Here is a 144,179-nt window from a genome sequence, read left to right on the forward strand (position 1 = left end):
TTCTATAGGGTCTACAGAACTAAACTAGGGGAAATACACACAGTCACAATCCAGCATGTCAGCTGTCAGAGAACGAAGCACATCCTTTACCATTTCAAATACTGTGCAAGGTGAAGAACTAGGAAGGTGCTCAGTGGTGGTCATGGTGGACAAGCACTGTTATCACAAACACGTGGACAGTTTACTGTGGAGAACACGTTTCAGAGGCCAGTGATGTAAGCAAGCTATTCACACAAAGCCAGTAGGCATTAAGACTAAACTCCCCAGTGTACAAGGACAACAACACATCTCACCTCCTTGAAAACAGATCAGGCGTTTAGTGGCAAGTAGCTAAAAGTTATCACATGAAAAGGACAGATTTTCCAGCTAACATTTTGTAAACAGCCTGTGTCTGTCTGTCAGCAAATTAAAAACATGTAGTGATATCCTCTAGACAGAACACCACGCCACTACATGTACACTTTGAGGCATTCACATTTTGTGTCAGTCCATACACAAATATAACAGCATGTTGGATAAGTAAACAATGTTTTGCCAGAAACATGACAGCTGTTCTCAGTTGTACAGTGAGTGTCTTCCAGGGAGAAATCAATACTTGAAGAAAAAAGTTACATTTACATTAAGACAGCAGTTTGGATACCTTTATATTTTCTAAATCTTGAATGAGAAGTAATACATCATGTCTGAGAGTAGAGTGCTTTAAACTTGTTTTTGGCATAGTTGAGTGCAAACTTGATAGTCTGTACTTGTTAAAACTTTCCATTGTAAAATAGTGAAAATCTAGTTTGTTCACAATAGAATTTTTATCTCTCTTGCTACAGGCATTTATTATTTTGGCAAAAAAAAAAAAATGTTGTATAAAGCTGCTTAAGTAAGTTAAGCTTTTTATGCATTTGTTTCTGATAATCTTGGATACTCCTAACTAATAGGTATATACAAAAGCATGTATTTTTCCTCTGTCTGAAACTATTCGGTGAGCTTAAAAAACACAGATTTTCTGTCTTCCCCAAACAGGATTACGTATTAGAGGGTGTGAGGCACAGACAATGAACAGACAGTTTCTATTTGTCCTCTGAATCACAAATTTGCTTTTAGGTTTATTTTCCTAAATCATTTTGTAAATTACAAAGTCGCCTTCAGAGTAATTATGGGAAGAAGGGATTGAAATATGCTTATCTGGTAACAATCAACTTCAAGTAGAACCCTTGTTGAGGTGGCTAAGACCCAGCCAACGTGCCATCAGCAAAGACCACTGGCGTACAATCACACAGCTCAGTGATGAATGGAACGGTCTAACTGGGCCTGTTTGCAGCTGGTTGACTTAAGTTCTGTGCGGTACATGACACTAATTCTCTAATCTTCAGGGCATATCTATGAACAAACACAACCCAAGTTTATAAATAACTGGGTTGTAACCACTGCATGCATTACACTGAAAGGAAACTCCCAACTCTTAAACACAAATATACCATATCCTACATTTAGGCTCAGCGCTCCAAGGGGAGAGCAACTACCTCAGAACAAAAGGCTGTTTAGTCCAGATTGGTCTTTTCTAACAGAACTCTGTCTAGGCAGATAGTGCTTCACTTTCCTGCTAAGCTATCTGGGCTTGTACAAAATGACGGTTAAGACCTGGAGTGTGCGACTCCCTCCAGGTCACATTCCACACAAGCCAGAAAGGGAACAGAGGGCTGCGAGCCACAGCTGCCCCGAGAGCTGAGCAGGAAGTCATATCCATAAAGATCGCAATCTCTAAAGCCTTTCTAGAGCCCAGCGTTCTGATGTTACACAGGTGTCTCATGTATTTTATAGCATACCTGAAACAGCATAGTTCTAGGTTTTGTACTGGTTTGGTTGATTGGCTGCTTTTTGCTTAGTGTTCTCTAGGAGGTGCTCAGATTGTAAGCTTCTCTGCCTGGGGAAATTAGTCACAGCACAGGTTACTATGAAGGACAAACAGTCATTCATCAAGGACTTCAAAACATTTAAATGATTCCTCAGAACAGCTCTATGGGTCCACAGCCCCAAGAAGCTTCACCAAGGGTGAGCCACCTCCCCAAGGCAAGTGGTCAATCCCCCGAAAGGATTCAGAAGCTCCTCAACCGGAATACAAGGGGAAGACAAGCTTCCTGCACCTCTTCCCTTACTCTAGGCTATGTCCCGCCCTCATTACATGCATCTCTGTCACTGAAATATTTTCTCTCTTTGTTCTGAACCTCTCTGATACACTGACTAAACAGCCATCCAAAGAATGTGGACTGTCATCTTGCAGGGAGAGGGACGTTATACTGGAGTTGTATTTGGAAGCTTTCTAAGCACGATCTAAGACATTCTCTAGAACCCAAAACATATTTTACACTTCTGTTTTTGCAGTTTTGTTACATTATCAGAACCTCTGGCAGCCCTTGCAAGTCCATAAATATGTACACTCTAGTCCAAAATATTAGTACCAAGAACAAAAAAAAAGTTTAAAAAGATTGCTTCGTTTGCATTTACAGGACTAAAATTGAAGTATGCAACAAATAAGTTACAAATGTACACCTCAGCAGTGAGGGGGCGATTCTCTTACATTACTAAAAACATACTGCTGTCTAATGACAATCCAGTTGTGGAAAATTATTAACCTCAGAAGACTTAAAGATCACACCCCCCTCCCACACACTACCTTCCCTTTAGCCTCTCCCCAGCAAAATAAAGAAAAAGAAAAAACAATATCCTAAAAGTGGAAGAGGGGAGAGAGAAAAGGCCATGTCTGTGAGGCTGCACACGAAGCACACCAGCTTGCAGATGTCTATGTTATTAGTGAGTAGCTCTTTAAGGCAGAGAAGAAACATTCTGTGTATCCGGTGCTGTTGGCTCATCTCACTCACATGGCTTCAGTGGCTGAGGATGAGGTACTTTTCTTCCTGAAGCGAGATCGAAGGAGTCTAGGCGGTGCCTGGCAGAGAAAACACAAAGGCCTCCCTCAGTTTGGCATAAACGTGGAATGCTTTGAGGACAGCACCTGGGTGGGTTTGTGTTGAGATAATCTAGTTCTTTTGGCCAAATCTGGGGGCTGGGGGCTCACTCTGAGTTTCCCTAACAGAATCAGAGTCACTTTCCAAGCATCTTGGGAAAGCTGGGCCAATTGCGAAGGCCAGCGCCTGCCTCCTCACGTCCTAAGTGCCTGGATCTCCCAAGTAAATGGCTGCGCAGAATGATGACACATCATTCTTGTTTCTGCCTTGGGAGCAAAGTGATCTTAACAGGTGACTCAGCAAGCGAAATGCGTCCCCTCTCACCCCTTTGTTATTTCCTTTGGGAACCAGCCTTGTGTTTCTTGGTAGGTGCTTAAAATTCCCATCACTAAATTTCCAGTCCTCTTTCTGGATGTGAAATCCTCTAATTCACAGCAAACAGCACAAAGCAGGTGCACAGCAGCACATGGGGCTGGGGGACCACAACACCTTTACATCAGAGGGTAATAAAATCAGTGCACCCATGTTTTAGTAATCTGTCTCAGGCTGTGCAGCTTAAAGAAAAAAACCCAAACAGCACAAACCCTCAGACCCTAGAAGAATTCTGGCACCTTCCCCACTGGCCCTCTCCGTGTGGGGCTGCCCAGGCTGAAATAGATTCCTTGAGCAGTGTCCAAACCCAGAACGTCTTCACCAAAACCTCTAACTTCAAAATTGACCCATGACTGTCCCACCTTGGAAAGGAGCCTGGTGTTCTGCACACTGCAGGACTAATACCTACAGTCCTAGTGGGAAGCAGGACTATAGGCCACTGGGTTGTGTAGGGGGACCTTTCAACGCATTTCCTCATCTGGGTCTCATGGGGCCTCCACTCTAGGGGCATGGGACTCCCAACTTGCCTCAGATGGATTCTTAGGCCTCAGTATTCAGCAGACAGGGAATAGGAAAGGTGACATGAGGGAGCAGAGAGGAAGACTGGGGTCCCCCAGTTCTGCCAGCCCTGCACCTGAGCCCAAGGCTGGTAACTCCCTGCCCCCATCACAGCCTGAGGCTCTAGGCTTGGCGCTCCTACTGCAAAGCTCCATCTACAACTGGCAACAGGACACATATCGAGTGTATCGCTTTTGGTCATTTTAAAGGACTGTGTCCCTTTAATCACATTTTATGAATATCTACTTGGTACCAGGCACTATGCTGTGTCTTGGAAATACAGTGATAAACAAGCTACTGTATTTCTAAAACGTTGTCAAATAACACGTTCTGAGTTTTTCTTCCCCCCAAACACTCATTTGGGGTGCTTTTCACTCACATATCTTAGGTTAGTAGTCTAAAAAAATTTTTTAGACATTATATCCCATCTCCTATTTCTAAACTACATTACGAGGGTCTCCCCCCACCCCACCCCCGGCCCCTTAGCAAGTAACTGGATGCTACTTAGTGGCATGTCCTACCTGTGTGATGAGGGGAGAGCTTCCCACCCTCAGCACTCAGGCAGTGCTGGCTGCCCCAAGAGACGAAAAGCCCTGGTACACACAAACACACATCCACCCACAGCCCCAGACACTGTGTACCTCCAGGGGGAACTCCGTCTTTCGAGGTGCCTTATACTTGTACATGAAATCCAGCAGGTCTTCCTCCTCCTCATCAGAAAAGGCCAATGGGTTTTGGACCTGGTGGGGCTCCCATGCCTTCACACCACCCTCATTCACATTTCCCTCAACCACTTAATGTCCATTTACAATCTACACAGAGGAGACAAAGTACAGCGAGGAGGGGTCAGCGTAGAAAGGAGCATGGGGCACGCACACAAGGGCAAGGTTAGACACACAGCACGAAAAATCAAGTCTGTTAGGACAGCCGAGGCCCCTTGGTCTGAAAACGCACCCAGAATCCTCTGGGGACCCAGGACCGTGAGGGTGCAACTGTGAGGCTGACCACACTGTGCAGAGGAACAACCACAGGCTTTGGAATCCACTGAGAAGCTACCACTGGGACAGAGGGCACCGCTTCCCTGGGAGAAGAAAGATGCCGCTTAACCGAGACAAGTCCCACCCTGCAGCTCAGACCTGTGACATCACTCCAGAAGAACGCGGCGGGGGAGGGGTCTCCTCTAAAAAGAGTGGCAGTAATTTCAAGAGGCAAATAGCAGTTTTCTCTATTACACATACAAGCAAGGTTGACAGCGCTTTACACTTGCATATTCAGCTCCTAGCATTCTTTAAGAGAGCATGTAAAATGCCAGGAAGCCTCACAGAGAACCTTAGGAAAAGCCATGTAGATTTTCCACTTCAAAGGCTAAGTCCTACAGAAGCAAAGGACCCTAGTGGGAGGAGAATCTAGTAGTAGCCTTCACCTCAAAAGTGAAAGCAAGACTCCTGTTTTAGGCAAAACTCTAGAATTAATTCATGTCATTGAATGCACAGTATTTTTTTAAGTGTTCAATGCTGAGCATATTCCATGCCAGCTGGCCAGATAGATAGTCCTATCTTAGTTGAGATATAAAATACTTCCTGCCCATAGCCAGCCTAACTGACATCCACAGACACATCCTTCTGTACTTTATGTATTGTTTTTACCTAGAATCACTGAATGCAAAACCAGGGGGCTCTTGGATCATTCGATCCAGTTGCCCTGAGGTCTGTAGATAGAAACCAGAGCTCTTTCTGGGACACACTTCTACTGCTCCTAAAAACATATTCAGCCACCAAATGTGTTCTCTGTATCAAAAGGTGACTCGTTAGACTATAAAAGCATCAGGTGTGGGTTATGTAAAACTAACAAACTGAATCTTAAGCTTGAGCAGCTTTCCCAGCCATTGCTGCTGTTCTCCCCAACAGCCAGCAGGTGGCAGCACGAGAGCACAGCTGTCCTAACCACGAATTTTAATGCTGAACTGTAGGCTCAGAGTGACCTGCTCAGACAGCAGCAGCACCTTAGTAAAGGCCAAGCCTGCGATCATTAACCTTCCTTTAATTTTTTTTTCTCTGTGTGCCCCCTCCCCACCCCCAAGCCTGTCCATTGTGGGTTCAGGTTATCCTTTGGTCCCTTCTCCTGCTCAAAGCTGCACGCTTTGGAGTGTTGAACATGAAGACTGGCAACTCCAGTGAGCCCTCCCTGAATACTCGCCCTCCCTGGCCTCTCCACTCCCTCAACCTCACAGCGCCTGGAATCCGAGCCATGTGGCTTGTGCTGTGTGCCCCAGTTCTCAGATCAGTCTCATTGCCTCAGCCCAACAGAAAGAGTCCTGAGCTTGGGAACCATGGCGGATCTTGCCTTGGTCCCTCTGTGCACTGATCCAGGGCTGAGCACACAGTGGCCAGCCAGCAAGCATAGCTCTTGGCCCAAATCAGAACCTGATACCCATCCACAAGGAAATCCCTTCTGGGCACAGACACCTCCTGCATGAGGGAAGGAAAAAGGACAAAAGCCCTCAGACCAGAACAGAAGCTGCAGAAGCAGCCTGGCCGGCTCCATCCCAGCCAGATACCCTGCATCCTGGCAGCAGGCCTGGGGGCTGGTTTGAGTCTGTGCCTCTGCACATGCAGTTGCCCCAAAATCCAGGCCCAGGGCTTCCTCAGCACTGATCACTCAGAAGGCAGTCCAGGGTAACCTCAAGATCCTCAGGCATCTGGCAATGCAGCTGCTCACCATGCTGCAATCACAGAGACCGAGCAATGAACTCCCACATTACAATAATGATAATAATAATAATAACAACAACAACTACTACTACCACCAGCACCACTGTCTCAGAACTGAAACCAAAACGGCTTTGAGTGTGTTCTCCACTGCACACTCGAGCAGAGACTACAGGGTGGAAAAGGAGTAACCTTCTGGCCCACTAGGAGTGATAGGTCCAGGGGAACCCAGGTACCCAGGCAGGAATAGAAAACAAGTGTTCAATTGAGCAGAGGATGGGAGCAAAGGAGGCTGGTGTGGGCAGCTTGGGGCCAGAAGTGGCCTCAAATGAAGCAACAGAGAACCCACCAAACAAGAGAAGAACCCTGCTGAGCACTGTGTTCACTGAGAGTCTGTGCCAAGAATGCTGTTTGGAATATTCTGCTTTCTTCTCAGGACCCAGGAGAATAAACACTCTGGACAAGCTGAGCCTTGGAGCCTCTGGCTGGCGACTGTGCTGTGACACTGAGTCTCTTCACTGTGTCTCTCCCTTGCACTTGCTCCCAGGACGCCAGCCTCTTCGACAGGCCTCAATTCTAAAAATTTCTTTAAAAATTTCTTTTCACCTCTGCCTCTATCCTACCTGCCTATTCCCTTTCCTCCAAGCTTCATTTTTCTTACTGTGGTTTGATCTCTCATCAATATTTCTGCAAGGAAACTTACATTTTTTTTGGAACAGAGAAGACTATAAGTCAGCAGTTCTCAACCTGTGGGCCGTGACCCCTTTGAGGGTTGAACAACCCTTTCACAGGGGTTGCCTAAGACCATCGGAAAGCACATATATAATTACATATTGTTTTTGTGATTAATCACTATGCTTTAGTTATCGCTGGGAGTCACCACAACATGAGGAACTGTATTAAAGGGTTGCGGCATTAGGAAGGTTGAGAACCACTGCTATAAATAAAGAACTAAACCCCACAGAACACGGTCCCACTACGAGGGGCACCGGGATGAAGAATGGGATGAGTGGCTGTTGCTGCCCACAACTCAGTACTAGGATGGCTCCCGGAGATGGCACATACAGGAGGAGAGTCTCCTGAGGAAGGTCATGGCCACACAACCACCTCCAAATCTCAGGTGATGGCAGTAAAGGGCCTTGAGCCTGCAGAGCTGCCACCATAGAGCCCAAGGCTGGGGGCTTCTAGGGAAGGACGGGGCCCCTCTTGTTTTGCAGAGTAGGGGGTAAGGGCGTGGCCTAGGCTGACATTCTGTGTTAGCAAACGTGTCAGCAGGACTACAGCAGGCTGGGAAGCAGCTCCACCTCTTCTCTCTGTGCAGAGGGCAGGGGAGTGGGGCGGGGTGGGGGGAGAAACTGGCAGACACTCCCAGCCCTTAAAGACCCGGCAGATCCACAGCAAAGAGCCCTTGGCACCCCACCCCAGGAGGCAGCAGAACTAGCCCAAGGTTAGCAAACACATCCCACACAGCACACGTCAGTGGCAGCATAATTAAAGGAAGTCCGTAAATGTGTATGGAGAAGAGCATGCCGGTCTGGAACTTACATCCACGTCCAACAGCCACCGAGGAGAAAGAAAAGAATGTTCTGTTAGGGCAGGATCTTTAGAGATGACACTCCCACTCCTATGGGAACATGCAGCACACACACCTCCATGCATCACACACTCCCCGACCAAGCTCTGAGCCGTGGACAGCTCCTCCTGCCGGCAGAGGAAACATACTGTCCAGGCCACACTGTGAAACGCCTCCTCCAACCCCCAACTGAGAGGGTAAATAGGGATGACTCTGCTGTTTAAAATGATGTTCCACACACTTGACTTAAAAAAAGAAAAGAAAATCCATCTCTATGACTCATTCCAAGCAGCACTTTTTCAGTTCTATGTTACATCAAGTTAGGTAGAGAGCGAAGACGGGAGGAAAGGAAGGCAGGGACAGAAGAGAGAGAGAGAGACCAGAGACAAAAAGAGAGAGATGCAGAACAATAGGGGGTCGACTGACAGAGGAGCAGGAACTGAGCAGATGTGGGGAGAAAGTGTTCTCCTGAAATCCGAGATGCAGGTGAAAATCAATTCTGAGCAACGACCCCTGAAATCCTCTCTCAGGACATCCCTGTCTGAGAGTTCTCCTCTCCAGTTCCAAACCAAACCTCCCCTGACATCATCGCTGACATTCCCCACCCAGCACCCTTCACTGCAGAGATGGCTGGAGCTGTGAGGGCCCAGGGGCGTGCAGCCCGCCCTACATGTCAGAGCAGAGGGACTGCCCTGCAGTCACAGAGGGAGGGGGTGAAGGGTCATCAGCTGGCTCCTTGCAAGCACACTTTAGGGAGCAGGGAGAACTTGGGGTCACTGGGTGTTGAGAGGGCCTGAAAAGGGGGGAGCTGTGGCATAGGCTCCCAGAGCACACCCTGAGCAGGGCCACCCCAGCGGAGGCTCCTCTGAGCCCTACCTGCTGCCCGGTCCTCACAGCTCTCACAGACGGATGGACGGACAGATGGACAGTAAACGTGACTTAATTCCTACAACCACCTGCCACTCTATTTCCACGCACTGGAAGTGCAGCCTCTGATTCTGAACCACCAGGTATCATGGGCGGTGAGGGCTTCCCAGAGAGCAGCTGAGAGCCGTCTCATGAGGAAAAATGAAGAAGAAGGCAGCTTTACTCTCCATGGTTCCCCAAGTGACAATATCTCAGAATTAGAGGCTTTCTGAATGGCTCAGAGAATTTATACACTCAAAATTTTAAAGGGTGAATGAATAGAAATAACCACATTTGCCTGAGGCCACTGGCCTTGCATGGTGCTTTCCCGAAAACCAGACCCTCCACCAGGCCCAAGGCTGGCCCAAGTGCTGGAAGCTGCTGCGTGCAGACCCTCCCGGTCCCTTCCTTTGAGACATCATCAGCAGATAACATTGTATTCGTTTTAGGTGTACAACTTAACAATTATATACATAGCTGTCCCACTTCTGATGTGGACCAGGAGACCCTGCAGGGACACAGGGCCAGTCAGGAGTCACAGCCAGGGGAGCGGGATGGTCTCCCCTGTCCACTGCTCACAAGTCCTCTGTCAGTTCACAGTGGGCTTATGGCCTCTAAAACCCCAAGTCTTCTACAGACCTTAAGCATTCTTAGCATTGAGAAGACTTAAAAATGAAGAAATATAGAAAAACAGGACTCTTCTTATAACACAGCTCAGGTCCTCCTACTGGCCATGAGGTGGGAGGAATGTGCCACACGCTAGCGGCACCTCGGTGGGGGGGCCCAGGCAGTAACTGGCACTGTGCCTGCCCCCTCCCCGCCACCACCCTCACACCAGGAGGCACATGCAGGCCAGGTGGCTCCTCCACAGGGGTGAAAGGGAGGTGGGTTGGTCTAGCACTAGTGCGAGCCCCTCTGTGTCTATTTCAGGTTAAGGAAGTGGCAGGAGCAGGTCAGAAGAGGGCAGCATGCCGGCCGCAGAGTGGCCACGGCCCACCAAGCCTTCGCTCACACACAGGAGGGCAGCGGCAGGCATCCCTGTGTGGGACCGGGACAGCCCAGGCTGCTCCCCTCTCCCTAAGGTTTCCAGCTGCTCTGGGTTACAATCACCAGCGTCCTCCTTCCAAATGCCCTTCCACAGCCATTTCACAACAGCACAGTGAGGCAGGAAGCAGGGACCTCGATCTCTATTCCAAGATGAGGAGACAGAGGCTCAGAGTGGTTAGGCAGTTCACACATGGGTACGCAGCTGGTGAGTGGCGAAGCGGGACCAGGGCTCCCTTGGTGGCAGCAGGACCAGCACCCTGGGGCTGCAGGGCTTCGCCACATCAGAGGTCCTGGGGGAGTTCGTGTGTCCTCAACCAAGAGCGCAAGGAAATATGAGCCTGTGGTGGTGTTAAAAATCCTCACACATTCTTTCTCCCTTCAAGAAGCAAAGATTAATTCTCCCCTCCTTGAGTGTGGGCTGAACTCAGTGACTCATTTCCAGCAAAGAGAATGAGGCAGAAGGGGTGGTGTGCAGCCTCAAAGACTGCGTCCCATCAGGTTCCGTTCACTTCTACATTCATATTCTTTCTCTCCCCCAACCCCAGCCTCCAGGCACTCTGGGTGAAGGCAGCTGCCATGTTGTAAGAACACTCGAGCAGCCCTAGAAAGGCCCATGTGTAAGGAGCTGAGTCCTCCAGCCAGTAGCCATGAGAGAACCACCTTGGAAGTGGACCCTCCAGCCTCTGTCCAGCCTATGATGACTGCAGCCCTGGCTGACCCCTTGACTACCCTGAGCTGGAACCGCCCAGTTAGGCTGCTTCCAAATTTCTAGCCTGCAGACACTGTAGGATTTGCTATTTTAAGAAGTTAACCCCCTAACGTCTCCCCAAGACCTTGCCACTAAAAGGGAGCCCCCAGGTCAGGTGCCAGCATGTGGTTAGAACCTCCTCCAGGCAAGAGTCTAGCACACTACAGGGACTGGCTGCTTACTCACCTTTCCTGGTCCTGCAGGTGGAGCAGCAGGTACACACTGTGGGGATGGGGGTGGGGGTTGCACCATCAGTGATAACCCCCTCTTGACAGGAACCAGCCCCAGGCAAACCAGGGAGGCCCAGGAGAAATGTGGGGATCTCAGTGTGTTCAATATAGGGGTCCCATGGATGTGGGTCTCAGTAGAGACACCAAGGTAGGGGAGGGAATAATTCCAAATTCAACTTCCTCCTAGGTGCTAGAAAGCACCCTTGCCTGGCCCACACAGTAGTTCTGGTATCCCGCAGCCCTGGGAGGGCCAGGGTTGGGGTCAACATTTCCTCTGGGAAATAGGTCCAACCACCCCTGCCCAGATGCCCCTCCTTTGTACACCTTCCAGCGCAGAATGACCTCTATGAATCCTCAGACTGACCTCTGATCCACCCCCCTCAAAGTTCTTAGTGGATGGCCATTTGGGTGAAGGCTTAATGTGCTGCCTTGCACACTCCATTGCTTTTGGTGCACATCCAGGCCTTGTTATACAGCAGGTGACCACTAAATACATGCTGAGTGCCTCCAAGTTCATGGAAGGCAAGGATCATTCTTTCATCTACCTTTGTACTCTTCACGAGGTCTAATGTCTTTCAACAGATGGTGTCTGACAAAATATTTCCCAGTACATTCTATGAGGAGGGCAATGTGCTCTTGCAAACTCCATATTGATATTTTGACAATGGGTTTATATTTTTATTTTATATAACTTGTTACATAACATCCCATTCTGTTTTGTATTTTTTTCACTAGGCATCATGTTTTCAAGATCGACCAGTATGTGCACTGGGAATATTGCTCCCAATGGCTGCGTGCAACTGCGCAGGCGCAGCTGCCGCCTCTCACCTGCCTCCTCCCAGGCAGCCTTTAACGCCTGCCACTTGTCCAGGGTTTGAAAATTATTTGTTTGCTCTCTTAACAACCCTAAGAGGTAGGCTGAATGGGATTATTGTGCCCTTTTTTCAGAGGAGAAAGTGCAAGGGGATTGGGCTCATCTTCTGTGCCAAGGTCAAATCACTTGGCAGTGACTTCCTGGGCTCTCATTCTGGGCCCAGTGGGAACAAGTGCGGTGGCTTCTTCATGATATCTGCCTCGCTGTGCTGCACAGGCTGTCTCCGCACAGGTCCAGCATCACCCAGACAGGATGGAAGCCCCTCTCCCACCCGACCACACCTGGTGTCCAAGGTCCACCGTGGGTGCTGGGAAGACATGCCAGCCTGGGGTGGCTGGGCCTTCTTTGCCAGACTTCCTCCCAGACACCCCAACCCTCAACTCAGAGGTTATAACAGCCCCAGATCTGGACACTGTTGCCCCATGCTCAGGCTTTGGGCCATCCTCCACCTGTTTTTCTTTCTGAAATAATTTTTATTTTAGGTCCCAGAACAGCTGGGATGAAGGCCACATGGCCTTTGTCCTCCCTGCTGGGCCAGCACCTCCATTCTCTGCCTCCTGAAACCACAGGTGCCGAGGCCAAGGGTGGGCAGTGAGAAGAGGGGATCATGTGGCGGCATCAGGGGTTCTCTGGCTCTCCACCGAGCGCCACTGCCCTGGTCTGCAGCCTGAGCACCCCACCACCTCCCTGGGGCGTGTCAGAGGGCACCACTGCAGAGCGGTGGCAGGGCCAACACCACACGAATCATCCCAAACTCTGTTCTGCCTGTTGCTAGTCTAGGGAGAGTTCATAGCCCAAAGGACACCTCCCACCACCTTTTAGCTCCCACCAGACTTCTCGCTTTCCCAGTCCTGAGGCTGCCCTGAATTACCCACCAAGGTGAGGACTAGGCAGGAGGCCTAGATCCCTGTCCTGTGTGGCCTTGGCACAGTGCAAGACCTCTCTGAGCCTTCTTCCTCTACTTGGTGCTCCTCTATAATGATAGCACAGAATCTAAGACAGAAATGGACTGTGGGGTCTCCTAGGTCCACTTCTTAGCCAAATCAGGAATCCCTTCCTAGAGCCTTGGTACAAGATCATTCCACTTCAGTTTGGGCCCTTCCGGTGACAAGGATCTCACTACCTCACAAGGCAGCCCATTTCTCTCCTGCACACTTTCATATGTAAATTGCTCTCAGAGGTGAATTAAAAAACAACTAAACAAGAACAATAGTAGCAACTACTACATAGAGTGCCAGGCATGATCCTAAGCACTTTTACATGGATTATTTCCTCAGAAGCATCATAACCACCCCACAAATGGGACTTGTCATTCCTCAAGGACAGATAAGGAACCTGAGGTGTGAGACAGTAAACACCTTGCCCAGGTCACACAGCCAATAAATGGTTGGTTCCATCTTGAAACTTCACTCCATTGGTTCTGCTCTGCCCTCTGAGCCCCAGGGAATTGAAGCCCTTTTTCCTTCCAAATGACAGCTTGCACTTGAGGCTCAGTAGCCAATAAGCCACTCAGAGGTGGAAGAGGCACCTAATCCCACTTCACATCCCTATTTCTGGGATCGTGCTCAGCAGGTCAGAAGCCGTAGATGCTCAAAGAAACTGGGATGGTCAGTGGGTGAGCAGACAGAGGGTACTGGCCCAGGAGCCAGGAGGCTGCAGGAGGCCACCACCATGGTGACCCTGGTGACAGTTCCCTTCCGTGGGCCATCTCTTCATCGGTAGAATCAGGGAATTAGGCTAAATGATTGCTCAGGTCCCTACCTGCCTGGCCTCTGGGGATTCCATTCTAAGTTCTCCTGCGAGGGGTTCCCCAAGAGATAGCCTCTCCCTTAGGTGGGCCTCCCTGCCATGGCCAAGCCTTCACCTCCCCAGGCCTGCCAGGGTAAAAACATCTTTCCAGCAGAAAAGCCACAATCTTCAAACCCATGGCTGGTGAAAAGGGTTATTCCCGGGAGTGAGGACACTGGGCCTGGCCCCGCTGCCTGCCCTTCCCTGGAGGTGGAATGAGTCATCACCCTCAGGGCAGCCACCAGTCTCCTTCTCCCCGCCTGTCTAGGCTTCCAGAACCCAGGGGAGGGGTCCCTGGGGCTCCGGTTAAGGTGCTGCCTGCAGACTGCACCTCAGGTCAGGGTCCAGGTGGCCTGGATGTGCCTGTTAGTACACTGAAGGGCAGGGCAGCCACTGGGCACACATCGCAGCCACAGATTCCAAAACAGTGGCCCAATTTCCACCCCGAGGCTCATTTCCCACCAAGGGTGAGGGGCAGAGGTGCCACTCTAGAACTTCCTCCTTCACCCCTTTCCCCATCAACCCCACTGCTGGCAGCAGCAGTGCTCAGCTCCTGGGAACCAAGGTCCCTAAATCTCCCCATGGAATGGTCTGGGAAGCTGTGAGTGCTGGCCCAGCTCCCTGCCCCCTAATCCATGCCCTCACCCTCCACAAGCCTGAAACCCACTGACGGAGCAGATGGCGGTGGGTCCCAAGCATGGCTGCACCACGATGGCATCACACATCTGGGTCTCGGCCAGACCTGGTGAATCTCTGCAGATGGACTCGGGACTTGGCAAGGTCCCCAGGTCAACACCAATACAGGCGACCTCTTGCCAGGCGTCTGACAACCAGAGGCAGACATCAGAGGCAGATGTGTGGTTTCTGAAAGCCCTCACTCCCACAGGAATTAGACCTCAGAGCTAGTGTCCTGCCGGCACATGGCGGCTGAGGGGTGCGTGGTGAATGGAGGATCAGAGATGGGAGGAAAGGGTAGAGTAAGAGAGAGGTACAGAAAGTAATCACGCAGGGACCAGGAGCCAGAAAAGAAAGCCTAACTCCTGGGCAGGTGGGAGGGGCTGCTCAGGTGCTCAGGACAGGTAAGCCCTCTCAGGAGGGTGATGTCCGAGAGGAGGAGAACAAACGAAGCTGCTGGGCCCAGTGTGCCTGTTGTCTCTACCACCCAACTACCCAGTGCCCCAGACAATCAGATGAAGGAGGTGCTACCCTTTGGTGCAGGTGACCTAAACTTGCACCCAGTGAGTCCACAAGCCAGCTTCCTGTCCTGGCCTGAGTGGCTCTGCCCTTGGCTGGCCTGGCATGGTCTGATGAATGTCCATGTTGGTGGCAAGTCCATGGGGCAAGGGGGAGGTTACATGCCACACAGTGGACTGGGCCCCCTCAGTGAAAGTGAGGCCTACAAGGTAGAATGGGGAGAAGTGAAATGTCACCTACCTGAGCTGCCAGCACTTTCAGAAGCACTCCGGGACATCTTAGGTTGGCCATGCTTACCGCTGGCCCGCCCAGACCCGGGTGGTGGGGGGCCTGAGGGAGCAGGAGCACCATCTCCCCTGATGGTGGTGAGGTCCTGCATGCTGAAGCTCCGGAGTCTCTCTGATAAGGCACCCTGTCCCTGGATACAACACAGGAGGGAGCACACGTCAGTGACCTGACCCACAGACCATGGGCAGCAGTTGGGGGGATAGGCACAGCAAAGGTCAACAGAAAGCTCTGACAGTCAGCAAGGCAGAAATCAAGACCTAGAAGGACCCTGTGGAAGGTCAGGCACCCAGGGTACTTGCTGGAAACACTGAGGGTCAATGTCTGGAATATTCCAGGGCCTTCTGCAGTATTCAGCAATTGTTCCTCCAGATCCCATCTCCTTCTTCTCTTCAGATTCCTCTAGACCAGTGGTTCTCAACCTGTGGGTAGCAACCCCTTTGGGGTCTAAGACCATCAGAAAACACATATATAATTACATATTATTTTTGTGATTAATCACTATGCTTTAATTATGTTCAATTTGTAACAATGAAAATACATCCTGCATATCAGGTATTTACATTATGATTCATAACAGTAGCAAAATTACAGTTATGAAGTAGCAATAAAAATAATTTTATGGTTGGGGGTCACCACAACATGAGGAACTGTATTAAAGGGTCATGGCATTAGGAAGGTTGAGAACCACTGATCTAGATGATGAGCTAGAGCCTCAGAAAGACCTGCGGTCAATGACACAACTGCTTCCTGCAGTTCCTGCTCTCCAGGGGTTGTCTGCTGCTTCTCTGGCTTTGCAAAATAAAAATCCTTATATAGCTACATTTTCCCCAGATTCCAGTACACAAGAATCTGGTCAGAAAATCACAACCTAATAATCTATGTGCTCAGGCCATACTCTCTTCAAAGGATATGCAATACAGACAGTATTTCTAAATGCATGACAAAAGCAATTTCTTCTATCTGCTCATGTCACTATGGAGCACGTTACTCCCACTGTTGTATTTGAGCTTCATAAAATACCCAAAGGGAATGAATCAGGAAGGAGAATAGAATGTTAAGAAAAAGCCCATTTCATATTCTGAGGGACCCATAGAATTCCTCTCAGGGAAAACTGTTCTTTGGTTTAGGTAGCAAGATCAATCCATTCCAGTTCTGAAAGGGAAGGTCTCGCTGTCTGGATGCCAGCGAGACAGAGAAGATAGAATCTCTCTGCATCAGTGAAAGGACCATCCTGAAGGCACAGGGGTCGGGGCAGAGCTGTAGTGAGCCTCAGGGGCTGCGAGGAGATTGGGCTTGGGGGAAGAGACTTGAGCCCGGGCAGGCTGGTAGGAGATAGGGGTTATTGCGAATTGGATTGGAGTTTGAATGAAAGGTGCTAGGCCAATAACCACCCGGCAGATCAATGAACTTTGGGCATCTTCAGAAATACTGCAAGGCGTCAGACTTGTGCCATGGCGGGGAACGATGGCACAGGGACATTTACTTGCATGAAGAAAGAATGGTTCTAGAGGCCTGGAGGACTTGGGGCCATGAAGGCACAGCAAACACAACAGAAACAGCAAGTCAGCAGAGTCACTGAGAACCACTAGCAAGAGTGCTCTTGCTGGGGCTGGGGGGCTGACGAAACAAGCAAGCTTTGCAAGAGGCTTTTAGAGATGGCAGAAGGGTTTGGAGAATTTTTTCATGTTACTTAATTTAAAAAATAGTAATGAAAATGGGCCACCAAAGCACAGCGATTCATTGCAGCAACCCTAGTGAAAGAGCCGGTAGACAGAGGAACAAATGCGAATGAGTTCCTCAGAGAGGAGGAGAAACAAAAGGAGCTTGCAGACAAGTTTAGCAGAAATGTCAGAATAAAACAGATGCATTAAAAAATGAAAAGATAAAGTTCTCCACCTACTGATGCCAATGATATAAAAACAATGTCTTCAAGAAATTCATAACAACAAAAAGAAAACTATTTAAATAAGCAAATATATACAATTAGAATTATAAATCCTGGCAAAGGGGTTCCAGAGGGCACTATGTGAAAAAAGATAGAAATCACCCTCATTGCCTCGGACACTGCTCTGGAGCCATGGTGGACAGGGGTCAGAGGCTTCTTTGCCTTGTAGACATTAACAGCTGGGTGGTCTTTGCCAAGAACACGAGGGCAGGACCAGCTGCCCAGTGTAATTCCTTCCAAATCTATCAGCCAATGATCCATATTATTTTACTCTGAAACATTCTAGATATCTAGAATTTAGGAGAAATCAGATGACTAAAGAACAAAAACTGATTCTGAAAAGAGAGAGAAAATATCTGGTAATGATAAGAAAGTAACTAATTCAATGTTAGGTTAACATTCAGGAAACCCACTTGAGATTCACTCTTTCATTCATCCTCCCATTTATTCATTTATCTGATCAACAATCATTTATCAAGACCTTTCCTATCAAGGGCAAGGTATTATTAGGAAATACCAAAAACAGCTTCATTTCAAACAAAACATGGAAAGACAAATGTACAAATAACACAAAAGTGCCATACCAGAAGCTACAGATAGTGAAGGTAAGAACAACAGTTCTAGTCACACCTGGATTCACACTGCAGTCTCATTGCCCGTACTCTGTGACTAACCACTCCCCTCCTCTCTGCTCTTGGCTGCAGGAGGGCTTTCCTGTGGCAGTATGGCAGTGAGGGTTACATGAGATTATGGCCGTAAAAGATGCCGATGACAAGACCCAATGCATAGCAAGTGTTCAAAAGCGTCAGCTGAGTGACAACTGCTGTTGCTGCCTAAGACATATTAAGTTGCTCTCAAAATTAAAAAAAAAAAAAAGAAAGATTATATCTGGCCACAAGGACGGGGGTGGAGGGTGTTCTTAATCTCAAGCCCCAATAACTGATTGGGAACTAATTCCATCGATGCGTCTGCCAGCTCTCGCAATGCTCGGCGAGGTGTCTCAGAGACAACAGCCGCAGGTGGCGTACATGTTCATCCCAGCAAAGCCCTCCATTCCATTCCCAGAAGCCAGTCAGCCTGGCTCCAGCATCACTGGCATCATGAGACTAGACATGGCAGAGATCGGGAAAGAGAGGAAGGAGATAATGGCTCCGTATCAACCTAGTCCTGTCTCTGGGGCAATCACGTGGCAAGGATACACGGCTCTTGAAAACAAATTAGTTGTACCCATTAAAAGAATCTGAGATGGTTAAAATCAATCTGTCTCTCTCATTTGTAAACTTCTCAGCCCTGCTCTGTCTCTCCTCAAAACCCCACCCCATCCTGGCTGGTGTGGCTCAGTGGATTGAGTGCCGGCCTGCAAACCAAAGGGTCGTTGGTTCGATTCCCAGTCAGGTCATATGCCCGGGTTGCGGGCCAGGCCCCCAGTTGGGGGCATGCGAGAGGCAACTACACATTGATGTTTCTTTCCCTCCCTTCCCCCCCTCTCTAAAAATGAATAAATAAAATCTTAAAAAAAGAAAAAAAGATGTAAAGGCAAGACTTAGAGAGCCACCAAACCTGGTGGGAGGGGAAGTTCATATTAAAAAACAAAACAAAAACCTCATCCACACTGCCACTTCAGTTCTGTTCTAGAGGACCTTCACTTTGGTTTTTACTTTTTGTTTTTCCCTAATTTTTAAAAATTGATTTGAGAGAGAGAGGGGAAGGGGTAGATAGAGAGAGAGAGAGAGAGAGAGAGAGAGAGAGAGAGAGAGACATCAACTTGTTATTCCACATATTTATGCTTTCATTGGTTGATTCTTCTATGTGCCCTGACCAGGGATCATCAAACATGCAACCTTGGCATATCAGACAATGCTCTATGCAACTGAGCTACCTGGCCAGATGAGAACCTTCATTTTTTTATTCTGAAAACAAGCAAAATTAGATTCTCTATTTTAATTAATTGTCTAAGTTTGGAAAAAGCTTATTAATACCATATTCTCCATAATTCAATGAGCCACATTACCATATTAAAAGCTTTGGGAAGTCCTACAGTATTCTGGGTTAACTTGGTGCACCCCAAATGTATTTGACTATAGTGGGATATACTGTTCGTTGACCACCCACAAGTCATTCTCAGCCTCAACCTTGAAACGATGAGAAAAAACCAGATTTCCCAACCTCCCTTGTAGCTATGGATGGCTATGCAAAGCAGTCCTGACTATGCAAAGCAGTCCTGGCCAATGGGAAGTAAGGGAAATCTGGCATTTTCTCTTTCTGATATGCAGGAGAAAGGCCTGGTCCTGCTTTCTGCCTTTGAGTGTGGCTGAATTGCTGACTTGTGACTAGGAGACTCACAAAGACATCACCCAGAGCCTTGACATCACTCACTGGAATAATGACAGCACTACTGACTTACTCCTAGGCTTCTTGTAAATGATTTTCAGCAATTCTAAAACATATTTTTTTTCCATCTCTGAAATTGGGGTGGGTCTTCCCATTGCTGTTGCCTTGACATCGCTGTCATTGCCTACACATAAAAGCACTTGGTTGTTAACTCACCATGGCATGGCTGAACAACTGAAACCTGGGTATTCTATTAACAAACCAATGAAGAACCACTTAAAGAAGGAATATGAGTCCAGGTTGTCTAAAACACATTTCACTGACACCTTGTAAGATCAAGAAAGTGGTAGCATCTGAAATGGCAGAATGGGTATGAGCAGCATGGAAATCCCAGGCAGGGTAAACAGCTCTGCATCACCAACACTGGGAGGCACAGAGAGCGATGTGGTGTGGTCACAAATGGGTTCTGAGGAGCTGAGCTGGAAAGTGATTCAGAAGAGTCAGACTCTGAAAATGAAGAAGTGTGGTTACGAAGCCCTCAACCAATTTCTTGTGTTTATACATTCCTTTCGATGTGTATACAAAAGAGATACACAGAAAAATCTCTATCTAAACAAGGCTGAATCATTTTAATAAGTAAAACTTTTAAGTGAAAAAGCATTATGCCCTAATTGAATTGGTACTCTTTTCTTCCTTGGTGGCACATAAGAGAATGATGTGTCTTAGAAGCCACAGCACTTCAGATTCAGAGCAGTATGACTGCACTTCTCAGAGAAGCTTCCTCTCACCATCTCAGCTCCCTGTCACATGTTCTCAGCACAGTCTGTGCTTATTTGTTGTACTCCATGCAATAGCATTTAACTTTGGCATTGTTTGTTGGTTTGTCCTCCCCTCCAGATCGTTTATTTACTGTTGCAGCCTTTGCATCGGCAACATTAGGAGTCAAGGAGTTAAATGAATGAACATATGCCCATTTATCGAGCAAACCCCTGAGTCAAGTACAGCAGCAGGAAATCCCCACCCCCACCCCAATGCATCAGCCAGGGTTCCAGACCTGAAGGAGCTCCCTACTGAACAGGGAGTTGGGCTTTAGCCATGAGGAGTGTATGAAAGACGCCAGAGGTCTGTAGGCTGCATAGAACAGAGGGCACACATGAGCGGCAAGGCGTCTGGAGAAGACTGCACTTGACCTGGCCTTGGAGGACTTGGAGGTCAGTAGTGGAGAGAGGTGAAGATGGGAACCAGGTGGAAAGAGAAGTGTATTTCTTAGTCACTGTCAACACTCAAGCTGCCATTTCATTCCAACCCAGATGAAGTTTTTGAAGTTTTGCCTGCTAAGGAGATGGGGATCCAAGTTACACTGTGTTATCTCAGCCTTGCAATTTCATTGGGAAATTAAAGGTTTAAACAAGATCCAATTCCAACTGGAAAATTCTGAGTTCAAGAATGTATGACCCTCTTCTGTGGCTCACTATCTGGCTCTGACTTCAATTCTAAAATGAGAGGCTCTAGAATGCTTTGAAAGCCTCTAGAATATAAGCTGGGCCTCCCAAGGTAACTGACACAGGGTAAAAAAGTTCCAGCAAGTGTGTGTGGTTTTATTTTGTTTTTAAGTATATTTTATTGATTATACTATTACAATTGTCCCAATTTTTTCCCTTTGCCCAGTGACCTCCTCCCCTCCAGCAATCCCCGCACCACCCGCCCCCTGCCTTAGTTCATGCCCATGGGTCATGCATATAAGTCCTTTGGTTTCTCCATTTCTTACACTATTCTTGACATCACCCTGTTTGTTTTATTCCTACCAATCATGCTTCTTAATCCCTGCACCATTTCCTCCTTTCTCCCCCTTTTCTTGCCCAGCTGATAACCCTCCAAATGATCTCCATATCTATAGTTTTGTTCCTGTTCTGGTTGTTTGCTTAGTTTGTTTTTGTTATTGCTTTTATTTTTCAAATTCAGTTGTTGATAGTTGTGTTTGTTGTCATTTTAATGTTCATAGTTTTGGTCTTCGTTTCCTTAAATAAGTCCTTTTAACATTTCCTATAATAATGGCTTGGTGATAATAAACTCCTTTAGCTTTACCTTGTCTGGGAAGCACTTTATCTGACCTTCCATTCTAAATGATAGCTTTGCTGGACAGAGTAATCTTGGTTATAGGTCCTTGCTTTTCATCACTTTGCATACTTCTTGCCAGCCTCTTCTTGTCTGCAAAGTTTCTTTTGAGGAACCAGCTGACAGTCTTATGGGAACTTCTTTGTAGGTAACTATCTGCTCTTCTCTTGCTGCTTTTAAGATTCTCTCTTTATCTTGACACGTTGGCATTTTAATTATGATGTGTCTTGGTGTGGTCCTCTTTGGGTTCAATTTGTTTGGGATTCTCTGTGCTTCCTGGACTTATATGTCTATTTCCTTCACCAAATTAAGAAAGTTTTCATTTATTATTTTTAAAATAAGTTTGCAACGTCTTATTCTTCCTCTTCTCCTTCTGGCACCCCTATGATTTGGATGTTGGTACATTTAAAGTTGTCCCAGAAGTTCCTAAGTCTCTGTTTATTTTTTTGAATTCTTGTTTCTCCTTTCTGTTCTGGGTGAATGTTTATTTCTTCCTTTTGTTCCAAGTCATTGATTTGAATCCTGGCTCCATTCCCATCACTGTTGGTTCTCTGTATACTTTTCTTTACTTCACATTATATAAATTCCTCTTCTTTCTTTATTTTGTGGCTGTACTCAATCATTTCTCTGAGTATCCTTATCACCAGTGTTTTGAACTCTGCATCTGATAGGATGGCTATCTCTGTTTCATTTAGTTTCTTTTTCTGGGGTTTTATTCTGTTCTTTCATTTCTTTGCCTCCTCAATTTGGCAGGTTCCCTGTTTGTTTCTGTGTATTGAGTAGAGCTTCATTGACTTCATGTCTTGGTAGTATGGCCTAATATAGTAGGTGTCCTGTAGGATCCAGCAGCACAGCCTGTCACTCAAGCTGGGTACTTGAGTTGTGCCCTCCATGTGGGCTGAGGAAACCTTCCTCTTCTAGTTGAGCCTTGGATGCTATTGGCAGGTCAATGGGAGGGACCTAACCAGACAAGCCAGCTTCAAGGACTGGCTGTGACCACTTACCACCAACCTCCACCCTCCATGGAGGATCAGCTGTGCAGGGGCAGGGTGGTGGTGCTCCAAGGTGGTCTGTAGCTGTCCACTGGGTATAATGGCTCTTGGGGTTTCCTGGGTGGTTCAGGTCAAGGTCAGCCCCCACCTGTATTTTGCCCAGGGCCACCCTGCCTGAGCTATAAAGCAATCTGAGATGGCTGCTACTTGTGCTGGGCTTGGAGATTCTCAGGTGAAGTCAAGCTGTGACTCTAGGCTGGCTGCCAGCTGTTGCTTGTTTGAGAGGATTTAGGAAGTTGTGAAGCATAAGCCAAGACCAACTGTTCATATGCAAAAGCAGCTTGGGTGGGCCCATAAATTGGGAGTCTCTGGAGATCTCTAAGGCGAGTCAAACAGTGTTAGCCAGGTTGATGGAGTCTCAGATATGGCACCAGCTTGCCAGCTTCATCTCAATGATGTGGTTTCTTTAATTCTGTAGTTTCAGACTTCCACTCAACTCGATTTCTGGTAGTTCTGGCTGATGGTTGTTCTTTTAGTTGTAATTTTGATGTGGCTGTGTGAAGAGGCCATCCATGCCTGCCTATGCCTCCATCTTGACTGGATCCCCCACCACCACTTTTTTTAACTGTTTTATATCAATTTCCTCTCCAGTCAACATTGAATTTAGAATATGAGCCACAGGAGAAGCTAAGATATTTGGGGCTGTTTCAGGAACCAAGGTCAGCCTGGGGCTGTCACAGCACAAGCCAGCACTGTTCTCAGCACTCTCGCTCCAGAAGAGCCCCTTCACAGCTTAGCATCATGGGACAGGAAAGGCAGACATCCTCAGCCTTCCATAAAAACCAATATCCTACTTGTACTGTCGGGCTCTCGACCTCTTGGCTCCCCATGGTGTAAGTACTGTCTACCCAGTTTTGTTGTTACTGCTGGTTTGCATGCTGTGTGCTGCTTTCTGGGCACGATCACACAACATGGCCCAGTGGCTCTCTCTGCTGTGCTCTGCAGAACTGCAGAAACTCCACAGAGGTATCTTGGGGGCGATGGCAGTGCTATTCCTGATTATTTTATTTATTTTTTCCCAGCTAAAACTCTTAGAAAATTGGACTTCAAGAGGTAAACTAGGCCCTGGCTGCTGTAGCTCACTGGATTGAGCGTCGACCTGAGAGCCAAGTGTCGCTGGTTCAATTCCCAGTCAGGGCACATGACTAGGTTGCTGGTCAGGTCCCCAGTTGGGGGCGCAAGTGAGAGGCAACCACAGAGTGATGTTTCTCTCCCTCTCTTTCTCCTTTCCCCTCTCTCTAAAAACAGATAAATAAAATAAAATAAAATAAAAGTAACCCTGTTAAAAATTAAATAAAATAAATTGAAAAATAAAAGAAAGATCCTTTAAAAAAGAAAAGAGGTAAATTGTGTGACTAAATTTCCTATTAATCTGAGCCAGCACACAGAAAATTCTATGTTTTGATGTTTTCTTGGTCAGGGGAGGGAGGTGTGTTCAGGGAAATCCAGACCTTTAATAAGCTGATAGTCCATAAAACAATTTATCACTAACAGAAGGCCTGCTTGATGGCCCATCGGGCCATGATTCAACACGGCAGTTAGCTTGGTTGTGAGCCCTCGCTGAGGTCCTCTTTTCCAGAGGGACACATCACGCCACAGCAGAAGGCTACCGCAGGGCACACGTTTGAGCCCATCTCACCTCAGACATATCTAATCCCCGCAACTGAGGACAAGGAGAATAAAGACAAAAGGGTTTCGTGCGGCAGGCAATTGACAGCAAAGCGACCAGCGTAGCCACATTTCCCACTAGTCGTTCAAAACAGTTAGTCCTCTTGCTGAGTCCCCACGGTGCAGCCGCCTCCCTGTGTTCCCATCACAGCTGCACATGCCCCACAGCAGTGCCTCACAACATGCTGGACGAAGACGGGCGCGGCCTCGTTTGTGACACAGCACTGGATTAACAAATGAGAGAAACAGAGAGGGTTGCTCCTCATCATAGCATCAATCATCAAACTGAATTCATTTTTCAGGCATCAAAGAAAGAAAGAAAAAGAAAGAAACGAGTAAGTTAGGTGCTACCAAATTAATACAGTTAAGAGGCTCTGGAAGGACGGTGTGGTTGGGGTTGGCTCTGAGTGAACGCGCGCGCGCGCACACACACAGAGGGGGCAGCAGGGGGGCACCTGGCTCGGATCCAGACCATGCGCTGGTGGCCTGCAGGGGCTGCCGGCCTCTCCACCCCAGGGGGTCAGTTTGGAGTTAGTCACACCTCTCAACAGGGTTACCTGCCCTTCACTGATGTCCAAAGAGAAGACAAAATGAAAGAGTCGAGCCACCTGATAAAGGAGAAAAGAAAAAAATGCCATGGGCACCAAGCCTACAAAGTGGGGCTGAAGGGAGCCATGCTGCCCTTGCCTCTTGCACTCACACGATTCTTCATTCGTTCATTCATTCATTCTCTCATTCGCAACAAACACTGATGCTTATGAAGCTCTGTGTGAAGTCCTACAGAAGAACAAAGATAAACATGAAACATGATATGGTTCCTGCTCCCAAGAAGCTCCTTGTCTAGCTGCAGCATGAAGACATAAATATGCACAAGGTAGCAAATGATGAAGATGACGCAGTGTGTGACAGAAATCCAGGGGAGGGAGAGACAGCACTGTCGGCTGACACACCCCCAACCAGGCGTGGGGGGAGGCCTCGTACAAACACTCAGACTTGAGTAAGGCAAGGACAGCATCATCAGAGAAGAAAGGGGAAGAATGCGGAGTCTGATGAGTGGTTTGGGCCACATGTAAGAGTGGAAAACCTGAGGCGCATTTGGGAAATGGGGACTGAACGGGTCTGAAGAGAGATTCCGGTGCCGGGGAATTACAAGAGATACACCTGGAAAATGTGTGCTTGGGTTGCCTACTTTGATGAGAGCTCCACTGAAGGTTTTGAGCAGCGAGCAATGTGAAGAAAGCAGGATTTTAGATAATGAGAATATCCAGGCCGTACGGTGTGACACACTGAGAACTGGCCCAACGCTGCTCCCTCCTCCTTCCTCAGGTTGCTGCTGGGCATATGGGTGTCTGGAAAAAACACTGTATTTCATAGCCTCCCTTCTGGGAAGTGCCCTTAACGGGAGACGAACATTAACCATTGAGGGAAGGCTGGTTTGGTGTTTCTGGAACAGGCTGGACCTGTGGCACCAGAAGAAGGCTGCTGAGGGACTGAGCAGCGGGGGCGGGCTGCTGTGAGAGCGCCATGCTGAATAATGACAAGGCACAGGTGAGTGTCCCTGTGACCCAGGTCAGGGCCTGGTCAGCTGAGTCAGGCACGCACCCAGGTGAAAGTATATTGGGGTCAGGAAGGACTCTGCTCTTGCATGGACAAGTCCACTGCTGAGATGAATTATCTCAGTTGGACCCTTCGCCTGCTCCATGCTTCCTCCTTGGAGAGGTGAAGGCCTGGAGGGGAGGTTAATGTGCTAGCAGGTCTCTCTTCCTTGCAGGGTAGGGTGACACAAGAAGCCTGTTGGAAAGGGACAGGAAGAGGAAAGAAAGGACTAAGGGGGCATCCACAGGACAGATTTGTTCAGCTATTAGTGAAAAGTGGAACTATGCTTACACTTAATTTACAAATGTGCCCACATGATCTCAAGTGACAAAAAACTCTATCTCATTGTAACAGGTATGTGTGACCCAAATTCCTTTACCTGGTATGTACCACCTCCTGCATGGAAGTGCTGACCCAGCCTTGCCTCAGGCAAAGAGGGAGCCTGCCATGGCAGCATTTGCTGGCTGGCTTTGCATATTAATGCACCTTCTGAACTCCTAGAGGGGTTTGATATATGTAAAATGGTCAGAAGGCTAGGCAGCCAACCTGAAATGTATCCAGGGCTGTGGCTGACTCTAAAATTCTCAGTGGCAGACAATCATTTCCCAGGCACTCAGCCACAGGTCCTCAGGGCCTGGTGGTGTAATCCAAGTAGAAATGGTTAGAACCCATCAGTCTGGTGTGTGTTCAAGGGAATGGGGTCTGGGGGTGCTGGGAGTGATGCTAGGGATGCTGCACTGGAAACTAGAATCTCACTCTGATCCCGGCTCAACTGTGTGACCTTGGGCAGGCCACTCAACACCCAGGCCTTCGTGTCCTCCCCTGTGAAGCAAGTGGTCACAGGGATGGCATCTAAGGTTCCTTCCTGCACTAGCTGGATGGCTAGACATTCCTCTCTCCTGGGGCAGGAAGGGGACAGGATGGGGGAAGGAGGGGTGCTGGGGCTCACATGTTGTAAGCTGTCCCACAGGGACCTGCTCGCCTTAAGGCTGAAGAGGAGAAAGAAGCAACTGTTTGGAAGGTTGGCCTCAGAGCCAAGAGGGGCACAAGGCCAGGATAGGATGGTGGCTTACCCAGGGAGATGCAGCACAGGCAGGACAGACCAGGACAGAGAAGAGGGCCTGGACCCAGATGAGTGGAAACTTGGCCTCCTCTCCAGAAGAGCCTGAACTGTAAATACCCACCCAATGGCAGCATCTGACTTGTTTCTTTTATTTTGTCCAATAGTGAAGAGAAAAAACCCTGATCAACTTCAGAGATCAAACCAACAAGAGTAGAAGTAACAGGTAACCTTTATTCATAATTTAGTATGAGCTCTGTACCCTGTGTACAGGATGTACATTGTCTCCTAGCTATTTTGTGGTAGGCACCATTATCATGTCCACTTTGCAGGTGAAGCAGCTGAGGCTCACAGAGATTCATCAGAAGAGAGAGAAACCAGACACAGAAAAAAAAAGAGGGATGCAGAACAATAGGGGGTCAACTGACAGAGGAGGGGGAACGGAGCAGATATGGGGAGAAAGTGTTCTCCTGTAATCTGAGATGCAGATGAAAGTGGGGGAGCTGGGAATTTTAACCCCAGTCTACTTATCTCCAAAGCCACTTGATGCTAAGTGTTACTCTATGGGGCAGGACAGCTAAAAATATGTTTAACAGTCCTTCATTCCTTTAACATTTACTGACACCTACTGGGGGTGCTAAGACATGGATATAAATCACTGTAAGAGTACAAGCGACTTGTTCCACCTGGAATCAGGGCAGGTTTTGTAGAGACAGCAGCATTTGACCTTGAAGGGTGAACAGAATTTCAAACAGGCAGAAACTGGGACAGATGAAAGACCAATATGAGCAAGAAAGAGAAAATTCTAGAAATAGTGCACAGTGGTGCTGTGAGAGCAGTACAAGAACCAAAAGGTAAGAAGAGACAAGAGAGGAAGGCTGGGATCAGGAGCTGACTGCATAGGCCTCAAATGGGAAGAGAGAGGAGCAGTCGGCCACTTGGGGAGCTACTGCAATAGTCCAAGCTAGAAGGGAAGGTGAAGAGAAGAGGCCTGGAAGGAGAGAAGGGATGCCAAATGGGCAGGACCTGAAGATTAGGTGGGAGGAAGGAGGAGCATCATGTGGCTCCTGAAGGTGAGGGACAGGAGATGGCCCAGGGAGGGAGAGGAGAGTGAGGGGAGAAATCTCACCCAACACACAGGGAGCGAGGGAAGGAAAGAGCGAGTAGGGGAGAAAAGTCAGAAAGGAGCAGGTGACCAAGAAGTTGTTGCATCATCACAGCCAGGAAACGGCTCTTCCCCAGCACATGTGATCCTAAAATTGCCTTCTCAGACCCCCTAGGCTCAACGAGGCTCTTCTCTGAGGTCAGACAGGCTGGCTTCTCTGCCCACTAGGAGCCGTGACGCATTCAGCTATGAATAGTCCGCACAGGTAAGCACGGAATAGAGGGGGCGAGTAATGTCAGACCAGCAGCTCTGAGTTCCAGCCCTCCCTCTTCAGCTACCTGTGCTGGTGGGGCTGATGTTATCCCCTACCCATCTGCTACGTAGAGTGAGGTAAGGTAGCATTCCAAGCAGACACGTTTAGGGAAAGGGGAGGCAAAATGATGGGGTGCTGAACGACAAAGGCGAGTGTGGCAGGACTGCACTGGTCTCAAGTCTTGCTTGCTTCTGCACCAACATGGTTTTGGAAGCTAAACTGGGTGTAAGCTCATTTGTGTGGGAGACTAGAGAGTAGGAAATACTTCCCAACGTTTTCAGTAGGCTGTTCATAACAGTTTAGATAATCTTGGTGTTTAAAACCAGTTGCTGTGGTGAATGCTATACATTAATTTTATGCCACACTGTCTTCAGCTAAAACAGAAGGTTAACTTGCAAGCTAGCACAGTGGCTGGAAAACATTCCCTGGAAGGGTGAAGAGACAAGCATGAGGATTCTTGTAGTCCTTGGTCACTTTGATTCAGCAGGCAGGACAGTATGAAGCCACAGAAGTGAGACCCGGGGACCTGGAGGGGACAGCTACCTTCCAAGCATGAGGGAGTTTCTATAAAAAAGAAAATCAGTACCTGCCCAATGATTAACTGTAAACAGATAGGTTTTTGCTAGAAATAAAACAAAGGCCAGGGCAAATGATTCCAGTCCAGTCAGAAGCCTCAAGTCACTACGCTCATGAACTTCCTAGAACAAGCTTCTGGTTCCAAAAATAAAGTTCCATTGTGGTTTGATGGCAGTATTTTATTTAAGCAAGAGGTTTAGATAAAGCTGCGATGGATAAGAGATAAGAATCAGAGGGAGAGGACTTTATTTTTATGCTGAACTATTTTGTAGTTTGTTTTATTTTTTAAAGTAAAGTTAAGTGGGAATTAAAAACAGTGAGTGAGAAGCCCTGACCTGTGTGGCTCAGTAGGTCGGGCGCTATCCCACAAAGCAAAATGTCAGGTTGCCAATTTGATGCCCGATCAGGGCACATGCCTGGGTTGCAGATTCAGTCCCTGGTTGGGGGCGTGTACGAGAGGCAACCGATCGATGTTCTCTCTCCCACTGGTGTTTCTCTTCCTCTCTTTCTCCCTCGCTTCCCAGCTCTAAAAGCCATTCTCTGGTAGCTGCTGGCCACAAGTGCAGGCCAAGTGCCCGAGTGCTGATGGCCAGGTCAGAAATGTGAGGTCCCGGTGTGAAAGAGCGCAGGACCGGACCAGGGGCAGGATGAAGACATGAAAGTGGCACCACAGGTGATGCTACAGGCGAGTTCCCATCTCCCTATTTTCCTAGTGAACCCCATATACAGAGATCCCAAAGTACTCAGTGGATAAGTGAGGGTCCTTGTCAAGATAGACCACTGCCAGTGAAAGGCTGAAAATGAGCCAAGAGGCTTAACAGAGGGCTTGGTGGGAGCACTGCTGCCCAAGAGAAGTGTCTGTGAAGACAGAAACGTCTGTCCCTGTGCCAGCCATCAGCAGTGGTGCCTGCTGAGGACTTGAAATGCATTAGTACACCGAAAAAAACTGAATTTTAGAGTTACTTAATTTTAAAATGTAAATAGTCAGGGGTGGCAAGTGGTTACCACATTGAACAGAGCAGGACTGAAGAAACCAAAAAGGTTTGTTTTTCAGATCAAGTGACAGATCAAGTAAGCTATGTGTGTAAAACATGTAACAAGTCGGCACTGTTTGTTTTTGTTTTTTTCTAAGCCAGAAAAAAGGAAAAGAATCCCAAGCCCTTCATCTCCAGAAGCGGACGATCCAATGGGAAATACTAGATTCTGGGGTGGGGCGGGGGCGACCCACACACACGCTGGGGAAAAAGGATCCCTGGCTCACAGGATGTCTGCTTTCCTCAGAGCAGCTGTCGTAACCAGTGACTTGAATAACAGGCTTGGTATCACTGAGACTGCTCTGGAGACAGGGTCCCGGGCGGCAGGCATGCAGCATTATGTTTCAAGTTATGAGACATGTGAAAAGCAAGGTTGGTTTAACCAGGTCTGAGACTTGGGTACAAGTAAGAGACCTAATATGTGGTTCAAGGTTCAAGGGGACAAGGTGGCCTGCAAATGTCATGGTTTTTAAACTTTTGATCGATTGGTTTCACTATGGTTTTTTTGTGTGAAAATGTGTTTTGCTTACTAAATGAACTTCCAGGGCATTATTTTTAAAAGGGAGAGAGATTCCCAGTTCTAGTCTTTATAAGACCTGGGGCTCCATTTTCCCTCTGGGTGTAATTACCAGCTAGGAAGCAGCTAATGTCTAGGGAAGGAGGCAGTCAACAGACTAGGGCCACTGAGAACGTGCAGAGAAGTGTGTCCCCTGGGAGACACAGCAGTTTTCACTGAAAGAAAAGTTACATCAACACTTCCCAGGGACAGGGAACAGGTGTGGGGAAAACTTGGGGTGGAATGGTGGTTAACAGGCCTGAGAAGGAATTTCCCACATGTAATTTTTGTTGTTGTTGTTTTAGCTTTTCTTGTTCTAAGATAATATTAACATTAATAACAACTTATATTTGTAAAGCCATGTTGGTTAAAAGGTTTCTTCACACTTCATGATGATGCAAAACATTCCTGCAAACCTTCTTTTTTTTTTTTTTCTTTTAGGGAAAGTGCTCAGGGCTCAAAGTTACAAGAAACAAAATTAACTAGAAGTATAGTCAGAAGACCTTAATTTTTTCCTGTTAAGCTCAGCAGGTTCCTCCTAGGGAACCATCAATGGATAGAGAGAAGAGCAGAAGATAGGGGAGGAGGCAGTCCCCTTCCCCCGTCACCTGATCTCAGCCTCCTTTTAACCTGTTGAAACTAAAAGTCTTTCAGTTACTTCACACTCTCTTTTGTAACCATTTAGCTACATATAGTAGGTATTTAGAGTGCGAACTGATTTGTGGGTTGAGGGTGTTTTCTGGAGAGAGACAGGAAGGGTCCAAGAGTCCTGAGTAGGGTGACCGTTAACCCCAGTTTGCTTGGGACAGACCTAGTTATACCTGTTGTTGCAGCATAATTATTATAGCACCCTTTCACTCTCAGATGTGTCTCAGTATGGACATTAAATTATATGGTCACCCTAGCCATGGGCAACTTGGCAGGGTATCTGCCCCCCCACCCCCCGACCCCACACAAAATTGCTTTGATGATTCTCCTGGAGTCATCAACAAGGCTGTTCAGGCTCAGCTCTCTCATTCTCAAGGTTAATGCTTCTGAGGAGCTAAGCGTGCATCCCAGGGATGTTAAAGAAGTTACTGTTTTAACCCTAATCACCTGTGCACTTATGGTTCTGAATGGAGGCCTCAAGCAGCGACCCAATGCAGAGCTGGTTATTTAAAAATTGCTTGAGATTCTGATTCAGCACATCTGAGAACCTATTGAAAAATGAAAAACAAAGCTTCCCAGGTGGTATGGACACGAGAGCTAGATTTGGACGCACTGGTGACTCATCCTCCTTTGACCTCTGCCTGGAGTGATCCACTGTTGCTATGGAAACCACTGGTCTACCCCTCAGCCAAACTGGAGTTTACTACTACTTCTTTTTCAGCTCACATCTGTTTCAAAAACAGAGAGCATTCTTTTTGGAAAAGAAGATTTGTTTCTTCTTTCAAGATATTTATATTTAGAAAGGAAAAGCCAAGTACCCTAGGCAGAAAATGTTCTCTACTGAAACCCAATTCAGAAGGACGCAGGTTTCCCTCACTACTTTAGTGGATCTGGAAAGAACTGTTGAGATGTTACTTCCTGAGGCAAGTTTCAGACTGCCTGCAGCTTCCTTCAGTGTTGGTCAGATGCAGGTGCCCGGCTGGAGGAGGCCTGGGCTCTCCGGCTTCCGCAGGTGGTCAGAGGGGCTGGCAGTGACTGGCCATGGCAGCAGCAAGACACTGGAGGCTCCAGCCAGAGGCAGACCTGGAAAAAGGTCGCCCTACAGAATTACCATCAGAATAAAATTTATAGACATGTGGCTGAGTGGACAAGTGACCATATTGAGGCCACCCTGATAAGTACACCACATTTATGTTCCATGACTGAGCTGAGTAAAGACCAGTAACCCATCTCTCTTCAGGCTTCAGAAGCAGAGAAGATGGGGTGGAAAGAGGGGCTGAAGAAAGGTTTCTGTAGCTTTATGTTATAAAGTTGGCCAGATGAACTCAGAATTTAGCAATTCTGAGTACTCTTTTCTTTTGGCTTAAAAATAAAAGCATAAAATGGTTGCATCTCAAACAGAAGGATCTTGGAATTCACTGCTCTTTGTGAATCCTGAGACATCTCTTTGGGAGGCCGAAGTGGAATGTCCCCTCAAAAGATACTCACTGGGCCCCATCACCTTGCTAGCAGCTACTGTACTAAGGTGGGCAAGCGCCCCCCTGCCCCTTGAGGCACCAGCTGTATAAAGTTCTGTGTTACAGAAGGAGCTGGACCTTCTCTGAAACAGCACTCATCACCCTTTGGTTCTCCTTCTCTCTCTCCCAGCCCATGTTTGCAGAACTCCCTAACTTCAGGTGGAAGGTGCTTTTCAAACAGACATTCAGCCCTGGGCGCTGAGTCTTTCTGCCTGAATTGTTGCTAATATGCTTCGCCCTGGTTCAGCGCCCAGAAAATCCAGCTCAGTGCCCTGACCCAGCTGGCTGTCAGCACCTGCCCTCATACCCTCCTTCCAAAGCCCAGGAGCACCGAGATCTGTGTTCATTGCCCTGTTCCAAACCCTCCCACAGCTGTGCCTCCTTTTGCCTATGATCCCTCACAATGCCACTCAGGACTTCCAGCTTCCTTTTGCTAATACAACTCACCTCCCAACTACCGCGTTTCCCAAACATGAGGGTAACTGCCTCTCCTCCACCCCTAGCTTCCTGAAGAGCCCTACTCTGCGTGTGGATTTGGGGCAAGGGGTAGTCATCAGGAAAACTAGGGCAACCTGCTGAATTTATTCTGAGAGTAAACATCTACCAATTTAATTGTTCAGGGCTGAGCATGTAATGAGAAACTGACACAATGACAGGAGAATGTGGTGTGAGAAGAAACTAAGAAAGACACAGAGGACCTGTAAACAGGGCTGGATGGAGAAGAGAAGCAGAACTAACATCGCAATATCTCACCAGACCCATGTTTATTTCCAACCTCCTCCACCTGTAGTTGCTGCTCTTACACATATTATTGCCTCCGTGTCTGAGCCACTCAACTTACTCTGGGAGCTGGATTCTTCCCTGGATCTGCTGGGCCTCATGCATGGAGTCAATCAACTCACTCAGCTCGTCTTTCCATCTGTCTATTCTGAGTTTAGCTGACTCACCCAGCACACACCCTGGGAAGCTGCAGAGAAGCTCTCCCTTCTACCCCTCCCCTCATCTAGTTCTCCTAGGCCTAAGCTCCAAGTAATTTAAAGGATATTAACCTAGCACCCCCCAGTTGAGCTTCAGGGGCTCTGGGAACCTCTTAATATTGCACACATTGTGTGTGTGCTCACATGCATGTGCAATTGTCTAGGGGCAAGATTCACCATTTTTTCCACCAGATTTTCAAAGGGTCCCCCCAAAGGATGAGGAACAACTGACTGGTCCTTAGCTTGCCCTGTGCAAGTTGCACAGGGGATGAGCAGGGAAGGCTGGAGGGACTGAGAAACTTGCTCACAGAGCCGTGGTGGTCAGGGCCCAGCACGGTACCTTTGAGGCAGCCATGACCGCCGCCGTGGCCGCCACATTCAAGCCTCGCTTCCCAAAGTGCACAAGGGCATCATAACTTCGGTCTTTTGCTTGGACGAGGCAATCATCGATTTCCTGTCAAAGGGAAAAGAGACACACTGAATTGGATGGTTCGGGTAATCTCTGTTCTTTCTTTCTCCCCTCTCCAGAGGGCTGGGCTTGGCACCTTGCCCAGTTGCTGATTCTCTCTGGGAGTGAAGTCATAGGTACCTTGGATGCGTGCGTATGTGTGTGTGTGTGTGTGTGTGTGTTGTGTGTGTGCGCGTGTGTGTAACAGGTGGGGTGGGGTGGGGGGGTGGAGGCAGAGGAGGTACAGGGGAGTGGAAAAGGGAATTTTCTAAGAACAGCAACTCAGTGACCCAGGAAGGTTTTCTTGAAGCAGGACCTTAGGATTGTTCCTATAGCCCTCTAACATTCCAGGGAGGCTCCAGGGGCCCTGAAAGTGGACAATCCCACCATTCTACCCACAGCCACCCTCTAAGACACTGAAGGACTCTGGGATGCAGGGAACGCCAAGAATAAAGTTTCTAACCTCAGACCTGCCACTAGCTAGCTGGCTGTCAGACCTTGGCGAGTACTTAGCCTCTACACATAGTCTGTCTTCTGAAAACGGGGGCAGTGATAGCACCTAACTAGGAGCACAGTGAGGGTTACACAAAGTCATTTCCAGTCAAGTGTCTGACAGAGTGGCTGGTTTCAATAAGGGAGAACCATTGAGATCTCCCTTCTCTCTGGGGCTTGGGGCTCTTGCAGCTCTAAAATTCCATTACTGTATAGCTATTTCATACTATAGCCAAACGCCTCCCCGTGTGCATATCGATGGGAGGGATTTGGGCACAGAAAGAGATAGGTGTTATTTTTGTTGATAAGGGAGATCATGTTGCAGATAATGAAATAAATGGAGAACTCAGAGGTCACCCAGCATCACATCACAAGGTAAAGGTAAGGTGGGAAAGAGACCTGAGATTGCCTTCAGGGACTAAAGCCAAGTAAAATATTTGCTTAGCTCAAATTTGAATTAACTCTGGCTTATTCTTTCATTCGTTTGTTTGTTTTGGGTTGTTTTGTTATATATACAGCTGTTGTGTAATCACAGAAGCTCACTTCAGTAACACCATGACATTTGGCCTCAGTCCCTTCTGAAGTTCAGCACACTGGTATATTTCCTTTGCTTTGAGGTACGCAGGTAGACAGTCAACCCCTGTTCATCCCCTGTCTAAGCTTCCCCAGGAAGTCACTGCAGTAAGTTTGCCCGGGACTCCTAACTGACTCTGGGAGTGATGCTTGGCAGTTAAGAGTCAGTCACCTTTACTCCAAGGGAAATTACAGTGGCAGCTTCAAAGTGAGTACAGCCTTTGGGGAAAGGAAGGTAGGAAGAATAGGGATTTAATAACCAGATCAAGAGAGGGATTGCCATTCCCCCAAATCTACCCTCACAAGACAAGTAGTGCTGTGTGACAGATCCTAAGCGATTCTACGAAATGTCCACAACAGCCTGGTCATCCAGTTGGTACATTCCCCAAAGCCTTCCCCTAGATGTCCATAGTATCAACTTTCAGAAATAATACAAAGCCACCTGTAGTTCTCCTATTTTATGTTAAAGAGCCCTATCACATAATTAATTTAGAAAGCCACATAATATCATTAATGAATTATATAATTTGAAACCACTCTTGAGAATTTACTCTGTCATAAAAATAAGTCAAAATAATACGTCAAAAAAATAAACTAAATTCCACACACAATGCTGTTTAAGGATCATTATGAAAACCAAGTAGAAATGAATTACACGCAACCATGTTTATGATCTCAGAATTCAAATATTACATCTGTGTTAAGTTTTCTTGTTTTTTGTTTTTGTTTTTGGTGTTTGAGTTTTTTTGATGCATTTAAAATTTTATTTAAAGAAAGGTTACATGTGAACCAAAGGGTCACTGGATTGATTCCCAGTCGGGGCACATGCCTGGGTTGTGGGTCAGGTCCCAGTTGGGGCCGCACGAGAGGCAACCACATATTGATGTTTCTCTCCCTCTTTCCCTCCCTCCCTCCCTCTCTCTCTCTCTAAAAATAAATAAATAATTAAAATCATAAAAAAAAAAAAGATAGATAGAAAGGTTACATAGACTGGCATGCATGAAAAAAGAAGTTATCAAACAAATTAGTAAGACAGAAGTTTATTTTAATGGACTTTGCATTCATTATTATATGAAATATTTTTAAAAACAATAGAACAATCCACTGAAAGCAAATTTGGCAAATTAGATTTAGTGGAGATGTTAAACAAAAAATAATTTTATGGATAGTGACATTATCTTGTAAGTAGCTTAGAATTTTCTTTTCAAAAGATATGTTATAATTCTTACTTGAATTCCAAGTTACTTTTGATCCTTTCCTTAAATTTCTCCCTGTCTTATTTTTCCACCTCTGACATTAGACAAATCTACATTTCATTTTAAGGATGTTTGTGAAGTACTTTGAAGCAAAACAAACACAAAAGGTGGAGCTCATGAACCAAATTATTATGATTAGTCTCATTCATACTTACCAAGTGATAATTATCAAAATAACAGGTATTTCATTGATAGCATACATTTTGCTATTGAACAATAAAGCAAACATTGTACTGGAAATTGATTATATGCCAGTCTCTGTTAGTAGCTACCTGGGTACAAGTTCAAGTCATTTAATCTCTCAATGCTTCAGTTAATAGTCTATGTAATATCATATCTGCAAAAGGACAGGAACTGAGCATGATAAAAGGAAGGAAATTCAGTTAGGGGTGTTGAATTATGAGTGAATCTCTTCTGTCTTTTGTTTCAATTTATCAAAATGTTTTACAATAAATAATGACAAATAATATATTTTTGAGAACTTTACAACTATTTCTCAATATGTCAGAAAAATAGACTTTAAATAAGACTCAAAGGAGCAACTTGTTGGGGACAAATGAGAGCCAATCAAGGGTCTCCTGCAGCAAAGTAATCTGCCCTTTTTATTTATTACTTTTAAAATTTTTCACTTGCTAGAAGGAGTGGAAGGCAGAGCAGCATAAATTACCTTTTCTTTTGAAGACAGCGTGGGGTGTACAAACTTCCTGTATAGGAGGCTGGAGCCTTTTGTGTAGGGAGATAGCAGCCAGGCTACAAACGCTATTTTTAGTTCATAATAGAATGGAAACCTGGAGAGAGATGAGAAATACACACTCCCATTAGGTTCTCGGCAACACCGCCGTGGACCTGGAGAGGACAAGATGTGGCACAGACACCTGTCCTGCCTGCACAGGGCTGCAAGGCCCCCCCAGATTCCTTCTTTCCCCACCCAGGAAGGTATGTACACACATGCGCGCGCACAGCTCAAGCCCAAGGCCTCTTCTGAAAGTCAGGAATCCAGGTTTTGTCTGGCAGTCACCCCACAGCCATGCCTGACAACAGCAGGCCAAAACGGACAAAGTATTTTCTATGATAATTAAAAGCCACCCCTTCTTGGCAATCTTCTTAGCTCCAAAAGAGGTAGGGACAGGAGCCTAAATCTTGTCAGGAAGGAGGATGCTACTCACCCGACTCAAGTCAAGGGCAGACAAACAGTGTTTCCTTTAGGTGCCAAAGAAAGAAGAGCTGGGCACAGGTAACATACAATTCTGGAGTCTGAAGTCCTGCACACCATTCAGTTGTTCACCCCATAAGCCCCTACCCAGGACCTACATGTGGCAGCTTGTGCTGAGCACTGAGGAGACAACGGTGAGCAAAGATTTGACCCCCGCCCTCTTAAGAGCTCCCAGTCCAGTGGGAAACACAGATAAGACTCTGACATCATTGGAACTGATAGTCCTGTCAGGGAAAGAGATTGAGCAAATGCTCACAAATAAGAGAGAACAGCAACCTGAGACAAGTGCTATAATAGCCCTCCACTAACCCACGGGGTGCCTTTGTAGGCACTGGAAAGAACTAGCCCATCACCAGGGAGCAGCACCGCGACACCCCATCACATCAGGGCTTCATGTGAACTGTAGCCCCACCCCTCCCGGCCAGACAGCTTGTGCAGGATGTATCCGGCTGTCCTGGTGTGCATTAGCCATGTCTAACTAACTCCTTCATTGGGCTCTCACTCTCTGGGCCACTACCCACCTGCCCTATTATTCCAGGGGCAGGGGTCAGACAACCAGGGACAGCTCCTACACCCCCAAGCCCGCCCAAGTTATTCAGTCCTAAACTTAGCCAATCCTAAACCTGCTGACCTGCCTTGCCTGCTCCTTTCATGGAAACCATAATATGGGCTCTTCCTCACATTTCCTACCTCTGCCCCCAAGGGATCCTGCTGGCCTCTGTTCCTAGGGATCCGTGGGTATGACAAGCTTCTTCCTTCATGACAGTCACTAGCATGTCTGACCTTACCTAATGAAAACAAACCCTGGGTGCCCTTAAGATGTGATGCTGAGGGAAAATGACACTTGCGCTCAATTGAGGAATCAGAAGTAAATTCCTTGCAGGCATCCTCCCAGATAAGGGAGCAAGTTCTAGCAAGTCTCTTCAGATCCCTTTCATTGTCACACAGACCCCAGATCAGCACTCCAACCACTCCTCTCCTCGTCGCGGTCTCCTGGTCTGTTGCCTCTGCCTCTGGAAGGCTCTTCCTGAATATTGCCTCAGCAGCTAGAGGACACTCCCACGTCAACATTGTTTAATGTTTCACAGCCAGACAGAGAAGGGGCTGAAGGAACAGAGGGGAAAGCAAATGCATCTGGCAAGCTCAGTCATCCACACAGATAGTCCCAAGAGGATCTGTCCCACTGCGCTCTTCCATTTATTATATAAAAACATATTAAAATGGGTAATGGATGCATATAGTTTAAAAATTCTAAATGTCCAAGAAGCATACAAAAAAGAGTCTCTTTCCCACCTCAGACCCCTAGTCCCTTTTCCAAAAGCAAAAACATCATCAGTTTCTTGGGTATCCTTCCAGAAGTAGACTAGGCTAAGAGATACCATCATGTGGGTGTATATGAGTCCCTTAACACCCCCCCCCCACACACACACAGTAGCAGGCCCAGGCCCAGGCCCTTGCCATGCATGGTCTCCAGGCTGATCCACTCAGACCCTGTGTTTCCCCAGAGGCCTTGGGGTCTCTTGGCCCTACCAACAAAATCACCACCAACCAACTCTGCTTCCAGCCAACTTACCACATCCCAGCCTTCACCTAAGAAGTAGAGAAGAACCCTGCTCATTCTGGGAGGACATGCCCTTGAATGTCCTGACCTCTAGGATGTGTGTGAGGAGAAAAGAGCAGGTGCTCCCACCACACATCCTCCACAGCCTTGGAGGCAAATGCACAGCATGGGGCTGCCTGGGGCAGCCATAGAACCCCTCACTTCCAATATAACCCTTCACCTCAGAGGGGTAGATATTTTCTAAGAGGGTTGGATGAGAGATGAAATTGTCAAAAATACCAGTAACATACGTAACTTTTAACAGTGGTATCTCTGGGGAGGGAGACAGAGAGAGGAGAGACTTGTAGTGTGTTTCAATTTTATTTTGCCGTGTGCATGCAGTATTTTATCCTTTTTAAAAAACTAAATGACATCACCTATACAAATTGTGAAACAAGCCACCATCTATCTACGTCTTCTGTGACCATATACAACTGCTGTTTTCTTTAAGGTAGAATGTTTTTAAAAAGTTAACTATGAAAAGGGCACTGTCCTAGGGGAGTGGGGAGGAGAGGGGAAAAGAGGGTGTGGAAGAGGGAGACAAAAACATGAGGAATGACCTACTATCCTGGATGTGAACAAAAGTTAAAGACAGTTCTAGGAAGCCAGAAGGTCCAATTTTCTTTCTTTAAAAATATTTTTTTATTATAAAGAGAGATTAGGACTGCTAAGCCGTGTCCATAGTCCTGGAAGGGACACAGGGCTCTGTCTGTCTGATAGTCCTGTCCTGTGCTCACTCCCAGGGTGGGAGGGAGGAGGGAGAGGGAGGACTCTCCCAGAAGAAAACTGTGATCTGTAACACTGCAGACTGGCAGAAAAAGAGAAAGCAGGCCGAGGGCATGATGAGGCTGTGGGCTACCACAAGAAGAAAGGGTTCCCAAGGAACCCCTTCCCTGAAGAAGTGAAGCTCAGGGTACTGGGAAGAGGGGCAAGGGGCCCTTAATTCCCACCCAGAAACTACATGAACAGTTCCAGCTAAAAGGGACCAGATGAGGTCTCTACATGGATCAGGAAGTGTGAGTAATTTTACCCATACCTGAGTACATGTTCCAAATACACCAGGTATCAGATGCCTTCCTGCAGTAGTGTAAGAGAGCGGGGGGGGGGGCACCCCAAATCCCCACAGCTCATGGTTTTGGGGATGGGGAAAGGAGATAATACAGCTTTTAAGGTACTTTGCATATCTATGGTAAGTTGGTAACTAACAGCTGTGCTGCAGCCCAGCACAAAAGGGCAGATGATAGGCTTAAGATATTAGCCTTTCCTGAAGGGAAGCTGTGCTGCCCCCAGGTAAAAGGGCGGATGATGGGCTTAAGATACTTTTCATAATAGGGACTTACAGTGCCCTGGGTCAGCATTTAAAATAAGGGCGGGCAGCCATAAGGAGAGAGAAGTCACGTGGTCTGAAAGGGTGTAGATGGAAGTTGGCTAGGAGGTCGGGGTGTAAGGGGTGTAAGGGATAAAGAAATCAGTGACTCTCAAACCAGTAGGAGGTAATTAACAGATGAATCACAGAAAAGGGGTGAGGAAATGACGTTCTGCAGCTCCTCACACATATCTCTGGGATCAAAAGGAGGAAGATTGGTGTCACCAAACACAAAGAAATGGGAAGATGTAGCTAGATAACTCTGCAAATAAATTGGAGATAGACCTATAACTAGATTAGCCTTAATCACACCCTGAGTTAAGTGGTTCATTGTGTTAGATTGTAAACCCATATTAACCAGTAATGGAGAAACAGGGGAGAAGAAGAGGGAAGGGGGAACTATTCACATTAGTATAAAACCAGTTTACTTTGTCTACTTTGGGCGCGAATGCTCCTCGCTGGCTGTGTGCCCGACTCTGCAGACTTGTGAATAAATGCCTTGCTTTGCTGCTGAAGTCCTGTGTCCCAGTGTTTTGTTGTGAGCATTTCTCACAGAGGGAAGCCATGTGGGTAGGAGAGTACACCACGAGGTCTGGAATAAGAAAGAGGAGACCCACTGGGAAACCTGCCTGTAGAACTCGGTGGCATGGCTGATGAGGCTAGAATTGTGGGCACCTGCCTAACCAAGCATGGATTAGCGGTAGATGCCTGAAATGCTGAATTGTGACTGGGAATATGGAGCTGTGGACTTCTGCTTTTCTGAAAGATGGTGCCTCTGACTGGTGTATTCTGAAACTGGCCTAGTTTGGCAGGGAGAGGCAGTACTAAGTATTTTGGGGGTGTTTTAAAGGGAGTGGCACATAACAGTAGAAACCTGCCGTTATTCTGAATCTGTAAAACTTTTAAATAAACCCCCTTTCCTTTTCCACCAAACTTTTGTATTGGAAATCAGGCTTCTTGGTGGTGGGCAATCAGACCCCACAGCTGTTCCAGAACAGGATAGGCTGGGGTTCTGTAACAGTAGGCAGACTTTTGGTCTCATGACCTTCTGGTTCTGATGTTACTCCCATAAATATGTTCTCTCAACATGGCAAAAGGGATTTTACAGGTGTCATTAAGATTATTTATCAGACGACTTTAAGATAGGAAAATCATATCGGATTATTGGGATAGGCCTAATCTAATCATATGACTTAAAAACAAAAGCAGAGACCTTTACCTGACTGATAGCAGATGACAGACAGTCAAAGCAAGAGAACTCCATGCTGTTGTTGGCTTGGAGATGAAGGGGGTGGCATGTGTCAAGGAATGGGGACCTCAGTCTTACAGCACAAGGAACTGGATTCTGCCAACAACCTGAATGAGCCTGGAAATGGAGCTTCCCCCAGAGCCTGTAGATGAATGCAGGTTGGCCCTCACCCTGGTTTTGGCCTCGTGGAGTCCTGAGCAGAGGACTTAGTTGATTTTACCTGGACTTCTAACTCACAGAAACTATGAAATAATAAGTTTCTGTTGTTTTAAGCTGTTACATTTGTGGCAATTTGTTACAGCAAAAATAGAAAACCAATACACCTCCCAAAATCAAAATCAAATCAACTCCACAAATGGCTGTCAAGCACTTATTAGGTATCAAACCCTAAAATTTCAGGGCTATGTATAAGGACATATTCCAGCTACCAGGAAGGGGCACATCCTCATCAGACAGGATTTTCATTTAGCCAAAAGCAGTAAGACTGAAATATCGATATTCCCGGGAAAGAGCTCCTAAGATACACACTATTCCCTACTGATGCTCATGAGAAGGAAAAGGAAGACAGCAGGAGACCACCCAGCACCAGACAAAGAACATGGTTAAGAGGGAAAACTGGAGGACATGAGCTTGCATGCTGTTCAATCGACTACATAGTCCTCCCATCCCAATGTAGGTCTACATAAAATGGGGTCTGGCTCCAGAGCATGGGAAAGACAAAGGATGGCTCAGCAGAGTGCCTTCTCCGCTCTTGGAGGCTCAGCCCCATCCTGAGCCAGTTGTTTATCTGGGCACAGGGCAATGCAGGATGGCACAAGCATATTAAATTAAGTAATCCAGAGGCCACAATGACTGAGACATCTATTTCTCCCAATGGAGATGAATGCTATGCTCCTTCAGGGGAAAAACTACCTACTAAGGTCACTGACCCAAAACAGGATTCACAGAAGTGGTGTCAGGTCTGGTCCTTGGCCTATGACAACCTGAAGGGTAAGTTCATGCTGATCCTTTTTGGGTAAGGACTTCTTTCTCCAAAATGGAAATACTTAATATTTTTTAATGATATTTGAACATGGTAAAACATTCACACAACATAGCAAAAGTGAAACCAACCCCATGACCCCAAGTTGTGAAAATAACCCTCATTAACTGATGGGTATTTTCCACAAGACTTTTAGTATACATTCATATGTACAATCAGTCCTTTTAAATAGAAACAGGGTACTATATATTATTCACAGCCTCTTTCACTTAAAAAGATATATAAATACACAGAACTAGCTTATAATTTTTACTTGCTCCATTGCTGTAACAGCTGCATTGTTTGTAAAAGAAAAAACTGCTCATCAAAAGGGGGTTTATTAAGTAAATTATGGCCCATTTATACCATGGAATTCTATGCGATCATTAAAAATGTATCTATTGCCCTGGTTGGTGTGGCTCAGTAGACTGAGTGCCAGCCTGGGAACCAAAGGGTCACTGGTTTGATTCCCAGTCAGGGCACACAGGCCTGGGTTGCGGGCCAGGTCCCCAGTTGGGGGTGCGCAAGAGGCAGCCACACACTGATGTTTCTCCCCCTCTCTTTCTTCCTTCCTTCCTCTCTCTGTTAAAATAAAATAAATAAAATCTTTAAAAATATATATCTATTTATGCGTATGTGTGTGTGTATACATTTTTTAAAGTAAAGTATATATAACTGAATAGTAGCTACAGTGAGAGTGAATACTGTGGAAGGGAAACTCAGTTTTGTCACACACTTTTGTGTACTTTGTCTTTCTTCTTTTTTAAATATGTGAATGCTTCTTTACCAGCTCCATGAATTGAGGAATTGTGTTTATCTTGTTCACAGTTATATCATAAGAACAAAACCTGTTCTTATAAGGTCATTCAATAAATATTCACTTGAAGAACAACTTTATAGAATAACTTATTAAAAACATCCCAGTTAAAATCCCTGCACCTGCTTCTCTCTTCTGCAGTGAGGTTTGAGACTGCTTTTAGACCTTTCCCTTCCCACGTTTCCCCTGACACCAGGTAACATCTTCCCTTAAAAAGTCCCAATACTTGGAGGACTCACCAACAAAGGAAGATGTCAGTGAAAGTCTCTGCTGTGGTGAAAAGGGCAAATATAATCCAGTACATCATCCATTTGACCTGTGAACAATAAAGCAACAAAGCTATCAGAGAAGGTCAAGGGTGAATGACTGCCCAACATCAAGAAGAAAAGGCCCAGACGGTGGATGCTGAGGCATGTCCCGGAAGTGTATCCTGCATTCTAAGCCCATCTCCCTATCTTTTTCCAGCTAATGCCTAGTTCCACTCCAGACCTTGGGGCTGGCTGAAGGCAAACAGGCTATTTTCACAACTAACCCAGGCTCAAGGTCAATGTAGACTCTAGGTGACCTTCAATAGCCCTCAGGTGAACCAGGGAGACCTGCACACCAGGAGTGACTCAGGACTGTCAGGTTATTTTTCTAAGACTAATACTAGGTGAGTAAACTCTCCAGAGACACCCTGGAATGAACTTTAACAAGGCCAGACTCTCTGGGGTAGAATGGTGGTAGAATCCTCACTGGCCACATAAGAATCCTTTCCTGTGAAAAAATCCCACAGCCCTTTGAAGAAATTGGATCTTTTAAAAAATCTCTCCCACAGGACCATTCATTTCCACTTCCACCTCCCAGCTGAGGCCTTGGTTCCCTCTCTCCCGAACTACTGCAAGAGACTCCTGTTGCCCTTTCTCTTGGCTTCCCCCTCACCAACCCATCCTACAAACCATCCCCATACTAATCTTCCAAAAACATGAGCTCATCAGACTACTCTTTAATTTTAAATCTTCCATCCTGGGGAAGGCGATACAGAGGAGGCTCGGGGGCGCAGAAGGACTGCTCTTGCTCACGCCACTGCCACCTCGGATGGAGACCCAGGAGGCTGCTCTGTCCTGGCCTCAGAACGATGGGACTCTCATGGGAGGTGGCTGGGGCGTGTTCACTGCACTGTGGGGCCGCTGCTGGTGCCAGCACTGCTGAAGGCCACTGTGGCCAGTGAAGACTTGGCAGGATCATCAAGCAGAAATCTTTCCACACTTCTCGAAAGCCCCACTACAAAACCAACAGGAAATACCCCACATGTATCTTTCAGCTATACAAGTGAATCTTCCAAAGGCACTATGATACCATTTACAACTGGTTTCCTCAGTGACAATTACCACCTTAAAATCTATAGCAAAACTATCAACAACACTAGTTTCCTCAGTCTCAAAAAATGTACCAGTCACCACCCTGAAACGCACAGCAACACCAGGGGTCTCAACAAATACGACTTTTACCACCTTAAAGTCTACACTCAAAATAACAAGTATTTCACAGAACAAATCCCAGATGTCAACATCTACAATGACCACATCCATAATAGTTTGGTGACACCTGCTGCTTCTTCATCAGTAACAACCACAGCAAACATAAATTCTAAAGAAAATAAAGGACCAAAATTTGATATTGGCATTTGTTGGTGATTTTGCATTAACACTAAGAATTTTATCTGTTCTTTACATTGGATGCAAAATGTATTATTCAAGGAGAGGCACTTGGTACAGAACCATTGATGAATGCAATGCCATCATTTAAGGAAATCCAAGGACCAGTGGAAAGAAGATTGATGCAACCCTATCAATTAATTTAAGACAATATCCTCCTTTTTTTTTTAACTGGCCATACATACAATGTATAATATGTAACTATATAAAGATCCCTCATGATTACTAAAGGTAAAAAGGATTTGGTCTGGGTTTTTAATGAACATTCGGAGCATACAGTTAATGCAATGGCTACATTCACTTTTAAAAATATATATAGTAAGAGGAGCAAGTCCTATTCTATTAGTCTCACAAAGCTAGTAACTGGAAGACACCATCACTGGAGGGCATGATGCCACCTGGGCATTCAAATAAGGAGCTTGTCACAGCACTCAGAATGTTGCCTGTCTTTGTTGCTCACACAAAGAACGTCAGCACTGTTCATAGATGGAGATATTGTAATTGCTCGTGCCACACAGCAAAAAATTTATGGGTAAACCAACTCTGAGGCAGAATTTCAGTATCTCTTCAGAAAGCATCAATATTTTATATGTTTTGAAGCTTAGCAGTTAGTTTAGAAACAAAATGCATGTGTTTCTCTCCCACCCCTCACCCCCCAAAAAAGATCACATAAAACCAGAGACAATACTTGGACTTAGCACTGTTAGAGAGCACTGGAGAGCCTGTTTTTTTATTAATACCTTCTTTTAAGCTTTCAATGGTAACTGATATAATTACCTTTTTCCCCTTGTGTGTAATTTCAGTAAATTACAATGTTTAACATGATGATTCTTTAAAAATTTAGTTGTCAGCCCTGACTGGTGTGGCTCAGTGGATTGAGCACCAGCCTGCGAACTGAGGGATCACCAGTTCAATTCCCAGTCAGGACACATGTCTAGGTTGTGGGCCAGGTCCCCAGTTGGGGGTGTGCAAGAGGCAACCACACATCAATGTTTCTTCCCCCATCTTTCTCCCTCCCTTTCCTTCTCTCTAAAAATAAATAAATACAATCTTTCTTTAAAAAAGATTTAGTTGTTAGTATTAAATAAGTTAAGAAGTTAGATTATTTGCTACTGTGTGACAATCCTCACGACTGGAAATTGCTTAATTTCATATTCAGCTATTAATTATGTATTTAGTGAATATCTTTAAGAGATGTAGAGATGCTTTCAATATCTAGAAATGTTTAATGTAGTGTAAACATGCCTAAAACCCCTTATATGATTTCCAAAACATTTAGAACTCTATGCAGTCAGAACTAAAGATTAATGCTCTATCAAGCCACGGACTATGGAGCTCCCCTCAAGCTACTACAGCTTATTTTTTTTTTTTTTTTTTTAAGATTTTATTTCTCCTTTTTTAGGAAGAGGGGAAGGGAGGAAGAAAGAGAGGGAAAAAACATATATGACAAAAAACAACTGGTTGCCTCTCGTGCGCCCCCAACCTACAGCCTGACCCGCAACCCAGGCATGTACCCTGATCAGGAATTGAACCAACAACCTTTTGGTTTGTAGGCCGGCACTCTATCCACTGAGCCACACCAGCCAGGGTGAGAAACAGCATTTTTATTTTAAAACACCAATGCATTTTGGGATAAATTCTTATGAAGTTTTAAAACAGGAATTGTTAAGACAGGAAACTTACTGCTTCCTTACAGGGTGGGTCAAAGGCAGGTTTACAGTTGTTTGTATGGAAAATAATACAATAATTAATAAATAATAACACAAGAACAAACTGAGTTTCACGTATTCCCAACTATAAAAATACCCTGTGTTCGGGTATTCTTCAGACCACTCCTCTTTCTCCCTTGTCAAAGAGGAGGCACATTTAGATGTACTATGTTAATAGCGAGAACAAACACAGTACTGCAGGGACACTAATATTAGCCAACATATCTTCAAGTGTTTTCAGTTTTACAGTTTATATTCTAGCACTCAAAACTCAGGATCAAGCTTTAACAAAAGATGTATTTAGCCATACTAAATGCTAAGATAGTATATCTATCTTAGATTGATCAAAGTATACCCTGGCCAGGTGTCTCAGTTAGTTGGAGTGTCATCCTGTATACCAAAAGGTTGAGGGTTCAATTCCCGGTCAGGGCTCATACCTAGGTTGTGGGTTTGATCCCCAGTCGGAGCGCATATGAGAGGCAACTGATTGATCTCTCTCTCTCTCTTTTTCTCTTTCTCCCTCTCTCTCTCTCTCTCTTTTTCTCTTTCTCCCTCTCTCTCTCTCTCTCCCCCCCACTTCCTCTCTTTCTAAAATCAGTAAGTGTATCCTCCAGCGTGGATTAAAAAAAGGACAATGACAACAATTTTAAAAATCCCTTTCTGTGACAAAATAGTTAGCTACACACTTCTCCAGTAAGTCATCTGTACTTGTCGTGTCCACTTTGCCGCCCCGGCTACTCAGTGCACGGCATAACATTGACACTGCTCTCAGTGGGGTTCCGTTTTATAAGGTACCTCAGGGAACTCTTTCCCATTTTTTACTTGACTTGCTTGACTTTCTAGCTAGATGCGGAACTAGCACTTCCTGAAAAGCTCCCCCAACATAACTACTAGATTCCCTCTTGAGTTTCTGGCTACTTCCCAGGCCTATCAATTCCTCCCAGGGCTTTGTTTTAGACTTTCTCTTCTAACTCTAGACCAGACACTCTCCTTGGGTAAAAGTTGGCACTTCTCACATAATTTAGCCAATCAATCAGCAAGATCTATTTCTTCCCCTCTCTTATTTATGTTGAACCTATCTTCTTTCTCCCTCCCCTCTGCCATTCCCTGACTTCAGACCACCAACATTTCCTATCCAGAACTACAGCCTTTTGCTTTGTCTCTCTGCCTCTGCCTCCTTCCCAATCTGTCCTCCATATTTCAGTCAGAATGATCTTTTTAAATCCAAATTTGATATTCTCCTTCCTAGCTTAAAGCTTTCAGTAGTTCCTTATTGTTGTTAAGATAAAAGCCAAATTCCTTAAATTGGCATAAAAGTCCTTGCATGAACTGGACCCTAGTTACCTCCATAAAAAGCTCTCCTTCTTCAAGGAACAAGTATAAATGACCCATGGACCTGGACAACAGGATGGGGATTGACTGTGGGAGAGGGGGTAGGCTGGGCAGGGCAGGGGAGAGAAATGGGGGGGGAAAGGAAACAATTGTAATAGAAAAACAATAAATTAAAAAGAAAAAAAGCTGTCCTTCTCACCCATATTTTCTTGAATTTTCCACTCCAGTTATAATGAACCTCTTTCAGTTCCCCGAACAGTGCATTTTCTTTTGCCTCCAGATTTCAGCCCTCAGATTTCAGCTTAAATATCATTTCCACCAGAAAGTGTCCAAGGTTTGGGCAAGCATACTCTCCTTTCTCCCTCCCACAGGGTCATACATGCTCCCTGTCATAACACTTATCACTCTGCTTTGAAAGTACCTGGTGATTCCTGTGCTTTTCTGATTAGATTACAAGTTCCCTGAGAGTGGACAGCAGTTCTTTTGCACACCATTGCATCTCTAGTACCCCAAACAGTTCTGGCACATAGTATGCACTCAATGAGTGTGTGCTGCATGACTGGATTAGAACGGTGGCATTGTCACTGGGAAAGAAAAGATGGTTTCAACAAAGCTGAAAAGGACTATCCTTTGGGAAGTACTGGTCTAAGTGGATTTTTGAGAAGAAAAGACAGAATTAGGATACTTTCAAGGCAACAGGTGCTCCCCATGAGTCCCTGCTGAAGGGATGGGTGGGTACACATGGGAGGAAAGGGGCTGTTGAAGTCAGGGCACGGTGCAACATGGAGCCACTTACACCAGCAAGAAAGCAAAGAAAGAGGCAATTTAGGAAGGAGAGGTTGAGCTCCATGAAGCCGAGGGCAGTGTGAGGGTCCAGGAGACATATAAGAAGAATGCCAGAAGGCCTCTGGAAAGGCAAGAACAAACCTCAGGAGGGAGACTGTGGCTACGGCCACTGGTGAAGGAGCCACAGCAGACATGGGCTTCAAGGTTAGCCTGAAGGAGCTTCCATCACACACATCTTCCCTTTAAAATACTTTCATGTAGAACAAACAGTCTGAGAGTGATTCACTGAGCCTCCAAAGGTAAATGGAATACTGGTGGCTCAGAGGTGGGAACCATAACTAAATTGCCAGGAAATGTTTTTCCCCATCATATGTGGAGAAATCAAATGATGGCTTTTTTTCCAAGGTATGAAACAGAACTTGCTAGGTTCAAGGGATTCTATCCAAAACCCCCTGCAAGAGGAGGAGAGCATGAGCAGGACAGCATCCAGAACAGAGAGGGAGCTATGGCCAATTTGAGAGCAGCTCTGGAATGGATAGCTGATAGCAGAGCTAGGGAGCCCCTCTGGACTGATCAGGGGCAGGATTCAGGGGTGAGGACACAGGGAGAAGCTGTGATCCTAGGTCATAGCAAGACGGTGGGAAGCAGAGCCTAGAAACCATCCATGAGCCACAGAGATGGGTTGAGACACCAATGGCCCAGAACACCATGCCCCCAGGGCTGCTGGCAGCCTGCAAGGGGCCTCCCCCAGGGGCTGTGGAGGTAGCAGGCTTCCCACCTCTTTAACCTCACCTCACCTTTACCTCCTCCCTGTGCTAGTCACACTATTTCTTGAGCTGTTCACACTCTCTCCTGCCTCTGGACTCTGCTTCAGCTTCACAGGGAATTCCCTAAGCCAAAGGCTGAGAAAGCAACAATTTGAGCCTGGTTTACAGATTAATCTGCCCATCTGCTGGCAGGAGCTCAGAGTGGACAGCTGTGTAGCCCAGGTGAACCTGAGAGAACAAGGCAGTGAATTCCACTGCAGGCAGACCTTGGAGTAGTGTACTTAGTCTGGAGGGAGAAATGTCCTGAGGTAATTCATTTACACTGTCACCAGGTGTATTAACTATATTTTCTTAGTTTTCTGTATTGTTGATGATATGGCATCTGAGGCTTTGCTGACTGGGGAGACTGCCCTTCCCAGGACTAGCCAGTTCTTAGAAATAGCAAAAGAGTTGCCCCAGAGTGCACCTTTCATATGCAAACTGACCAATCCAGAGCCCCTGCTCCGAAATGCCTCCTTTATGGAGCTCTCAGGGGTTGAGCCAATATAGGCCACCCCTGATAACTGCAGGGCCAGGTACCTAGACAACTAGGGGCAACCCCCACACCCCACAGCCTGCTGAAATCATTCCAACTAGCCAATCCTAAACCTGATTATCCTGCCTCCCCTTGACTTCCCTGCAGAAACCACAATAGAGTTTGCTGCCCACCTATGCCCTCACGCTTCCCACTCCTACCAGCCCTGGTGCCTCTCTGCGTGGCCCTGTGTGATGCTTCCTACTTTTAGGAGTTGTGAGTAAGAACATCTTCCTTCATGATAATCATGTCTGTGTTGCATGCCTTACCATACCCAATTAAAACAAATCCCAACTACATTTTAAAATACCAGTAAGGGTTTGGCGACTCAATGAGGTACTTGGAAGGACCACAGAGAGAGTGGTGTCGAGGCATGATCACATCTTGGAATGATGTGAATAGATCCCCAGAATGCAGATGTCTGTGGCCTGTGCCTGACCAGGACCATTGGAATAATTGAGGATCTTATTACAGGATCCCAGGCCCTACCCCAGACCTAAGGGATCAGAATCTGTATTTTAATGAAATCCTCTGTTCATTCATATGTATGTTCAAGTTCAAGCTTCACTTGTCTGATTTACAACATTTCTGCTTCTCAACCCTAAACTTGGCGAGTTCTGCTTTTTAATAATTTTAGTACCTGGAGGATGGATGCTTCTGCAGGGATACAAATAGTTCTAATGAAGTGGAAGCAGAGACTAGACTGTCACCTGGCCATATCAGGACCACTATGCCACTAGAAAATAGATACTAAAGGGACTTGTGGGCTTTGATAGTGACTGATCCTGATTATCAAGGGGAACCAGGGATGCTGCTACACAATGTGGCAGGAAGCAGGTGGATAAGAGGTAATGATCCTGAGGGAGGCGGGGGACCTCCTACTAATGTCTCATTCAGTGGTGAAGTCAGTGAACCCCTACAACCCTACCAAGCCAGGATTTCTAAGGTCTTACTTAGATTGCTCAGGAATGAAGATTCAGGCCACACCCTAGATAAGGAAACCCACTACCGAAGCTCTAACAGAAGGCAAAGGAGCATGCTTTAGCTGGCGGAAGGAGAAAGCAATAGGGAAAACTGTAACAGAGTGTGGAATGGGTGTGCTATACAATTGGAGGTGTCCAGAACAGCCTTCTGAATTATCTTGGTTCTACAGGTGTTTTGTTTTTCAGTGTCTTTGAACTATTTTCCAGCTCTGTAAGTTATAGAAAACTGATTGCAGTGTAAATGATTTTGTCCATAGAGGTGCAAATGAATTTTGTCCAATAAAGGTACAGCTGGTCTCCTCATCTGCCCAAGAAATCAGCTTACTATCTATTAATAATTTCATTTCATCACTCCTGATGACTTATGTGTCTGCTCTTTGGAGTCTCCTTTGAAATGTTTTTTTAGCACCTTATTGGTTCCCTCATTAATTAGTGACTTAAGTAAAATTTCTGACACGTGTTAATTTTATATTTGTACAAGAGTTATGATTTTACCCTTTAAAGATTATCTTTTAACAAAAGACATAAATACCAGTTATGAACTCATGATCACTTGCATGACTAAGGACTGTAACTTCTATCAATATTTTCATTTCTTTGTAATGTATAGATTTATACATTTTAACTAATTTTAATTTACTCTCCTACTCCCCTAATATAGTATATGCAGTATGTCAGCAATGGGTCACTTGAGATTTAATTTTTTAGGGTGCTGAACATTAAGGTCAGATCCTGTCAGAGCAGATGAAGAGCCAGACTCAGCTGAAGAAATATGGATTTGGCAGGTAAACGAGTTGTACAGAATTCTTGCTGGAAGGCTTCTGTGGCATAAGCCTGCCTGTCACCCAGGCTTCTCAGATCCTCCCCAGTTTCTGAGTATCTTTCCCAAGACTTCTAGTTAGCTTTACGAATTCCCATAAATTCCTTTGTCTTTAGTTTTTTTCCCAAAGACCTTTACTAGCGCAGCGAGATTGGAAAGACATAAGAAGCTATATTGATGAGAACAGTGTTTCTCAAACTGACAATCTTGCAAAAAGTCCGATTTTTGTTAGGAGGTCTGGGCAGGGCTGGAGAGCCTTCATTTCTAACGCCTCCCAGGTGATGTTGGCAGTTCCAGCCCACAGACTGCACTTGGACTACTGAGACAGAGGGCACTAACACTGGGAGAGAAGAGGCTGTGAGAGAAAGTAGGAAGGAGAGAGATAAAGGGTGTTCAACACTGTATAATGGAGTTTGAACGTGATTGTGCAGATGAGAAGCAGTCATTAAAGGATCCTGGGAGCAGCAAAATGAATATTTCTATTTTTTAAAGGCTTCCGGAAGTTGTATAGAAAACAGAGTGTAAGGTGAGGGACAGGAGGCAGGAGAACCAGTTAGGAAGTGTGGTAGGCAAAATAACAGCCCCTCCCTGTCTTCAAATGTCCTTACCCTAGTGTCCAGAACGTATAAATATGTTACTGATATGACAAATGGGACGTTGCAGAGTTCTTAGATTAAGAACTTTCAGGTGGGAAGATCATGCTGGACTATCCCGGTGGCCCAATGTAAGTAATCACATGACTACTTACAGATGGAGCCTCTTTCCCGGCTGTGGTCAGAGGGAGATGTCACTATGGAGGAATGGTCAGAGATGATGAAACACTACTGACCCTGAAGATGGAGAACGAGGCTCCAGCCAAGCAAGCAAGTGGCCTCCAGAACTGAAACAGGCATGGAAGTGGGTTCTCCCCTAGAGCCTTATGCTGTTTTAAGCCACTGAACTCACGGTAATTTGTTACAGTAGCAATAAAAAATCAATACAGGAGGCTACAGCAACATTCCAGGGAAGAAATGAGGAGAACCTCAAGTAATAGAGTGAGAGCAGAAAAGGAGAGACCTTGTCTGAAATATTATTAGGGGGAACAGAGACGAAGGGACATGGTCACCAACCAAGCGTGTGTATCCAGTTACAGAGTTGGATGGTGAGGTAGAGGCAGGAGTACAAAGATATTCCCAGGTTTCTCTCTAGAACAAATGGGCCTGTGGTCCAAAGGAGGGGAAGAAGTGAGAGCCAAGTGTGAGTGCACCAGTCTCCCCTAATAGCATTCAGCTCCTTTCTCCCAATTCCATTTTTACCAGGAAACCTTCTGATCTTTACTCTCAAGGTTTCCCTACTGGGAAAAGCATGAGTTCACCAGCCAACACAAACAGCTACTCTGCTTGTCAGTTATATTTTTCACTCTAAATATGAATTGCCATTCCAGTGATAAACCAGGCTCCTGTGGGATCAGTCAGAGCAAAACAATTTACCAGGCCTTGAGCTCTCCCAGGAGAGCTGACAGACTGAGTTTCTGCCAAACAGAAGAGGAGACCTTGAACTGTGGTGATCCCAGTTTTGCCTCCTTGCCTGGCATGGCTTCCCTGCACCCTAGGCTGGAAGGGGGACCTGGAAGAGGCTGCCTAATGCTTAACCCCTGTGCCAAGTCAACTGAGAAGCATGAAGTTCTGTGCTTACGACTTAATAGCTATTTATAGTTCACGCTCTGAGGTTTCCAGTCCCTGAGAAGAACCCACCCATGTCTGGATGCTCTGCTTGGTAGCAGATGCAAGCCAGGGCAAGCAGCTCTAGGAAACCGAGAGTGGTGGGTGAGTTCTGCTTGTAGCTGGTCTGGAGGGGGCTGGTTTCATCACACAGACATCCTGGAAATCTGAGAAAGAAAATAATGACTTTCCAAACCCACTTTGAATTATTTCTTTACCTGTGTCAAACTTGCCAAGTGACACCTTCTGAATAAAAGAGAGAGAGCAAAGACCCTTTGTCCCTCACAACACGGGGGGCCAGGACTGTTGCTATTTATTCCTTGTTGTAAATTGTTGCTATTGTAGGCTCTTGGCAGCTGAGCTTCTTGCCCAGCACTGCTTCAATCAAATGTCAGAGCTAGGATTTGACTTCAGACTCTTGATGACAAAATTCACATCTTTTGTACCTTGACTTGGGTATCTCCCCTTCCCTCCCAAACCACCCCTGCAGGTCTTTGTCAATCAGGGGTGGTCTGGTGGTTCTCCTGTCTAGAGGTGCCCAGCACATCTAGGGCTGTGACTGTGGCTCCCAAACCACCCAAAAGTAATACATACCCCAAATCAGGAAGTACAAAGGGGTCCCTGCCCACGTGCTCAGCCCTCTGCTAGGTGCTGTAGGGAAATAGTCATAGGATAATGAACAACAAGCTTATAAAGCAACAGGGCTTAAATCACACAGTATCTGAATCGCAGAACTGGAAAGGGAGAGAGCCAGAGTTGCAGACCCAGAAGCTGAACCAGGTCTGCTGCACTCTAGGACCCGTGCTCCTGTCCCTGGTGGCCAGACTGTCTCACAATAACAGTGCTTTATGATCTACACAGAGACACTGAGGCTCAGAGAGGTGAAGTCACTATCAAGGCCACACAGTGGCATGTGGTAGACTGAAGGACCTCTGCCTGATTCCAGATGCCATTTCCTCTGGCCGTAACTACCTGCTTTCCACACTTCTACGCTCTAGTTCTAAAGAGGAACTCCAGGCAGTGGAGAGGGTTCCTGGGTCACACCAGGTAAGTTTCATAAGAAGAAGAGGAACAAAGGACGCCTCTGCACTGCTGCCAGTGCCCACATCAAAGAGAGCAGCCTCCTTCCCACCAGTTCACACCATCTCCCCAACCCCCAAAGTGCTACTTACATATTCTTTAATGTCCTTGGATTTCACAGCCTTGTAGGAATAATATGCAGGGTAAAGGGTGCCAAATATAAGCCTGGAGGGAAGAGAGAAAGAAAAAAAGAGAAATGTGACTTCATTCATCCTATCTGATGGGAAGTGTCTCTATGCAATGCCAGGAACAGTTCTCTAGCTACAGAAAATGACCCTGTGGGCCTGAACTATTGTTTCTGAGGCCCTGAATGTCTTCTGCTCCTCGCTGAGATATACTTAGGAACCTCCTGTTACAGCTCCACAATCTGTAAGTTTGGCAACACAGAATGGTGATTTGGGGTCTGGAAGCCAACAAGGGGTGGAGGTGGGTAGCCAACCTGAGCAGCCAAGACCAGGGAAATTAAAGGTCAAACTTTCCTCTCCTGCTAATGCCCCTGTGATACTCTATAAAGCTCACTCACACGTTGGGCTTCCTTCACCATTAAAACCTTTTCACTGAACGTTCCTTCCAGTTTCACTCCTCTCATACTTGGCTTCAGCATCCTGCTGCTAGAATCAGCTTTTCAACTGTAAATCCATTCAAGCCAACCCCCTGCTCCTGCCACACACAGAGCCACCTGCATTCATCTGCTTCGCACTGCTCTGAAGATGAAGAAGCAAAAGAACAGCAGTGTGGCTGGGCATCAGCTCTCCCTCACTTCATTCTCTCCACTTTGCACCATCCCCCCACCGAGCCTTTGCCTGTGCTGTCGTCCCCTGGAGTCTTCCTTCCACTTTCCTTGGCTTGTAATGCATGTTCATCAGATCCCAGCTCCATTGTGACTTGTGCGTGGAAGCTCTCCCTGACCTCCTGACTAGGTCAGTCTCCCCACTGCCCTCTCACAGACCAACATGCTCTTTTACTATTGTTTGGGTGATACTTTATTTGACAGGATCTCCCAGTTGGACTGTGAGTGCCTTCAGGGCACAGAATGGACCTGTTTTATTCAACAATGTATACCCAGCACCTACCACATGTAGGCTCTCAATGGATATTTTTAATTCTATGAATTGCCAGAATGTTGGAGCTAGATGAGTGAGTCTATTCACCTGACAAATAAGGTCACTCCCAGGTGTCAATTCAGGTGCCAACTGAGTGGGTACAGGAGGTGCACTGCCCCCCAGCCCACAGGAGCCAACATCTGTGACAACCCACAGAGATTCCAGGGTCCCTGCAAGGAGACCACACACTTGGGAAGCCCAAAGCCCTGAGAGTCCAGATGCAATTTACCCACAGTGCTGTGGCCAGGTAACACCCTGACATTCTGCATTCGTCAGGTTGCCAGGGAAAAACAAAGCTAGCTGAACTGAGTCATTTTCTAAGATTCTGGAAGGGAAGGGGTTTTGACTCACACAGGCCTTGCCCTAAGTGCTTCACAGGCATCACGTCAGTCCTCAGACTGCCATGGTTAAAGGAACCTCTTTCACGGACAAGACACCAACACAGAGCGTTCGTCGCCTGCTTGTCTAAGGTTCCATCTGAAGACTGGCTGACGTCTGCCAGGGACCTAGCCAGGCTCGGAGAGCAAGACCATCCCTGTGAAGGCTGGGATTATGTGTGGGGAGCAAAGTAAGCCAGCAAAGGGGACAACGAGTATCTGAAAAGAAGGGGAAAAATTAGGACTCAGGCAAAAGAGGAGGAATTTAAGAAAGAGAGGGAAGGCACCAGGCAGGCTGAGGGGGACTCAGCCTGGGGAGGCCCGCAGGACTCAGTTACAAGCCAGCTTGGTGAGGAAGGTCCTCCCAACCGCTCTGCCTGCCCCCTCCGAAGCATTCTCAGATACTAGAGGGTCTGCTTTTCTCCTTGAGGTCTTTCCTGACCTCATCACCTCCTGAAGATCAGGTTCTCCTCTCCTTCCTGCATGCCACAACATCCCCCTTAGACCTTCTCCATACCACTTGCAATGGTGTATTCAATGCCTACCTCTGCCACATGGTATGTTCCACAAAGCCAAGGAGGGGGTCTGTCTCATTCATGACCACACTCCCTGGGCCTGGTGAGTGCTGGATGACTCGACAGGGTTCACTGTGTGAGGCTGCAGAGTGGTTAGGTAAAGGGCAGAGTCATCCAGGGCACATTCATGACCTTGGGACTGAGCTCTCAGCAGCAAGGGAGATGCCAGAGGGCAATGGCTGATTCAGCAAAGCCTCAGGCAATGTCCCCTGAGCTCCTCTGGCACAAATGCCCCGGTTTAGCCACATCTGCCAGGGAGGTTTCCAGGCCCCACCCTGTGGCAGCGTGTGACCAGCAGTAGAGATAGGTGTAAAGTACATAGCGACTCAGCAGCTGCTTGATTGGCTCCTCCATGAACTCCCGTGAACAGCAACACCTCTGAGTGGTCACAGAACTGGGAAGCCTCCGAGTGTGCAGACAAGGAGGACTGTGCTCCATCTGCTGGGCTCCTGATGTGCAGTGGCTGCCAGTGTCCCCCACCTGACAGCATAGGGACAGCAGGGCAAACTTGCTTTTTCAGTCCCTAAAATCTCAATAACCCCGTCATGTAAAGGAGCACACTTAGCCATTTCACTGCTCAGGGAAGGGAGAACAGGATTAAAATGGCAAGTTCCTCTAACTCTGCTTTGGAGAAAAGAAATAACAAAAGAAGCAGGTCCAAGCCAAAAGGGTCTGGGACCTGTGTCCATGCAGCGCCCTTGCACCGCCCTTTTCCACGTGCCCCACTGCCTTCTTCCCCAGCCCCATGGCCCACCCCTCTCCCAACCTCCGGATCTCACAGCCAGCAGTTGCAAAGTCAAAACTGTGGTTTCCCTCCTGTTCTTTGTCCCTCCTGGATCTTAGTGCATGATCTTCCCACAACTCCACAACATTTTTTCCTGACAGTCTCACTAAATCCTTTAAGATTCATCTCAAAAAAGCCACTTCTTCTGGGAGTCTTCAATCACTTGTCCCTCAGAATTTCTTGACAGTCTTTAAGTCTATTATAGCCCTTATGTAGTAATAGTACTAAAACATTAAAAGTAATGATTTAACTTCACCGAGTACTACTAATGCCAAGCACGGCTCTACACATTGCATACTTTGTCTCACTTAATACTCTCAACAACTGTAGGGGATAAGAATTCTGTGACTCCATTTTACAGATGAGGACACTAAGGCCCAAGGAGACAATGGCCAGGAGCAGAGTTGGGATGTGGAACTGGGCAGCCTGGCAATAGGGCCTGTCTCTCTCCTCCCAGGCTAACTGTGCTGGCTGAGTCAGTCTCCCCGTCCAGACCATGCAGTCCTAGGTGATCAGTGGGATCCCCAGTGCCTGGCACAGCCTCTGTAAAATGTCTGTTGAGTGAATAAAGAACAAACAATAGCAATCTCTCTCCAAGGAACTTAAAACACTTGATAGATTCACAATACTCTCTATGAGACCAGGAGGAAAGCGGTACCATACTTAGGAGAATCTGCAGCTACTTATGTGCTCCCCATCAGCCCCAGAAGAGAAAGGGAGGAGGCGTGAGTGCCTCCAGAGAGGAGCCCAGGATCTGTGCTAATACACTCCTCCAAGTTACTGATGAATCGTGCCTCGCACTGCACTTCGCAGCCTTGGAGCACTGACCCACGTCCCTTTCACTGTCATTTACTGTCACTCTGAAGCCCTCCACCCATAACTTACTGGCTCCATTTATCTGTCTGCCACATTTCTCCTATCTTTGCCCGTCCTTCCTCCTCTTGCTCCAAGTTTGGGGCCGTCATCCTGGGTTGCCTCCCTAACCTCCTCCAGAGCTGTAGCATCCAGAAGGGGCCGCAAGTCTCCTGTGAACACTGTCCTCCAAGGCAGCAGTTCCCAAGCAGGGGCAATCTCGTTTCCCAGAGGACATCTGGGCAATGTCTAGAAACACTGTGGTTGTCACAACTGAGGGAGTGCTGCTGGCATCTAGTAGGTAGAGGCCACGGATGCTGCTCAACATCCTACAACGCACAGGACCGCGCACAAAGAAGGAATTATTCAGATTAGAATGTCAATACTGCCGAGGTGGAGAAACCCTGCTCCAGTGAGCTGTTCCCATTCCCTGGGCCATGGATTCTTCACCTGACCATCAAGGGCAATCTGCCCTAAGAGTTAAAAAACAATGCCAATGGCCGAAACAAAATAGCAAATAGGAAAGAATAGTCCAAAACGGCAAAGACCACACACCTACCCATTGGCCAAGGTCAGGGAAAACACACTCTGAATCTCCTTATTAACCTGCTGAAGCTCTGGACAAGGAAAGAGAGGTACTGCTCATGTGCATTAACTGTAACTGTGACACCAGTTACAGTCACTGAAGAGGGCTGCTCCCCATTCCCCACGGCCCACAGAGGAGCAATCACTAGCCAGGGGCTCGGCTACAAGCTGTGGCACTGTGGTTGCTAACTGTGGCCAATTCCCTGTAAACCATGAAACAGACAATATTTTCCACAGTCTTCTGAGGCATGCTAATGTTAGACAACATTTCCCAATTCACAATAAAGTTGAAAACTTTATTTTAAAATCAATGTTAGCAATATTTTTTTGAAATTAAATTTACTATAAGAAAAATAACAGGACTATTTGTTTTTCATAATGTGACAAAACAAATGGAATTTAAGAACTGACTTACGGACAAGATGGAGGCGTATACAGACACGCTGCTCTCCCTTCACAACTAAGAAGGAATACAACTACCTCAAAACTAGAAACAACCAGAAGTTCCAGAAAATCAAACTGCATAGAAGTCCAACAAACAAAGATATAAAGAAGAAATACTCATCCAGACAAGTAGGAGGGGCAAAGCCGGGGCAGAAAGGATGCGGTGCGGTGGCTGCAGCAGCAGCGGCAGCGGTGGCAGCAGCAGGTCAGCAGAAAGTGCAGTCACACGTTTTAAAGTCAGGAGGAACACCTGGGGAGCATTGCCAGCTCCTCACCAGACCTAGCAGCTCACGGCCCCAGCACCGGGGATAATCAAGCCTCATTGATTCTGATTGTGCAGACCAGTAGGGGTTAGGGTGAAGGCAGAAACTGCCAATCTCAGCAGAGCCCACTTGTTTAAAGTGCCCCCATGGTCCTAGAATGTCCACAGACCCACCCACCCTGGGAACGATGGCCAGGGCAGCAGCTAGAGGGGAGCTAGTCCGGTGCAGAAGTGGGAGAAGGGCCTGGAAAAGGGGTGAGTGCTGGGCAGGCAGCATTGCTCCCTCTCGGACCCCTCCCTCACATACACTGCCACAATGTGGTGAAACAGGTCGCCCTGTACTGATGAATGCCTAAGGTTCCGCCCCTCGCAACATAACAGGAGCGACAGCTCTACCTGGGATGCAGAGGCAAACAAACACTGGAGCCTGTGAGAATGAGGAGGCAGAAAAGTATGGCCCAAAAGGGGGAACGGATCAAGGTTCCAGTGGGAGAACTAAGCGACAAGGAGATAGCCAACCTAACAAATGAGGAGATGGACAACCTAACAGACACAGAATTCCAAACACTGGTGATAAAGATGGTCACAGGCTTGACAACTATGCTTGAGTACAGCAAACGCATAAGAGAAGAAGTGAAGGCTATGCTAAGTGAAACAACGGAAAATCCACACAAAACCAATGGTGAAGGGAAGGAAACTGGAGTTCAAATCAATGATTTGGAACATAAGGAAGAAAAAACAGTCAACCAGTACAGAATGAAGAAACGAGAACTGAAAAAAATGAGGAAAACTTCCCAAATTTTGTGAAGGAGATGGACATACACGTCCAGGAAGCATGGAGGGTCCCAGGCGAGCTGGACCCAGAGGGGACCACACCGGGACGCATCATGATTGAGATGCCAAAGGTGAAAGATACAGAGTCCTGGGGGCAGCAAGAGAGAGGCAGAGAGTTGTCTACAGGGGGGTGCCTATAGGACTATCAGCTGATTTCTCAGAGAACACTTTGCAGGCAGGAAGGGACTGGCAAGCAGTATTCAATGTGATGAAAGGCAACCAGGATTACTCTATCCAGCAAAGCTTTCATTTGGAATGGAAGGGCAGATGAAGTGCTTCCCAGACCAGGTAAAGCTAAAAGAGTTCATCATCACCAAGCCATTATTATATGAAATGTCAAAAGGACTTACTTAAGAAAAAGAAGATCAAAACTATGAACACTAAAATGATGACAAACTCACAACTATTAACAACTGAATCTAAAAAATAAAAACAAAATCCAACTAAGAAAACCAGAATAGGAACAGAATCATAGGTACAGGGATCATTTGGAGGGTTATCAGCTAGGAGGGGGGAGGGGGAGAAATGGGGATATGGTGCAGGGATTAAGAAGCATAATCAACTGGTACAAAATAGACAGGGGGAAGTTAAGAATCATATAGGAAAGGGTGAAAGAACTTATATGCACGACCCATGAACATGAACTAAGGGGGTGGGATTGCTGGAGGGAAGGGGGTACTGGGCATAGCAGAGCAAAGGGGGAAAAAAATGGAACTACTGTAATACCTAATCAATAAAATATACTTTAAAAATAAAATAAATAAAAAAAACTAACTGGTACACCACATGTAGACTTCTGGAATGCTTAATTTCTTGACCTGGGTGGTAGTTATGCAGAATTTGGTTTTATAATTACAAATGTATATTAAACTGTACACATATGTGTTCTATGTACTTTTCTATATGTGTATGTTCTATTCCATATTTTTAAACATTTTTTTAAAGATTTTATTCATTCTTACAGAGAGGGGAAGAGAGGGAAATATTGATGTGAGAGAGAAGTATTGATCAGTTACTTCCCGCACACACCCTAACCAGGGACCTGGCCGCAACCCAGGCATGTGCCCTGATGGAGAATTGAAACAGCAACCTTTTGCTTTGTGGGATGATGCTAACCCACTGAGCCACAGAGATTAGGGCTTTATTTCATAATTTTAGAGAAATGGTGTGCCATATCCAAGAAAATGAATTTGCATAAAGTCTTCCAATTTGCAGAGGCATGCTGCTTCCTGCGCATTGAAAGGCATTAAAATTTACACTGATTACACTTTGATCTTTTTGTTCTAAATGAAATTAAAAATATATAATCTTTAATTACAGTCCTCTGAAGATTTTTTTCTAAAAGCTTATGAATCAATGTCTTTTATCACTTTCTATCAGAATCAATCTCCAGGACCATTTTTGCCTTCTACTCTAACAGAGGATGCTTCTTGATTCTTGAGCTCCTTTTGACATTCCAGTAAATATGCTATAATTTTCAAAATGGAAAAATTTAAAAACATGACAGATATATTTAAAATTTCCTATGTACTCTTTCCTGATACATTCCACTTACTCTTTCACCAAAATAACCACTATCCTGAATTTAGTATTGATCATCCTCACCATTGTTTTCATTAACCGACATAAGCCATGCATAGGCAAAAAAAAAAAAAAAAAAAAAACCCAAAAAACTGTTTATACCTGTTTAAACATTATATAAATGGAATCATGTTTTTGAAATGTAATCCATGTTGCTACTTGTCTTTCTAGAACTGTATACTATTTTATTATGTGAATATATCATAATTTATTTATTCATCCATTCATCCTGATGCAAATTTAGGTTCTTTCCAATTTTTCACTATTACAAATAGGACTGTAATGATCATTCTTATGCACATCTCCTTGTGCACATGATTCCTTCTTTAGGGTATATATTTATGTGGAACTGCTGGGTCCCGTGTACAGCATCTTCCACCAGATAATGCAAAACCACCCACCACAGGTTGTACCAGTTTCTATTTCTCCTGCGTTATAAAGGGGTCCTGATACTCTCATTCTTTCTGAACTGATATAGTCAGATTTTTATATTTTTACCAGTCTTACGGATATGAAATGGTACCTCATATTTGTTTTACAAATAAAGTTAAGGAACTTTTTATACATGTTAGCCATTTGACCTGCTTACCTGTCCTATTTATATATGCCCCCATACATCATTAAATTGTTTATATTTTCTTACAGATTTTAAGAATTCTTTGTGAATTCTGAGTATAAATCCTACCGTGGATATATGCATTACAAACATCTTTCCCCAATAAAAAGCTCTTATGATTTGTGGTACCTTCTGTTGTATGGCAGTTTTAAATTTTATATGACAAATACATTAATTTTTTTAATTTATTTTTTATTGTATTTTTTCCATTACCATTTATCCTGCTTATACTCTCTCCCATCCCACCCAAACCCCTCCCCACCACAATCTCAATCTTTTCTTTTATAGCTTGTTTTTAAATATCTTGTTGAAGAAATCCTGATCACATATATTTTCTCATGACAGTTTTTAATGTTTGCTTTTTCACTATTAGGTTTTAATTCATCTGAAGTTTATCTTTATGTATGTTGTGAGTTATAAATTCACTTTTATTCTTTTCTGTTCCAGTAATATTTACTAAATCCCATCTGTCCCAGTAATATTTACTGAATCCTTTCCCACTGATTTGCAGCTCTACCCGTCACATATAAAGTTTTCCAACATGTACAGTTATTATTTCAGCTCTCCATTCTCTTCCACTGGCCTGCCATCCAGCCATATATCCTGACTCCCATAGCTTTATAGTAAATTATCATGTTCTTAATATTATCGTGCCTATTCTTGGTCTTTTGTTTTTCTATATGAATTTCATGATAGCTTGTCAAGTTCCAGGAACTTTGGATTTTGACTGGAATTGCACAGAATTTATAGATTTACTTAGCAAGAATCACCATGTTTATGATATCAGGTTTTCCCTTCATGCACATGATCTCTTTCATTTCTTCATCTTCTTTAATGTCTTTTCACAATATGTGATAAGTGTCTCTATAAAGATCTTGAACATGTTTTGTCCTAGGTACTTCAGGGGTTTTTGGTGGTACCGTAAATTTATAAAATTAGATTTTCTATTGGTTATTGACGGTGTTCAGGAATGCTACTGATTTTCCATGTTGATCTCAGAACCACTAATATTGCTGCAATCAGAGCACTTGGGAGTCTCAAAAGCATTACACTAGTGAAGGAAGCCAAACTCAAGAGTCAACATGTTATATGATTCCATTTATATGTACTTTGGAAAAGGAAAATTTATAGAGACAAAAAACAGATCAGTGGTTGCCAGGGCGAGGGGTGGTAGGAAGGGCTGATTATAAAGGAGAGTGAAGGAATTTTAGGAAATGGTAGAACTGTCCTGCATCTTAATTGTGGTGGTTGTTACACAATTGTATGCATTTATCAAAATCAGATTCAAAAAGCACACTAAAAAGAGTGAATTTTACTAATTATATCTCAACCTGACCTTAAAAAAAAAGAAGCATTTAGAGAAATACAGTCGTAGAACTGTGTGTGTGTGCATATTTCCAAAAATGGACAAAGGTGACCTGGGCATCAGCCTCCAAGCTCTGAGACAACTTCCTCATAGCAGAGGGGTCCACCTGTGGCAAAACAAGGATTCAGGAAAACCATATGCACCACCAGGGCCTGTTAATACTATGGCTCTGAAAGGCCTATCTTCAGATATGCTATGGATCCAGGTTCTACACACACCTGAGCAAGCGGATCTTTACACACTGCCACAGGGGCCATCCTTACTCACAGTGGTTACCCAGAAGCTTACGCTGGGAAGAGATGCTCAGGCTGGGCGCACAGCTCAAGGTTCCTATGGCACAGCTAACCACCTGGGGTTTGGTAGCCACAGGTCCCAACCCTTGGGCCTCTGTTTCTACTTACCCACCGTGACTTTGTAAAAGGCTAGAAGGAGAAAATGTGAAAGCAGTAGAACTGGCCCGCTGTGCATTTTGGCTCTTTGGTGATTATATTATGATGATTTACAAGCTATTATTTATTTATTGAGTGCTCATATGTGCCAGCAACTGCACAAACTTCTTTACAAGTATGATCATTTCTAAGATGCATATAACCCTGTGAGACAGAGAACATTACTTTCTTGTAATGCAGAGGAGGAAAATGAGGTTTAGTGAAATGAAAGAAACTAGTTCAACAATTAGTCAGGGGAGGAGACCGCACTTAAACCCAGATCCATGTGACTCCACTGCCTATGACACACAGCCTTTTTGAGTGGACTCAGAGCCTGCAGTAATCAATAAATGAATGAATGGGACCAGGAGAGAGGGAGGGAAAATTGCCTGCTTCCTTGCCTAAGAGAACTCCAATCTGGCCCCGTATTATATATTTACTGATTCCAGGTGACAGTATAATTACAGACTTCCAAGCACATAAACTGTTCACACAAATGAGGCTCTCTCTTGGCAGATCTCAGCAAAACAGAAACAAGCCATGTCCTTCTTTCTCGCCTGGGCATGTGAATCTGCTGACCTCTCTCTGTAGTCTTTCTTTTCACAAGCTATTTCAGGCCCCTACTTCTCTCTGAAGATTTGGGACAACTAATGCATACAAAATTCTTCCTAGGAAAACCCCCCTCACAAACATTTCATTTGCTTATTTGCTCATTCAGTCCACACCACAGCTCTCTCAGATAACAAGGTTACTTTCCCATTAACAAATGAGAAACAGGCTCAGAGTGTGCAGGCCTTTCCACTATGCAGTAAGGTTCAAACCCAGACTGCCCGCCTCGAAATCCACAACCGTTCTCCACCCCACACTGCCTCTCTTAACACAGAGAGGGGGTTTTATTGCTTATTTAGACCTGTGAGTAATCTATGCAGCAAAAATCCCACTTTAAATTGAATTACAGAAATACCTTCAAACCCAACTTTTGTGCTTTTGCACAAAATGGAACATTATGTAAATTTGCAACTCGAGCTGTTAAGCATTAAACTCCTCAATCCAACCCACTCAAATCCTGCTCAAGTGTCAGTCTGAATATTGTTTAAGTCTAAATTGTAGAAATTTCTATTTTTAAAAATCCAGAAGCTAAGCTTTCGCATTAGCCTGGGTTTGAATCCACCTCCACCACCGGACTAGCTGTGGGATGGAGGGAGTGTTTCTTAATTACTCTGAACTGGTTTTCTTGAGTGTACAGACAATAACTCCCACTTTCAACAGCTATGATACTATGCAGGTTAAACAAGGAGACTATATGTAAAGATTTTAAATCCTAGAGACACCACAGAAGAATGACACACACCAATGCCCTTCCCTTCTACAGAAATAGTTCTAATGTCAATTCTTTTAACCACATATTTTTCATTCAATCCTTAAATGTTTGTTGAATACCTACTGTGTATCCTTGGAGCTCTGGTAGGGAATACAGCCAACAAGCAGATAATGATACATATCACAACCACTGTGTTGAGTCCTGCTGTGTTTTGAAAGAAGAGAACAGCTTCCTGGACAATGACTGCCCTGTAGCTGCCCATCTCCCAGCAGATGCTCCTCCCCAGCACCTGAGAGCCAGGGACCCCACCTTCAACCAGAGTTCCCTGGTAAAGGGTTATAGTTTTCTCCTTCTGGTGGACTTCCTCTAAAGCCCCCTACAAGCAATATATTTGGTATGAGGAAAAGATTGCACTATTAAAAAGGGGGTGAGGCAATAAATGTGACAGGCTGTTTCAGCTAGACTTGTGGAGGGTGACACTTGTAGGGTGCCTGTGGGGTTTTCTGGGGACTTCTCTGCTCAGCTCATGCCCATCCTGGCTCCCATGTGGCAGGCACTATTGTCCTGCCCAGCCAGCTTAGAGCTCTGCATGATGTCCAGGTACCTGTCTGTGGGACAGTATCTTAGGGCTCAAGGAAAGGTGAGGGGAACAGGACAAACCTTTACCAATGCCCATCAAGTGCCATACCAGGCACTGATCCCAACAGCAGTCAGGTGAAGTTGTGACTATTATCCTCTTTTCTCACAGGCGGGACCTGGGACTTAAGGAGTTGCATTCATTTATTCAATAGGTTATTTATTCAGTACCTACTCAGTGCCAAAATATGAGTCCAGCATAAGATCACAGAGTTGCTAAGAGGGTGAGCTTCGTTCAAAGAGTCTGCCTGGCTTCAAATTCCTTGTTCTTTCCAATGTAACGTAATACCTCAAGAAGATCAGAGACTCTATCCTCAGGGTGATCAAAAAGTGGCTGAGATGCCAGGTATATCAGAACAAGATATTAATAGTAGGCCAAAGCTCTGTGGACTAAGTATTGAGGCAAAAGCCTCTGATGATGGGCCCAAGTGCCTCCCCCATTAGACTAGGCGTTCTCTGTGGGCAGGGACTGGGCTTTCCCCATCTCAGCATCTTCAGTGCTAGGCACAGAGTGGGTGATACATGCAACAGCATGGATGAAATACAAGTGCATTATGCTAAGTGAAAGAAGTCAGACTGGAAGGGACACACACTGCATGACTCCATTTATATAACAATCTTTTTCAAAAGATAAAACTATACAGATAGGAAACAGAGGAGTTGCCAGAGGCTGAGGGTGGGGAGAGCAGCTGACTACAAAAGGGCATGGGGAAAATCTTGGACATGATGGAACTGTTCCATATTTATATTGATGGTGTTTACATAACTATGCATTAATCAAAGCTCACAGAAGAACTCAATTACAGTAGTTCCTCTCTATATTGTGGTTCACTTATCGTGGCCTCACTATATCATGGGATTTCAAAAAATATTATATTTAATTATCACAGATTTTTTGCTATATCATGGGATTTTGCGGTACTGTATACATATTTATATGCGTAGTATTTATGATTTTAATGATTTTTGCCTAAAAATGTTCAATATATAAAAAATATAATAAATGATTCTAACATTAAAAGAATATTAAATCAAAATAAAATACTGCACTGTTTACAGTATGTATTTTTTTGCAGACAAACACATACATTACACTGAAAACAAGATGTACGCTCAAGCTCGTTTGCCTGTGTGAGATTGTACACGGCACACGATTGGCTGACTGATGGAAGGCAACCAACCAGAGCATTGTCTTGTGTATCCTGGGCGCTGATTGGCTCAGTAACTGTAGCATCAGTCTGTCTGCTATCCTGCACTGTGCACATACCTTCAACATCTCACCTTGTCCACTTTACTCCTACCTCCGATTGCTGTGCGTAGTTTTGCTCTGCGGTGTTGTGTTTTGTGAAATTTTCCTTAAAGACTGAATTTTTTTTTTTTTTTTTTTTGTAATAATTGCCAGTTTTATTTCTCTGGCTAAGAGATCCAGAGGTGATTTGAGGTTTACATTTTAATAGTTTTCATTTCATCAAGAGGTTAGGTGCCCCCAATTGACCTTATAAGATGGTTAAATTACTTCTCTTATTTAAAAAATTTTAATTCTGCGACACTTATTCATTAAAAAATATATATAAGCAGAAAAACTCATACCATAAAAAAATAAGAATAGTTAAGTTTTTGATGTATGTATGTATGTATACAAACGCGCACACACACAATTTAGGATTTTTATCCTACATAGTGTGAGTTGATACTAAATATGCTGCTTTGTAACTTATGTTTTACTTTATAATATGGGATGAACATATTTTCATGCATTTGTGTGAAACTTCCCAATTGAAAACTAAGACCTGGAGAGTGGGTCAAGATAAGAAAATCCAGCAAGATGCTGGTAACAAGGAAACTACCTAAAACTAAATTCCACCAGATGATTAAAAAAAAACAAAAAACGAAGGTAAAAGACACATCAGGAAATGCTAACAGAAAGAAAGTAGGGACCAGATTCTACTATCAGATTTAAACAAAAGAAAAATAGAATCAAGGCCTAAAGCACACAGGATAAGGACATCTGCGTGAAAGTCTTTGCTTCCAATGCATCATCACAAACTTGTTTCTTACTCTTCTTATTTCTTCCCTAAGCCTTTCCAACTCAACTACTCCTCTTAGCATTTCTTCTGGGTCCAAATGCCTAATGGGACTGTCCTCTTTAAATCCCTGGGCAGGTTGAGTTAGCCCATTTCTAAGGTTTCCTTCTGCTTCTTGGCTTACACCTTCTTCGGAAGATTGAGGATTTCCTTTTGCCTCCTGTGGTACATCTTCTGAAGGGCAGTCTTCCTCGGCCTTTGACATGTTCTGTGGTTTTCCTTCATTTTCTTTGGAAGACTTTTGCATGTTGAGTATTTTTCTATGATTTCCTTTTTTAATAAATTAATCCTGGAGGGATCCAGGGAATTTTTCTCCTTCTTCCCTCACTCGATTTGTGTCACTCCCCAAAGATTAAGAGTCCTGAAAGGACCTGGGCCACCTTTCTCCTCCTGCAATAAGGTGCTGCTTCAGGGAAAACCTAAAGACTGAATTTATTGCAAGCCCTACAATGCCACCCAAACGTTCTTCATCTTCTAAGGATTCTGGCAGTGAACCCAAGCGCCAGAGGAAGATGCTTACCATAAAAGAGAAGGTGGAACTTCTCAACATGTTGAAGGAAGCAAGAAGCTATGCATCTGTTGGCCACCATTACAGGATCAACAAGTCTACGGTTCATTATATAAAGAAGGATGAGAGGGAGAAACAAGATGACAGAGGAGTAAGTGAAAGCCACACTAACCTCCTCCTAGAACTAGTCTGGATTTACAATTTAATTTTGGAGAAATCGTCTGGAATAACCAACCAAACACTAACTGGAGAGAAGTCTTATAACCACGGAGAGACAGAAAAGGCCGCTACATCACAATGTGACCGGTAGGGAGTGCGGAGACGTGGAAGGGCTGGCTGGGCTCACACGGGTGGCAGCCAAAGGGACTGAGAAACAACTCAGCAGCCAGGGATTCCCCCTGAGAAGGGCAGGGTCTAAACCCCCAGCTGGGTTTCCCAGCCTACAGCAACAGAGTGGAAAGTAAAAAAGTATCCAGCTGAGAAAAGCAAAAAGCCATAGGGTTTCTTGCTAGCTGGAGAGAAACAGCTGGAAAAAAAGAGCTCTTAAGCGGATCACATATGAAAATATTTTGGCCCCCACTTACCCTGGGCTAGAGCGGAGAGAAGCCAGAGAGGACTGGAGACGCTCTGGGAGAGTTTGGTGTGGTGGCTTTGAGGGGAGAACCGGGGGAGCAGCCGACTGGGTCCCAGTGCTGACTCATCCCCAGTGCTGCAGGCAGACCATTTCCCACCCTCCAAGTGGCGTCAGCCTGAGGGGAAGCAAAGGCCCTGCCTACAGTAATTAAGCTGCCACACCCACGGTCCTTAAGCCTGACGGCTGATCAAAGATTGAATAGATTAACAACTAAAGAAGACAGACAAAGGCAGTAGATTCCTGGGAGTCTGCAACAGGCTGCCTAGGCCCAGACTGGTATGTGATCTGACGCCACCAGGGGCAGATCCAGGAAATGAAGATCATTCTAAGAAGCACCAACAAACAATAGGAGTCACAAAAATGGGGAGACAGAGAAACAACCCCCCATCGAAAGGAAAGGTAGAATCCCCAGAAAGAGTGCTAAATGAAATAGAGGGGAGCAAACTATCAGATATGGAATTCAACACATGGATTATGGAGAAGCTCAATGAGCTCAGCGGAAACTACAAAGAACTCCATAAAAACTACAAGGAACTTACTGAAAATTACACCAACATGAAAAAGGACATGGAAGCTATCAATAAGAGCCAGGAGGAAATGAAGAATACGATCTCTGAATGGAAGAACACAGTAGAAGGACTTAAAAGCAGGCTAGAGGAAGCAGAAGATCTGATCAGCGAGCTGGAGGACAACGTACACAAAAACTCCCAGACAGTGCAACAAAATGAAAAAAGACTGAACAAGAATGAAGAGGCTCTAAGACAGCTGCAGGACAACATGAAACGTAATAATATCCATATCATAGGAATTCCAGAAGGAGAAGAAGAAGAGCAAGGGATAGAAAACCTCTTTGAAAAACTAATGACAGAAAACTTCCCTAACATGAGGAGAGGAAGATTCACGCAAGTCCAGGAGGCACAGAGGGTCCCAATGAAGATGAACCCCAACAGGCCCACTTCAAGACACATCATAATTAAAATGGCAACATTCAAAGACAAAGAGAGAATCCTAAAAGCAGCAAGAGAGAAACAACTAATAACATACAAAGGAGCTCCAATAAGGCTATCATCAGACTTCTCAGCAGAAACACCACAAGCCAGAAGGGAATGGCAAAAAATATTCCAAGCAATGAAAAACAAAGGCCTACAACCAAGAATACTCTACCCAGCAAGGCTCTCATTCAAAATGGAAAGTGAAATAAGGAGTTTCCAAGACAAACGAAGGCTAAAAGAATACATCTCCACCCTACCAGCATTGCAAGAGATGCTAAAGTGTCTGCTTTAAGAAGATGAAGAAACAGAGAGGAACATGAGTACAAAGGGGGAAAATGACAATGAATAAGTACTGAAAGGAAGAAGGAACTTCTACCATTTGCAACAACATGAATGGAACTAGAGAGAATTATGCTTAGCGAAATAAGCCAGGCAATGAAAGAAAAATACCTTATGCTATCACCTATCACGGAAAACTAATGAACAACACAAACAAATGAGCAAAATTGAACCAGAGGTATGTAAACAAGGAATAAATTAACAGTAACAAAGGGGGAGATGGGAGGGAGAGAAGGGGTAAGAAGGGGAAGAGTCTAGTCAAAGAACATGTATAAATGACCCATGGACATGGACAACTGGGTGGGGACTGAATGTGGGAGAAGGGGGGGCAGGGTGCAGGGAAGCAAGAGGGGGAAAAAGTGGGACAACTGTAATGAAAAAACAAAAAATTTTTAGTGGGGGAAAAAAATGAAAATATAAAGAATGGAAATGCAAGTTCAGTGAATATTAGAAGGACAAGGATTTTCCTTCACACTGTATATTTTTCTCCCTATCTGATCCCTCCAGAGTTTGTCATTCTAGAGAAGTAAGTAATGACATAGGTTTCTTTGCATAAAACTAATAAGACCAGTTGTTAATAGAGGTTTGTTTGTTTTTTAACTAAGACTTTGACTGGCATGTCATGCCTGAAGGAGACATGCTTGGGCTTTGGTTGTTACCAAAAAGCCCTGAAGAACTGGGATTGACTTTCAAAGGTAATAAAAGTCCACAAGATAAAAGGTCTGGTACCTTGGATGGATGCATGGTCCATGGCAATCTTTCCAGGGAAGGAATGAAGGTTGTTTTCCTGAAAGATGGCTAGAAGTGATTTTAAAGCACAATGGAAAACCAGAAGGACTTGGAAAAGACAGGTGTTTACAGGCAAGGCTGAATGCCAGGTATGTGGTTCTGCTTCTGGGCCTTGAAGGGCAGACTGAAGGTCACCCTAAATGTTCCTTGAGTAAGTTCCAGCAAAGCGGAACTAAAGATCATAAGTGATCATTTTCTGCTCTTGTTGTGTTTATGCAAATGAACAGGATAAATTAAAAATTGACTTAATGCAGTCCCTTTAATGACAAGGAGGGTAATCCTAGGGAGAAAAATCAAGATTCAAGGAAAATCACATTGCTCAATGGTGGACTGTAAAGTAGTGCAGCTAACCGTCTTTAAGGTTTCTTTTCATTTAAAATTTGTTTTCATTTGAAAGTTAAACTATGTATGTGGCATGATCAAGGATGTTTAATTTACAGGCAAGAAGAATGTCAAGTGCCTTGCAACTGGATGTCTTTCCGATAAGACAGCCCTACAGATTTAGAGACTTGTATGTGGGTTATGTTACATAAATTAACATGTGTTTTCTGTTTTCAAAGGGCATAAGCCTACGATCTCATTGCCTGAGTGACTGTCTATACATATAGGCCTCACTTAATCCTGTCTGCATCGCTGCCTCCTGAGATTCAATGGTTTGACTGAACTAAGTGGCTGGGTTGGTGAAGAATGGGGTGGTCTGTGGGCTTCACTTTAAAACTGGTTTCTCTTTTCTGTCCTAATGGCTTGGACAGAAAGGGCCCAGAGGTCTGAGAGGGGGGAAACCTAAAATATTTCCCTCAGTTAAAACTAAGAATAATGGGCAAAACGGTTTTGGACAGGTGAGATGTACCTGGCACACCTTCCTCCAAAGAAGCCCTTCTTTTCCCTAATGTGGGACATTGAAAAATTAGTACCTGTCTTTTGTCATCTAGTGGTTATGGATTGAATGATGTCCTTTAACCCTGTTGCCAAATCTGTTGCCTCCAGAATACAACAAGGATGCCAGCCTGTTAAATCAAGCATGCCATTGTCCAGGGACAGCCAGCTGACCTGGAGTCTGCACGATCCTTCCCCATGTGGGAAGGCCACCCTCCCCTCCACACTCCCACTCTTATTAGGGATTTCTGGACCCAAGGGTATGTAGGACGACGACCATGTCCAGCTTGAAGCAGCTAGAGGAGCTCGAGACCTTCGCCCATTGTCCCTTATAAGATTATAAAGGGTCTTAAGTCTGAGAGGGAGGGGTTGTTATTTTTTATTGTTAAAATAATTAATTAATTTAAAAAAGAAGAATATATGAAAGGGTGAGGCAGGAGAGCTTGTATATACGACCCATGGGCATGGACTGGGGAGGTATTGTTGGGGGAGAAGGGGTGCTGGGCAGAGGGGAGCAAAGGGGAAAAAACTGGAACTATTATAAGAATATAATCAATAAAATATACTTTTAAAAAAAGATATAGTATAAGAAAGGGTGAAGGCAAAGAATTTATATGCAGGACCCATGGACATGAACTAAGGGGGGGTGGGATTGCTAGAGGGAAGGGGATTACTGGGCAGAGGGGAGCAAAAAGGAAAAAAATTGGAACTATTGTAACAACATAATCAATAAAATATATTTTTAAAAATTAAGTAAAAAAAATTAAAAAAATAAAGAAGGACAAGAAGAATAGCAGGTCTACGGGATCAGTGACTTTCAACAAAACAGCAAAGAGGGTGGTTACTTCCTGCAATGAGATCATTGTGAAGATGGAGTCTGCATTAGCTGTGTGGATAAACGATTGCAGAAAAAAGAATACCTTGCTGGATACAAACACCATCTGGATGAAGGCCAAGCAACTGTATGATCGTTTAGCAGCAAAATGGAATGGTCATGACGGTAATGAGAATGAAGAAGAGGACGACAACGACAATGCTGAAGCAAGACCTTCGAGTGCTTCTCCAACCAGACCAACCCCATTCAGTGCCAGCAAGGGCTGGTTTGACAAATTTCAGAAACGCTTTGGACTCAAGAGCGTTTCTCTGCATGGAGAGGCTGCCTCTGTGGATAAAGCTGGATCCGAGGAGTACATGAACAACACATTCAAAGACATCATCGAGGAAGGAGGTTATAAGCCTGAACAAGTTTTTAACATGGATGAAACGGGCTTATTCTGGAAACGGATGCCGTCTCGCACTTTCATTATGAAGGAAGAAGTAAAAGCCCCTAGTTTCAAGGCCCCAAAAGATAGGGTAACTTTAATCATGTGTGGGAATGCTGCAGGCTTTATAATAAAGCCAGGGCTTATTTATAAGTTCAAGAACCCAAAGGCCCTAAAAAACAAAAATAAGAATGTGTTTCCTGTGTACTGAATGCACAACCCTAAGGCTTGGATCATGAAACTCCTCACGACTGATTGTTTTCATCAATGTTTTATCCTGGAGGTTAAGGTTTATCTGGCAGAGAAAGGCCTTGATTTCAAAATGCTTCTGATAATGGGCCATGCTGGAGGCCATGCTGTATGATGGCATCCAGATAGACTTCTTGCCACAGAACACCACATCACTCATTCAGCCAATGGATCGAGGTGTTATTCGCTCTTTTAAGGTGCTCTACACTTGAAACGCCCTGCCAAACATTGTTGAAGCTATGGACTCAGATGAAGACTTCTTGCTAAAGGCATACTGGCATGAGTACACAATTGCATCGTATCTCCAAAATATTCAAAAGGCCATAAAGGAGATGAAGAGTGAGACTTTGAATGCCAGCTGGAAGAAAATGTGATCAGATGTGGTCCATGATTACAAGGGATTCTCTCCTGATGAAATCCATCACTCTGCGGTGGGTAAAGCCATGAAGCTGGCAAAAATACTGGGAGGAGAGACTTCTGGCCAAGATGGAGGCTTAGACGGACACGCTCGGTCTCCCTTGACAACTAGAGAGGAATACAACTACTTCAAAACAAAAGATAACTAGAAATTCCAGGAAATAAAACTACACGGAAGCCCGACGTACAAAGTTATAAACCAGCGGCACCCTTTGGGCAGGTAGGAAGAGCGAAAGTGGGTGGTGCTGTTTGCGGTCGCACCAGGGACAGCGGCAGGGAGAACAATCCCAGCGGCAGGGAGAACAATCCCTGCAGCAGGGAGAACCATCCCAGCGGCAGGGAGAACAATCCCTGCAGCAGGGAGAACCATCCCAGCGGCAGGGAGAACAATCCTGGCTGCAGTCAAACCCCGGCGACTCGCGACCCCAACGCTGGGGAAAGCAGCGACCACATCGCCTTGAACAGTGAGGCCCAGAGGGCAGGAGGACGGATCCCGGTCTCCTAGCAGAATAACTGCGGGAATCCATCTTGGACCCCCGCCCCCACACAAAGCACCACAGGGCTGCGAAATAGGTTGCAGATAGCCACTGGTCACTGGGCAGTGACAACAAAGCGCCGGTGAGAAAGGTTGCGGATCGGCGCCAGTCACTGGGTCGTGAGGAGTACACAGGCACTGCCCCCTATAGCCGGCCCAAGAAAACAAAACGCATCTGTCAAAATGAGGCAGACAACTATAGAAATCCCGGTGGCGCAGCTCACCAGGCAACAGATGAAGAATCTGACAGATGAACAAATAAGAAACCTGTCAGAGGCCCAGTTCAGGGCCATTGTTATCAGGTGGCTTACAGAATTAACAAAAGATCTGGAAAAAGATGAGAAAGAATTGAAAAACACTCATAATGAAAGGAACAAAACCATATACAAGACAGATGGTGAGGAAAAAAAATCCAGAGTTCAAATCAACAAACCAGAACACAAAGAAGGAACAAACAGTCAACCAGTGCAGAGAGAAAAAACGGGAAGCAAGGAAAATGATGAGAGGATCAGAAACCTCTGGGACAGCTATAAAAGGCCCAACATAAGAATCATTGGTTTGCCAGAGGGCGAAGAAGATGAACTAGAAATTGAAAAATTAAGTGAAAATATAATAAAGCAGAACTTCCCAAACTTGGGGAAGGAAATAGACTTACAGGTCCAGGAAGCACAGAGAATTCCAAAAAAACTGGACCCAGGGAGAACCACTCCAAGACACATTATAATCAAAATGTCAAAAGTTAAAGATAAAGAGAGAATCTTAAAAGCAGCAAGAGAGAAGAAAAGAATCATGTACAAAGGGGTCCTAATTAGACTATCAGCTGACTTCTCAAGGGAGACCCCGCAGGCAAGAAGGGACTGGCAAGAAATATTCAAAGTAATGAAAAGCAAAAACCTACAACCACGAATACTCTATGCAGCGAAATTGTCATTCAGAATAGAAGGGCAGAGAAAGTGTTTCCAGGACAAAACAAAACTGAAAGAGTTCATTAGATCCAAACCACTGTTATATGAGATTTTAAAGGGACTGGTTTAGAAAAAGGAAGATCAAAACTATGAAATCTAAAATGAAAACTGCATCACAAGAAACAACAACAGAAGCTAGGGAATTGAAACAAAGGCAAACTAAACAGGCAACGAGAGTGGAAAAAGAATTATAGGTATGGGGAACATATTGGGGGGAGGTCAACAGGGAGGGGGAATGGGGAGAGGGAGGGAGATGATATAGGAATTAAGAATCATGGTAGGAGGGAATGAAATAGACAGAGAGGTTGAGAAGAACTATATGCACAACTAATGGACATGATTTAAAGGGGGGGACAACTGGAGGGAGGGGCGCCACCGGGTGGAGGGGAGCAGAGGGAAGGGAAATTGGGACAAATGTAACATTATAATCAATAAAACACATTTAAAATAAAATAAAAATACTGGGAGGAGAGGGCTTCAGTGACATGACTACTGAAGACGTAAATACCCTGATTGATGTGCACTCTCAACTGTTGACGGACGAAGACCTGGAGGAGCTAAGTCAGCAAGTGAAGAAGAGGATGAGGAACAAGAGGAACAATGGGTTGAAGAAGAGGAGGAGATTGGCCTAACACTTGATTGTCTTGTAACCATGGTCAGAATGGCCAAAGAACTTCGACGAGTGGCTGAAGAATGGGACCCCCACATGGTTCGTTCGTTGCAGTTTACAAATTCAATTGACAGTGCCCTGTCAGTTTACAAAAACATTCTCAATCAGAAAAAGAAGCAGCGTCAGCAACTCCCCATAACTATGTTCATCGCTCAAACAAAGAGGTTGGTTACACCTACGCCTTTAGCAGAAGTTGAAGTTATGGACAAGGCCGAAGATACTACTGTACCACCTGAAGAAGCACATGATGAAGTGATGCCTTTGGAAGAGCTGTAATGCTCTTCTTTGCTGTGCAGTACATTCATCTCATCTTCATCACCTTCATCGTCATCAGTACTGCACAGCTAATTCATCATCTTCATCATTCAAGTTGTAGTATACATCATTGGTGAGAACCCATATAAAATTTTACAGTACTGTATACATATGTTGTTAAAGTTATGTAGGTTTAAGAGTGTAGAATATGTTTAAGAACATAAGTAGTATTTATAAAAGTGTGGAAAAGGTTAATAAGAGAGTGGGAAAGGTTAATAAGGGACTGGGAACAGTTTATAAGTGTGTGGGAAGGGTTTATAAAGCCTTAAAATATATATAAATACTAAATAAATGTAAGGTTCCTACTACGCGAATTTTCACCTATCGCGGGGGTGTGTGTGTCTAGAATGTAATACCCATGATAAGTGAGGGAATACTGTAAAAGGGTGAATTTCACTGTATGCAAATTATACCCTAATTTTTAAGTTGAGAGAGAGAATGAATACAAGCAGAACTAATGCAGTTCAAGCTTCAGGGCTCCTCAAATATGTGGCCCCAGCAGGGATCCCAGCAACGTGTTCACCAAATTTTTGATATCCTTTTCTGAAAAAGCTCCTCCTCTCCGTTTGAATGTTCCAGGCCCCATGAAACCTAGATCCACCCCTGAACACAAGTACAAAAATACACTGAGGAAGGAAGAATGACAGGCCTCCAAGAAGTTGGACTCCTGTGGGACCCTAGAGAAAGGCAAGCCCGGCTCTAGCAGACAGAGGTCAGGAAGACAAGCCATGGAGAGGAACCAGCATGGATGAAAGTGCAGAGGTTTTCCAAGGTTTTCAGTGACCACACAAGCATCAGGAGTTTGGTGGTCCTACACTATCGTCGTCGGCAGCCGTCCGTCTTGAGAGACGATGGTGTAGCTTCTTAAGAGTCTATCTGCACCGCCGAGAATGGCTGTGCCGTCCAACTCGGGAGTGATACGGTATCTGTCTCCTCCCGTGTTGAATCGACATCTTGTGATGACACTGGAGTGTCCTCTCCAGTGAAGCTGAAGCTACAGAGCCTGGGCAGGGTGATATGGAGGGTCTGCTGTTGCCCATGCAGCAGACCCCCCCCTCTCTTCGCAGCTGAAGGGTCCAAGGGAAAGACGGAGTCAATACAGCTTGGCTTCAGGTGCGCCGCAGGAGTTGCCGGTGTTGACTACAACGTCAAACCGCCTTAGGGACTCCGGCTCCGGATTTTCTGTCGGGGTTTACTCCCTTAGCCTTTCCCCTGAAGAGGTATGCCGCAAGGCAGCGGAGGTTTTTTGGAGTCAGAATTTTCCTTCTCTGATGTGCCCTGACTGGAAGATCGAACCAGCGACACCCGGTCCTACACTATACTTGTATGTTTACTACCCCAAACGTGTCATGGTGTGATCTCAGCCACACCAAGCCATTCTAGGCAGGTAGAAAAGCTATGACCAAATGGGATGTGAAAATTATAGATGAGGGTAAGCTTTAGGAAGCATTTATCATTCTTCTGCCTCCCTGCATAGCAATGCCACTCCCTACTGCCTTATGTACCTGAAGCTGAAAATGACTGGTGCTCTCTTTTCCAGCTTCCCTTGCAGCAGGAATGTGGGCCTGTGGCAGACATAGCTGCCCAGGTATGAACCCACATCCTTCTAACCCTATCACTTAGCTGTACTGAGGCTGCATCCCTCATGCTTATAGTCCTATGATACCACATGAACAAATACTGCCAAAGAAGGCTGGCCTTGTATGTTGAGTTACTGATTTCCTGACGGTTAAAATCATCCAAGTTCACAGAGTAGAATGTAGCTGAGATTTAAAAATAGTTCTGTCTCAAAGAGATAGTTACATACGCATGTACACAGCAGCATTATTCACAATAGTCAAGAGATGGAAAAAGCTCAAGTGTCCATTGACAGAAGAATGAATACACAAAATGTGTGTATGTATAAAATTCAGCTTTAAAAAGGAAGGAAATCCTAGCACACACTACAACATGGATAAACCTTGAGGAAATGAGCCAAAAAGGCAAATATTATGTGATTTGACTTATATGAGTGGACTACTACACATATAAGCCTAGTACTTACCTAGATACTTCTTGTGATAAGTCAAATTCAGAAATAAGAAGTGGACTGTGGTTGCCAGGGGCTGGGATATGGGGGAAATAGAGTGGTGGTGTTTAATGAGTACAGAGTTTCAATTTTTAATCTTCCAAGGTGAAAAAGTTCTGGAGATTGCGTGCACAACAATTTAAATATACTTAACCTTACTCAACTGTAAAAGTGGTTAAGATAGTATATTTTATTACATTTCTTACCACAATTAAAATAAAATAAATGATGCTTATGAACCAAAATTTCTTTATATGAATATTTGTTCAAAATCATCCATACTTTAAAATTTTATAATTTTCTTACAATATACCTAGTATATAGGCCATTAGCTCGTTTAATCCATAAAAGGTTCATTCTAACAAATTTGGAAAAAAACAGAATACAGCAGTCCCTCTCTATATCGCAGTTCACTTATCACAACCTCACTGTATCACGGGATTTTTAAAAATATTATATTTAATTATTTATCGCAGATTTTCCGCTCTATTGTGGGATTTTGCGGTATGGTATACATATGTTGCTAATGTTACATAGGTTTAAGAGTGTAGAATATGTTTAAGAACATAAATAGTGTTTATAAAAGTGTGGAAAAGATTAATAAGGGACTGGGAATGGTTTATAAGTGTGTGGTAAGGGTTTATAAAGCCTTAAAATATATATAAATATTGAAATAAATGTGAGGTTCCTACTTCGTGGATTTTCACCTATCACAGGGAGGTCTAGAACGTAATACCTGCAATACGTGAGGGAATACTGTACATAACTTTTTAAGTTACATCTGCTCTGTTTATGGTACATGCTATTTATTTACTGGAATTTTCAAACAAAATCAAATTTACCAATGTTAGAAGGCATTATAATGAATCTCAATTCATTATAGAAGATATAATGATATAAAATGAATAAAAATTAATAAACAATTTAAATACGCATTTTTTTAAAGGGTTCTGGTTGTAGAGGGGAAATGCCGTATATTACGTTCTATGCAGATGTTACACTACTGTATATGTTCCTGCTATTGATATTTTGTATATTTATGTTTTTGTATTTTGATGTGTTCCAGAAAGAATTTGAAGTGGCCTTGTTATAAATAATTGTGTGGCTCATAAGAAATGACCTCGATTCCAGACCCCCAGTCTTGCCAGCCAAAAGGCTTGGCCAGGTAACTCGATTCTTCTGTCATCTCACTGGAAGGGTAGGAGGAGCTGGAGGAAGGTGAACAGTGTCAGACCTGACTCACCTGCTCATGGAGAACAAAGACGGTCTGAAGCAGGGATGTCTGGTTCATGCCCAGAATGCCTTCCTGATTAGACCACAAAAGCTGGAGAAAAGAGAGCAAACTGGAAAATAGTAAAATTTAAATTTGGAGATGAGAGGCTCCCGCACATGTTTTAATTATGAGGCAGTTATATTAGTTACAAGGAACAGTTAGGGCACAAATGCAGCTGATGGCTGCTGAAGAAAGGTTCTGGCTGGGAGCTCTCTTCTTGGCTGTGCTGGAGCCCAATTCCAGGGTCTCAGCCACCAAATGCAAATGGGCCCCAAGTGAGGAAAGCGGGCCCAGTTTGGGTAATAACTGTTTAGTTCTGACGCTTGGAAAGGTAACCCCTGGTACTGCTCTAAAGGGTATGGTAGAATATTGCTTGAAAGTTAAGAAGTTGGAATAGAACAGTTTTCTTTGTTTAGAAAATAAAGATAGCCTTCTCAACAACCACAGAATGAGGACTTCTCTTGGACAAATCTGCAATCTACATTAAAAAATTTTTTTTTATTATTGAGTTGAGAGAGGGGGAGAAGAATGAGATGTAGAGAAACACTGATTTATTGTTCCATTTATTTATGCATTCATTGGTTGATTCTTGTATGTTCCCTGACTGGGGATGGAACCCACAACCTTGGCATACTGGGATGATGCTCTGATGACCAACTGAGTTGCCCGGCCAGGCCTCCATCTGCTTTTGGAGATGTGAAGAGAATGGATAAAATTGGTCCCTAAGAAGGAGAGAAAATCCCAAGACAGAATGACACAAAGAACTGGCTTTGAGATGGGGATGTAAGAAATGTTGTTTGCTTCAGAATGAAAACAATATGCATTCTTTCCATGTGTGAGTCCCACATGGCCATGACCACAGGATGGGCATGAGGAGGAAACGTCTCAGTGAGGAACATCCAGTTATCCGGGAGACCAATACCAAGAATAAAAGCTTCATGGTTTGGGGGGAAAAAAAGCAGCACATTATAACTGGTGCCAATCATTGCTCTCACACTGTGCTGGGCATGGCTTTAGGTATTTTACATGCAATTGCATGTACAGAAACTCTATGAAGTAGGCATGATTATAATCTCCATCTCATAGGCTGAAAATAAGAATCAGAGAACTTAAATCATTGGGCTAAGGTTACACAGCAAGTCCATGAAAAGGCTGGACAAGAATGTGAGGTTTCAAAACATGGCTGTTAAATCAGTGATGTTCTCACTTTTTTTATCAAACAAAATCAGAAAATCAGCAAAATAATTTAATCACCCACTATTTATATTACCAGGAATTCTCGGCTTTGCTGGGAAAATTTTTCTTTTGAAGATTTTATTTATTTATTTAGGCAGGAGGGAAGGAGGGAGAAAGAAAGAGAGAGAAACATTAATGTGTGAGAGGAACATCGATCAGTTGCCTCTCACTCACCCCCAACTGGGTAACTGCCCACAACCCAGGCATGTGCCCTGACCAAGAATTGAACCGCAGACCTTTTGGTTAGAAGGCTGGCTGGCACTCAACCCACTGAGCCACACAAGCCAGGGTAGGGGAAACCTTTTTAAGTCATCATGAGGACTGGTTTATTTAAAATGAGATTGTCTAATACATAAGCCCAGGGCTCATGCAAACTATAACGCAGCTTGGGTTCTGCTGAAAACAAACAAAAAAAACAAAAAAGTGAGGAGCTGTGTCAATACTACTGTGTCATGGACTCCCCCTTGTCCCTCAGTATCCCCCATATGCCCATCTGACACACAGACCCAGAGCCTACTCCAGGCTGGGCACGTGCTATAAAGTACCCACTCGATCTTCTTCCATACTCACAGTACCCCGTGGCTTTCCCTGAGCTACCCAGCACCCATGGATAGAGTACAGGTGCTGGGGGGTCAAGTGGGATGATATACAATAAAACACTTAGAAAATGAAAATGTGCACAGATCTGTGAAATTACTTCCCCTATGGGAGAGGCTCTAAGCAGAGGATCATGGTCTGTGGCGTCCCACCACCAGGAGGGGAGATGCCATCATGGGAGATATTTGACCAGTCCCAGGGTAAGGCTAGGTCCAGCACTTGTGTCTGTAAGACCCAGGAACGCCCCATGGCTGGGAGACCCAGGACAGCCACTGCCGGCAATGCAGATTCTCCCTGGGGACTGGGGTGGGGAAAAAAACACTGCAGACATCCTCTACGGATGTCTTTCGGAGATGTGGGAAGTGATTGCACTCTCTCAGTGGAATCACAAAAGTATCCTGCTCCCTGATTCACTCCTTGGTTGTAGGTGTGTGATATCAGGGAAGTACCTTTTTCCAGAAAGTTCTGGAGTGTCTCAGAGGACACATAAGGTCAATTCTGGGTTTCTCCCAAAATAAAGAGCGAAAATGATTGACAAGTACATACCTCTCCCTTGGCCTATGTGACTTTGGCCCAAGAAGGCTTTACTATAAATGGTATAGTTTGGCCCAAACTTCAGCACCTACAGGATCTTACTTCACACCCCCACCCTGACTGGTCTGTGGAGAAATGCATGGGCTGAGACATCCCTTGGAGATACCCTGGATGTGTACCTAAAGTAACTGGAAGACTCCCCACATTTTATTTAGCTGGCTCTACAGTGACTTTGCCTTGGTGGCATACAGAGAAGGCAAGTTGGCTGGTTGGTTAGTCGGTTTGTTGGTTAGATGGCTGGCTGGTTTGAGGAGAAGTAGAATTCAAGAAACAGGGCCCTGGGTTCTTGTGCAGTGACGGATGGCGTGACACAGGGAAGGACTCCCCGCTGGAGGTCTAGGTTCTAGGGTCAGCTCCCAACTGGCGAGTGATCTTGGGTCACCAACCCCCAACCCTGCCCTGAGCTAAGCAGTCTCATTTTTTTCATTCAGAAAATACTGACTAGTGACCTGGTAAATACTATACTGACCTGGTGTATTACATATGCGACATTGTTCTGTTGCTGGTGAGCGAGCAGTGAACAGATGGGGAGAGTGTCCTGTTGAGTTCTGGGGCACACCGCCCCCATCAGGCATTCTTTCATCCCATGACTTCAGTCTCACTCAGGCCCAGCCTTGGCCTCTGCTCAGCTGCTTGCACTGTGTGGATAGCTCTGAACACGCACAGTCCTGCCACCGTCCCCACATATATACTCTGCATCCTGAGATAGCATAAGGATGTTAGCAAACACCCAAATGGTGGTGACAAGCTAAGCTATTCCAAGGCCATCAGGATCAGCGCGGACAGTCATCTGTCACTGTGGTATATTCCTGGGAATTGCAGTAGCAGAAGAGTGGTCAAAGGGGCTGATTATTTTTTTCCTGTATCCCTTTGTCACCAGCAGATGGGAATCATGGGTCACCAAGGCAGAGTGCTGACACAGCCTGCCTTTGGATGGGTGAAAAACAAAGAATGGATGAACTGGAAAACAGGAAAACATGGGTGTGTTTTAGTTTCTACAGATGTGCAGACAAGCAAGCAATGAAGCAAACCCAGGGTGACAAGAACTGACACCATTCTTGACAGCAATTCCACTGCTCAAAAGACTTCCACGGCTCCCTATTGCCCAAAGGAAAACATCTAAACTGCCCACCTTTGCACCGAAGGCTTCCACCACCTAGCCAAGCCCATCCCACCAGCTTCATGTGCCCTCCACTACTTCCTGTGTACAACCTCATGCGTTTCTGCCACTGTGCTCTGCCATCATTCACTTCACTGGGAATGCTCTTTCCCCACCTCTTGCCAAAATCCTACACAAACTTCTAATGCACTGGATTAGAAGCCTTGGCACTACTGACATTTGGGGCCAGATAATTTTTTGTTGTCCTGTCCTGAGCCTTGTAGGATGTTCAGCAACATCCCTGGGCTCTACCCACTAGATGCCAGTAGCAGTCCATCTCAGGTGTGAAAATCAAAAATGTCTCCAGACACTGCTAAATGGCCTCTGTGGGCAAAATCATCCTGGTTGAAAACCACTGATCTAGACTCAGATCCAGTATTAATCTTCATGAAACCCTTCCCTGAACTTCTTAGAAGGAGAGTAATATCATATATGGCTGCCTTTCACACACTTTGTAATATTCTATTATCATTTAATATATAATATAGCCTCCTTTTCAGCTTGATTTATGTGTGGGTATATCACTCCCCCCTATTAGTCCATAAGTTCCTTGAGAGCAAGGACCATGTTTTCTCATCTTATATTATACAAGCCACAATGACACCCAATACTATTGGCCTAGTGATTCTCAACTACTGAGTTAGCCTTGATTACGGTTAACATAAATATATAACATGTTTATGTTACCTGTTTATGTTTATTGTAGAAAAATTTTAAATACAGTAGTCTCCCCAGATCCGCAGGGGATATGTTCCAAGACCCATAGTGGATGCCTGAAACTGTGAATAGTACTGAACTTATATAGACTGTTTTTTCCTATGTACACAAGCTTTTTTGACAAAAAACAAACAAACAAAAACAAAAAAACACACAACCCACACACAAAAAAAAACCCCAAAACACTTTATGGCTTTTCTTTGGGATATCCAAGTTGCCAGCATCACTACTCTTGCACTTTGGGGCCATTATTAAGTAAAATAAGGGTTACTTGAACACAAACACTGTGGTATCGTGACATTAGCATAAACAGGGTGGGGCAAAAGTACGTTTATAGTTGTTCATATGGAAAAGAATACAATAATTAATAAACACTAATACATGAATAAACTCTGTTTTTCATACTCACAACTATGCACCTACCTTTGCCCCACCCTGTACAGCATGGATACACTGGAGAAAGAAATAATTAACACTCTGGGTGGGAGTAAATGCAACCTTATAGAGTCCATCACACTATTCAGAACAGCACACAATTTAAAACTTATGAATTGTTTATTTTTGGAATTTTCATTTAAAATATTTGGACTGCAGTTTACCACAGATAACTGAAACTGCAGAAAGCAAAATCATGGATAAGAGAGGACTATCACTGCTTGGCTTTATGACTTTGATTAAGTTATTGCACTTCTCTAAGTTTTAGTTCCCTCATCTACAAAAATTAAAAACAACAGTTCCTATTTTAAGAATTAAATAAAACAAGGGGGTTTCTAAAAAACCAGAATATTAAAATGTTTTAATACTGCCAGGTATTAGTTTCCCACCTCCCATCTTGTTCTTATTAAATATCCCAATTAATTTGTTCAATTTACTAACTGACAATCCCTGGCTGGTTTGGCTCAGTGGATTGAGCGTCGGCCTGCGAGCTAAGTGTCGCTGGTTCGATCTTCCAGTCAGGGCACATCAGAGAAGGAAAACTCTGACTCCAAAAAACCTCCGCTGCCTTGCGGCATACCTCTTCAGGGGAAAGGCTAAGGGAGTAAACCCCGACAGAAAATCCGGAGCTGGAGTCCCTAAGGCGGTTTGACGTTGTAGTCAACACCGGCAACTCCTGCGGCGCACCTGAAGCCAAGCTGTATTGACTCCGTCTTTCCCTTGGACCCTTCAGCTGCGAAGAGAGGGGGGGGTCTGCTGCATGGGCAACAGCAGACCCTCCATATCACCCTGCCCAGGCTCTGTAGCTTCAGCTTCACTGGAGAGGACACTCCAGCGTCATCGTAAGATGTCGATTCAACACGGGAGGAGACAGATACCGTGTCACTCCCGAGTCGGACTGCACAGCCATTCTCGGCGGTGCAGATAGACTCTTAAGAAGCTACACCATCGTCTCTCGAGATGGACGGCTGCCGACGACGACGCCGACGACTAACTGACAATATAATGTCAATTTTAAAACATAATTTATGAGCTCATTTTCACTACACACAATCCAGCTGGAAAATAAGAACTTGATTTAGGATTATTTCATTGTATTTTTCAAGTGTCCTCTAAATAGCACCAATTCCATAAGTATAAATATGCAACACCAACAGAGGATACTTAATACTTCAACAGATGTACACATCCAGGCTGGTCCGATTCCCTATCCGGCAAATGACTGACTTCTTGGAACCCACGTTTGCTCCTGACCTTAATTGGCCAGGAGACCCCATGCATGAACACACAGCAGTGACCTCACTGGAACACAACAGCAACAAACGCTTCATCTACACTCTGTTTTCCTGTGATTCCCATTAGGCTTTATTAAGCCAGTCGTTCTTCCAAAGCTTGAATTCCTCATTAACGGATATGTGGCTAATGGAGTTCAGCTTCAGAAAGCTGTGCAGTCCCTCAGGGAGGTTCCCTGAGTCCCCAGAGTACAGCCTGCAAGAGGGCAGCTGTGCTGATAGCACTGGCCCTTGTCACTGAAGGCCAAGCTACCAGCCTAAGCAGCAACAGGCTTTTGTCCACGCCCTGACTCCTTACCCACAGGAAAAGCTGCTGCTTCCTACAAATTGAAGCCATAGCCAATTAGGAGGCCATCAGTGCTTTCTTTTTCATCTCCATTGTCTTTAAGAATTTATAAACCCAATTGCTAAAATAACTGCATATGGGAGTCAAGACTGGTACAATCTTTCTGAGAGGGAAATTACAATTTTTCTCAAATCTTAACAGTATTGCTACCCTCTGACCTATTAACTGTACTCCTGGGAATCCACCCATGAGACACCACCTAGTTAGAATGACTATTATCAACAAGACAAGAAATAACAACTGCTGGACAGATTGTGGAGAAAAAGAAACCCTCATACATGACTAATGGGAATGAGAACTGGTACAGCCACTATGGAAAACAGTATGGAAGTTCCTCAAAATATTAAGAATAGAGCTACCATATGAACCAGCAATCCCTCTTCTGGGTACCTACCCCCAAAATTTGAAAACATTTATTCGTGATGACATCTGTACCCTTATGTTCGTTGCAGCATTATTTATGGTGGCTAAGACATGGAAACAACCTAAGTGTCCTTTGATGGATAACTGGATAAAGAAGATGTGGTACATATATACAACAAAATAATACACAGCAATCAGGAAGGATCAAATACTGCCATTTGAGACAACACAGATGAATTTTGACAGTAAGTGAAATAAGTCTTTTTGGAAAAAGACAAGAACCAAATGATTTCATTTATATGTTGGGATATTTAAAAAAGCAACAAATGAATAAACAAAAAACTAAAAACACATAGACAAAAACAATAGTATAACAGTTACCAGAGAGGAAGGATGAGAGGTAGAAGAGGGCAAAAAGGGTCAATATATGGTGACAGAAGGAGACTTGACTTTGGGTGATGAACACACAATAAAATATACAGATGCTGTATTATAGAATTGGACAACTGAAACTTATATAACCTTATTAACCAATGTCACCCCAATAAATTTAATAACATATATATAATGTCAGCTGTAACTGAAAATAAAGAAAAAAAATTTTTTAAATAACTGTATATGGAGGGTCCTGAACATCAATGCAAAGTTCTGGATAGAATTATTAAAATGATTGTGAGCACTAGAAAGGAAAGAGACAAGTACCTGGAACCTGAAGGCCAGCAGGAGGATATGAGTTTTTCAAGGTAATGGGAATGGCATTGGTATCCTGCGGCTGCTGTAACAAAGCACCACAGACTTGATGGCTTAAAAAAACAGAAATTTATTCTTTCACAGTACTAGAGGTTAAAGTTTTTAAATCTATGTGTGAACAGGGCCGTGCTCCCTCCAAAGGCTCTAAGGGAGAATCCTTTCTTGCTTTTCCTAGTTTCTAGGGATTTCCAGCAATCCTTGGTGTTCCTTGGCCTGTAGCAGCATCACTCCAAAATGCCTCAACTGTCACATGGTATTTTCCCTGCATGTCTTCATGTGTGTCCAAATTTCTTTCTTCTTATAAGGAAGGATACCAACCACTGGATTAGAATCAACCCTAATCCAGTATGAACTCATTATAACTCGGTTCCATTTGCAAAGACTTTATTTCCAAAGAAGGTCACACACATTCTAAGGTCCCAGGTGACCATGAATTTTGGGAGGACACTATTCGCCCCAGTGCAGATGCACTCATCCTTATGTGCTGGCTTTAGAAGCTAACAGCCATATAATAAATGGTTTTGCTATCCTGAACTGGAAGTGATCCAGTGCACAGCTGTCACTGATATCACCAAAGGAGACCCCACATCAGGGTAGGAAGAAACTAGATGACATTCAAAATTCCTTCCAATTCTACACATGTGGTTCAAGGTCCTGTCAATTATTTCTGCTCTACTGATTTACCATTCCCACTGCCAAGTCTCTGGTTCTACCCTTGTTGCTTCAAACTTGACATCAATACATGGCTTTCACATCGCTCCCCATTACAAAAACCTTCATTGGTTCACCTCTCCTAAAATCAAAGCTCTGTAATTTGACCTGAAAGCTACCTTTCCCACTTTAACTCCCAAGATGTCACTACGCAAATTCTCAACTCAAGCCCATCTGGTTTTCCAAACACAATTGGCACATTCTCACCCTCCCACCACACCTCGTGCTCCCTGGAACATGCCTCCCTCCCTGCCTGAGGGAATCCAAACTGCATTTAGAACAGCAGTCCCCAACCAGGGACTGGTTTCCTGGAAGACTGGAGCGGTAGTGGGGGAGGGGGGGGTCATGGACAGCAGGCAGAGCTCAGATGAGCTTTCCTTGCACACTGTGGAGGGGATGGTTCACTCACTCGCCCACTGTGGTTTGGGAGGCAGGGAGACAGGAGGTGGAGCTCAGGTAAGCTTCGCTTGCGGCCCAGTTCCTAATAGCCCAGGGGTTGGGGACCCCTGATTACAAGACCATTTACTCCTCTTTCACGAAGCCTCTCCAGACCACTGTACTTCTGAATTTCTTTGAGTCTTACTGCTTGAAGAAGCATTGTATCCTTACTCTCTCACTGCTTCCCACTATTAATGATCCTTTCACAACTTGGGACTCAACAACACTCAGGCAAAGACAGTAAAGGCTGTAAAATCAGGCAGACCCGATGGCTCTAACATTTAAGAGCTGGGCAAGGTTCTTAATCTTTTGAAACCTCGAACTGCTCATTTGTAAAATGTAAAGCACACTGCCTACCCCACCGGCTACTGTTAGGGATAGGCGAAACAATGTATACAAACTGCCAAGGCAGCATTTGACAGAGTATAGATATATATCAGTAAAGTAATTACTTGCATTATGGGAAAATGGCTTTAACTTTTGGTTTTAGCTTGGGGGAACAAGGACAAAAGTTGTATTTTTTTTCTTGGAACCAAAATAATTCCAATTGATAAATCTTCAAACCTCGACACAGGTGAATCAAAAGGAGACCTTGGTTTCCAACAGTATCAGACAAGATATTCCAAATTACCCTCCCATTTAAACTAAAAATTCTGGAATTAAAAGAAATTGTAAGCCTTTAACCCAGTGGTCAAATTTAGTATGTATTGCCAATTATGGGACAGACTGACATTCCGTTCTCCTGACAAAAGTCAGGACAACACTTGATCTGAATCTAGTCATAAGAAGGAATCTGAATCTAGTCAAGCCAAGGAAGGCCAAGGATTGCTGACAACTATCATAAGCTAAGAGTAAGTCAAGGAATATATTCTCCTATAGAAACTTCAGAGTGAGCATAGCTCTGCCAATGCATTGATTTCGGACTTCTAGCCTCCGGAACTGTGAGACATAAAAAGAAAAAAATTTAAGCTACTCAGTGTGTGGTACTTTGTTACAGCAGCACTGGGAACGCAATAGGGTGCCAAATAAGTACACCATCAGTTAAAAAGTAACCTAGAGATAAGCCTGCTGCCATGCTTGAAGGTATAGAAAAGGAAAATGCTCATTCTTTAGCCATGACAGTGGGTGGAAAGAAAACAGTATTTCCCCTGAGACTCTGTAACCACTAGCCTGCCCTCACACAAGTTAGCAGTCCAAATTTACACTACTCAAGTGGTCAAATTAAAAAATCACAAGAATTTACTTTCTAGTTGTCTAATATTGGGGTAGTGTCCCTAGATATCCAGCTGAAGCCAATGTAAATCTCTGGAGGAAACTATCTTTAACCAAGGTCTCAAAGAAAACACATAAAAGTCTCAAAGAATATAAGCTCACTATTAAATAAATAAATAAGTAAATAACCTTTAAACTGGAAAACAGTATACCTTGATTGAATACCAACAGAAGCAAGAGACCATTGATTTGGATTTCAAAAAGAGTTTAGATACTAGAATTATCAGACTCAGAATATAAAATAAATGTTTAATGTTAAAGGGATAAAATTAATTTAAAATACATGGAAGGAACAGAGACCACAAAATATGACTGGTTTTAAAGCAGAACTAAATAAAATTTGTAAAATATAACTGAAATTTAAAAATCATTGATTTTTCAGCAAATGATTAGATATCGCCAAGGAGATAGGGGGGAACCCCAGAAAAACAACATTTATTTATAAGTATTCTTACATGCTTAAACTTCAGTCACCTACAAAGTACTCTCCATTTGATACAATACACCTATCGACACGTTTTTCCACTGCTCAAAAAAGTTTTTGAATTTGTAGATTTTGATGCCTTTTAGTACTTCTGCCATTTTTTGTTTCACTTCATCTACATTGGCAAAATGTTTCCCTTTGAGGACTTTTTCATGTGGTGAAACAAAACAAAACAAAAAAGTAGACTGGAGCAAGATTGGGTGACTAGGGAGGGTGGGCCACAGGTCTTCAGCAGTTATTGACCAAAAACTTCTGAACACTCAGTGTGGTGTGGGCAGGTGTGCTTGTAATCACTCATCATGAAATGGGCAAACACGTTGAAGGAGTCTTCAAAAAAAATTCAGTGAAGCTGAATGCAGCCTCTCATAATGCCAGCTGGCACACTGATACAGATGAGTTCCTAGAACACTCACCTAGTGGGGGAAGCCTGTACTACAAGGGGCTCACTCGCCAGAAGACAATTTCAGGTTTTTTGGGGTCCCCCATTATACAATAGGAACAGAAAAAGAAATCAGAAATAATAACTGAAGAGATATGGAAGACAGTAAGAACATCTAACTGATAGTAAGCACATCGAATGAGAGTGCTAAAAGGATAGGAAAAAAAGGAACAGGGTATAGAAGCAATGCTAAAACTATCAACAAAATATATGTTTTATTTATTTACTTGTTTGTTTATTTATTTATTTTTAAAGAGAGGGGAAAGGAGAAAGAGAGGGACAGAAATATCACTCTGTGGTTGCCTCTCACTCACGCCCCCGACTGGGAATCGAACCAGCGACACTTGGTTCACAGGCCAATGCTCAGTCCACTGAGCCACAGCAGCCAGGGCTCAACAAAATATTTTAATGATGCAATTTTACATTTATTAAACTACAATTCAAAGTACAAATTTACACATTCTAAATATGTTAAACACATCTAATGAAGTCACAATGGTTTTCCACTGACATTTTATATATCTGAGTGAAAGACATTTATTTTATAAGACTTTTAAATACCAATCCTTAGTACAAAAACTGTATAATTGTATGTAAATGATTTAATGGGGAACCCTCAAATTTTGAAAATTACTAAAATAAATGAACTCCTAAGCTAATATTGACTCAAGAAAACACAGAAAATATGTAACCATTAAGGAAATCAAACCAGTAGTTTAAAATATTCCCACAGAAAAAGCACTTGATCCTGATGATTTTACTGGCAAATTCATCTATTTTACGTGCAAAAAAAGAAACCACATCTTATACAAACTATTTCAGAGTATACGAAAAAAGGATACATCCCAACTTAATTTATGAGATGAGCATGATCTTGATACAAAACCACACAAGGACAATATAGCCAATGCCCCTCACAAACATAGCTTTAGAAAAAAAACTAAATGTTAACATTAAATCTAGGATTTTTCCAACAAGAAAAATAAAAATAACAATAGGACCAAATTCAGTTTATCCAGGAAGGCAAAGTTGGTTAATGGTAAACTAACCAATACAATTTTCCACTTAATAGATGAAAGGCAAAAAAGTTGTAATCTCAATGGAGGTATAAAATACATCATTCATTGTAAGAACTCTTAGGAAACTAGGAAGAGAAGAAAACTTAAGAGTGATAAAGTACATTACTGAAAATCCTAGAGCAAGCACAAGACTTTATGGGAAAATGTTGAAGCATTCCTTTTTAAATCAGAAATAAGGCAAGAATGTCTGCTTTGGTCACTTTTAGTCATTTCACACTAGAGATCATAAACAGGACAGTAAGGGTAAGAAACAAAAAAGGAATACAGTAGTTACTGGAAAGACAAAACACTATGCTATTCTCAGATGACATGACCATTTGTCTGGAAAACCCAAAGGAATCTACAGTTTAGCAAGATGGCATACTTCTGAAAATTTTAATAAGGTACTAAATACACTGGCATCAACAGACATCAAGTACCTGGGCATAAGTCTAACACAATACACAAGGAATTTACAGTAAAAATTATAATATTTTTTTATTAAAGATCATCAAAGAAGGCCTTCATAAATAGAGGAAAATACCATGTTTATGGATTGGAACACTCAATATCTTAAAAACATCAATTTTCTATTGTCCCATAAAATCAGTGTTATTCCAGTCAAACTCCCTACAGATTTTTGAGTGGGGTGTGTGTGGTAACACATAATTCTAAGATAACTCTAAACATGTATATGGAAGAGACAAGCACTAAGGCACTTTTGAAAGTGGGGGGACTTGCCATGCCAGACATCAAGAACTTCATCGTCGGCAGCCGTCCGTCTCGAGAGACGATGGTGTAGCTTCTTAAGAGTCTATCTGCACCGCCGAGAATGGCTGTGCAGTCCGACTCGGGAGTGACACGGTATCTGTCTCCTCCGGTGTTGAATCGACATCTTGCGATGACGCTGGAGTGTCCTCTCCAGTGAAGCTGAAGCTACAGAGCCTGGGCAGGGTGATATGGAGGGTCTGCTGTTGCCCATGCAGCAGACCCCCCTCTCTTCGCAGCTGAAGGATCCAAGGGAAAGACGGAGTCAATACAGCTTGGCTTCAGGTGCGCCGCAGGAGTTGCCGGTGTTGACTACAACGTCAAACCGCCTTAGGGACTCCGGCTCCGGATTTTCTGTCGGGGTTTACTCCCTTAGCCTTTCCCCTGAAGAGGTATGCCGCAAGGCAGTGGAGGTTTTTTGGAGTCAGAGTTTTCCTTCTCTGATAGAAGAAACAGTAATGTATAGCAAATTGCAACCCTAACTTCATAAAGCTATGGTATTTAAGACAGTGGTACCAGTACAGGGCCAAACAGCTCAACAGAACAAAATAAAGAGCCCAGAAACAGACTCTGACATCTATGGAAACTTAATTATGACAGGACTGAGCATTGCTGATCTGAAGAGAAAGGATAAACTTTATAATAAATTATGCTACTGGTTTTCCTTATGAAAAAATATTCTGGAGTCCTACTTCACATCATATATTTTTAAAAATCACCTCAAGATGGATTAACAAATTAAATTGAATTGCAAAACTATAAATTGCTAGGAGCAATACAGGATAACATCTTCATGATTTTCAGTTAAGTAAGCTTTTCCTAGGACACAAAAAGTATAAACTATAAATGAAAAGATTAATAAATCCACTGCATTAATATTAAGAACTTCTATACACCATAAAAATGAAAAAAATATACCACAGACTTGAGATATTTATAACACATAAGGACAGAGGATTAGTATCCAGAATATTTGAAGAACTCTTACAAATCAGTAATATAAGGACAAGAGGAAAAATGGTAGGATATGAACAGGCTCTTCATAGAAGAGAGAACATAAATGAACCATAAATGTACGAAAGATGCTCAGTCTCATTAGTATTCAGGAAAATGCAAATTAAAACCATAATGAGATTCCATTTTGTACCCTAGACTGGCAAAAATTCTAAACTGTGATAATATCAAGTGATGTCAAGATACAGTGCAACTGAAATTGTACTTTGCTGAAGGAAAAAATTTTGGAAAATAATTTATGAAAAACAAAATGTGGAGGGGACTTGCCAGGCCAGATATAAAAAATTCTCAAGAGTTATGATAATTAAGGCAGTGTGGTCCTGGTTCAGGGTTAGACAAACTGATTAATGTAACAGAATAAAGAGCCCAGAAACAGACCCACACATCCATGGAAACTTAATTTATGTTATTTGGTCAAGTGAAAGATACATTCACCATACACCTCAGCCATTCCATTTCTAAATAATTTTGCGCACAGGTGCACCAGGATACTCATACATATGAAGATATTCATTGCAGAACTCTTTTCAAAAGCAAAAGAGAAAAAACAAAAATCTAGAAAGAACCCAAATGTCCATAAACAGTGGTATATTGATACAATGAAGGTAATGTGCTATTTATTAAACTGGGTGGTTAGGGTATTGTTACCCATTATACCCTATCATTTTTTTGTTGTTGTTGTCTTTTCTTTTTCTTTTTTTATCCTCACCCGAGGACTTTTTTTTTTTTTTTTTTTTTAATTGCTTTCAGAGAGACAGGAAGGTGGCAGGGGAGAGAGAGAGAAACATTGATTGGTTGCCTTCTGCACATACCCTGATCACGGACTGAACCTGTAGCCTGAGTTTGTGCCTTGACCAGGAATCAAACCCTCAACCTTTCAAGTCTATGGGTCAATGCTCCAACCAACTGAGCCCCACCAGCCAGGGCTGTGTTGTCTTTTCTTTTGACTTGTGGAACTTGAGAAAGAAGATACCTACTAAGGACTCCTGGTGGCTAACTGGACTCAAATTTAAAAACATAGCCTAGTAGCCATTTCTAAACAGGGGTATCTCACACAAGCCAGGGTTGAGGAAGAAGCCTGCAATAAACTGCCTGCCTGCACTGTATTCCTGATATTTGAGCATATTTCCTAGAATCATACTTCAATAAATAGGACTTAGATTTTCCCCATCCAATTGGAGCTGAGCAGCTATATCCCCAGCATCTTCACCAACCAATTAGAGCAGCTCCGCTCTGACCAATCAGAACAGTGCTTTCTGGACCAAACTGTGAGGATTTGGAGTGCTCATCTGCATGAGGACAGACCAATCAGAGGTCAGGGGTGGGATTTCTCTCTCTATAAGACAGCTCCCCTCTGGCTGGAGGAGTGCACTTTACCTTTCACTGAAGACAGAAGACTGTTTCCATGGCTGGAGCTGAAACACTGAAGTCTCACTGGACCATAGCAGAGTGGAGACAGAAAATCAGAGTGGAGCAGACTAGAGCAGAGCAGGGCCACCTCACCCCAGGGTTGCCTCACAGATGTGCTGTTCCATAGTTGTCTGCTTCATAACTGCACTGTAACACCATTGAGCTGTTCCACAGCTGTGCTGTTCTCACAGCCATGCTATATCACAATCGAGCCATTTGCACTGAATAGTTCCCTTCTTCACTGTATCCCAAATTGGGGATTCCTGTTAGCATTGAATTGGGGCCAATGATTATTGATTGACAGACTCAATAATTTACTTTTACAAAAATCAAGGAGTCCAGAAATGAGAGAAAATAAGATACTAGAATTCTTCAGAGTTCTCCTTTTTAAAGCTGTTCTTAGCTGAACTCCCCTCAGTGTGGTGGCAGTAAGGTCAGCAGCTATGGGTTTGATAGGCTGAGTAATGGGGTCCAAAGATGCCCAGGCCCTAATCCCTGGAACCTAAAAATGTTATCTTATATGGCAGAAAGAGAACTTTACAGATTTAATTAAGTTAAGGATTTTGAAGTGGGGAAATTGTCCTGGATTATCCATGTGGGCCTTAAATGTAATCACAAGTGTCCTTGTAAAAAAGAAGTGCAGGAAGCTATGAAGACAGAAGAGAAGGCAATGTAACTATGGAAGCAGAGTGATGCAGCCACAAGCCTAGGAATGTCAATAGGCACCAGAAGCTGGAAGATGCAAGGAATGGATTCTCCCCCTGGAGCTTCCAGAAGGCAACAGTCCTGCCAACACCTTGATTTTAGCCTCCTAAAAGTCATTTCAGACTTCATGCCTCCAGAACGATAAGGGACTAAGTCTGTGTTGTTTTAAGCCACTAAGTTTGTGATTACCTCTAAAAGCATCAATACTCAGCTAATACAGTGGGTAAGGATCCTCAAGCTCAGCTATCTCTTTATGCCACATTGTTTTCACTTTGGACACCCTCTCCCCTGCCTTCTCTTTTCTTCTAGCACTGGATACCACAGTGTCCCCCAGGCGGAAAGATGCAGCAGTTTAATCCTTTCATACATCAGTGCACTGCCTCCCCTGCTGAAGCGGCTCCTCCCTACAATTTCCAACCAAAGCCAGAAAAGTCATTCATACACACCCACAAAATACCCGCCCAATGGAAAGAGTACTAGCCAGGCAGGAAGAACCCTAACTTTAATTCCAAGTTTACCACAGACTGGCTATGTAACCTCATAAACTTCTCAAAGATGGAACTGAAATGCATTCATCTTTATGTCCCTGGTTCCCAGTATAGTGCCTGGCACAAAGCAAATGATCCATAAGTGGGCAGTGAATCAATAAATGAATCAATCGATCTTGTACAATGATGGAAGGCCTGCCCACTGAAAAAGAGCATCTTTCCAGGAACTCTTACCTCTCTTCCTCAACCACTATGAGGGAAAAGATCATGAGTTTAGTGTTGGAAGGTCTTAGGGTTTGAATCCTGGAGCTCATTGTCTCATGTTAGCACTAATTACTAGAAACCTTTTCCCTTCTATCAAGCCAAAAATTTGTCTTCTAGTCACTCACTGGTCCTAGTCCAACCCTCTAACCATATAAAACATAGCTACTCTTTCTTCCACATCTAAATATGTTCAGAAACTGGAAATATGGCCTCAAGTCTTGGCCTAACTAATCAGGCTGGTGACCTTTATGAATGACCTAATCTCTCTGGTCCTGTCTTCCCTGTCTGTCAAACAATAGCCTGAGATCACTAAGATCCCTTCTAGTTTCAAGATGCAGCATGGAAAACATCACCCCATTGGTGTTCAATTCCTCATCATTTAAAGCTATCAGGACTTCCAGTCGAGATGGAGAGACAGACACGCTGCGTCTCCCTCCACAACTAAGAAGGAATATAACTACCTCAAAACTAGAAACAACTAGAAGTTCTCCAGAAAATCAAACTGCATGGAAGTCCAGCAAACAAAGATACAAAGAAGAAATACTCATCCAGACAGGTAGGAGGGACAGAGCCGGGGTGGAGAGGTCGAGGTGTGGTGGCAGCAGCAGCGGCAGCAGCAGCAGGGGCAGGCCGGCAGAAAGCCCAGTCAGTCACACATTTTAAAGTCAGGAGAGACACCTGGGGAGCATTCCAAGCTCCTCACTGGACCTACCAGCACCATGGAAAATCAAGCTTCATTGATTCTGACTGTGCAGACCAGTGGGGGTTGGGGTGGAGGTAGAAACTGTCAGTCTCTCAGGAGAGTCTGCTTGTTTAAAGGGCCTCCACGGTCCTAGAATGTCTGCAGACCCATCCACTCTTGGAACAATGGCCAGGAAACAGCTAGAGGGGCGCCAGTCCAGTGTGGAAGTGGGAGATGCGCCTGGAAAAGGGGTGAGTGCTGGGCAGGCAGCATTGCTCCCTCTTGGACCCCTTCCCCACATACAGCACCACAACATGGTGAAACAGGTTTCCCTGTACTGACAAATCCCTAAGGCTCCACTCCTTACAATGTAACAGGAGTGACAGCTCTCCCTGGGATGCAGAGGCAAACAAATACAGAAGCCTGTCAGAATGAGGAGACAGAGAAGTATGACCCAAAAGGGGAAACAGATCAAGGTTCCAGTGGGAGAACTAAGCGACAAGGAGATAGCCAACCTAACAGTTGAGGAGATAGACAACCTAACAGACACAGAATTCAAAACACTGGTAACAAAGATGTTCACAGGCTTGACAGCTATGCTTGAGTATGGCAAACACATAAGAGAAGAAGTAAAGGCTATGCTAAGTGAAATAAAGGAAAATCCACACAAAACCAATGGTGAAGGGAAGGAAACCAGGGTTCAAATCAATGATTTGGAACATAAGGAAGAAAAAAACAGTCAACCAGTGCAGAATGAGGAAGCAAGAATTGAAAAAAATGAGGAAAACTCCCAAATTTTGTGAAGGAGATGGACATACAGGTTTGGGAATCATGGAGGGTCCCGGGCAAGCTGGACCGAGGGGGTACCACACCAGGATGCATCATGATTGAGATGCCAAAGGTGAAAGATAAAGAGAGTCCTGGGGACAGCAAGAGAGAAGTGGAGAGTTGCCTACAGTGGGGGTGCCTATAGGACTATCAGCTGATTTCTCAGAGGACACTTTGCAGGCAGGAAGGGACTGGCAAGCAGTATTCAATGTGATGAAAGGCAACCTGCAACCAGGACTACTCTATCCAGTAAGACTATCATTTGGAATGGAAGGGCAGATGAAGTGCTTTCCAGACCAGGTAAACTAAAGGAGTTCATCATCACCAAGCCATTATTATATGAAATGTCAAAGGGACTTACTTAAGAAAAAGAAAAAGAAGATCAAAACTATGAACACTAAAATAACAACAAACTCACAACTATCAACAACTGAATCTAAAAAATAAAAACAAAATCCAACTAAGCAAACCAGAATAGGAGCAGAATCCTAGGAATGGGAATCATTTGGAGGGTTATTAGTTGGGAGGAGGGAGGGGGAGAAATGGGGATATGGTACAGGGATTAAGAAGCATAATTGGTTGGTACAAAATAGACAGGGGGAAGTTAAGAATAATATAGGAAAGGTTGAAGCCAAATAACTTATATGTACAACCCCTGGACATGAACTAAGGGGGGTGGGATTGCTGGAGGGAAGGGGGGTACTGGGCAGAGTGGAGCAAAGGGGGAAAAATTGGAACTACTGTAACAACATAATCAATAAAATATACTTTAAAAAACTATCCATTGAAATTTTAATTTCAATATTTTATTTTTCACTTTTAGAATTGCTTCTTTTTCTAATGGGCTCATTCCTCTGTCCACTTCACCCCAGGATTTGCTGTCTTTTTATATTTTCAATTCTTTCATTTATTTATTTTTTTATTGTTAAAAGAGTTATTCTAAGGTCTCTAACAGTTATTTTATGTATTACATGTAAAAGTTATTTATATATTATATATAAAATAAGTGTGCTATTTAGTTAGTTGGAGGGGCGGTGCTAATCCTACTGCCTGTAGTATTGTTATGCTTATGGGGTTGTATTTTTAATTTTGGAATGTGAATTCATGTTCTTGAGGGCTAATTTCATATATGTATTGAGACCTTTCAGAGAGACTGGAGTAATTTCTGACAGATGCCCCAAAAGTTAACAGTGGCCTAGGGCCAATTTTTATGTTAATCTCTCAGACCATGCAGGATGTGTTCACTCAAACCCTAAATCCATGAGGACGGGTGCATGGATAGTTTGAAATTCCCAAGGGAGATTTCTCTTCACCAAGAACTCAGGGCAAGACAGACAAGCTTTCCTGTCACCTCCCAATGCTTGTGGGTCTATCCTTCTACTCAGGACAATAGTGTGGAATAGTCCTTCAAGTCTCAGCTTTATGCAGACTTTCAGCTCTGACTCATCACTTCCATAGACCAAGGCCTCTCCTTTCTTTATGCAGATATTAAAACCAAGCTAGGCCAACCCTCCTTACTCTAAAAATGTAAATTATTTGCCACCCCTCCTCTGCAATCTAAAATGGCCGTAGTGGCTTGCTTGGCCAGTAGAATGCAGCATTTAAGTGCCATCTTGGGACTTCTAAAACTAGGTCATTAAAAGTCTTGCAGTTTCTACTGATGCTTCTTGGACACTCACTCTTGGAGCCCTGAGCCACCACATCAGAAATTTGACTATCCTGAGGCCTCCCTGCTGGAGAAATGACAAGGAAAGACCTTAAGGAGAAGTCTTGGAACACATGAAAAGAAAGAGATGCCCAGCCTGTCATTGCCATTTGCTTCATCCTTGCTGAGAGACTCAGACATCATGGAGAAGATGAGTTTTATGTGCTGTGTCCTGCCCAAATTCCTGAGCCACAGAGCCAGGAGAGATGATGAGAAAATGTTGCTGTCTTAGCCAAAATTCTGGGTAGTCTGTTAGGCAGCTGTTATAGTCCCAGTTTATACCCTTGCAAAATGATTCCATCTCTGCTTTGTCTCCTGGCAATTCTCCTATACTTAATAGCTCAGCTATACATTTTAAGGGGATTGCTGTTACATATCACCCCAAAATTTGAGAAGTTTTAAAACTCAGTTTTATTATGGGATGGCGTTCAGGGTATATTGTCAGAAATAGAAATCAAATCTTTCACTATACAGATGAAAAAACCGAGGCTTAGGGAGGTTAGGTTATCTGCCATGGTCACAAATTAAGTTTCTACAAACCTAAAAAGAATCTTCTAACCCTAAAGGGAACACTAAGTCATCATTCATTCCACAAAATTTTTTAAACACTTGCTATGAACTTTGAACTGCTCTGGGCACTGAGAAAACAGCTGTGAAAAGGATAAAGTCTCAAAAGTCATGGAGATCAACCCCTACAGTAGAGAGAGACCATAAACAAGAAAGAAAATGAATTAAAAGAATAGTTTCAGAGAGTGTTCAGAGGACAGGGTGGTGGGTGGACTGTACTTCATAGAAGGTGGTCAGAAACGGTCTCTCCTGAAAAGGTGACATGTGAGCAGAGACCTGCATAGAAAGAGGGAGAGGGCCAGGTACTGTCTAGGAGTGTGTGTCCCAGGCACAGCAAACAGCAAGCTGGTCACTTTCTAGAAACAATGAGGATGATGATGCTGAGTGAGGGAGGGCAGAGCAACACAAGGTGAGGACACGGCAGGGGGCAGAGGGCAGGCCTTGCTCCATCTTGTTGAGAATGGTAAGGAGTCTGAATTTTATTCTTAGTTTCTTTGGAGAGTTTTAAAATAGCAGGTGAAAGATATGATCTATCTTACATTTTAAAGAAGTCACTGGAGAGACATGCATAGAAGCAGGCAGGACAATTGGAGGGTTTTGAAATGGCCCAAAAGAGCAATAATTTGGGGTTGGAACAGGGTGGGGGCTGTGGATGTGGGTGGGGGCTGGCTAAATGGGTTTAATTTTGAAGGTAGGGCTGAGAGGACTCACGGCTAAGACTGTATTCCTCGAATTCCAGGACGGGGCCTGGAGAAGATCTAGACCCAACTGAATACTGAGACTTCCTCAGGATGGACGCGCAGGGACCAGTGGTCCTCAGCCTCACGTTCTTCTAAGTAAAATGCTTTTCATGTTTCTGTAAACCCGCCGGGAGTCCCCAGCACCGGCTGCCTGTTCCACTGTGCCTCTTTCTCCAGACAGGTTGTACCCCACTCTCTTCTGAGTAGCATGGCCTTCTCAGCTCAGAGTTCATCTAACAGATTTTACCTTGACAGTCTAAACCCCAACTGAAGCAAAACTAAATTTTACACAGATCACAATTAGGCTGCCCATCTGTGAAGGGCGCTTGTCTGGACAGTGGGCTAGGGGAGTTTGGTTACACCATTTAAAACTCATAAAAGGTCAGGGTTGGAACCTCTCAGAACTAGAGAGTTTCTACACCTTAGGCAAGTCCTTATCTTTTCACTTCACAGGGCAATAATGGTACCTGACTCAGTGCTTCTCAAGCTTCACAGAGATCTTGTTAAAATGCAGATAGATTCACTAGGTTGAGTCAGGGCCTGGGGACTCTACATCCCTGATTAGCTCCTGGTGATGCCGGTACCAGCGATGCCAGCGATGCCAGCAATGCTGGTACACAGACTACAATTTCAGGGGAGGTGTCCTGACTCATTCATGACCCAACAGATACTCATGGGGACCTACTACACATAAAGAACTGTGAGGGAGACAAAGAAATACATGGTCCTTAATGGGAGATAAAATGTACAAACCACCATATTGCAAAATACAGTGTGACTATGCCACTCTGGAGACCCAGAGGACAGAAATCATTCCTCAGTTAGGGGGCCCAGGGAGGTTTCATGGAGGAAGACAGATGAAGACAAACACAGAGCAGAAGGGAAAGCACAGGGCACCTTTGAGGGCTTAGCCATGGAACAGCACCGGTTCTTTACAACTGCTAATTTCTCCTCAGAATTAAGACCTCCTTTTAAAACTCACAAACAGAATAAAGAAAAGAGGTCAAAGAGGAGTAAGAGATTTTTCTAATGTAAAAAGGTAAAGGAATTTGTTAGGACTCTCTCAGTTGCAAGAGAAAAAAGTTCCATTTCACACCAACTTTAGCAAAGAAATGACATTTAGAGGTTTGCAAAGCTGGTTAGGATTCATTCATTCAACATATGGTGGTCACTGGAGCTGTTCACAAATGTTTACGAAAACTGTAATTATCCACTCACTTTAATGCAGGCTTGGCCATATGATTTTCTGTGGCCAATGAAACGTGAGCAGAACTGACATGTGTCACTTCTAGTTAGAGTACTTAAGACAGTGCATGATTCCCATTTTTTTCCTACCACAGTGAATCCTGGTGCCTTACGTAGCAATGAAGCACTCTAAGACAAAGGAGACTCAGGCAGCCTGGGACTCTAATGATTACAATGAAGCAGAGTGTTTCTGCCAACACACAGTGAGCAGGCAGAATAAAGCAAGAAATAAACTTTTGCTGTCTTCAGCTACTGGGCTTTGGGAGTTGTTATCGTAGCATAACCCAGTCCATCCTCACCCTATAATGCATATTTAATAACACAAGCACTATTCATGGCTTTTATCCTAGAACACAGAACAGCTCAAGGCATCAAAGGAGGAGGGGAACTAAAATCAAGACTTCTGCCAGCTAACCTCCTCTCTCTGCCCACGTCTCCCCTCTGTTTATCCCCACTTCGTCATATTTATCCCTTTTGTCTACAGGCCTTCACCATGTGCCAGTGGGGTTAGCCACCAGCAGCCCTGCCTTCACACGTCTCCAGCTCTGGGCTCTGTAGGCAAAGCTATCCTCTCCCAGCTTCAAACCAAGAAATCTGGTGAAAAATCTAATAACTCAGTCTGGGCCACATATTCCACCTCTGGATCAATCTCTGTGCCCAGAGCTATGTGCATGCAGCTAGGCCGGGTCACATGCCCACTTCTTTGGCTCGGTGGCAGGAGGTAGGATGGGGTACGTTACCAGAAGGAAGTGGGAAATTCATTTTGAAGCCCAAAGTACCATCTGCAGACCCATACAAGGAGGTAAAAAGGATGTGAATGCATTATTACACAAGAAAAGGCCGAGGAAGAATTTAACTGAGCTGTGACTGGTGAAAGGCAAAGGAAAAAGTGAAAATGCGGTATATGCATCACTGTCCTAAGAGAAAAGAGGCAGACGAGAGAGCCACTAGGCTGGACAGCTCCCTATGCTGGCATCATGGAGGCACCTTTGGCCTAGAACTGTCAGGTGACTAACAGGGCCTGGTGGTGGCAAATGTTGGGTGGAGATGTTAACTCAGGTAAAGGATGCTGCTCTCTGTTTACTCATTTAGGGAAGTGTGTACATCTCTGACAGTGGTACAAACTTTCTCTAACTGGGAGTAGGCTAAGTCTGTGAGAGCAAATACTACCTCTACTGCCATCTTCCCTACGTGAATCATTCATGGGACTCCCTCTCTACTGAGACCAACCCCACTTCCTACTCCTCAAGGCAGCATCCCAGGCAGCCTCCTCTCAATCATAAGAGATGAAACTCACTTGCCATCCCTGGTCTAGGCATGCACACCATGCTTAAAGGCCTATTCCAGATTACCTGTCAAGATTCCCTCAGACACCTTTATTGTGTGCCAAATACTTGATTCTTTATCTTTATTTCATGTTTCTCAATAACCCCAGGAAAGCCCCTGGGTGCAACTAAAAAAACCCAGAGGGAAAATAATGTGCTTCTGTGTGAAGACAGATGAGATGTGAAAGTTCAGAACAAACTATATGTGTATAACTATCCATCTTCCATTCCATCAGGGCCTTCCCAAGGCCCAGAAGTGAAAAGAAAACATCTTCATAGGCCAAATGCAAACTCCCTTAGCTCTTGTTGGTTCTCAGAAAAGTTCCCACAGACACCAAGAATCCTGGTAACCAGATGGGCATGTGTGCGGTTCATCCTTGACAGTGAAATTTCAAAGGTGCCATACATGGTGACTACTCATGACCAAGTCTTCCCCTGTCCCAGCCTCTTGAACCCCCTAGAAAACATACAAACACAACCCACATACACAATACAAAATGAAAGGCTCAACAGGTGGTTACAGAGGGCCTGCTTCACCATTCTCTCATTCTTCCCAGTGCTCCTCCTCCTGACAAATAACACACACCCCAAAGACGATAGTTCTCAGTTCAGGAGGAAGGGGAGGACTGAGCCAGTAATAATCAGGTGAGACCCTCACTTGTCGGCTAACTTTCAAATAAAAATCACAGCAGGAAGAAGTGAACAAAAGCTACTTCCCAGCAGGCAGACAAGATTAATCAACAAGGAACAAGGCTGCAGAACAGCAGTGAAATCTTAAGCTGGTATTTTCACTTCCTTGAGGATACTCCTCCTGCTTATAAATAAACATGGTGCACTGGGGCCAGCTGCAGAGGAGGGAGAAAGGAAGGGGCCCACAGAAGCAATGGCTCTTGAAATTAAGTCTCAATAAGACCTCCAAGGTAATGCCAGCTAACACTCTTCTTGTATCACAGAGAGCGGGGCCCCAGGGAGGGTTGGCCTTAGGACTTTGACATTGGGTCAGACCAATGCTAGGGATAGAACCCAACTATGCTTCCAGCCAAAATCTTTCCTCTCACAATTCAACTTAAACATTTACCTAGCTCCTACCCTGTACCGCACCACAGTGCCAGGAAATAACTCCTCAACCAACCTGAACCCTCCATTAACAGGATCATTTTCTGCATTCCACTTTTTAAAAGCAAGCCCCAAGAAAAGACAAGCTTATGTTTAAGAATCTGTGGTCTTTCCCACCCCCCTCCATTTGTTTTGCAACAGTTGGGGAACATCTTGAGGACAACCCGCATTCCTTCCAGTCCACTCTCCTTCTACATTGCTGACCCAGGGCACATAGACTTTATGTTCCAATCATAATTCTAGCACTTAGCCAGATCTTCAGCCACCAAAGTAAGATTCTGCTTTAAATATCACACTGTACTTTCTAAAAACTAACATATTTTAAGGATGTGCAATGTGGAAATAAGGTCTTTTCTGCATAGTTATCAGTTATTTAGAAAATTTGTTTGTTGAAGTATGACTCCTTTTTTCCTCATGTAGTGAATTGGAGTTTTTGTCTACTAACCCTGACAGTGGTGGGATGATCTGGATCTAACATTCTGGGCTTCAGCCAAAATTCTGTCCATCCTTGGAATAAATGTTTTAAAACAGAGCACTCTCCCAAGAAGGCACAAGGCAATCTCTGTGTGCTCATCCAGTGCACATGAACATACTCTTCCCAGTTGAAATTTATTCCTGCCTAGGGCTTGAGTTGTTTGTAAAGAAAACAAAATAACTTAAAGAAGTCAAGCAGCCCAGTCCTCAATGGGCTCCCATGTTCCATACAGATATCAATGAGATTCTAACAAGGCCAACCTTATTACTGCACTAAGTATCTCTTACTTAATTCTTCCTAGGCTAAGCCAAGGGAGTTAGGAGGAAGACAGATGGTAAGAAAGCAGCATCTTAAATTGGTCTTCACGCCAACATCTTTTCCCAGTGGGCACAAGCCTGTCCTGTTGCCCACTGACTTCCATCTCCTGAGGATATGGTGGCCAACTCCCCTGCTTTTCCCAGGACCTCTGATTTCCTTCAACACAACCAACCTCTACTGAGTGCACTCAAGTGCTAGGTACTTCAGAAAAGAGCCTTGTAAGGCAGTAAAGGGTTGGAGAGGCAAATAAGCCACAGTCACTGACCTAAAAACACTCAGAGCCAATGGCAACACAGACATCCACAAGCACCAGCTGGCAACAGCTATCAGCTTGTCTTATAGCCTCTGGTTAGAAGGAAAGCACTCTTCTCCATCCTCAGAACACAATGACAGGTCTTCCTTAAATGTTCCTTGATGTGACAGAGGCTTATAAATCCATGGAAAGATTGCTTACAGGAAATGAACTTGTGAACAAAAATCACAGGACTCCATACCAGGGTCTTGGGAACTGGAAAGAGATCAATTTAGGACCACTGTCAAGGCTGGGCACGAGTGGAAAGAATAGCAGACCAAAAATCTAAAGCTTGTTTCTTTACCAGCTCACCTCACATCCTTGGGCAAGGCACATTCTCTCTGCAGTTCTACAGCTGCAAGGGGAGGACAGGAACAGTGGTTTTTGTTACTAGAACCCATATATCTTTCAAATTCTATTTTATCTAGAACCCCAGTATATAAAACAAAAGGGAAGTTGCTTGTGCTGAATCAGGATTGGGGAGCCCAGAGGTGGGTGGCCCTCAGGGAAGCCAGTTTAAAAACCACCAGAGTGGATTAAGTCTGAGAGCCCCTTCCAGAACTTTTATACCCACTTACATACCTGGCAAGACAGAAGAAATCATCATTAATTTACTGTTCTTTGTGGTGCTTGGCAATTTATATATCATGTGTCATTGAAACCTTTGCAGCAGAAACATGAGGTGAACCAGCCTGTGAACTAGGTTCTCTTGTAAACTACGATTTGTTGGCAAGAAGCAGAACTGGGATTTGAAACAAGGGTTTTGTGACTCCTAATGTGGTATTCTTATTCCTCACTAAGAGGTATATGGAAATTTAGGCTGAGTGGATAGTTTCCTTTAATTATAAATACAAATGTTCATATATGCATATGGAAAACCATCTTGAAGAATATACCTCTCAAAATTATCATTACCTATCTCTGTGCAGTAATAATGTGAATGATTGTCAAGTCTATTTACCAATATTTTCTAATTTTCCTATAATGAACAGGAACTATTTACATGAAACAACTGCTGCTTATTAAAGTGGTTTTCATAATTACCAACAGACACTTCCATGCTGGTTTCTATGAAGAGCTAGGGATTGGAGGGACAGGTGGTATCTCTGACCTTTTGGAGTTGACAGTGGGAACAACGATCCTAAATCCCACAAATTCTCACTTGAGAGGGTCTTAGGCTGACTCGAGGGGCAGTTCTCATGGTCATTTAAGGTCTCTGAAGCTCTGCCTTTGGGGAGTGTGGTTGTTTTAGAAAGTAAAAGCAAGTCCCTGAAACTCCTTCCAAATATGTACCTTCCTCTCCACCCCCCTCAATGGCTTTGTACAGCTGGGGGTGAGTGAATAAAATTTAAAATGGTCACATGGACCTGAGACCAGAAGTTCACACTACCCAGCGCAATAGTATCTATAGAGAGTGAGCCCTCCAACCAGGCTGACTTAAGCTCTCTGGCTCCACCTGAGGCCCTCCCAGAAGCCACTGGCAAAAAGGAAGATCACAGCACTACTTTAGGAGAGAAAATATCACCCTGAAGGCAAGACAGGCTTTGGTGAGGCATGAGGTGGGGCAAGGCGTGCCAGCTTCTTCCCTGTATTATTCATGGCAGTTCTGCTGTAGAAATCTCTTAAATATTTAACATGCCACCTTGAGGTACAGCACAAACCTCCAGAAGTCGGCAACAGCTGTGGAGAGGCCTGCATGGAATGAAAGACTTGGGGGCTGAGGCACGTACACTCTGGCTTTGGTAGGGAAGCCCAGATTGGTGGCCAGGAGACAATGCTGAGAAAGACTTAAGAAGGCCATCCCTGGCTGCTGCTTGGAAAATCAGTCAAGAACTGAAGGAAACAGGAGATGTTTCAAAACCGCAGGGAATGATGGTGCCTGATCAAGGGGAGTCCAGAACCCCTCTTTGTCAGACAAAGAAAAAGCCTGAGACACACCTCCTGCCTCAGATCCCCAGACCAATTTCAGCCCCAGCTCTTCTGAGCAGGTGTCAAAATCTGACTCAGGTGAGAACTGGAACAGCCACATCTATCTCCAAAGGGGAATAAATCTATGAGAGAAGGAGCTCTTCAAATGTCTGCTCAGCTCGGGTTTGACAGAGAAAAAAGACCCCCAAGTCCACACCCAATGACTTCACACAGGCCTCAACCCAGATGACTGTCTCTCCTGCAAGGCCTAGGAGGTATCATCACCACCATCCAGGTGACTGTCACTTGGAAATTTCCCGTTAATTCCTGAAGACGCCTCTCTCTCTCTCTCTCTCTCTCTCTCTCTCTCTCTCTCTCTCTCTGTCTCTCTCTCTCTGTCTCTGTCTCTCTCTCTCTCTCTCTCTCTCTCTCTGTCTCTCTCTCTCTCTCTCACACACACACACACACACACACACACACACACACACACACCACCCCATCCCACCCCTCTCCGCCAAAGGAATCAGACATGGGGGACTTGCATTTGCCGCCGCCAATTTGAGAATCCTAAAAAGGAGTGTTTTCAACCCCACTGAGAGCCCCGCCTCCAGCTCTCCACCCTTCTCCGCACTGACCACACCAGGCAGCGCTCCAGGCTCCTTCGGGCTCTGCCTGTCAATTTCGGTTGACAAAAAAGAGGCGGCCGGCGGGGCGCGGAGACAGGCGACCCCAGCCAGCATTTCTCCCAAAGGAGAGAGACGCTTGTCATCGCAGCGCGCCCACTCGGGGCCTCTGCAAATCCCACCAACCAGCGGAACAAAGAGGCAGGGGCGCGGCGAGAGGAGCCCCCAGCGGAGGCTGCATGATCCCCAGCCCTCGCGGGCCCGTCCGCCCGGTCCCCCACGCCCCCGCCGGACCCCGCAGGGCAGTAGCCACGTCCTGCGCCGCCCGCTCGCTGGCGACCTCAGCAGCTACTGTACCTACTAAAATTAGCGGCTACTGGGTATTAATAGCCGCAGCACCCGGGGGCGGACACAGCCTGGGGCCGGGGGCGGAGAAGGAAAGGAAGGGACACGGGGAAGAAGGCCACTTACACTACGAGTCTGGAGATGATCCATGACACCATGGCGGGCGGCGGGGCGGCTGCGGGCTGCTGGGCAGCGGGGCAGCTGGGAGGCTGCGGCTGCGGCGCTCCGGGCACGTCCGTTCGCGCACGGCCGCCGCCACCAGACTGAACGCGCTCGCAGCGTCAGCGCAGTCGCGGCACGTTGCGGCGGCTGCCCCGGCCCCCGGGGCTCAGTGGGCCCGCGGGGATTGGGCGGTGAGCGGGTCGGGCACCGGCTTGACCCGCCCCACCCTGCTGGACCGGGCTGCCGTAGATTTCGGGTGCTTCCCCCCTGCGCCCTGGGGCACCAGCCACTCAAGTGGAACCCTGAGGTGGTCCAATTGGCAGGGCAGGAACCCAGGTGTCTCCCACCCTCAGTGTTAATTGTGGGAAACTGAGACATGAACCTGGACCTTGGAACCTGCCTACCTATTCTGGTTGGGATTCAGTCATCCCTTACTCAGCTATAGCGCAAGCCTCAGGACGGACTTACCTGTATTCAGACCTGATCCTTCCACAAGGCATTAACTGCATAAGAAACAAATCTGGGCATGTGTCTCCCCTACTGAAAATTCTAGAGTTCCTACATGATCTGGTCTCTGCCTAAAAACTCACTGCCATCACCATTCCCCAAACATCCCCGTAGCTGTTTTTACTTGAGGCATTTTGGATATATGCTCTTCCCTTTCCCCTGTTCATGGTGCATTCCATGCCTCATCTTTATCAAGGCTCAGATAAAAGGTTAGTTCCCAAGGAAGACCTTTCATTAGGGGCTGCTCCAGCATTTTGGTGTGGAACTGGCTCAGAGCTACAATCTGGCCAGGAGGAAGCTAGAAGTTGCTATTGCATAGCACCAGTGTCCTACTGAGCCATTTTGGAGCCTTGGGCAAAAGGGAAACTGTGCATCTGATAAACACTCTTTATTTGTATTTTTAAAAATACATATTGTGTCCTGGCCACATGGCTCACATGGTTGGAGCATCTTTCTGTGCACTGCAGGGTTTCTGGTTTGATTCCAGGTCAGGGCACATACCTAGGTTGCGGGTCTGATCCTTGGTCCGGGCACTTACGGAGGGGCAACTGATCCATCCTTCTCACTGCCTCACTCTCCCTCTCTAAAATCAATGGAAACATGTGCTTGGGTGAGCATTAACTATAGTGTTTATTTATCTTGATTATTGCATTTTATGACACTCCCTTAAATTTTGTCCCTGAGGCAAGTGCCTCACTGTCCTCACCCTAGTCTTGGCCCTTATTACATAAGTCTTTGTCCATTTTATTCTCTTTTGCTTGGAAAACCTTAGTGCCCTGCTCCTCAACTCTGCTGCAGCCTTCCTCACCCCTTTCTGTGGTCTCTCCAAGAGCACTGTTCTCCCTTGCTGATGCTCAAGTCATGTATAATTCAGTGTCAGATGTGAGAAGCACAGGATAGAGCTGGCTTGAAGTGTTCTTTAAGGAACCCTGCCCAAAACAGTTTCCTAGCAGAGGCTAGAGGACCTCAGATTTTGGCAGATAGGGGCTGGAAATGCTCCACAATAAGGTGATTGCAGATGAGACATCATCTATGACAAGGGGTCTCCAAAGAACCCATAAAATATCTATAATATTTTGTAAATGCCATCTTGACCCAGTTTTGAGGCCCTGGCTAGAGGCCAGTTAGTTCCCCTTCTTAGGCAACCAATTAAGTCCACTTCCCCAACCACCTCTCTTATCAGGCTGTCAAACACAAGCAACAGGCCATGATACACCCAACCTAATTGCCCCAGGGCCAAGAACCAGACTACCAGGGACAGTCCCTGTGCCTTAGAGCCCAGTGAAATTATTCCAACTAGCTAATCAGACTACTTGTCCTGCCTTGCCCTTTTCTTCCTGCAGAAACGATCCTCTCTCCCTCTGCCTTGTAATCCACCCCAGTGTTGACCCTGAGTGGCCCTGCAAGGCATGTGGTGCTCTGTCCAGGGAACTGTGAATGTCGCAAAACTGTTAAACTTTCTGCTTTCTTTCTCTTGATCTATGTCTAGCCTCACCATACTTTACCCAAGGTAGTAAGGTTAAAACAATACCCCACAAAAAAAAAAAAAAAAAAAAAAAAAAAAACTTGGAATACCTACCAGGTAGATCAGGACAGTACCAAGCAAACAGGACCTTCCTGAGACCAACCTGCACCCCTTCCTAAAGAGGTCAGAAAATGCTGTTAACAACCTTAGGGACTGGAATATTGTGGTCCACAGATATCCTCTTGGTGGAAAAATAGAGGAGAAGCTCTAGACATGCTGTTTCTCCCCTGGAGCATGTCCCCTATTCCTATAAGTGAAATTCTCAGTTTGACTATTACAGTACACAGAACTGGACATTTTAATTAATGAAATGAGACTATTCTTAGGATTAAAACATCTGGAGGTCTTTCTGTTACCTGAAGAGGATCAGAAAACTAGTGGTATCAACTCCAGATGTCACTCAGGGGTGGGAAAAAATGTGTTCCACAGAGAAAGCTTTGATGGAAAGAGTTAGGGAAAGAACAAAGAGAGGAGAAACTTACTTTTTTATTTCACTTTATCTCTTTCAGTGTAACTGTTACACATATTATATTGGTCCATCCTAGACCCCCTCCAGTTTGTCCTTGACCCTGGAAAACATGAGGCCAGGAAATAGATATAGTCTCCTAGACAATGGGATTTTTATAGCCCTATTAGTTGGTTCTCTTGAAGTTCTTTTTCACATTAACTTCTGTTTTTCCTTTTTTTCAATGTTTTATTGTTTATGCTATTACAGTTGTTCCATTTCCCCCACTTCGCCCCTCTCCACCCAGCTCTCCCCCAACTACCATAGTCAATCCCCACACCGTTGTCCATGCCCATGGGTCCCTCATGATTTTCTTTGACTAATCCCTTCAACTTATTTCAAACAGTCCCCACCTCCCCACTCCCCTCTTACAGCTCTCAGTCTATTCCATAATTCTATGCCTCTGGTTTTATTTTGCTCATTAGTTTATTTTGTTCATTATATTCCTCTTATAAGATCATATGATATTTGTCTTTCCCCAACTAACTTATTTCACTTAGCGTAATAGTTTCCAGTTCCATCCATGCTATTGCAAAAGGCAGGAATTCCTTCTTTTTCCTGCTGTGTAGTATTTCACTGTGTAAATGTACCTTTTTTTTTTTTTTTTATCCACTCATCTACTGATGGGCACTTGAGACTATTTCCAAATCTTGGATATTGTAAATAGCACTGTTATGAACATAAAGGTGCATAAATTCTTTTGAATTTGGTGTTTCAGGATTCTTAGGGTATTTCCCTGCAGTGGAATCACTGGGTCAAAAGGCAGTTCCATTTTAAATTTTTTGAGGAAACTCCATACTGTTTTCCACAGTGGCTGCACCAGTCTGCATTCCCATCAACAGTGCACTAGGGTTCCCTTTTCTTCATATCCTCACTAGCACTTGTTGTTTGTTGATTTATTAATGACAGCTATTTTGGCAGGTGTGAGGTGGTATCTCAGTGTGGTTTTAATCTGCATCTCTCTGATGGATAGTGATGTTGCACATCCTTTCATAAGTCTATGGGCCCTCTGTATGTCCTCCCTGGAGAAGTGTCTGTTCAGGTCCTTTACCCATTTTCTAATTGGATTTTTTGTTTTCCTGGTGTTGGGTCATATGAGGTCTTTATATATTTTGGAGATTAAACACTTGTCACAAATGATGTGAGTCCTACAATTGCTGCAGATTGCTGTCTCAAAGCAGGTATCACTGCAGGAGGGGGAATCCAAACAGAGTCCAGCAATGTCACAGAGTTCTGGAGACAGAGATCAGAGTTCAAGAAAACTGAAGTAGCTAGAATTTGTGGAGCAGAGTATCAGAGAGGAGGGCATGAAAAGAGAGCTCCAGAGACCTGCAGAGGGAGCCTCTTAAGTCTTGAGCTGAATACTTTTCAGAGCATGCATGGATGATATTCTAGGAGGCCAGGGAGTGAACCACCAGAAAGCAGTGTACCAAACACTTCCTGAAGCTCAGATGAATGGGAATAATTTGTCTTCACAACAGCCCAAAGGGAGAGACCTCTTAAAATATGAAGCATTGGACAGAGTCCTAAAAAGTGGACTTAGTATTGGGACAAAATTAGCTCTAGATTAAAAACTGATCTGGGCCTGTCCTAACATAGCTTAAAAGCAAGACTCAAAAGGGTCAAATTCACCCCAATTAACTTAACTGTGCTCCAGAAAAAAAAAGTTCATCACTATTTAATGATAAACAATAAAATCCAATACTCAATAAGGTAAATTCACAATATCCAACATGCAAACAAAAATAATCATGCAGGAAAAGAGCATGACTCACAACAGAGGGAAAAAAATCTATCAATAGTAACAGAACAAGAAATAAAGATATAATGGAATAAGACTTCCAGCCAAGATGGAGGTCTAGACAGACACACTGGGTCTCCTTCCACAACTAAGAAGGACTACAAATACCTCAAAACTAGAGACAAACAGAAAATCGAGCTGCATGAAAGTCCAACAAACAAAGACATAAAGAAGAAATACTCATCCAGACAGATAGGAGGGTCGGAGGCTGGGTAGAGAGGACGCAGTGTGGTGGCAGCGGCAGCGGTGGCAGTGGCAGGACAGGGACAGCAGAAAGTGTAGTCACACATTTTAAAAAGTGGGGAGGGACACCTGGGGAGCATTCCCAGCTTCTGACTAGACCCCACAGCTCACGGTCCCAGTGTTACAGAACCCCTGGGCTGCTCTAATTGAAAACAAACCCACGGGCTCTTTAGTTGGGGGTCCGATTGCCCACCGCCAGAATTACAACTCTTAAAACTTCAGTTGAGTGAAAAGAAAATTGTTTATTTAACAGTTACACATATCCTTGCCTCCCCCCTACCAAACCTAGCCAGTTTTAGGAAGGTCAGAAACACCATTTCCCTACTTCCCAAACACAGTTTAGCTTTACCAGCAGCTGCCAATCATTCAATCTGATTGGGGAGGCCCTTTCTGTGCTGTGGTGCCCTTCAGCTCTCAATACAAAACCGCCTGGATTCTCAGCCTCCTTGCAAACTGTCTTCTTTCTGTAAAACGCGTGGATCTCCTCTCCTTATCCAGAGCACCCCTGCGAACACCCACTAGCGAGGGAGACAACCCCAGAGCACGCCCCTCCTAAAGTGTTTGCAGCTGCCTATATATCCCTGCCTGCATCCTCTGATGCAGTGGGTGTTGCCCACAGTTCTGACCATTCACAGAACCCCACATAGGCTCTGTGTGCTTTCCATACTGTCCCCTGGTTCAAGACTCCTCCCATCCACCTGTGACTTTGGAAGCATCCAAGCAATTTTGCATAATGAAAGACACCAGCCACCAGCCTCAGGCATGTGGAGGCATCCTGAAAGCTGCTTCCTTCTCCCCATCCCCCAGCTGCAAACTCCAGGGGTTTTTGGACTCCCCTGTTTCTGTAACACCAGCACTAGGGAAAATCAAGCCTCATTGCTTCTGACTGTGCAAACCAGTGGGGGTTGGGGTGGAGGAAGACACTGCCTGTCTCTCAGCAGAGTCCACTTGTTTAAAGGGCCCTCATGGTCCTAAAACATCTGCAGACCCACCCATTCTGGAAACAACGGCCAGGGCAACAGCTAAAGAGGCACCGGTCCCATATGGAAGTAGAAGTGCTTGGAAAGGGGGCAAGTGCTGAGCAGGCAGCATTGTTCCCTCTCTGACCCCTCCCCCACATAGAGCTCCATAACATGGTGAAACAGGTTGCCCTGTACTGACGAATCACTAAGGCTCCACCCCTTACAATGTAACAGGAGCAACAGCTATACCTAAGACACAGAGGCAAACAAACACAGGAGCCTGTCAAGATGAGGAGACAGAAAAGTATGGCCTAAAAGAGGGAATGGATCAAGGTTCCAGTGGGAGAACTAAGTGATAAGAAGATAGCCAACCTAACAGATGCAGAATTCAAAACACTGGTGATAAAGATGCTCACAGGCTTGACAGACATGCTTGAGTACAGCAGACACATAAGGGAAAAAGTGAAGGCTATGCTAAGTGAAACTAAGGAAAATCCACACAAAACCAATGGTGAAGGGAAGGAAACTGGGGTTCAAATCAATGATTTGGAACATAAGGAAGAAAAAAACAGTCAACCAGTACAGAATGAGGAAACAGGAATTGAAAAAAATGAGGACTGGCTTGGGAACCTCTGCGACAACTTTAAACATGCCAACAGCCAAATCATAGGAGTGCCAGAAGGAAAAGAAGAAGAGCAAGAAGTTGAAAACTTATGTGAAAAAATAATGAAGGAAAACTTCCCAAATTTGGTGAAGGAAAGACATACAAGTCGAAGACGCACAGAGAGTCCCAAACAAGCTAGACCCAAAGAGGACCACACCAAGACACATCATCATTGAAATGCCAAAGATGAAAGATGAAGAGAGAATCTTAAAAGCAGCAAGAGAAAAGCAGAGAGTTACCTACAAAGGGGTGCCTATAACGCTATGAGCTGATTTCTCAAAAGAAACTTTGCAGGCAAGAAGGGACTGGCAAGCAGTATTCAATGTGAAGAAAAGCAAGGACCTACAACCAAGACTACTCTATCCAGCAAAGCTATAATTTAGAATGGAAGGGCAGATGAAGTGTTTCTTCCCAGACAAGGTAAAGCTAAAAGAGTTCATCATCACCAAGCCATTATTATATGAAATGTTAAAGGGACTTATTTAAGAAGAAGAAGATCAAAACTATGAACACTAAAATAACAACAAACTCACAACTATCAACAACTGAATCTAAAAAATAAAAACAAAATCCAACTAAGCAAGCCAGAATAGGAGCAGAATCATAGGTATGGAGATCATTTGGAGGGTTATCAACTGGGAGGGGGAAGGGGGATAAATGGGGAAATTGTGCAGGGACTAAGAAGCATAATGGGTTGGTACAAAATAGACAGGGGGAAGTTAAGAATAATATAGGAAAGGGTGAAGCCAAAGAACTTATATGCATGACCCATGGACATGAAGTCAGGGGGGAGGGATTGCTGGAGGAATGGGGGTACTTGGCAGAGGGGAGCAAAGGGGAAAAAAATGGGACTATCGTAACAACATAATCAATAAAATATACAAAAAAAAGATATAATGGAATAAGCAAAGACTTTAAAATATATAATATCTTAACAGACATTTTACCAAAGAAAATATATAAATGCAAAAAAAGACATGAAAAGATGCTCAACATTATTTATTAGGAAAATACAACTTAAAACCACAATGAGATACCAATATATTGATATGAATGGCTAAAATTAAAAAGATCGACCATACTCAGTTCTGCCAAGGATGTAGAGCAACTGTAACTTTCATACATTGTTGAAAGGGATGTAAAATGGTACAATAATTTTGTAAAAGTGGTTTGGAAGTTTCTTTTAAAGTTAAACATATATTTATATATGACTGAGAAATTCCACTTTTAGATATTCAGCCTAGAGAAATGAACACACACATCCTTATAAAGACCGGTTCAACTTCTAGTCAAGATGACAGCATAGGTAAACACAGCTCATTTCCTTGCACAACCACATCAAAATTACAACTAAAATGTAGAACAACCATCACTTAGAACCATCAGAAATCAAGTTGAATGGAAGTCTGACAACTATGAAATTAAAGAAATCACATCCATCCAGACTGGTAGGAGGGGTGGAGATGCAGAACAGGCTGGTCCCACATCCATGTGTGGTAGATAAAAATTTCGAAGGCTATTTTGGGAGCAAGGAGTCCCAGCCCTGGAGATTCCCAGAGACTCAGTCCCACCCAATTTAAGGGCAACCCAAGACACTTTTCCACATGAATGGCTGGCTTCTGCTCATGCTTCACAACTTCCTAAATCCTTTTAAACAAGCAACAGCCAGCCTCAGTAAGTCCCCAACCCCCATACATCTTGCTAAGTGGCCCCAGTCCTGGCACTAGCAGTAGCCACCCTAGATTCACAGCTTGGCTTTGCTGGGAATCTCCAAACCCTCCAAAGTAGCAGCCATCTCAGATTGCTTTGTAGCTCCGGCTGGGTGGCCCCAGGCAGAGCACAAGTTGGGGCTGACCTGAGTCTGCACCATCTGGGAAACCCTAGGGCCAGTGCACCCAGTGGACACCTACAGACCACATCAGAGCACCACCACCCTGCCCCTGCACAGCTAATCCTCCACAGAGGGTGGAGGTTGGTGGCCAGTGGCCATGGCCAGTCCTTGCAGCTGATTGGCCTGGGTAAATCCCTTCCATTGACCTTCCAATAGCAACCAAGGCTCAACTACAAGAGGAGAGTGTACTCAGTCCACTTAAGGGGCGCACCTGGAGTACCCAGCTTAGCTGATAGGGAAGGCTGTGCCACTGGATCCTACAGGTACCTACTACATTACGCCTCACTACCAGGACAGGAAGTCAAAGCAGCTCTACCTAATACATAGAAACAAACACAGGAGGCTGCCTGAATGAGGAGATAAATATGAGCCAAAAGAAAGAACAGATCAAAACTCCAGAAAAAGAGCTAAACAAGATGGAGATAAGCAATCTATCAGATGCATAGTTAAAACATTGGTTATAAGGATGCTCAAGGAACTTAGTGAGGACATCAATAGCATAAAAAAGATACAATCAGAAACAAAGGACACACTAATTGAAATAAAGAACAATTTACAGGGGAAAAAACAGTAGAGTGGATAAGTCTGAGATGCAAATAAATGATTTGGAACATAAGAAAGCAAAAAACAACTAATCAAAACAAGAAGAATAAAGAATCCAAAAAAATGAACATAGTGTAAGCAATATCTGAGACAACTTCAAGTGGTTCAACATTAGCATCATAGGGGTACCAGAAGGAGAAGAGAAAGAGCAAGAAATTGGACATGTGTTTGAAAAAGTAATGAAAGAAAACTTCCCTAATTTGGTGAAGGAAATAGACATGCAAGTCCAGGAAGCATAGAGTCCCAAACAAGACGGATGCAAAGAGGCCCATTCCAAGACACATCATAAGTAAAATGCCAAAGGTTAAAGATAAAGAGAGAATCTTAAAAGCAGCAAAATCAGTTAGTTACCTACAGGGGAGTTCCCATAAGACTGTCAACTGATTTCTCAAAAGGAACTTTACAGGCTAGAAAGGATTGGCAAGAAATAATTCAGAGTGATGAAAAGCAAGGACCTACCTACAGTCAAGATTGCTCTACCCAGCAAAGGTATCATTTAGAATCAAAGGGCAGATAAAGAGCTTACCAGAGAAGAAAAAACTAAAAACGTTCATCATCACCAAACCATTATTATATGAAATGTTAAAGGGACTTAAGAAGAAGAAGCTCAAAACTATGAACAATAAAATGGCAATAAATACATATCTATCATCAATTGAATCTAAAAAACCAATTAAGCAAACAAGAAGAACAGAGGGCATTATGGATATGGAGAGTGTTTTGATGGTTGCCAGATGGGAGGGAGATCTGGGGTAATGGGTGAAGAGGTGAGGGGATTAAGTACAAATGGGTAGTTACAGAATAGCCATGGAGATGTAAAGTACAGTATAGGAAATGGAGTAGCCAAAGAACTTATTCATATGCATGGCCCATGGAGATGAACAATGGTGTGGAGATTGCCTGAGGGACTGGGTTTGCTGGGTGGGGAAAAATCAGGACAGCTGTAATAGCCCAATCAATAAAATATAATTTAAAAAAGACCTGTTCATAGCAGCTTTATTTATAATGACACAAAACTGGAAAAAAATGTTCATTAACTGGTGAATGGATAAACAAATTGTGATACTTTGGTTCTCCTTTATTTGTGGTTTTGTTTTCAATGGTTTTAGCTACCTGTGGTCAACCTTGTTCTAAAAATATTAAATAAAAAATTCCAGAAATAAATTATTTATAGTTTTAAATTATGTGCCATTCTTTATAGTCTAATCTCCAGCTGATCCAAAGCATCCTGTGAGGGACATGACTCATGCCTTTGTCCAGAATTGCCAGGCTGTATATGCTACCTACCCATTAGTCACTTAGTGCGCATCTCAGTTATCAGATTGACTGTCTTTGTATCACAGTGCCTGTGTTTAAGTAACCTTAATTTTATTTAATAATGATCCTGAAGTGCAAGAGTAGTGATGCTGGCAATTCAAACATGCCAAAGAGAAGCCCTAAAGTGCTCCCTTTAAGTGAAAAGGTATGTATGGCCCTGACCGGTGTAGCTCAGTTTTTGGAGCGTTGTCTCATAATCGAAAGGTTGTGGGTTCGATTCCCAGTCAGGACACATACCTAGTTTGTGGGTTCATCCCTGGTCTAGGAGTGGGTGTGTGCAATCCCGGGTTTGAACCATATGATCCCTGCTCCCAGCATGAATCCCTGGTCTGGGTGCACACAGAGGCAACCAATCAATACACCTCTCACATCCATGTTTCTTTCTCCCTTCCTTTCTCCCTTCCTCTCTCTCTCTAAAAAAGCAAATGAAAATGTCCTCGAGTGAGAATAAAAGAAAAAACAAATAAAAGGCATGCATGCATGTATATATGTATAGGAAGTAACAAAATAAATATAAGTTTCAGTACTTTTCGTGGTTTTAGGTATCCACTGGGGTTGGAGTGTATCTCCTGAGGTGAAGGCATACTTCAGTGTATCCATTCAATATAAAGTAACAAACTACTGATAATCGCAACAATGTGGATGAATCTAAAAAGCATTGTGCTAAGTGTAAAAGCCAGATACAAAAGACTCACACTGTATCGTCCCATTTACATGATATTCTAAATGTAAGAAAATGTTCTGTTCTACAAGTTCTAGCTGCTTCTGCCTCCCTGAACTCTATTATAGTGATAGAATGTACATCAGTAGTTTTCAGATGCAAGGTATTGCTGCACATGAAGATGGTGGTCCAAGCTCTTGGTGGTTGTCAACAAATAATGGACTGACCACAGAGATATTGTAAAACAGAACAAGTGGGAAATTTATTTAGGAAAGTACACTTCCCAAGGCATGGGTGCAGGTCATCCCTAACCAGGGAATGGCTCCCTTCTATTGGACGGCTACAGGTTTTACAGGGACTTTGCTTAAGCTTCCACACATGCGATTTCTCACAATCCTGCTTGATTTCCCACTGGGGAGAAAACTACAATGCTAATTATTATCAGGTGTCACAAGGTGATTCTCGGAAATCAGGATGCTGAATGATGGCAGCTGTAGTGGCTCAGGATTTCCTATTCTATCCCCTGCCTCAGTATGGGAAAAGAGAAATTAGTGCAAAATGGTAAGAGGAAATTTTGGGATGATAGAAAAATTTTATATCCAGACTGTATAACCATACACATTTGTCAAAACTCACAAAACTTAACACTTAAAATTGGTGAATGTTATTGTATGTGCATGATACTTCAGTAAGGCTAATTTTATGATGTACTTTGTGAAGCTCGGTAACTATGTTTTGTTTATTTACCCTCACCTCAGGACATTTTTCATTACTTTTTTAGAGAGTGGAAGGAAGCGAGGAAGGAAAGAGAGAAACATGAATTCGAGAGAGAAGCATCGGTTAGTTGCCTCCATATGCACCTGGACAAAGGACTGTCCGAACCCGAACCGGGAATCAAACTCAAAACCTAGGCACATGCCCTGCTGGGGATTCGAACCTGCAACCCTTCGGTTACAGGATGATACTCCAGCCAACTGAGCCACACCAGCTAGGGCAGGAACTAAGTTTTTTAAGTATCTTTTTCTTATTGATTGACATAATTTTTATATATTCAGAAATAAACCTTTAAATCTACAAAGAAAAAAAAATTTTTTTTCGATTTGCCATTTTTTTCCTTTAGAGATTGATCACTGTATTTTTTCTTTTCAAACTGTTCAAAAATTTTGTATGGTATGAGGTTTGTCCAGAAAAAGTCAACCATTGTTAATATAACAAGACTGGTTTGCACCGCATTGATGTAACCTGACAGCCAAGGAGAGTGGACTGGAATGTGCATGTGTGAACAATGATGCCTTCACGGTACTAGTCAGTGTGGGCAGTAGATACCATTGAGTGAGTATGTGTACTGTGTGGCTGTCACACTCAAAATAACTGAGCAAGGAGAGCAACAGATCTGCATCAGATTTTACATTAAGCTTGAACATTCCTCCGCTGAAACAATTTAGATAATTCAGAAGACTTTGGGGGATGATGCAATGAGTGCAGTGAAAATAAAGGTGTGGCGCAAATGCTTCAAAGATGGTTGAGAATCCGATGAAAGTGGTCAATGTCTGGAAGGTCTGCAACAAGCACAACACCTGAGAATGTTGAACGTGTATGGGTTGCAATCAACAAAGATCAGCGATTGACAGTGAGAGAACTAGAAGCTGATCCGGGGATTTCAAAAACTACTGTGTCAGAGATTTTGACACAGGATTTTGGCATGAAATGAATGTATGGTGGCAAAATTCATTCCACAGCTTCTGCTTGCAGAGAAGAAGGAACATTGTGCTGCAGCTGGGAGAACTATGTGAGGTTCCAAGGTGCCTACTTTGAAAGGGACTGAGGCATCATTGTTCTATGTACAGTGTTTTTTGTATCTCATATATTCTTCAATAAATGTTTATTTTTCATATTACATGGCTAGATCCAGTCTGAACAGACCTCATATACCATAAGATTTCACTTAAGTGTTGAATCTATAAAACAAAATAAATGAACAAATGAAATAAAAACAAATTCATTAGATACAGAGAACGAACTGGTGGTTGCCGGGTGGGAGGAGTTTTGAGGGCTGAGTGAAAAAGATGAAGGAATTAAGAAGTACAAATTGGCACTTAGAAAGTGGTCATAGGGTTGTAAAATACAGCATAGGAAATAGAGTCAGTAATATTATAATAACTCTGTATGGTGTCAGGTGGGTACTACACTTATTGAGCGGATCATTTTGTGTTATAAATATCTAATCATTATGCTGTACATCTGAAACTAATACAATATTGAATGTCAATTTAATTTAAAAATTTAAAGAAATTTTTAAAAAACTTAATGCCAAGATCCCCAATAAAATAAATATATTGTCTAAGTTAGGTGCAAAATAAGTGTGGGAACTCATTAAAAAATAAGCCCTGGCTGGTGTGGCTCAGTGGATTTGAGCATCAGTCTGCAAACCAAAGGGTTGCCAGTTTGATTCCTAGTCAGGGCACATGCCTGGGCTGTGGGCCAGGTTCCCAGTTGAGGGTGCACGAGAGGCAACTACACACTGATGTTTCTCTCCCTCTCTTTCTCTCTCTCTTCCTCTCTCTCTAAAAATAAATAAAATCTTTTTTAAAAAGAGAACTTTTGCCCTGACTGCTGTGGCTCTGTGGATTGAGTGCCAGTCTGCAAACCGAGAGGTTGCTGGTTTGATTCCCACTCAGGCACGTGCATAGGTTGGGCGCCAGGAGAGGCAGTCTATTGATGTTTCTTTTGGACATTGATGTTTCTCTTTCTCCCTCCCTTGTCTCTCTAAGAAATAAATAAAATCTTTTAAAAAATGAATAATTTTTATGTATAGAAGGCCTATGTAAGCATAATTACAAACCTCAGAAGCCATAGAAATACAAGGTCTGCCCAGAAAGTATCCAGCCATGTACTATGAAAAATAGAGCCATTTATTGAAGAAGATACAAGATACCAGAAACATTGTACATAGGACAATGACACCTTAGTTTCCTTCAAGGTAGGCACCTTCGGACCTCACACGGTTCTTCCAGCATCTCTTCCACTATTCAAAACACTGCAAAATTTGTTGGACTCGCCATCAGCTGCCCTGTCATATTTTCTGAAATCTTACTGATAGTCTGAAATCTCTTCCCTTTCAAAGGTGATTTTAGTTTTGGAAAAATTCAGCAGTCTCAGGGCACCAAATCTGGGCTGTTGGGGGACTAAGTCACCTGGGTCACTGATCTCTGTTGATTGCAGTGCAAACACATTCAACATTCTCAGGTGTTGTGCTTATTGCAGGCCTTCTAGAACATGGATCAGTTTCATCAGATTCTCAACCCTCTTTGAAGCATTTGTGCCACACTTTTATTTGCACTGCACTCATTGCATTATCCCCAACAGCCTTCTGAATTATTCAAATAGTTTCAGCAGAGGAATGTTCAAGCTTAACACAAAATTTGATGCAGATTCGCTGCTCTACTCACTCAGCTGTTTTGAATGCGATGGCTGCACAATACATATGCTCACTCAACAGTGTCTACTGATGAGTACAGTGAAGTCATCATTGTTCACACATGTGCATTCCAGTCCACTCTCCTTGTCTGACAGGTTACATTGATGTCATGCAAATTATCTTGTTTTATTAACAATGGCTGGACCTTTCCCGTAGAGACCTATATTCTGCTGCTTTAGCATAACATGTTCTAAAAATATCAATTAAATCCCTGTGGTGTGATGTGTCATTTAAGACCACTTAAACTTGTGGTTTTCTGTCTGTATAATTTATCTTTTGATGTCAGTGAGGTGTAAAGTTTTCTACAACAGTGCCCTGACCGGGAATCAAACCAGCAACTTCTCGGTTTGCAGATAGGCACTCAATCCACAGAGCCACATCAGCCAGGGCAAAAATGATCTTTTCTTTCTTTTTTTTTTTAAGATTTTATTTATTTATTTTTAGAGAGAGGGGAAGGGAGAGAGAAAGAAAGGGAGAGAAACATCAATGTATAGTTGCCTCTCGTGCACCCATAACTGGGGACCTGGCCCACAACCCAGGGATGTTCCCTGACTGGGAATCGAACCAGTGACCCTTTGGTTCACAGGCTAGTGCTCGATCCACATTTTCTCCAGTGACATCAGTAGTTCTCAGATGCAAGGCTCAGCCCCTGAGAAAAAGAAATCATAAACGTGTCAAAGTACATTCACTTCCTTTTGACAGGGATTGGTTAGGGTGACCATCTGATCCTGTTCCACCCTCTGAAGTGCAAAGGGAAGTCTGCTGGTGTCAAGCTTCTAGGAAGTATTTCCTCCTTGTTAAAAATGCCAGAGCCCTTGCTCCTTCTTTCCCATCTTTGGACATTGTTGTGTGAGGACATATTATCTGATGCTGCTGCAGCCCTTTCCTAGCCCCTTTGGACATAGGATGTGCTTCTGGCACTTAGAAGCAAGATAAATAAATAAATTTCTCTGACTAGGGTCCTGGACCCCTGGCCAGTCCAGCTACTTAGGGACCTCAGTGAGCAAGGGCCCAGCCGTCACTGCTAACTCTTATCATACCTGTGCCATCATTGTTAAATATTTTAGGTTGTCCATATCAGCTGGTAAGAGGTGCCAGCCAGTGGGGTCAATACCTATGCCTAAGCCTGCTAAATGCAGAGATACAAGTCAGGGCAAGTTCCTTGAAAGCAAACAGTTAACTCAGAGAGGCAAAACCCAACACTGAGCCCACAGGGGAGCATGGAAACCAAAGAATGAGAGGCTCAGCTAAAGGCCTGGAAAGCTGATTTCTAGGAATAGATCAGCCAAGGTGGAACGCAGGTCACTGGCCTCTCTCTGAGCAGTGTTAGTCACCTGCAGCTCCTTCACTTGCTTGATGAGAGGGTTAGTCTGCTGGTTAAAGATTCACTTGAGAGGCCATCAGCACAGGAAAATGTAGGGAGCCAAATATTAGCTCAGTACTTTACCAGTCTGGGGTGAATTTTATGGTCTTCATGAGCCTCAGTTTTTTCTTTTATAAAATAAGGATAATGATATATAACTTCTTTTGTTCTTATGAGGAACAAATGGGGTAGCCTCAGTGTGATTGTTTTAAAAATATGGCTGCAACTATGAACAACAGTATGGGAGTGTCTCATAAAATTAAAAATAAAACTACCATATGATCCAGCAATTCCTCTCCTGGGTATTTACCGGAATGTATGAAAATACTTTGAGACACCCCTATTTTCATTGCAGCATTATTTACAATAGCCAAGATATGGAAATAACCTAACTGACCATTAACAGATAATTGGATAAAAAAAGATGTGGTACATATATACAATGGAATACTACTCAGTCACAAAATGATGAAATATTGCCACTTGTGACAACATGGATCCATGGATCTGGAGAGTATTCTCGTCGTCGGCAGCCGTCCGTCTCGAGAGACGATGGTGTAGCTTCTTAAGAGTCTATCTGCATCGCCGAGAATGGTTGTGCAGTCCGACTCGGGAGTGACACGGTATCTGTCTCCTCCCGTGTTGAATCGACATCTTGCGATGACGCTGGAGTGTCCTCTCCAGTGAAGCTGAAGCTACAGAGCCTGGGCAGGGTGATATGGAGGGTCTGCTGTTGCCCATGCAGCAGACCCCCCCTCTCTTCGCAGCCAAAGGGTCCAAGGGAAAGACGGAATCAATACAGCTTGGCTTCAGGTGCGCCGCAGGAGTTGCCGGTGTTGACTACAACGTCAAACCGCCTTAGGGACTCCGGCTCCGGATTTTCTGTCGGGGTTTACTCCCTTAGCCTTTCCCCTGAAGAGGTATGCCGCAAGGCAGTGGAGGTTTTTTGGAGTCAGAGTTTTCCTTCTCTGATGTGCCCTGACTGGAAGATCGAACCAGCGACACTTAGCTCGCAGGCCAACGCTCAATCCACTGAGCCAAACCAGCCAGGTGGAGAGTATTATGCTGAGTGAAATAAGTCAGATGAAAAAGAACAAAAACACTACTCATGTGGAATATGAAACAAAAAGTAACAAACTGACACAGAAAGCCAAACTCATATATACAGAATACAGAACAGTGGTTACCAGAAGGGAAAGAGGGTGAGGGTGGGAGGGCAAAGTGGGTATACAGAGTCAAATATATGGTGACAGAAGGAGACTAGACTTTGGATGAGGGGCATGCAATAGGGTACAAGTTGTCAAATTATAATCTTGTACACCTTAAAATTTTATGATGTTGTTAACCAGTGTTATCCCCAATAAATTTATTTTAAAAATATTTTTAAATGGCTGCAAATTCTTTGCTCTATCTCCCATAAAGAAGTGTGATCTATGTCCCATCCTGTTGCTCTGGGTAAAGATATCAGTGATTCAACCACTATTTTACAGAAGAAGTGAGTCATAAATTCCATTGTTGGAGCACTGAACCGCCTGGCTTAATAAAAGAAGTTTGACTACCCTGAGGCTGCCATGCTATAAGAAAGCCTAAATCACATGAAGAGGCCACATGTAAGTGCTGCAGTTGACAGTCTCAGCTGAGCCCAGCCTTCAAGTCATCCTAGTCTAGGCACCAGGCATGTTGGTGAAGAAGCCTCCAGATGACTCTAACCCCTAGTCATTAGAGTCTCCCCCAGCTATTTGAGTCAGCCCAGCTGAGCTTTTATATATACTGAAACAGACATGCCATCTCCCTGTGCCCTGTCCAAATCCCTGACCCACAGAATATATAAGTGTAATGAAATGGTTGTTGTTTTGGCCACTAAGTTTTGGGGTAGTTTGTTACACAGCCATAGAGAGATAACAAGAATGCCATGTAAAGCTCCAGGTATAGTATCAGAGATGGGATTTGAACTTATTTCTCTGATTCTTCAGACCATAAACTTTCTACTTCACCAGTAGTTTCTGGGAACCAGCGCCTGGCAATTTCATTCTGAGATTATCTTTTTGACTTTTGAGGTTATTAATTTGCCCTTTTTAAATGACATAATTGTGATAGAAATGAGCACTTATTGTTTTATTAATGTCCTTTTTGGCAAAGTAAAAAGCTACTAAACTCTGTTACTTTTATTTTTTAATGCTTCACTTGCATTTGAAATTCAAAACTCTGGGAGCCACTGAATACATTGGAAACTTAATGTTGTAGGGTTTTGTGTTTTCTTTAGTTGTCCCTAAATCCCTTATGGGACTAGCATGTGCAGTCATTTATAATTTATACCCCACCTGTTTCTAAAAAATGATTCAAGGCTGCAGGATAGTATTTCCCCTGGCACACTACAAATTCTTATAACAGTTACTGTTACTGAGCCAAACAGGGCCCTTCCCCAGGTGAGAGAGACTCTGGGTCCCTCGGAGTGGATGAAGAAACTACTCAGACACTCTTCATCTGAGGAAGGAAGGGAGGGGGTTTTCTCTAGTGGAAATCGCCCTCATTTCTTTATTAGCCAGGGTTTTTATCCACTTTCCACATGCGGAAGTACTTAAGAAAAATAGCAGCCCTTCCCCAAGTGGTAGGGAGTGAAAGGGAAATGCAAATCAATATAGGGTTGAAACATCCAAGTATTTTACACAAGGTCAAAAGCATTTCCTCTTACTTAATCGTTCTGTTCTTCACATCCTGCTGACAAGGATTTGAGGCGTTACAGAGAAAAACTGAGCAGGTTCCTTTTTCCTTAAAAGCCACTTTGTATTTCTAGTCTATCTTTAAAATCCCCCAGAGAGTGGGATTCAGAGCAGGCCTGGAAGACAACCTGCCGGCTAAGGGCCCAGCTGGGGGCAGCTCTGCATAGCGGTCAGTCTTTTAAACCAAGCCTGTCTGCTTCCCACATCTCCTCATGTCTCTGTCCCCCACACCCAGACAGTTACAGTATTTGAACAGCTGAAGGGGGTGGCTGAGGGATGACCTTGCGCTATCTGTTGAAAGTAGAACTGCCATGATGCATTGGGTTGAGTTGCCCTTTGGCAGGGCTCAGCAGGAAAACCCAGAGGTGGAGCCCAGGAGCCCTTGGCCCTCATCCTGGCCCAGCCCCCAACCGTGGGTTGACAGATGCAGCTTCTTCTATTTCCTAGCTATGGCTCCTCAAGCTTTGTCTTAGGCAAACCTCTTCTCTTCAGGTAACTGGCTGCTGTTACCAACTTTTCTTAAAAATGACCAAGCAGGTAGTGAGAGAGGACTGACTGGGAAAGGGCACAAGGGAACTTTTAGGGGTGATAGTGTTACAGAAACAGGGGAGTCCAAAAATCCCCAGTTTGTGGCTGGGGGATGGGGAGAAGGAAGCAGCTTTTAGAATGCCTCCACATGCCTGAGGCTGGTGGCTGGTGTCTTTTTTAGGCAAAAGGGTTTTAATGCATCCAAAGCTTCAGGTAGATGGGAGGAGTCTTGAACCAGGGGACGGTATGGAAAAAGCACATAAAGCCTACATAAGGTTCTGTGAATGGTCAGAACTGTTTGCAACGCCCACTGCGTCAGTGGACGCAGTCAGGGATATATAAGCAGCTGCAGACATTTTAGCTCGCCCTCTCTCTCTCTCTCGCCCCCTCGCCCCCTCCATGCGGCTTGCTGAAGGGGCCTTCTCCATGTGGAATAAAGAAGCTAAGTTCTCCATGTGGCTTGGAGAAGGGGTCTCCAGGCTGCTTTAAGAGGCTCTCGCCATGCGGTTTTGAGGAGAGGAGATCCATGCAGTTTGCAGGAAGAAGGCAGTTTACAAGGAGGCTGAGAATCCAGGCGGTTCTGCACTGAGAGCTGGAGGGCACCACAGCACAGAAAGGACCTCCCCAATCAGAATTGAGTGATTGGCAGCTGCTGGTAAAGCTGAACTGTGTTTGGGAAGTAGGGAAACGGTTTCTCTAACTTTTTTAAAACTAGCCTGGTTTGGTAGGGGAGAGGCAAGGATATGTGTTTATGGGTGTTTTAAAAAACATAAGACTTAACAACAGAAATCCACAAATAACTAAATCTATATAACTGTTAAATAAACAATTCTTTTTCTTTTCACTAAACTCTGGTATTGAGAGTTATAATTTTGGCGGCGGGCAATCGGGCCCCTAACTAAAGAGCTCGTGGGTTTGTTTTCAATTGGAGCAGACCAGGGGTTCTGTAACAATATAAATGCTTTCTCTGTATGTATTGTGGTGGAGACTGCACAGTGTACACACTTAAAAAAAAAAAAACTCAGCCAACCATACACTTTAAAAAAAAATCTCCCTATATGTATATAATACTGTGGCTGAAATTTGGCTAAAAAATACCTTTGGAATTCTGAAAGGAAGACACAGTGTGAGGTTAAGGAATAAACTACCATTTAATATTTGCAAGAAGTTGTCTGTCTCCAGGGCCCTGTTCTGGAATACAGAACACACAAAGGCAGGGCTCTTGATACATTTTACTTTGCAGTGGGTCACAAGCACCCATCAATTAATACCTGATACTTTCATGAAAGTCAATTAACATGTATTGAATGAAAGAACTTCTGGGACATACTGTTTTTTGTTTTTGTTTTTAATAAAAATGATGAGGATAAGCTTTTACATTTCCTAAAGATAAAGCAAGTGTGCATGCATTGGTCTTGGGAAAGATGCAAGCATAACTGTCATATGGATCCTGGATTGAGAGTCCTAGTTGGAAATGTGAAATTGTGTGCTCTTGTGTCCTGTAGCTTGGGAAGCATCAAGTCTTCTCTTTGCCTCTCTGTATATCTTTTATTTTAAGGTGTGGATGTGAATAACTGTTATTTGGCTGTACGTGAATCTAGAAGGCACTCTCCTTGAGAGGTTGTTTGCAGGATATGAGGAGTTGCATCTTAGGGGTACCCAAAGGAGAAGAGAGAGAGCAAGGACTGAAAACCTATTTGAATAAATAATGACTGAAAACTTCCTTAACCTTATGAAGGAAATAGACATACAAGTACAGGAGGTGCAGAGAGTTTCAAACAAATAAACCCAAAGAGGCTCACACCAAGGCATATCATAAGCAAAATAGCCAAGGTTAACGACAATGAGAGAATCTTAAAAGCAGCAACAGAAAGACAGTTAGTTACCTATAAGGGAGCTCCCATAATACTGTCAATTGACTTCTCAACAGAAACTTTCAGGGCAGAAAGGATTGGCATGAAATATTCAAAGTGATGAAAAGCAAGGATCTACACCCAAGACTACTCTACCTAGCAAGGCTATCATTTAAAATGGAAGAAGTAGAGTTTCCCAGACAAGAAAAGGCTAAAGGGGTTTATCACCACTAAACCAGTATTAGAAGAAGTGTTAAAGAAACTTATTTAGGAAGAAAAAGGAGGAAAAGATAAATATGAATAATAAAATGGCAGTTACTAAAAACCTATCAATAATTTCTTTAATGTAAATAAAGTAAATGCTCCAATAAAAAGACACAGGGTAGCTGCATGAATAAGAGAACAAGACCCATACATATGCTGTCTACAAGAGACCCACTTTAGATAGAAAGACACACACAGGCTAAAAGTAAAGGGATGGAAAATAGTTTTTCTATATATCTCCTTAGGCAAAAGAAATGAAAGAATAAACAAAAGAATAATCTACATCAAACTAAAAAGTTGTTGCACAGCAAAGGAAACCATCAACAAAATAAAAAGATGACCTATCAATTGGAAGAAGATACTGTCCAATGATACATCTGATAGGGGTTGATATCTAAAATTTGTAAAGAAGTTATACAGCATAACATCAAGAAAACAAACAGTCCAATTAAAAATGGACAGAGGACCTGAGTAGACCATTTTCCAAAGAGGACATACAGATGGCCAATAGATATAAGATTTTCAATGTCACTAATCATCAGAGAAATGCAAATTAAAATCACAATGAGATATTATCTCATACTTGTCTGAATGGATATCATCAATAAGTCATACAACAAGTGTTGGTTAGGATGTGGAAAAAAGGGAACCCTTGTGCACTGTTGGTGGGAATGCATATTGGTGCAGCCACTATGGAAAACAGTATGGAGTTCCCTCAAAAAATTAAAAATAAAACTAACTTATGACCCAGCAATTCTATTTCTAGGTATTTATCCAAAAAAATCCAAAACACTAATTTGAAAAGACATATTTTAATACATTCTTATATTCACTGCAGCATTATTTATAATAACCAAGATATGAAAGCAAGCGAAGTGAACATCAATAGACAATTGGATAAAGAAATGGTACATATGCCCTGGCTTGTGTGGCTCTGTGGGTTGAGCTCCAGCCTGTGAACTGAAAGGTCACTGGTTCAATTCCTGGTCAGGGCACATGCCTGGGTTGTGGGCCGTGTTCCCAGTTGGGGATGTGTGAGAGGTAATCAATTGATGTTTCCCTCACATTGATGTTCCACTCTTTCTCCCTCCCTTCCCCTCTTTCTAAAAACTAAATAAAATCTTTTAGAATAAAAAATTTTAAAACAAGAAATGGTACATATATACAGTGGAATATTACTCAACCATAAAAAGAATGAAATCTTACCATTTGTGACATGGATGGGCCTAGAGGGTACTATGCTAAGTAAAATAAGTCATACAGAGAAAGACAAATTCCATATGATTTCTCTTATATGTGGAATCTAATGAACAAAATCAATGAAGAAAAACAAAACAAATGAAAAAACAAAACAGGAACAGATTCAAATACAGAGAACAAACTGATGATTGCCAGATGGGAGGGGTGCTGTGGGATTGATGAAAAAGGTCAAGGGATTAAGAAGTACAGATTGGATACTTCCGGCCAAGATGGAGTCTTAGACGGACACGGTCAGTCTCCCTCTACAACTAGAGAGGAATACAACTACTTCAAAACAAAAGATAACTAGAAATTCCAGAAAATAAAACTACACGGAAGCCCAACGTACAAAGTTATAAACCAGCGGCGCTCTTTGGGCAGGTAAGAGCAAAAGTGGGCGGTGCTGTTTGCCGTCGCACCAGGGACAGCGGCAGGGAGAGCAATCCCGGCTGCAGTCGAACTCCGGCAGCTTGCAACCCCAACGCTGGGGAAAGAAGCCACCACATCACCTCCAACAGTGAGGCCCAGAGGGCAGGAAGACGGATCCTGGTCTCCTAGCGGAATAACTGCAGGAATCCATCTTGGACCCCCGCCCCCACACAAAGCGCCACAGGGCTGCAAAATAGGTTGCGGATCGCCGCTGGTCGCTGGGCAGTGACCACAAAGGGCCACAGCACAGCAAAAAAGGTTGCAGATTGCCACCGGTCGCTGGGTTGTGACGAGTACACAGGCACTGCCCCCTATAGCCGGCCCAAGAAAACAAAACGCATCTGTCAAAATGAGGCAGACAACTATAGAAATTCCGGTGGCGCAGCTCACCAGGCAACAGATGGAGAACCTGACAGATGAACAAATAAGAAACCTGTCAGAGGCTCAGTTCAGGGCCATTGTTATCAGGTGGCTTACAGAATTAACAAAAGATCTGGAAAAAGATGAGAAAGAATTGAAAAACACTCATACTGAAAGGAACAAAACCACATATAAGACAGATGGTGAGGAAATAAAATCCAGAGTTCAAATCAACAAACCAGAACATAGAGAAGGAGCAAACAGTCAACCAGTGCAGAGAGAGGAAACAGAAAGCAAGGAAAATGATGAGAGGATCAGAAACCTCTGGGACAGCTATAAGAGACCCAATATAAGAATCATTGATATACCAGAGGGTGAAGAAGATGAACTAGAAATTGAAAAATTAAGGGAAAATATAATAAAGCAGAACTTCCCAAACTTGGGGAAGGAAATAGATGTACAGGTCCAGGAAGCACAGAGAGTTCCAAAACAACTGGACCCAGGGAGAAACACTCCAAGACACATTATAATCAAAATGTCAAAAGTTAAAGATAAAGAGAGAATCTTAAAAGCAGCAAGAGAGAAGAAAAGAATCATGTACAAAGGGGTCCCAATTAGACTATCAGCTGACTTCTCAAGGGAGACCCTGCAGGCAAGAAGGGACTGGCAAGAAATATTCAAAGTAACGAAAAGCAAAAACCTACAACCACGAATACTCTATCCAGTGAAACTGTCATTCAGAATAGAAGGGCAGAGAAAGTGTTTCCAGGACAAAATAAAACTGAAAGAGTTCATCAGATCCAAACCACTATTATATGAGATGTTAAAGGGACTGGTTTAGAAAAAGGAGGATCAAAGTTATGAACACTAAAATGAAAACTGCATCACAAGAAACAACAACAGAAGCTAGGGAATTGAAACAAAGGCAAACTAAATAGGCAATGAGAGTGGAAAAAGAACTATAGGTATGGGGAGCATATTGGGGGGAGGTCAGCAGGGAGGGGGTAGGGGGAGAGGGAGGGAGATGGTATAGGAATTAAGAAGCATAGTAAGAGGTAATGGAATAGAGAGAGGTTGAGAAGAACTATATGCACAAACAATGGACATGGACTAAAAGGGGGGGACAACTGGAGGGAGGGGGGCCACCGGGTGGAGGGGAGCAGAGGGAAGGGAAATTGGGACAAATGTAACACTATAAACAATAAAATACATTAAAAAAAAAAAGAAGTACAGATTGGTAGTTACCAAATAGTCACAGGGATGTAAAGTATAACATGATGAATAGAGTCAATAATATTGTAATAACTATCTACAGTGCCCGGTGGACATTAGATTTACTGAGGGAATCACTTTGTAAGTTATATAAATGTCTATGCTTGATACTAATACAAAATAATATTAAATGTCTACTATAACTGAAAATTTTAAAAAATAAATAAAAATAAAAGAGACCCCAGGGAGATCTCTTACCCCTTCCATCATGGGAGGACACAGCAAAATGACAGCTGACTATGAATTAAGATGTGGATTCTCTAAAGACACAGAATCTGCCAGCATCTTGATCTTGGAGTTCTTAGTCTCCATAACTGTGAGAAAGAAATGTTTGTTGTTTAAGCAGCCCAGTCTGTGGCATTTTTTCTATAGCGACTCGAACAAACTAAAACAACTGTCCGGACAAGTGCTGAGCAGAGCTCAATGCGCATCCTTCCTTTCCTGAGCGTCCAGGATCCTCTAGTCAAAGCCCTAGAGAGAGTTGATTAGGTTCCAGGCCAATGTCCCACTGAAAAATGTAAAGGAAGTTCACATTTCCTTCAAAGCCATTGTTTCAGAGAGCTGGCTGACAAGTCTGGAAAAACAAGTGTGTAGCTCTCGTTTCAAACATGAGAACTATGCTGATTATCAAGCAGAAAATTTCTAGACAGGATGAAACCCAGTTCATTCCCTAGCCTTCAGGAAACATAAATTTTAGACTATCCAGGAAAGAAGACTCTATCTCAGCAGAAATGGTAAGAATAATAATAATAAACTGTAGCTTTTGGAAGCTCAGTATATATTCACAAAATGGGAATCTCCCACAGGGTTCTTTACAAGATAAAATTAAGTGAAGTAACACATATGCAGCAGGTAGCAAGTACCTGGGAGGACACAAAGGAAGCACTCCCTATATTTCTGCTGCTTCTCTGCCCCACATCAGCCTCTAGCCCATCTCAATGGAGAATAAAAGTCCATAATGATAGCTTAAATAAATACACACAGATATTTATTTCAGATATTTATACTTTTCATTCAATGATCAGGTATTATTATTTTATCAAAATAATTTTTTGCTTTTATATTTTAATTGATTTAGTTTAAAATGGTTGCTTCTCTATGAGATCAACATTAATAATTTGAGCTAGCCAAGTGAGTGAAACTTGAAACTCTGGTTTCTATGGTTAGCTTAATTTTCAGTTTGCTTTCTCTGCTTGGTTGATTGGAGAGATATTTTCCTAGTTATTTTAATTCAGAATTAATTAAAGCCTTTTCTTTTTCTCTCCAGGCAGAAGCGGGTTCTGTGGAAGCTGGATGAATTACTGCCATAAACTCTAATTAATCCATCCAGTTACTATAAAGAAATATGCTTGTGGGACCCCTGGATTTAGAGGTGGGGAACATTTGAACTCAGAGCCAGGCCACAAGGGAAGTCCCAGAAAGAGTGCTTTGTCTGTTCTTACTGTTGAGCTCATTAAAGTGCACTACTGTCAGGACAACCAACCCCCAAATTATAACTCTCTTGTGCTGGAATTACCCTTTAGAAGTCTGTGGTGGAAGCAAGCTTGCGTTTCCCCATGGAAACTGTGCTGCCGGTGGTGATTAGGTCACAGTTAGGGCCTGAACAGCACTGCCTTCTGATTAACTCACAAAGCTGCTGAATGTTCTGACCTGAATTCTGGAATCCAGGAGCAGGGAACCTGCAGTGTGGGAGGGAGAGGGTCTTGGCTCATCACTCCTGGGTATAAGTTGCTCTGCTGGACCTGAGGACTCTTTGTTGACCTCAGAAAGGCTGTGTAAATATTGGTTTATGTGTGCAAACGTGCATTATTCCAGGGACTGTGTCTCTCAGAGATGCCATTGCCAACTCCGCTTACACCCCATCCCCCCAAACTAGAAACCCTTATCCCAGTCCATGTTCTGAAATAAGCCAGGTGTGTGTCTGGTTCCCTCTCACCTTCTGTTCTGTTTCTACCTTCCCCTCCTGATGACGCTCCTTATGGCAGCAGCCGACTGCACACAGAGGTGGCAGAGCTGACATAGCCCCCCAAGCAGGTAGGCACAGAGCATAAGGCACCCAATATTTTAGGGGCTTACAAAAAGGTTTTCATTTCCTTTAAAATGAGAAGAAATAAATGAACATAATCCAACCTGGATTATGCTCTTTGTGCCAATGTGGTGGTAAAAAAGAATTTTAAATACTTTTAATGGAGGAAGGTAGACAAGCCCAGGGTCCATGGAAGTCAAAAGACAACCTTGAAGGGTAGGGCCCCAAAATTCACCTTCTAACCCGCTCTGCCAAGTGATCTGGGTACATCAAGCCACAACAGTTTTGCTACCCTAGTTCAGGTAGAAGTGGTTGTGGGGGGCAAAATGAGGAACTGAGGGGGATGAGGCTGTGGAGGGACCTCTGGACAGGCAAATATGTCCAGACCATTGATCATTTTAGATGTCGCACAGTCAACTCTACAATATTCTGGAAGGGTGTGTGTGGGGAGGGCAGTGGTGTGGCAAAGCTAGGCCTGCTGATCCTGGATGCTGGCCACCCACCATTCCACTCCAAGCCTTCCTCCATGGCCTGGCCCCAAAGCTGAGTTCTTGTCCCTAACTCTGGAAGGGGTGGGGTGGCGATGGCAGGGGATGCACGGCCACAGCCTATGCTGCAGCTTGTCCAACATTAATTTTCCTCCTGGTTACTCAGGAGTGGGTGCTGCCTGACTCTCACCAGCCCCCAGTTAGTGGAGATCTACGCTAGTGTGAGGACTGCCCACATGCCACGTCATTTATTCTCTCTTCAGGAAAGCCTCTCCTGACCTCTAGATCGGAGCATTGCTCCTGTCCCTCACCTACCCTCCGAGCTCCCAGAAGTCTCCCTCATTGCCAGGCCCCCCTGATGATTATGTGATTGGAGAGACTGCCTGAACTCCTTGGGGTGTGCCAAACAGCCCCACTGGCTCCCTGGTACCTGCACATGGTAGGTGTTCAATTTGTTCAATGAAGGACTGTGTGCTAAGGAGGGGGTAACTTTTTTTAGGCCCCAAAGTGGGGAGAGAAGTCTGACAAATATACACCTGTTGCTTGCATAATGGATGGAATATTTGAAATGGGTATTGTCTCAGAAAACATAGGAGGCAGAGAGGCCTTAGTTATAAACCTCAAATATTCAGGCAGCATCTTGAAAACTCAGTATTTTAAAATCTTTCAAGCCAAGACAGTCTTCTTTATATTTTATCCAAACTCTGCACTTTAGTGAATTTAAACAGGTTCCCTCTAGATCTGGCTTTGGCGAACTTTTACAAATATCCCTAAACACCATCCGGCATTTTCTCCAAGATCATTGGGAGGCCCTCCTAAAAACACTGTGAGATTTAGGCAGAAATATGTAAAATGAGGGCCAAATTGGTCACACTACACTGTTTCTTTTTTCATTTTATTCCTGACACCACTCTTCCCTCCCTCAGTGAATGATAGAGTTAGAGCAATTCAAACATGATGTTTGAGCCTAGCAAGCAAGATATCCCAGTGAATAGAGTCTGTGTTTCTTTGAATCTAAGTGCAGTGACAGCTTTGCAGAGCAAATATAAAGTTCTCTGAGGGACTAGGAGCACACCCTAGGAACAGCAGCCATCCCTCTGGTGGGTCAGGGATGTGAGAGAGTGCAGTGGGATGAATAATGTCCCCTAGCATACCTTGTTGCTGCACTCTGTGAATGAAGACGCAGAGATAATCTCAGCAAGCAGAATGAGTGGCCATGAACAGACGGAGGGCTGAAGCTCGCTCAGGCTTTCAGTAGATACTAGCAGCCCAACCGCTCCTTTTATTCGGTAAATGAAGTTACCAATAATAGAATCAAAGGGTCTTCATGTATTCAGTATACATTTTCTCAAGGATGTGAGAACAAACATAAGAGTATATAGGTCAAACATTAAGATATGAGAACAAAGAGTATTCAAAACACATCTGTTGTTTCTGTTATGGCTACAAAACAAGGCTATAAATCTAAAGGGTATGTTTCACATAAGACGTTATCGCTATGGGAAAGGAGACATGGCTCTCTGACTTCTTTGCTCCTCAGGACCTTGAGACCTCAGCTGCCATAAACAAGATCTGCCTTGCAAGACCTCTGGGCTGAGTCACAGGATACCTGGGCCTGGAAGGCTCGCCTGCAAGCCTTCAGGCAGAAGTCTTAGGAGTTAACCCTTCATACCTACCCAGGACCTCAGAATGTGACCTTATTTGGAAATAGGGGCTTGTAAATATAAGTAGTTAAGATGAGGTCATACTGGAGTAGGCTGGGCCCTAAATGCAATGACTGCTATCCTTAGAAAAAGAGGAGGGGACACACAGAGACACACAGGGAAGAAGGCCCTGTGATGATGGAGAAAGGGATTAGAGTGATGCAGCTATAAACCAAGGAGCGCCAAGGACCGCTGGCCACCACCTGGATTTGGAGAGAGGCATGGGACAGAGACTCCACAAGTAATCAACCCTGCAGACATCTTTCTTTTAGGTTTCTGGCATCCAAAACTGTTAGAATAAACTTCTGTTTCTTTAAGCCACCCAGTTTATGGTCTTCTGTTATGGCAGCTCTAGGAACTGAATAGTGGCGGCTGTCTTCAGAACTCCCTGGAGGGTGCCTTTGTTCTTTCATTTTCTTTGCGTTCTGGACTCTTCCTGTGTCACCTGCAGGGTCCAGGGTGGGAATCATGGTCATATGAGCAAAGCATACAGGGCTGTGGGCTGTGACAGCCAGCCATAGGGTGGCCCTCTGAAAGGAGCCCTGTGCAAAGTCCAGGCCAGGGCCCCGGGCCAGAAGGTATTCCACATCTCAGTTGTCTCCTCTCTACAGTCACGATGATGATATGTATAGTCCTGATGTGCAGGTAAATATTAGTCAATGAGAAGAGTTTTGCTAAAAATAGGCCAGGCTGGGTGCTGGGGAAACAAAAAGGAGGCAAAAGCATATAGAGGTTATGAGCCAGTTCTTATTAATAATGTAATGATAGAAACTATCATCTATTGAACACTTAGCATACCAGACAACAAGCTAAGCAGTTTTCAATCATTGTCTTGTTGTAGCCTCACATTAAGCCTTTCTGAAATAACACGGCCAGGGTGAAAAAACTAGTAAGTAACAGAGAAGGGTGGATGAGACATATACACATAAAAAGAAAGAAAGGAAGAAACAACAGAGCTGAAGGTAGCAAGCCTAAGCGGAGGCAATTTAGCAAAAGAAGCAACATGCAGTGTAGAAAAATCTGTAAAATAGAGGCAAAAATAGTTCTGAGCTCATAGGATTCTTTGGGAGCTTAAATGAGCTAATGTTTCAAAGCACTTTTTTCTTAAGTGTCTAGCATAGAGTAAACTCTCCATAAATATTAGGTATTCTAATTATTATTAAAATGGGTAGGGCAGAGAGCCAGAGCCTTCCAGATGCAAAGATTCTCTAAAAAAACTATCGATTTGGGAGTGGGTTTTTTAAATTTCAGAGCCAGGTGTCTACACTGAGCATGGAGATGAAGAAAAAATAAATAAAATGACTAAATAAAATAAATGCATTAGAGAAGTGTTCCATGGTCTCCTGAGCTAAAGGATCTCAGAGTTGCCCGGGGACAGGGAGGTAGAAGGCAGGCATCACAGGTTCCAGGCCCTTCCCTACCTCCCCCACTCCAAGCCAGACTGTGTTATTTTACCTGTGACACTTCATCATGGAATTATGTCTGAAAAAAAGGACTCTGAGTCCCAGCTTTACCTCTCCTCATCCTGTGATGTTGGACACACCATTTCACCTCTCAGAGCTTTGTCGTCCCCGTTGTGAAATGGGGATAATAGTAGTACCCATCTTCCTGTGTGGGTAGGAGCGATATGTGATTGTATGTCAAGAGCACAGAACAGTGTTGATGCTTAGTACTAGCAAAAGGATTCTGATGCCACCTTACAGAGGTGACCAAAGACAGGAAATGACTCTTTAAGGTTGCCAGGCTGGCTAGTAGCAAAGTGTCAAATACACTTCCATAATTCTGACCTGTGCTTCCTCTATGCCAACACTGTGCTAAGGGCCTCAAAAATATAACTCATTTAAGCTCATGACAATCCTAGGAGGTGAGTATTATTATTCTCTTACTTAACAGTTAAGGAAACTGAGGCCCAGAACTGTTAGTAACTTGCCCAAGGTCTCAAAGGTGGTTGGTTAGTGGCAGAGCTGGGGTCAAACTCAGGCCACCTGGAATGAGACTGTTAAACTTGGCCTCAATCAGGTAATGTATCCATTTGTTATCAGGAGGACTGGTATATAATTTCAGGGGCAGAGGGAGGTGGCTTGCTGGGCTATGTGTAGAGTAGACAGTCTTTGGGCTGCCCTTGTCTGTGAAGCAGCCCACTGGGGACAGTGTACTTCAGGACCCAAGTTCCCTTTGCCCTACCTCAGATACCCCTTACCGTGAGCTTCCCCAGTATTCTGGCTTCCACAGGATGCCACAATGAAGAGCATTACAGCTTTTCAATTCCCACGTTCAAACACCAGCTCTGCCATGTGCTGGCCATGGCAGGTCATCTAACCTCTCCACAGCTCATTCTCCAGTTTTCTTATGTTTCCTCTGCTTTACTCTTGAGGATTATAGCAAACAGTGCTTATAAAGCAAATGACACACAGTATTCAGTAAATTCTTGTTGCTTTCTCCCTCACCCCCAGCCTGCTAAGCCCCCTTCTCATTTACCTACATCTTCCCTCTATTTGCAGAATTTTGGGCCCTGGCTTTTTGCTGCAAACATCCCTCCATCAGATGAGAAAATGCTCAACTCAAATGGAAGCAATGGACCCAAACTTAGTAACAGCAACAATCACTTAGAAGAACACTGTTATGTACCAGACTGGTGGAGAGTGCTTTAAATGTATTTTCTTGTTAAATCACCACATTAATCCTGCAATTTGCCGAGGTGTCAGAAAGAGTGATTAACTTGCCCGAGGTCACACAGGGACAGTGTCAGACCAGGACCCAGCAATGATTCTCAAGCCAAAGCAGAGGGCCCCTCCTCAGTGCCTGCACCGCAGGGTCCATCCGGCTAGTGCAGGCCACGCGATTCCTCTTCCAGCAAGGACTGTCTCTTGTCGAGAGGGGGTCAACTTTTGCCACCCAGAGAAGGAACTCCTCCAGGAGTGGGCCGGGGCCGGTGCTCCCCCTGCGGTAGCCAGCGGGCAGGACCCGAAAAAGGCTTCCGCGGTGGGTACGAGGGAGGGGGAGGCGCTCGGCTTTTCGTGGGAGACCACAATTCATTGACGTCCCCAAGTCAAACCCAAGTTCAAATTCCAGCTGTTAGAATACTACGTCCTTTGGGGCTATAGAATGACTCGGGAATAGATGAGAATTTCAAAACAAGGGAGTTTCCCAGAGGAGACCGCTTCTCAGGCGACAGTCCCTGGTGCTGGTGAGCTGACCATCTTCAATCCTGAGCTGGTCAGAGGCAGCCAGGGGTTCATGCCCAACTAAGAGACTGTCAAAACTTGAGCGGCAGAGGACTGTTACAGAAGAGGAAATCTCAAGCACAGAGGACCACGTGATGGTCAAAAGGATTCCTGCTTTAGATGTAAAACTGGAATAAAGAGAAAACTCAAGTTCTGTGTCAAGAACCTATGATTCTAAAAAAAAAATCAATGATTCTATAACAGGTGCTGCTCTAGGGAAAGTGCATCGTGGGAGTCTTCCTACACGTAGGGTTCACCTGAGCAGTACGAAGCACATGTGGGGGAAATATTGAAAAAGAGGGAAGTGGGTTAGCGTAGCAGGTCTCAAAATGTAGTCCCTGACCAGTAGCTTCAGCCTTATCTGGGAACTTGTTAAAAATGCTTATTTAGGGACCCCATCCCAGACGTACTGAACTAAAAACTCTATGGGTGGGGCAGAAATCTGCTTTAACAGGTCTCTCTCCCCTTGCCTGGGGATTTTGATCAAGCTGAAGTTTGAGAATCACTTGTCTACCATTCATCTTATTCTGGTTGTTCTTGCCCTCTGTATGTTTTTCACACAGTACTGATTTTATTATAACAACATAACAATATATCATTCATTAATTGGGCACTCATGAGCCAACACAAGAATGGACAAAATACAGTACCTTTTGAGTAGGAATTCACAATGAGATGGGAAACTTGATTTTAACCCAGAAGAACTTTGGTTTGGTCTACAGTCAAGGTCTAAACACAACCAGGGCACAGAGGAAAGAAGGGATTCATTCCCACTGATAAACTGAATGAAAGTACTACTGAAATAGTGACACAAAATTCAGATCTTGAAGGATGTGTGCTATTTCCAAGAAGCAGAGAAGAAGAAATTTATTAATAGCAGTTCAGATATCCTTAAACTGAGGGTTTTCTTTTATACTCAACAGTTATTCTTTGTATCTCTTATTTACCAGCAAGTATGGTAGTCTCATTTGCTGGTGGCTCTAGATGATAACAGGAAAGGGAAAATAAATGGCCTTCATTAATCCACAAGGTCATTAATTACCCAAGGTCATGGTTGGGAAATGTTAACTCAGGTGCACTGATTTTGAGTAGAGGAGCAATATGCAGAGAGGAGAGTCACCTTCTGAAGCAAGAACGCATTGCTGTGTGTTGAGTATTACATGCCTGAATTAAGGAGAGGAGAATGAAGAGATGTCCTCAGAGTCAGGAAGAAATGGAGGAGTAAATCACTGAACTTGGTGGCTGCTGAGTAGAGGCCATTGGAAAAAGGAAGGAACAATAGTTCAGTAGTGCCTATACATTGTCTCCTAAATTAAATGCCAACAAGGCCTTCAACCTGAAACCTTAAAAGACCATTTAAGTCAGAGTTTTAATTTTTAATTTTTAAGTTATATTCTATTGATTATGCTATTACAGTTGTCCTTAATTTTCCCCCTTTGCCCCTGCTCCACCCAGCACCTCCCAATATCTCAGGCAATCCCCACACCATTATTCATGTCCATGGGTCATGTGCATAAGTTATTTGGCTACTCCATTTTTTATACTGTACTTTGCATCCCCATGGCTATTCTGTAACTACCTATTTATACTTCTTAATCCCCTCACTTCTTCATCTATCCCCCACACCCCTCTCCCATATGGCAACTATTAAAATGCTCTCTGTATCCATAACACTTTCCGTTCTTCTTGTTTGCTTAGTTTGTTTTTTAGATTCAATTATTGACAGATATGTATTTATTGCCATTTTATTGTTCATAGTTTAATCTTTTTTCTTAAATAAGCTCATTAACATTTCATATAATAATGGTTTGGTTATGATGAACTCTTTATTTTTTTTCTTATCTGGGAAGCTCTTTTTCTGCCCTGGTTCTCTCTGGAGATGAAGAGAAATGAACCCACTATGTTTTGGCCTTAAAATTCTTCTTTGAAATTTCAAAAGTGTGAACTTTTTATTCTTCCAAAATATTGTAACCCTCCCACACACTGAAGTCTAGAAATCGCAAGTCCATCCTAAGGCAGGTGCTGGAAGGCATGCCTGGAAGTTGTCGTATTTGTGCCACATTTCAGTTCAGTTTTTAGTATTATTTTAAATGTGCTCCTCAGCGACAATGTAGTGTCGTTTTATAAAGGAAGTAACCCGATCCTCCAGTTTGTACATCACGTCCTGCATGTCCCACACTACTTTTTCATGACCTTTTAATATATTGATCTCTGTGCTGTAGTGGAGCCTGGTTTTACATCAGAGCAAAATAAAATACTACCATCACATTTGGGGGGGAAAAAATCAATTCTTAATGATATCTTTGCTGGATAGAGCAATCTTAGCTATGGTCCTGGCTTTTCACAACTTTAAATATTTCTTGCCAATCCGTTCTTGTGTGCTAAGTTTCTTTTGAGAAATCAGCTGGCTGTCTTATGGGAATTCCTCTGTAGGTAACTAACTGCTTTTCTCTTGTTGCTTTTAAGATCCTCTCTTTATCTTTAACCTTTAGGATTTTAATTATGATGTGTCTTGGAGTGGGCCTCTTTGCATCCATCTTGTTTGGGACTCTGTACTTCCTGGACTTGCATGTGTATTTCCTTCACCAAATTAGGGAGGTTTTCTTTCTCTGTCTGGGCCATGTTTCTTTGTCTCCTCATTTTGGCAGTCTCCCTGTATTTGTTTCTATGTATTAGGTAGAGCTGCTTTGACTCTGTGACTTGGTAGTGTTGCCTAATGTAGT

At 44.1% G+C, this 144,179-nt stretch overlaps 2 protein-coding genes and 1 pseudogene across 6 annotated transcripts; 1 reads left to right on the forward strand and 2 right to left on the reverse strand.

The window, feature by feature from the left end:
* Positions 1-2,069: 2,069 nt before the first annotated feature.
* REEP1 (receptor accessory protein 1) lies at positions 2,070-109,917 on the reverse strand. Of its 5 annotated transcripts, XM_090281676.1 has the most exons (10): positions 109,795-109,917; positions 55,312-55,384; positions 44,011-44,087; positions 37,173-37,293; positions 34,077-34,190; positions 24,810-24,962; positions 15,196-15,373; positions 11,056-11,091; positions 4,529-4,680; positions 2,070-2,938 (listed from the first exon to the last, which is right to left on the reverse strand). In XM_090281676.1, exons 1-10 carry the CDS (start codon positions 109,824-109,826, stop codon positions 2,867-2,869), a joined length of 1,008 nt encoding a protein of 335 aa, XP_090137802.1. In that variant the 5' UTR covers positions 109,827-109,917; the 3' UTR covers positions 2,070-2,866. The 5 variants fall into 5 exon arrangements, with proteins under 5 accessions (XP_090137802.1, XP_090137804.1, XP_090137803.1 ...); XM_090281678.1 differs by lacking the exon at positions 24,810-24,962; XM_090281677.1 differs by lacking the exon at positions 11,056-11,091.
* On the forward strand, positions 44,134-45,559 carry LOC150006386 (porimin pseudogene; annotated as a pseudogene).
* LOC150006387 (transcription elongation factor A protein-like 8) lies at positions 68,961-69,314 on the reverse strand. Its single transcript, XM_090280320.1, has one exon. It carries the CDS (start codon positions 69,312-69,314, stop codon positions 68,961-68,963), a length of 354 nt encoding a protein of 117 aa, XP_090136446.1.
* Positions 109,918-144,179: the final 34,262 nt, after the last annotated feature.

This window comes from Furipterus horrens, unplaced genomic scaffold, assembly GCF_987537825.1.
Source record: "Furipterus horrens unplaced genomic scaffold, mFurHor1.1.pri manual_scaffold_6, whole genome shotgun sequence".
Lineage (NCBI taxonomy): Eukaryota > Metazoa > Chordata > Mammalia > Chiroptera > Furipteridae > Furipterus > Furipterus horrens.

Coding starts and splice junctions, on each gene's coding strand:
- LOC150006387 (XM_090280320.1), bottom strand. CDS start 69,314: ATGCAAAAGTCTTCCAAAGAAAATGAAGGAAAACCACAGAACATGTCA.
- REEP1 (XM_090281676.1), bottom strand. CDS start 109,826: ATGGTGTCATGGATCATCTCCAGACTCGTAGT. Junction 37,294..44,010: donor ACTGACATCTTCCTTTGTTG/GTGAGTCCTCCA, acceptor ATCTCTCTCCAG/GTTTCCATTCTATTATGAAC. Junction 11,092..15,195: donor TGAAAGTGCTGGCAGCTCAG/GTAGGTGACATT, acceptor CCATCCCCACAG/TGTGTACCTGCTGCTCCACC.